The sequence below is a fragment of the Staurois parvus genome, unplaced genomic scaffold (genome assembly GCF_062004578.1).
Source record: "Staurois parvus isolate SC_StPar_1 unplaced genomic scaffold, SC_StPar_1.0 ptg000469l, whole genome shotgun sequence".
Lineage (NCBI taxonomy): Eukaryota > Metazoa > Chordata > Amphibia > Anura > Ranidae > Staurois > Staurois parvus.
Window position 1 is genome coordinate 69,408 of NW_028318265.1, and position 144,179 is coordinate 213,586.

The 144,179-nt window shown below is 44.0% G+C and overlaps 3 protein-coding genes across 3 annotated transcripts; 2 read left to right on the plus strand and 1 right to left on the minus strand.

Moving 5' to 3' along the window:
* The first annotated feature begins 14,648 nt into the window (after window positions 1–14,648).
* Window positions 14,649–34,072, plus strand: LOC149452674 (uncharacterized). Its single transcript, XM_089689084.1, has 2 exons — window positions 14,649–14,745; window positions 32,947–34,072. Exon 2 carries the CDS (start codon window positions 32,949–32,951, stop codon window positions 33,954–33,956), a length of 1,008 nt encoding a protein of 335 aa, XP_089545210.1. The 5' UTR covers window positions 14,649–14,745; window positions 32,947–32,948; the 3' UTR covers window positions 33,957–34,072.
* On the minus strand, window positions 27,204–67,490 carry SLC15A5 (solute carrier family 15 member 5). The gene is made up of 10 exons (XM_089689083.1): window positions 66,296–67,490; window positions 64,329–64,551; window positions 62,644–62,813; window positions 52,779–52,999; window positions 50,945–51,131; window positions 43,074–43,262; window positions 42,819–42,950; window positions 39,717–39,825; window positions 37,334–37,495; window positions 27,204–27,981 (listed from the first exon to the last, which is right to left on the minus strand). The coding sequence occupies exons 1-9, from the start codon at window positions 66,654–66,656 to the stop codon at window positions 37,348–37,350; spliced, it is 1,740 nt and encodes a 579-aa protein (XP_089545209.1). The 5' UTR covers window positions 66,657–67,490; the 3' UTR covers window positions 27,204–27,981; window positions 37,334–37,347.
* A 14,512-nt stretch (window positions 67,491–82,002) lies between these two features.
* On the plus strand, window positions 82,003–92,616 carry MGST1 (microsomal glutathione S-transferase 1). The gene is made up of 4 exons (XM_089689085.1): window positions 82,003–82,139; window positions 87,132–87,262; window positions 87,462–87,556; window positions 92,271–92,616. The coding sequence occupies exons 2-4, from the start codon at window positions 87,137–87,139 to the stop codon at window positions 92,515–92,517; spliced, it is 468 nt and encodes a 155-aa protein (XP_089545211.1). The 5' UTR covers window positions 82,003–82,139; window positions 87,132–87,136; the 3' UTR covers window positions 92,518–92,616.
* The last annotated feature ends 51,563 nt before the right edge of the window (window positions 92,617–144,179 follow it).

Consider the following 144,179-nt stretch of genomic DNA (forward strand, 5'->3'; position numbering starts at 1 on the left):
TTAGCCATTTTCCCACAGGTGGAGAGATGAATGATGGGAAGACGTAGGTGCAAGACTACAATCCTTCAAACAGAGGGGACAATAAGGTCATCTTGGGTGACCAATAACTGTCCACAGACACTGATCTTTGACTCCCTCCCCCAGCTATTTTTTCTTTATTCTCCATCCCAGCATCTTGAGTTACCCCTTCAGCATAAAAGGCTCACCTATTTGGTTGATCATCAGCTTTATATGCTTCTATGATGCTAATGTGTAGAATGAGTTTGGAAGAGTCCCTGTAAGAGCTACAAGACTATGAAATGACAGTGAGCTGGATAGGAGCACCTTGCTGTCCACTAATTGTCACTGTTCAAGTTTATAGCTTCTGTTCTCCGCAGGGCCTTTTTTTTTCCATTCATTTAAAATATAGTCCATTTACCAGAAATTAGATTCATTTTGCATTTTAGAATACAATATTTATAGACAGCTGATGTTATCCTTTTTAGCACCCCCAATGACTTCTTGAGGGTGTTTTGAATGAGTGCAAAAAACAACCTCTGTACACCACTGCAGGATTGAATGTGTGGTGAGTTTCCCAAGAAATAGGATCTTCTTTTATGAAGATTTTACAGCCGGACTGTGGCCAGTGGGAGTAGAAAATGCCCCATCGTTGGTTTTAGTGGAAGTAATAGTGCTCATTGTTTATCAGTGGAGGGAATAGTGCCCAATTGTTGGTATCAGTGGGAATAATAGTGTCCTATTATTGGTATCAGTGGGAATAATATTGCCTCATTGCTGATATTAATGGGAGGAATAGTGCCCCATCATTGGAGTCTGTGGGAGGAATAGTGCCCCAAAACTGGTGTCAGTGGGAAGAATGATGCACCATCACTGGTGTCAGTTGTGCATGGAATAGTGCCCCAAGGGCCAGACTGAGGCAATCAAAGGGCCACATCTGGCCCTGGGGCCGCAGTTTGGAGATCACTGGATTCGGGTATGGGCAGGTTAGGGATATATTTTATGCTAAGGTTAGGGTTTGACCATGCATAGGAGACATAAGTGAGACTCATTTGTGGTTGGGGGATAAGGATTATGAGTGTGTTGGGTTTGGCATGAGTGTAAGGGTCAGATTACATTTAGCCATTGCAATAGGAGTCAAGGATATGATTCAGTTGTGGTTGAGGGAATTAGAATTGTTTATGTTCATGGATATCTGATTACATCCTTAAACTCACTGTTACCTAGAAGTCTGCAAGGCCTCTGTACTAATCAAGGCTAATCCAAGCTGAGAAGCTCCACCCTCTATCATCTCCATCCAGAAAATGATGTATTCTGCAAAATGTTTTCCGGCACAGAAGATTTTCTGAACATTATTCTCAGCACCGGGCAATAGAAAGGTTCATTCACATTGATGTTCGGCAATCTTTCTTGCTCTTTAATGAATGTTGTTCTAAAGAAAACAAACGTGTTTCATGTTGTTCCTTTATGGATACAATGTTTTCTTGCAGTCACAGAACATTGGCGAAGCTGATGAGTTCCTACATAATTCAGTTTGCGGAGAGCCGTCCCCGGTGGGAGAAGCTCCGACTGGCTACTGTTACTAGGCACTCGGCATATACATCTGGCTCTTAATTGTAAACAAAGTATATTTATCTCTCCTCTTAGTGCCAGGTGGCAGCGGTGACACGCCGGCGATTCTGAGGCGCTCCATGAGCACAATAACAAGGTACGCTGGGCAGATTGCTCCGGCTTTGTTTTCCTTTCTGAGAAGACTCCTTTGTTTAATAATGTATTTCTAGAAGAGAAGCAAAAAATCTTCTTTCATGTCTGCTCTGTCCCAGCGCTGACACAGGAGCTCACGTTGGCTAATTGCCAGCCGGAGAGCGCAGCGTTCAACTTTGTAACATCAGGTGTAGAAAAACGAGCCTTTCGCCTGATAAATATTTCAGCTTCCAAACAAGAGAAAGAAGCAGTGAATGGATCTGCCGGGAAAGGCTGATAGATATTTTCTACTAATAGCTAATAGGCTGATGCGGATCACAGGCCTGTCTCCTCTAACTGGGGCTTTTGGGCTTTCTTCTCCAAGGTCTACCCCCAGAAGAATATTATCATACCCCCTCCTCCAGTGTCTACCCTTGTATGAATCTTCTCATACCCCCTTTTCCGGTGTCTACCCCCTTGAAAACTTTCTCATACCCTCTTTTCTGGTGTTTACCCACATAAGAATCTTCTCATATCCCCTCTTCTGGTGTCTACTCTCATGAGAATTTTTTTCATACTTTCTCTTCTTGGTCTACCCTCATATGACTCTTCTTCCAGTATCTACTCCAGTAAGTGTCTCCTTATACCCACTTCCTAAAGTGCCAACCCCCTATAAGTATCTTCTCATATCCCCTCTTCCACTGTTTTTTTCCAAAAGAATCTAAATACTCCTTCCTTCGAGGTTAACCCCATATGAATCATATGCTACTTTCTGTTGTGTTGTCTGACCCTTTATAAATTTCATATTTTTCCCTGTACCCCCCCTATGTATTATAATCTCCCCCCCCCATATGACTCCTCTGATACCCCTTTCTCTAGTATCTACCCCAGTGTTTTCTCATACCCCTTCCTATGGTGTCTTCCCCATCTTCAGGTGTCTTTCCCCATAAGAATCTTCTCATATCCCCTCATCTGGTACCTTCCACCATAAGAATATTCAGATAATCCCTTCTTTGGGGTTTACCCCATATGAATCGTATGCTAACTTCTGCTGTGTTGTCTGCCCCAGTAAAAAATCTCATACACTGTTCAAAAAAATTAAAGGAACACTTTGAAAACACATCAGATTTTAATGGGGAAAAATACCTTGCTGGATATCTATACTGATATGGACTGGGTGATGTGTAAGGAACGTAAGGATGCCCCATCGTTTGATTTTTGGCATATCTTTGAATTCAGTCCTCTGTAGGTTGATAATTTTCATTTCCGTAAAAAATTACTCTCAGTACTCAGTAGTTTGAATGGCACCTACAAGCTTGTATGCATGCCTGTGTAGTGGAATAGAAATAAGCGAGCGCCAATACTAATTAGCAGCTGATACACCAAAGGCAACCAAAAAACCTCATAATATATGATCCAATAAAAGGTGCAGCGCTAAAATAAACACATATATAACTGATCAAATTGTCCAGATAGGTGACAGAATGGCAATATGTATAAAAGTGCTATGCACGTGACACACAAATATATCCCATACAACCACTAATCAAAGTGAAAAATATTGAAATAGTCCAAACGATGGATTAAACGTGCCTAATGTAATCCAAGATATCCTCAAGTGGGTGATCCATGCTTCACAAGCGATCGGTCAGGTGATGTGTCAGAGATGTTAAAAATGCACACTCACCAGAAGAAAGATCATGAAGCGCATGGTATATGAAATACAGCCGGAGGTCCCCTTTAACCTCCCTGGTGGTATGATCATGTCAGGAATTTTGTGCTGAAAGCGGTACCATTTTTTTGCATGGAAATATGTAGTTTTTAATTGTAGGCTGTAATTTTTAGGAATAACTAACTGAAATCTATCCAAAAAAGAGTCTATTAAACATTCTGGATATGATAAAACTTGAAACACGAAATCATAAATTATAATTTAATAAATAATCATAAAAAATAATAATATAATAAATTTAATTCAATAATATAATCAAACCAAAAACACTGAAATTTGAAATACAGAGGCAAATTCGCACATCGCTGAGCAAAGTCGCAAAATCGTTTTCAGTGTCTGATGACGAATTTCCCCACAAATCATTATCACTCAATTCTGCAAGTGGTTCTGATTTACTATCGCTGTTCTAAAACCGCTTTTGACGTAAAGGGACGCTTTTTGGCCGCCATGGACTTTTCTAAGTTTCCAGGCAGAAAGAACAGTCAAAATGCAGGCAGGGCGCAGAACAAAGCAGTGGGGACAAAATGTATGTGAAATGCACTGAAACAGCAATGACAGCAAAAATGTCATTTTTTACAAATTTCAAATTTCCCGCCGGTTCCGCCGCACGAACGTTCCGACGTCACGGGGACCGGAACACGGAAGCCAGATGCCGGCATCCGCCGGAGGAGATGGACGGGGACACTGCAGGGGACCCATCGTGGGAGCGAAGGACAAGGTAAGTGCTGCAGGGACCCCCAGAGAACGCTGCATGGTAAGCCCGAGTGTAGCTCGGGGTTACCGTTCTTGGTATAGAAATTCTACCCCGAGCTACACTCGGGAACACCGCCAAGGAGGTTAAGAGGTGGTCAGCCTGGTCAGGTCCAAAGGATCTCCTTCCTCCCTGGTACTCTGCCACACAGCTAGCGTCTTCCAAGTATGAGCTCTTGGAATGTATTGGCTCATATAGAGCCAAAAAGAAGGATGCCCATAGTGTAGTATTTAAGCAACCAAAGACGTTTATTTGGGGTAAGGTATCTCAGTATGTACAGCATAGAAATAAACACTGACCATGTACAGCAATAAAGATGGCCGTCGGACCTCCTCGTGGTCTTGGCGGCAGTGTGACGTCACCGCGTATGGCTCCTCCTCTACGTGTTTTGATGTGCATATGCACGATGTGCATACCCCTCATGAATACGTGCTCGTGCACGAAATGCGTAGAGGAGGAGCCATACGCGGTGACGTCACACTGCCGCCGAGACCACGAGGAGGTCTGGCGGCCATCTTTATTTCTGTACATGGTCAGTGTTTATTTCTATGCTGTACATACTGAGATACCTTACCCCAAATAAACGTCTTTGGTTGCTTAAATACTACACTATGGGCATCCTTCTTTTTTGCTCTATATGAGCCAATACCTTCCTAGAGCTCATACTTGGAGGGCGCTAGCTGTGTGGCAGAGTACCAGGGAAGAAGGAGATCATTTGGACCTGACCAGGCTGACCACCTCTTAAAGGGGACCTCCGGCTGTATTTCATATACCATGCGCTTCATGATCTTTCTTCTGGTGAGTGTGCATTTTTAACATCTCTGACACATCACCTGACCGATCGCTTGTGAAGCACGGATCACCCACTTGAGGATATCTTGGATTACTTTAACCACTTGCCTACCAGGCACTTATACCCCCTTATTTACCAGGCCAATTTTCAGCGCTGCCGCACTTTGATTGACAATTGCACGGTCATGCAACATTGTACCCATATGAAATTTTGATAATTTTTTTCTCACAAATAGAGCTTTCTTTTGGTGATATTTAATCGCCACTGGGCGCTTTACTTTTTGCGCTAAAAATAAAAAAGTGCAAAAAATTAAAAAAAAAAAAAAAAGTTTCTTTGTTTCTTATATAAAATTTATCATACAGGCATTTTTTCTCCTTCACTGATGTGCGTTGATGAGGCGGCACTGATGGGCACTGATAGGCGGCACTGATGGGCACTGATAGGCAGCACTAAAGGGCACTGATAGGCAGTACTAATGAGGTGGCACGGATAGGCGGTACTGATAGACAGCACTAATGAGGTGTCACGGATAGGCGGCACTAATATGCAGCACTGATAGGCGGCACTGATAGGTGACACTGATGATGGGTACTGATAGACGGCACTGACTGGCATCACTGCTGGGCACTGACTGGCGGCACTGACTGGCACAACCCCTGGGCACTGACTGGCAGCACTGCTGGGCTGCACTGGTGGGTGGCACTGGTGGGCAGCACTGGTGGGTGGGCACAGGTGGGTGGCACTGGTGGGTACAGGTGGGTGGCACTGCTGGGCACATGTAGGTGGCACTTCTGGGCACAGGTAGGTGGCACTGCAGAGTGGCACAGGTGGGTGCACTGCTGGGCACAGGTGGGTGATCTGCTGGGCACAGGTGGGCGGAGCTAGTGGGCGCACTGCTGGGCACAGGTGGGCGGAACTTGCGGGTTGCACTGCTGGGCACCGATCATCAGGGCACTGATCATCAGTGCCCTGATGATCGGTGCCGATCCCCGCTCTGACAACTGCCGGTTCTCGGCAGTACTTTCCTCACGATCTGACAGCGTGAGGAAAGTGCAGCCGAGAACCGGCACTTGCATTTCCCTCTGATCAGCGTGTCATTGGACACCGCTGATCAGGTGGTAAAAGGCCGCTGTGATTGGCCTTTTACCACATCATGTGATCAGCTGTGTCCGTAGGACACAGCGATCACAGAGATCGCCGGGTGCGCGCCCCCTGGGGCGCGCAGGAGAGCGCGTTCTGGGGGGACGTCATATGACATCCACTCAGAACTGGCCGGCCGCAGTGAAGCCGTCATTCGGCTATGCGGTCGGCAGGTAGTTAAGCACGTTTAATCCATCGTTTGGAGTATTTAGATATTTTTCACTTTGATTAGTGGTTGTATGGGATATATTTGTGTGTCACGTGCATAGCACTTTTATACATATTGCCATTCTGTCACCTATCTGGACAATTTTATCAGTTATATATCTGTTTATTTTAGCGCTGCACCTTTTATTGGATCACATATTGTATGCATGCCTAACAACGTCAGGGCATGCTCCTAATGAGACGACGAACGGTGTCCTGGGGTATTTCTTCACAGATCTGGACCAGGGCATCACTGAGCTCCTGGACAGTCTGAGGTGTAACTTTGGTGGCGTCGGATGGACCAAAACATGATATCCCTATTCTATTGGATTTAGGTCAGGCTAGCGTGGAGGCCATTCAATGGTAATAATTCCTTCATCCTCCATGAACTGCCTGTGAGGTCTGGCATTGCAGTGCACCAGGAGGAACTCAGGACCCACTGCCTCAGCAAAGGGTCTGACAGTAGGTCCAAGGATTTAAATCCTGATATCAAATGGCAGTCGGTGCCATTGTATAGCCAGTAGAGGTCTGTGCATCCCTCCATAGATATGCCTCCCCAGACCATCACTGACCCACCACCACAATGGTCATGCTGAACGATGTTACAGGCAGTATAATGTTGTCTATGGCTTCTCCAGACCCTTTCACGTCTACCCCTATGAATCTTACACCCTTTCCTCCACTGTCTGCCCCAATAAAAATGCCATATTTCCTCCTCATCTGGTGTTTGCTCCCCCTCCAGTGAAACTTGTAACATCCCCTCCTCCAAAGTCTACACCCTATGAATCTTATGATAATAAGATTATAATATGAACTATCCTTCCCTATATATGAAACTTCTATTACCCCTTGCTCCACTGCCTGTCCAATATGATTCTTATATTTCGCCTTCTCTGGTGTCTGCCCCTTTTAATCTAAAACTACCTCCTGCTGCACTATCTGCTTTAATATAAATCTCCTACTACTCCCTGCTGTGTTGTCTGCTCCCTAATAATCTCATATTCTGGGGTTCTAATGCATGCTCCTTGTGATATATTGCTGACTGCTCTGGTAAGGGCTCCATGTGATACAACCCCAATTCCAAAAAAGTTGGGATGCTGTGTAAAATCTACATAAAACCAGAATGAAATGATTTGCATATCTCATAAAGCTACATTTTTTTCATGACAGAAAAAATATCAAGTGTTTAAACTGAGAAAAAGTACTATTTTAAGATATAAATAAGGTAATTCTGAAATTGATGGTAGCAACAGGTCTCGAAAAAGTTGGGACAGAATCATGTTTACCATGGTGTAGCAGCTCCTCTTCTTTTAACAACATTCTGTAAATGACTGGGAACTGAAGAGACCAGTTGCTGGAGTTTTGGGAGAGGAATGTTGTCCAATTCTTGCCTGACTTAGGATTCTAAGGGCTCGTTCTCAACATGGTTCAGAGATGTCAGTTTTTCTGCAGGCGTTCTGCAAGGGCACAACAAAATCGATTGTTCACTATGTGCCCTGTTCAAACCTCAACACTAGTATCACGTGAAGATTTTTTATGCGCAGGAATCTGCAACGCGTATAAAACCCATTAATGCGCGCATAAAAACTGAAGTCTCTGCAAGTGAAATCTGCATGTCAGTTTACCTGCACGTATGGTGTGAACAAGACCTTACTGCTCAACAGTCCTGGGTCTTTGTTGTATTTTTGGTTTCGAGATGCACCGAATATTTTCACATGGTGAAAGTTCTGGACTGCAGGCAGGCCAGTTAACTGGTTCCCAACTGCGCTATAGCCGAAGGATGGCTACAGCGCGGTTGTGTAATCCTGGGACGTCATTCCAGTACTCACCCCCAGTGGTTTCCAGTTCTTAGATGTGGTGATTGTATTCTTTTTTTATTTTTTTTTCTAGACTAAGAACATTTTCTGCAAGAAAATGCCTGTTGATCCTGCCAGAAATTCTGTGCTCTTTTTACTTTGCATGAGCTTAAGCCCTTGACACCGAGCGTCCTATGCAGCCTCTTAGTCTCTGGGCCTTGACGCCGAGCAGCTGCATGTTTGCGTGCAATTAAAAAATACATATGTGCTGAGAGCGCGTGCCCTGCATGCTCCCAGCATATATGTCCATGATTCACGGAAAGGTCCCGATCTCCCTTTTTGATCGGGACCTTTTCCGATCATGTGACGGCGAATCACGGTGGTCACATGACCCTAAAATCCTGCCCGCCTCCTGGCTTCTGAAACTCTTAAAGCGCAGGGAGGCGCTGGCGCGAAGAGGTTAAAGGATAAGTTTACTCTTGGGAACATGTTTCTTGTTCCACCCATTTTTAGGTTGTAACATGTAACATGTTCCCATAGCTGCAGCTGCCCCCTTCCCTCTGACCCTCCTTGTACTATCGGTCAAATTTGAAAACAGTGCGGGGCTCCGCTCACACGGCCACATCATTCATTCACAGGCTTCCGTGAATGAATGAACTGCAAGTCCCGACAGCCTTAGGAGCTGTGGAGCTCCGTGGTAGTTCATTGAAGCTTCCTGTCAGAATATCTGCTTTTGCTCATACATCCCGTGCAGCAAGCAGATATTCTGACAGGTCTGCAGGAGACCTGCGTGGCATCAGCGATCTACTGCTAGCTGGTGCAATGCTTTCCAGACCCCTGTAGACAAAAATAATAAATGCACATTTTTTTACCTGCAAAAAAATGTGCATTTATTATTTTTGTCTAAAAGGTGAACTTATCCTTTAACTGAAAGCAGAAACAACTTTATCTTCTGTAAACTACCAATCCCACCAACCCTAATGTAATGGAGACGGACAAAGACAAATTTGATGTCCACTTTGTGGGACGTTCTATTTTTCTTCTCTTTAGTTCTCCCTTCCCCCTTCTAGCTATTATTTTTAGAGGGGTTCCTTCTGCTTCCTCTTAAGGCCTCACGCACACTGGGCGTTTTTACAGCTGCAGTTTTGGGTGTCAGACGTTTTTTTCTACATCCAGTAAATTCCCCAGCATGTTATCCTATGTGTACATGCACACATGGGATTTTATCAGCGGTTTTTGGCAGGGATGTTTTCTGGAGGGAAAAAAACCCCAGAACTACTGCATTTGAAGAAGAGTTTTTCAGTTGTAAAAACACTTTACTGCTGAATAATGCTTCAAAACATTGAAAAGCATGGATATCCGGCAATTCTGAGTGTTTTTGAGCCTCAAGCTTGTCTGGGAGTATAAGTAATAACATGGATAGATACCCAATACAGAGTGACAAACTGTAAGGGCATATAATAGGCTCCTATGTGCCACGTCCCATAATACTAAGTAGAATGAACCAAGATTTCAAATCTAAAGTCCGCAATTGGTCTTTTTAATTCTTAATTCTACTTTGTGGGAGTATAGTTTTACTAAAAACGCAAATGCTGAAAAAGTTAGGCCAAAATGTATGTCTTTACTAAAAAAAAAATCCCAATATGTGTAAATTAATTGGTTTACAGGAAAGTTATAGCATCTACAAATGGCGGTGTGTGTACATATATATATATATATATATATATATATATATATATATATTGGAATTTTTTTTTTTTTTAAATACACTAGTAATGGCGGTTGCTCAGCGACTTATAGCAGGACTGCAGCGGGCATTCTGACACTTGGGGGGGGGGGGGGGGAGACACTGACTGCCACTGACATCCCCAGTGACACTAATACAGTGATCAGTGCAAATAAGAAGCACTGTGACTCTACTAATGACACTGGGCAGGAAGGTGTTAACATCTGGGGCGATCAAAGGGTTAACTGTGTATTATGTGCTGTTTTACTAACTGTGCTGTGTGTGTTTTTTCTTTTATTGCTATGCAGAGCAATACAAAGCAGAATGCTGGTGCTGACAGGAGAGAGATCTCTAGTGTTTACATACAGACCTCTCCCCTGTCAGTGTTCCTCAGCAATTGCCAGGTGCCGGCAGGGAATCTGCGGCCGGGACCCGGTGATCGACAGCTGTAGCCGCCAATGACAGCGCGGGTAGGGCGGCCCTACCCAGAAATGCAAAATCACGTGTGTGTGATATATACACACCGTGTTCCAAATTATTATGCAAATTCTATTTAAGTGTCACAAAGATTAAATATTTTGTTTTTCAGTTTAACTCATGGATGTCATTGTGTGTCAGGGCTCTTTTGATCACTGAAAACAATCTCGGACACCTGTGATAATTAGATTGGCCGGTTTTCACAATTTAAGGAAAAACTACTAAAGGACGGTGTTCCACATTATTAAGCAGAGCACCATTTTCAAACAATATGGGGAAGAAAAAGGATCTCTCTGCTGCCAAAAAGAGTGAAATAGTTCAATGCCTTGGACGAGGTATGAAAACATTCGATATTTCACAAAAAATTAAGTGTGATCATCGCACTATTAAGAGATTTGCGGCTGATTCAGAGCACAGACGGGTTTGTGCAGATAAAGGCACATTGAGGAAGATTTCTGCCAGATCCATGCATCGGATCAAGAGAGCAGCTGCTAAAACACCATTACATAGCAGCAAACAGATATTTGAAGCTGCTGGTGCCTCTGGAGTCCCACGGACATCAAGGTGTAGAGTCCTCCAGAGTCTTGTAACTGTGCATAAACCTTCTATTCGGCCACCACTAACCAATGCTCACAAGCAGAAACAGCTGCATTGGGCAGAAAAATACATGAAGACTAATTTTCAAACAGTCCTGTTCACTGATGAGTGCCGTGCAACCCTGGATGGTCCAGATGGATAGAGTAGTGGATGGTTGGTGGACGGCCGGCCACCCTGTTCCAACAAGGCTGCGAGGTCAGCAAGGCGGTGGTGGAGTCATGTTTTGGGCTGGAATCATGGGAACAGAGCTGGTCGGCCCCTTTAGGGGCCCTGAAGGTGTAAAGATGACCTCTGCAAAGTATGTGGAGTTTATGACTGACCACTTTCTTCCCTGGTACTGAAGGAAGAACTATGCTTTCCATAATAAAATCATCTTCATGCATGACAATGCACCATCTCATGCTGCAAATAATACCTCTGCATCAATGGCTGTTATGGGGATAAAAGGAGAGAAAGTCATGGTGTGGCCTCCATCCTCCCCTGACCTCAATCCTATTGAAAACCTTTGGAGCATCCTCAAGCAAACGATCTATGAGGGTGGGAGGCAGTTTACATCCAAACAGCAGCTCTGGGAGGCTATTCTGACATCTTGTATACAAATTCAAGCAGAAACTGTCCAAAAACTCACAAGTTCAATGGATGCAAGACTTGTAAAGCTGCTATCAAATAAGGGGTCCTATGTTACAATGTAACGTGACCTGGTAAAATGTTTAAAAAGTTAAAATGTTGTTAAAAGTTTGATTGAAATAGCTTTTGATTTCAGTAAATATGCTGCAAACACAACAAATGACAATTTTCAGTCCTTTACAACCAATAAAGTGTTTTGAAACTTACAGTGCGTAATAATTTGGAACAATGCATTGTAAGTGTTTTACATTTTAAAAAAATCCTGTTATCATTAGGAGGTTTGTTCAATAAAATTTGAATTGTACTCTTAATAGCTGATAACATGAGAATTATGCTGACTGTTCTTTACATCAATTATTTAGGTAAATGAGAAAAATATCATTTGCATAATAATTTGGAACACGGTGTGTATATATGTATGTATGTATGTGTATATATATATATATGTGTGTGTGTATGTATATATATATATATACGTGATTGTGCGCAGCCCTGCCGTCCTGTAGCAGTAGTTCTGCTATAGTGTGGTAGGGAAGCGGTTAAAGTGGAACATTAGTCAGAAAATGAAGTCCTGATCTATTACTTCAAGTTGGCCCCTTATGCGGGAATAGCTGTAAAACATTAAAATCAAGTGCCTATGCTGTTTAAAATCCAGGAATGAACAATCTCCCCCTGCTCTGCATGTGTTCAGTTGCTTTCCATTCTCGGCATTTTGCCTAAAATCAGAGCCACGAGAGGCTGATCAGCTGACAGCTTTAAAGTAGAACCATAGGCAAAACATTTTTTCATTTTGGATAGAGCAAGGGAGAGTTATAAGCCCTGTCATATTTTTTTCACCATCTGTGTCACATTGCAGAGATTTACCTCCACTTCCTGTCCCATAGCCAAACAGGAAGTGAGAGGAAATCCCTGCAAATTAAGGGAATTCCTTGGGGACCCCAGGTCACCAGAACTAGTGTCTCTATCAGAAGATCTCTTCTCTATTAACTTTCTGGGGACAACCCAAAATTTGGGATTTTCTTCAATGATAATGGTAAACAGGACAAATAGAGAGGGTGAATCTCCTTAACCGGGAGGACAGACAGCAATAAATCTGACAGGGGTTCTAATCCCTCTCCACTCTATCCAAAACTAAAGTTTTGTCTTTAGTAATTCTGTTGCTGAAGGGAGAAGAAAGCAACAGGAATGACACAAACTGGAGGGAACAGAAATTAGGGAGGGAGAAAAGAAAGGCAGGAGAGGTGACAGGACAAGCTTTGCTGCCAGGGAAACACAAAAAATGTTAAAAGTATAAGGTCACCTTTTAGAAAAAAAATAATAAATTTTTTTGCAGGTAAAAAATTGTGCATTTATTATTTTTGTTTGCAGGAGCCTGTAAACTATTGCACCAACGATCAGCAGATTGCTGGTGCCCTGCAGGTCTCCTGCAGATTTGTCAGTATGTCTACTTGCCCGTACGGGATGTACAAGCAAGCAGATATATTGACAGAAAGAATGAAAGAACTATTATGGCACTTCACAGCGCTGTGGTAGTTCATTGAGGACTACAAGCTGACAGGCGTTAAGGCTGCCGGGACTTGTAGTCTCTCATTCACAGATGACTGTGACTGAGTGACACAGACATGTGGGAGGAGCCCCGCACAGCCATATTTTTAAAGAATTCGACAGCTAGCGAGGGGGGAGAAGATCCCCCCGTAGCTGTCAAAGCGGGAATTGGGGGCCGGTCTGATTGTAACATGTTACACCCTGAATGGTAACATGTTATGAAAGGTGAACTTATCCTTTAAACTTACAAGGATAGTGTCTTATCTCCCTGATATTCTCTCCTTTCTACCTCATCCAGCCTGTGAACTTCAGCATTGTAAAAGCTTCTGTCAGCCTTTCTCTCTAGCTAAGCCAAGACATACAATCAAGGCAGGAAATGTACATATTTTAAAGTGGTATTAAACCGTACCTAAAAAAAAAAAAATCTCCTGCATGGTAATAATATGCAAGTATGTATAGTGTACTAGCACATTATGAAGAGCTTACCTTAAAACAAAGCCTTCCAGTGGCGCGCTGTCACCGCTGCAGATGCTTCCATCTTCACCAGGTCTTCCTTCCAGGTTTGCCATCTGACTGGTTAAGCCGTGATTACATCACTCCTGCGCATGCGCAGCAGTCTTGGGCCACGGCACAGTACTCTGAAGGAACAGCATGGGTATGCCACTCCTTCAGAACGTGTGTGCCGGCTGTCAAAAGGAGCGAATATCTCATAAACAGTGCACGTTTAGGAGATATTCATTTTACCTATAGGTAAGCTTTATTATGCAAAAAGAGTTTACTACCACTTTAACAGAAGGGAATGACCTTTAGGGGGGTTTTAATAAAAACAGGAGCACTCAGAATCTGGTGCAGCTGTGCATGGTAGCTAATCGACTTCTAACTGCTGATTGGCTTTGGTGACAGACCCAACCGGCACAGGGGCGTTTGCAGGGGACTGCAGGCTAGCCTACTGACCGTGGGCCCTGGCATCTGAGGGGTCTCTATTCTTTGGGAGGTGTGTGCCTAGGGGGGAACCTTTAGAGAAATTTTACTTCAGATTCAAGTCCATGTCTCCCCAAAACACACAGCCTCTGAGAACTGGAGGACCAGAACACAGATTTGGGGTCTCTATGCCCAAACCAGCATTGACTGCTTCAACCCCCCTCCTAGGCTCAGAGACTCAGAGCAGATGTTAATATAGTCAGCTTAAAACAACCTGATGCTGAGGTCTCTTGCTGTAATCTGTTTATTAAGGTGTTATGTGTTTACTGTTGTGTCTTTGTCCCATTGTCAATTGAGTTAATTGGGTCACGTATTGTTTGTGTCTGTTGGCTAGTCTTCCTGAAGGTTCCCACATGATGGGATTAGTCTTGTCAACTTTACCTCATTACCTAATCAGTGATGGATGTTTAGCCCAATGTGTAATATTTGTTTTTTATTCATGTGGCGACTGCCCCTATTTTTGAAGTATATAAAAACATTTTTTTTGTTCAATATAGTTCCTGTTTGCACTTAAGCTAGTGTCATCCAGTTCTTGGGTAAAATGCCCAGCTATAATACCTTGTTCCTGTGTTCCAGCGGCGAGGAAGCAGCTTTCGGTGGAAGCACCCAGGCAGGGTGCCAGGCAGTCTGTCAGTTTTAAAAATGGCGGCCTCCAACAAGAAGAAACAGGAGCAATGCTGGAGGCAATTTAAAGTAAATACTAAATTTTATAGCATAATTAATCATGTGAAATGTATGTTCTGTTGTTAAAGCGGAGTTCCACCCGAAAGTGGAAGCTCCACTTTTCTGCCTCTTCCTCCTCCGATGCCACATTGGGCACCTTTTGGGGGGGGGGGAGGGGGGAGCAGGTACCTGGCTTTGACAGGTACCTGCTTCCACTTCAGGCTCAGTTCGCCCCTTCTAATGCCCCGTACACACTATAAGAAAATCGGACGAAAATTTTCAGAAGAGGACCGATCGTCCCATAATCGGATCGTTAGTACACAGCTTTCGAGAGCCGATCATGACAATTCGTATGAAAATATCCGAAGGGAAAAGCGCAAAACATTTTTTGTTGTACGATTTTCATTTAATCGTACAGGAGTCGTCTGCAAATACAATACAAATACAATGCAATACATGACATCACTTTCAAAATTCTTTTCTTTCTTTCTTTCTTTAATTATGCCTTCTTTCTTTCTTTAATTATGCCTTCTTTCTTTCTTTAATTATGCCTTCTCTACTTCCACAGGTAACTGCATTTATCTGCTACCTCCACTCTTAACCAGACAAACGCATTGACTCCTGCTGTTCTTCTCTGGGTAACTGCATTTATCTGCTACCTCCACTCTTAACCAGACAAACGCATTGACTCCTGTTAAATTCTCACCAAATATTGTAATTATATCTGTGTATCTGTTGACTTGTCCTCACCTCTAGGCGCACTCAGGTTTATGACTGTGGCCTGGTTCCTAAGAATCATCCCCCCCTATTCATGTGAGCCTTATCAGCTTCTAATTGGGGCGGAGTTGAATGCTCATTTGAGCATCTCCCTATAAATTTAGTTCAGCTCATGGGGGAGATCTCTGATGGGGGGCACAGTCTCTGATGGGGGTGCTGCTTATTGTGGAGTGCGGCTTTGAATGAGTGCAGAGCAGTTAAACACAGCAGTTGAACTAAAGCAGGAGAACTTAAGCAGCAGGAAGACACAACAACAGCAAGAAACTCTACTGCATGCTGGACAGACTGCAAGGAAACACCCTGGGAACCATCTCTTACATACAGTACCTGAGTCCCACTCCGTGTACCTTTTTATATAATACACCCCTCTTCTGCTCTTCATTTTACTATCCTCTGTTCACAAATCTCATTTCTTTACCCCTCTGCTCCACCCCAAAACTTGTACATCTCCCCCTCATTGCTATCATCTCCCTACTATTGCTTTCATCACCTCCCCAAAATGCCTCTTCCACTCCTCCTTCTCATTTTCCTCTCCTCTGTTCCCAAAATCCATTCACTATATCCCTCTGCTCCTCCCAAACATTTGTATATTGTGCCCTCACTGCTTCCCTCACCCCTCTATGGCACCCACCACCTCCTCCTATTACTCCGCTCTCCCACTGACCCCAACACCTCCACTAGTAGTTTCTCACGCTCCTGCACATCCCGCTCCCATGCCACCTTTCTCACCCTTCTCCTCCTCATAACCGCGGGGGACATCTCCCCGAATCCTGGCCCTCCACCACCTCCCGCACAAAACCCTCCCGCCTCCACGTCCTGCCGCAACCCCCGCAACTTAGTATCTGTCCCCCTGCTCCCTAAAATCTCCCCCCCGTTTTCATGTGCACTCCTGAACGCCCGATCGGTGTGCAACAAGCTTACCGCCATCCACGACCTCTTTGTTTCCCGCTCCCTCAACCTCCTGGCGATTACGGAAACCTGGATCCAGCCCACTGACTCTACCTCCCCTGCTGCACTCTCCTACGGCGGTCTCACCTGGACCCACTCACCCAGGCCCAACGGTCGTAAAGGTGGTGGGGTTGGCCAGCTCCTGTCACCGCTGAGCACCTTCCGAGTCCTCCCAAACCCCCCCTCCCTATCCTTCTCCTCCTTCGAGGCCCACTGCATCCGACTATTCTCCCCAACCCCCCTGAAGATTGCTGTGATATACCGGCCTCCTGGATCCATACCCCGCTTCCTGGAAGACTTCTCCTCCTGGCTACCCTTCTTCCTCTCCTCTGAGCTACCCACTATCATCCTTGGGGATTTCAACATCCCTGTCAACCTCGACAACCCGGACACAGCCCGTCTCCTCCACTTAACCTCCTCCTTTGCACTTGCACAGTGCATACAATCCACCACCCACTCCGACGGTAATATCCTTGATCTTGTCTTCTCCAACCGCTGCGCTCCCCACAACCTCACTAACACCCCCTTCCCTCTCTCTGACCACAACCTGATTACTTTCTCTATCTCCTCATCCTCCAATGCCTACCCTTCCAAATGTCACACTACTACCAGCCGTAACCTCCGCAACCTTAACCCTGCCTCCCTCCACTCTGCAGTTGATCAACTCCATGACCACATCCTCCCCCTGTCCTGCCCCGACTTGGCTATGACCGCCTACAACAATGCGCTGTCAACAGCCCTTGACTCACTAGCGCCTTTAACCACACGCAACATCAGACCCCGACCGCTCCAGCCCTGGCAGACTGATCACACCAAAACCCTCAAACGACACAGTCGTGCCCTGGAGCGACTATGGCGCAAAACCAAATCCCAACAAGCCTTCACCCGATACAAATCTGCCTTCCACACCTACACCTCCTCCCTCCATACTGCCAAACAAGCCTACTTCCTGACCCTCATCAAGGCCCTCTCCTCCAATCCTCGCCGACTCTTCTCCACCTTCAACTCTCTACTCTCGCCCCCCCCCACCTCCACCCAGCACCTCACTCACTGCCCTTGAGATTGCCAATCACTTCAAAAACAAGATTGACACAATTCGCAAGGACATTGCCGCAACTCACACGCCGTCTCAACCCGTCCCCTCTCACACAGCTACCCCCTCATCCCCCCTCCCCCTCGACATAACCCACAGGGACTTCGTCGCTGCTCAAACTCCCTCCAACCCCCTTCCCCCTCACTCAGCTACCCCCTCTACACCCCTCTCCCACGGCCCCACCACTGCTCTAACCTCCTCTCCCACCCCACCCTACATTCCTCATACTGAAGCTCCCCCAACACTCCGCACCTTTGACCTTACTACCATCGAAGAAGTCTCCAGGATCCTCTCTGATGCCCGCCTCACCACCTGCCCCCTTGACCCTATCCCCACACAACTCCTACGACCTCCCTCCCCCTCCATCCTACGCTCCCTCACCCACATCTTCAATCTCTCCCTCTCCTCCGGCACTTTCCCTTCCCCTCTGAAACATGCACACATCACCCCCATACTTAAAAAGCCCTCCCTGGACCCCAATGACCCGAACAACCTCAGACCCATCTCCCTGCTCCCATTTACATCTAAACTCCTCGAGCGCCTAGTCTACACCCGCCTATGCTCTCACCTCAACGACAACAACCTCCTCGATCCCCTACAGTCCGGCTTCCGTCCCCTACACTCCACCGAAACTGCCTTACTCAAACTCTCCAACGACCTGCTAACCGCCAAAGCTAATGGCCACTATTCAGTGCTCCTACTCCTTGACCTCTCTGCGGCCTTTGACACAGTCGACCACCCCCTCCTCCTCAAAAAACTACACTCCCTCGGCCTCAGAGATTCTGCTCTCTCCTGGCTCTCATCCTACCTGTCACAACGCTCTTTCAGCGTTACCTATAATGCCACCACCTCCCTCTCACTCCCCCTCTCTGTTGGGGTCCCTCAAGGCTCTGTCCTCGGGCCCCTTCTCTTCTCCATCTACACCTCCTCCCTTGGCCGACTCATACACTCTCACGGCTTCAACTACCACCTCTATGCCGACGACACACAAATCTATCTCTCAACCCCCCACCTCACCCCCTCGGTCTCCGCCCGAATCACACACCTGTTGAGCGACATATCAGACTGGATGTCGCTCCACTTCCTTAAACTGAACCTCTCCAAAACCGAGTTTCTTGTCTTCCCTCCAGCCCGGACACCACCCCCCATTGACTTCTCCATCATGTCCAACAACGCCACCATCAAACCCGCCCCGCAGGCCAGAGTACTTGGTGTTATTTTGGACTCCAACCTATCCTTCCAGCCCCAAGTCCACTCTTTAACAAACTCGTGCAGACTCCACCTCCGCAACATCGCCAAAATCCGCACGTTCCTAACTCCAGAAACCACTAAACAGCTCATCCACTCCCTCATCATATCGCGACTCGACTACTGCAACTCCCTCCTCACTGGCCTGCCTCGCCGCTGGCTATCCCCGCTTCAGTCCATCCTGAATACGGCTGCCAGACTCATTCACCTTTCCAACCGCTCCGTTTCCGCCACCCCCCTCTGCCAATCCCTCCACTGGCTTCCGATTGCGCAACGGATCAAATTCAAAATCCTAACGCTGACGTACAAAGCTGTCCACCATACTGCCCCGAACTACATCACTGACCTAATATCCAAGTACCGCCCAGCACGCACACTCCGCTCCTCACAAGACCTCCTTCTCTCTAGTTCCCTGGTCTCCTCCTCCCATGCCCGCCTCCAGGACTTCTCCAGGGTGTCACCCATCCTCTGGAACTCCCTGCCCCAACCCATCAGATTATCACCTACTCTCCTCTCCTTTAGGCGCACCCTGAAAACCCATCTCTTCAGGGAAGCCTACCCCGCCCCCTGCTAACTTGCCGACCTCCTCCACTCTTCCTACCACTCCATCCCCCACAGCTATCTCCTCCTGTGCCACCATCCCCTCCCTCCTAGATTGTAAGCTTGAAAGAGCAGGGCCCTCGATCCCCTCATGTTTTGCATTGTATTGGTATTGTTCTGTCACATGTTCTGTCCCCCTTTGTAATGTACAGCGCTGAGCGAACTATTGGCGCTTTATAAATACTGTATAATAATAATAATAATAATAGGAGAATTTTCGTATCTTTAGTAACTTTTTCACTTTCAATGTGAGACTAGCAGGCGAAAAAAAACGGCCGATCATTCGTCCGATATTCTCTTCGTGTGTACGGGGCATAACTCCTATCCTAACTACCCTGTAGAAGGAATATGCACCAGGTGCAACAGATGGATTGCTTTGGTGGTGACATCACCCATAGACTTACTATGGGTCATTCGTTGTTGGCTGTCCCTTCTCTCCCCTGAAGCTGGCCATTGGGAGCCGATCACGTGGCTTGACCAGAGCCCTCTGAGAATAGGTAAACATAAGCATCTTCCTTTTATAAGGTAGTTAGAATAGGAGTAAGAAGGGGAATGAGAGCCATTCTAAGTTTAGTTCATTAGAGCCTGGACTTCCACATTAAGCATTGGAGTAAATGCATGGTGATCACATGGTGGAAATTTTATTTCTTTTATACAAGTGCACTGACAGTGCTCTTGTATGTAATGTGCTGATGTGTACAATTGGGAGATTTATTTCTACTGTATTTTATCATGGTGGAGTATGGTGTGTAGCCAGTTATGTTGGCTTGGATGACGCACAAGTATAATGTGCTTAGCAGCACCCAGGAGATGAGGACAATCCTCTAACAAACCTTCAGCATTAAGTAGATGTAAATCCTACCTGGATGACCTTTAGTTTGTCATGTGCACTATATATCATAAACAATTGGCTTTTTATTCTATAAATAATTTGATTTCCATTCTTTTTTTCATTTTATTGCATCTCAGTGCTGCTGATCTCCTCCACTGTCTTTACAGCCACTTTCTGTCTAGTCTACACAAACACCAGTGACGTCTGTATGGTATTTCTCAGAGTGGGTTTCCTGATAGTGACAACAGTGGACCATTCATGTTAAAATGGAAACATGTAGTCTTGATCAGAAGTCCTTGTGACAGGGTGACAATGCAGGAGTACAGATGGGAGACATGGACAGTTTGTTGTCACCCTATAACAGGATGTACCTGATCAAGGATCTTCATTTAATGAAAGTTGCTAAGACTGAAAATGACATTAACATGTTAAAGTTTATAAATAGCCACGTACACCAATCAGCCATAACATTATGACCAGCCACCATAATCTGTCAAGGCATAGACTCCATTAGGCCTCTGAAGGTATGCTGTGGTATCTGACACCAAGTGATCTGTAGCAGATCCTTTAAGTCCTGTAAATTGCGGGGCGGGGTCTCCACCTGGATTGGACTTGTTTTTCCAGCATATCCGACAGATAGTCAATTGGATTGAGATCTGGAAAATATGGAGGCCAAGCCAATATATCAAACTCATTGTAGCTCCAAGGAGCAGGGCCCTCGTGTATTGTTACTGTACTGTCTTGTGTATTGTCTCCCATTATAATGTACAGCGCTGAGCAAACTGTTGGCTCTATATAAATACTGTATAATATTATTATTATACAGTATTTATATAGCGCCAAAAGGTTTGCTAAGCGCTGTACATTATAGTGGGGGACAGTACATGTACAGTACATAATAATAATTGTAGTGTTCCTCAAATCATTCTTGAATTCATCAGACTTGGCCTCCTTCTATTGCTCCATGGTTCAGTTCTAATGCTCACATGCCCATTGTAGGCACTTTTGGTTGTGGATATTGGTCAGCATGTGCACTGTGACTACTCTGAAGCTACACAGCCCCTTATGCAACAAACTGCAATGTACTATTTATTCTGACACCTTTCTATTGGAACCAGCATTCATTTTTTCAGCAATTTGAGCTGCAGTAACTGTTCTATTGGATTGCACTATACGGCCAGCCTTCACTCCCCATGTACATCGGTGAGCCTTAGCCATCCATAACCCTGCTGCCGGCTTTCCTTCCTGGAACAACTTTTGGTCAGTCCCAACCACTGCAGACTGGACACATCCCACAAGAGCTGCAGTTTTAGAGATCCTCTGACCCAATCTTCTAGCCGTCACAATTTGGCCCTTGTCAAAGTCACTCAAATCCTTATGCTTGCCCATTTTTAATGCTTTTAACCCATCAATTTTAGGAACAACAAGCAACTTGCACCCTAATATATCCCAATTGCTTTTACATGCCATTGTAATGAAATAATGTTATCACTTTACCTGTCAATGGTCATAATGTTATGGGCAGTCATTGTAAATGGGCCATAATAAAAATGTCTTTTGCAACAAGGCAATATTTGGAGCTTGTGAAATCTTACTGAAAACAGTCCACTCTGAAGTATTATTTTATAATATTCAAGTCCCATCACTAATGACACTAAACTAAAACACTGTTCAAGAAAGGGACACTTTACAGGTTATTCCAATAAAATGAGAGAAATAGCAGCCCGTTTGTGGCTGTTTTGGAGAATATTTCATCATTATTTTCCAGAGGTAGAAGCGGTTCCATTAGTAACCGTAAAAATAGAGATCTCTCCGGAGAGATTACGGCTCAATTCCCTCGGGATGGTCTCAGTGTCACCAGTCGCAGGATAATGAGTGTTAAGACGCCCTCGGCACTCTGAATGTGCAGTTATGTATTATCAGTACTATAAAGACTGTGGCGGAGACACTGATGCATCATTGCTGGCTCTGTATGAAAGACGAGTAGGGGGCACCAGAGGCTTTAGGACTGCGGAGGTGACACATGGGAAGGTGAGATGTCTAAGGCTTGCTACCTGCTCCTTAATAATAAACATAATACTGTGCAAGAAGGGGAAGTCACAACTTGTAATTGGTTTTTCCAACCATTGGTTTATTCTGGAATTGTGTTGTTTAAGACCCTCTCTAGTCCTTTGTGCCTGTTATCATGGCAGGGCTAGGAGGTTAGGTTGTCACAGAGGAAGATGTGATAGGAACTGTCAGATTGCTGCACCTGACACCAAACTCCTTCACAGTCTAATCTCATTAACCTGGCTTGGTGGGTTTACATCCATAAATCCATAATACCCTAAAACCAAAGAAAATGCAGCATCTACAGAATCACCAGTTTGATTATATGGTCAATGAACAGATGAGGGAGAGATTATTGGTGTACAGTTAGAGTTAGGGGAAGAATTACAAATCAAAGGACCTTGTAGAAGAGAAAGACCCTGCCACCTTAAACTAGGGATCTATGGAAAACCTCATTTTATATAGGTGGTCACTAGAAAGATTCCTCTTCTATTTCTGAAAGCTTCCCCTCACACTGATAGTCACTGAAAAGCCCCCCCCCTTACATAGGTGGTTAGTGAATAGACCCACCTACTTTTCTGGAAAGCCCCCCCTTTCCATTGATAGTCAAGAAAGGCCCCCTTAAAATAGAGGTCAGTAAAAAGCATCCTTCTTAAAGTGGTGGTCAGTGAATCTCTCAGCCACTTACCTTTTACTGGTATTCAGGGAGTGTGGCCCTTACTAAGATCAGCCAGGGTGGTCAGGGGTAGGTCCACCCATTTTACATTTGTTAGCAGGACCCCCTCTGTTATGATTGTGTTCAAGAAAATCTCCATCTCATAATAATTATAATCAAGGAAAGCCACTTTACAGTCCTGGTCCACAAAATGGTAGTATGCAGTCCCAACAGTGGCAAAATAGCTTGCAGGTCTCCTATGAAGAAGGCATATCTCGATGTTGACTGGTACTATGTTGGACCTAGCAAGTTGATATATCCCCATAAAAAACAGACCACTCTTTAACAAGTCAGGTCCACTTGATAGTAAATACATTTTTTGCAGCAGAATAGAACCTCTGTTACCCCCTTGAGGCCCCACAGCAGCTACATGGACTGGTGTGGTGTAAGTTATGCCACTGGATGGGGCACAGCACATGAATGTGGGTAGGGAGGACCTGAGCACATTATGTACTATGTGTGTTTTCCATACTGAGGTCTCTTGTTTGACTTTCGTCATCTGTATGGAGGTTTTATGTTTAAGCTGTGTTTGTGTGCTCCATCTTTCTAACACACAAAATATCCTGATTTGGAATGTGTTTCAATAAAAGATCCATTAAACTGTAAGCTCTTCTGATTATGTACTACAGTCACAATAGGAATGATGCCAAACGACAGTTGTGAAGAGGTTTTTACGGTTTCCATCTCAAACTCTATAAACTGCATTATATGTGATATTTTCTGCTGTAGTTGTGGAAGGTAAACTGAGGAACATTAGCAAGAGATTTCATTGGTAACAAACACATCCCAGTCATCAGGTGGACAAGGATTGATTAGTGGTGATCAGGGGCAGACTGACAACTCATGGGGTCCCCTGTATCCCTGCCCACACTCAAGCCACACCCACACAATGCCCCACTTCTGTATTGCAGCTCAGCTGCATAGGGGGGCATTTAAATATCTACCACAGCATAGCCTGCAAGGAAGTTCCTGGCTTCTTTCTTTTCCTTGCAGGCTATGCTGCGGTAGATATTTAAATGCCCCCCTATGCAGCTGAGCTGCAATACAGAAGTGGGGCATTGTGTGGCACTTCCAGGTTTAAAGATGGCTGCGGCATGGCAGTCATCTTTATGACGCAACCAGGGGCAATTTATGAAAGCAGTGGGCCTGTGGGCAAGATCATAATTTAGGCCCTGATAGCACAAAAAGAAGTGCAGTGTGCACAAAAATGTATGTGGTTTTCAGGGGCTGTAGGTAATGCCTGCTGGCTACATTGTACAGTAAAGATTCCCGATGACTGGGAGGTTAATTGCCTTGTGCAGCTGTTCAGATCCCACTCAACCTCTTTCCTGACAGGCATGCCAACCCCCACAACTTTTTTTTTTTTTTTAATGACAGACCATGGAAAATCTACTGACAGTGCATTTTTTACTGAAATATGACAGAAACTCCTATTAGAAACTAAGAGGGGAAGAGGGGTTAGTGGGATAGAAACAGAAGAGGAGAGGGGGGATATAGGAATAGGAGGGAGAGAGAGATTGAAAAGTAGGAGAAAGATGTAAGAAGGGGGGGAAAGGTGAGAAGGCTGAGAGAGGGAGGTGAGAAGTGAGAAAGAGGAGAGAGAAAGAGGGCGGGGAAGTGAGAGAGAGGGGGCTGAGGGAGAGAAGGGGGGGAGGGAGAGGGAGGGGAGGTGAAAGAGATGGGGGTGAGAGAGAGAGGGCTGAGGGAGAAAAGGGGGTGAGAAAGAGACGGAGGTGAGAGAGAGGGAAGAGAGGTGAGAGAGAGACGGGGGTGCGAGAGGGGGAGAGAGGGGGCTGAGGGAGAGAAGGGGGTGAGAGAGAGGGGAGACAGAGAGAGGGGGGTGAGAGGTAGGGGAGGTGGGAGAGAAGGGGGTGAGAGAGGGGATGAGACAGAGAGACGGGGGTGAGGGAGAGAAGGGGGTGAGAGAGAGGGAGGTGAGGCGAGAGAGAGATGGGGGTGAGAGAGAGATGGGGGTGAGAGAGAGGTAGGGGAGGTGAGAGAGAGAGGTGGCTGAGGGAGAGAAGGGGATGAGAGAGGGGATGAGACAGAGAGACAGGGGTGAGGGAGAGAGGGGGTGAGAGAAAGGGAAGGGAGGGGAGACAGAGAGAGGGGGGTGAGAGAGAGGGAGGGGGGGGGTGAGAGAGAGGTAGGGAAGGTGAGAGAGAGGTAGGGGAGGTGACAGAGAGAGGGGGCTGAGGGAGAGAAGGGGGTGAGAGAGATGGAGGAGAGGTGAGGGAGAGACGGGATGAGAGAGAGGTGAGTGAGAGGGAGAGAGAGAGGGGGGGATGGGAGAGACGGGGGATCCCCTATCTCCCTATTCTACATCAGGAGACCCTCCCACATAAAATGTCTATACTGTAATCTGTATAATCCTACCAGTAGGGTTCCCTGAGCACTACATCAGCCGTGGTAAGGGAGTCAGTGTCCAGTCTAGTGCCTATTTACCTAATATTAGGGACTCCTTTTACCTTCTCATTGCTCTTTGGCTCCATAACTAGCTGTGTGTATAGAGGCATTACGGCCTGGGACCGGGACCGGGACCCGCTCCGCCACTACCTGACATGATGTGAGCTGTTTCCTGGATTGGAGGCTTCTGCCACTTCCGCCTCCTCCCCTGCTCTCCTCACTGTCACTGGCAGTTCCCTGCTTTCTGAGTACACGTTTCTCCCGGCTCCCCATCTGTTCCCATCTCGGGCTCCCTTCACCCTCCCATCTGGCCACAGTCCTGCCTAAATACTGTGTCCTGGTTTCAGGCGGACACATTATTCAGACAGACATAAAGATACTGCCACTGTGTGAAATGTGTGGAGCCTTTCATGGGGCCCCTATTGACCCTGGGCCCTCGGGCAGTACCTGAGTGACCGAAGCGTCAGTCCACCCCTGGTGGTGATGAGTGTAGGGTGGATCTTTCTGCTCCAGTACAGGGGTCTCCAAACTAGGGCCCATGGAATAGATCCAGCTGCAAGATTTTATCCAGCCTGCAACTTGGGGCTTTGTCCTTATGTAAGAAGGACTCTGATGAGGACCCTCATATAAGGGGGGACCCTGATGAAATGGGGACTCTGATAGGGACCTTGATATAATGGAGACTCTAATAGGGATCTTGATGTAAGGGGGGACTCTGATGGGTACCCTGCTATAAGGGGTACTTTGATGGGGACCCTGATGTAAGGGGGGACTCTGATTGGGCCCCTGATATAAGGGGGATGCTGATCCTGATGTAAAGAGTGACTCTGATGGGGTCCCTAATATATGGGGGGACTGATTTTTTTCCGCCTGCAGATATTTGAAAAATTACTAAGTGGCCCTGATACTGAAAAAATTGGAGACCGATGCTCTAATACAAAGTGAAGTCTGTTATCTTGTGTTTTATGGTGTAGACGTTTGGCTCTGTCACCAGGTTCTCTGGTATGTTTTATGTTGCAGTTTGTCATTTTTTAACCGTTTACAGTGTTTAGCCCTGGTTCACACCAATGTTTTTTAGTGCTTTTTGCAGAAAGGCCATTTAACATGGTTTCCTATGGAACACGTTCACATCTATATTTTTTGAGCTGCTGCATTTTTGGAAAAGGTCAGGGAACTTTTTATACTCAAAAGGCAGGTTTGTTGCTACAATTGAGATCAATGGAGAAGCTGCTGAAACACATGTAGTGCATTTTTGCCACGTTTTGCGTTATTCTGCCCAGCAACAAAAAATTTCCACATTAACCAAAAAAAAAAAAGAAAAAACATGGTAAAAATGCACATGCAAAAACACACAGCACAAAATACTGCAAAACAGACAAAAAGCACAATGCACTGGTGTGAACCAGACCTAACTGTCCATTAGGGTGCACAATCCTGGACATCTTTTCTTTTCATCTTTTATAAGAATAGACAGAACACTGCAGCACCTTCTGCAGTTTGGTATTTGTGTCCCTATAACCGTGCCCAGGGGCAGAATGACCATTTGGAAACTCGGGCACTGACCATTTGGAAACTCGGGTTCAGTAGGGGGCCCATTAGATGCCCCTGGTACCTTTTTCATAGGCTTTTTTGAGTTTAGGCAAGGACACAGGGGCCCCATGATCCCTTATTGCCCGGGGGCCCCATGAGTTGTCAGTCCGCCCCTGACCGTGCCGCATGATTTATTTTCTGGTTTACAAGTACAACATGTTGCAGCTTTGATCTTTGCTGGTTTCCATCAATCAGAAATGAATTAAATAAAAACTCTATTTCAAGTAAGGTAAGTTGAGTTGTATTTTATACAACTATATTTTTTTATTATAACCTGAAAAATATCATGAAATAGCGGGACTGAAAACAGAATGAGGACTAAGCACAAAAGCTAGAATCTCATTAAAGGTGAACCAATATAGGATGAAAACTGACTGGAGACAGAGCAGAGGAAATGGAGACAACCTGTTTTGTTGCAGTTGGCACTCCATTATCCATGACCGTCTACGGGCCTTTTTTTTGCCTCATTTTCAGTGTTTATTGTTATACTTTCATGAGACAGCACAGGCCATAAAATATAAAATAATTGTGAAGTTGATGCTCTTTCATGGAAATTGATGTAATAATAATTAGCATGAGAAGAATCGATTGGGCTTTGAAGGAGACATCTCCTGGGAATCAGCCTTGTCAGGATTAGACTCAGATTCCCTTTAATATCGAGTTAATTAAAGGTGGAGCATCGGAGCAGCACAGCGTCCTTCTCATATTTTATAATGACCAGCCTGGCTGACTGACATCAGAGTATCGATCCTTGGAGAAGGTAATTCATCGCTGATCCAGTTTTTGGTTAGATCTGTAAAGGAGGAATGGGACCCTCTTAGAGGAAAATATCCATCATTTGTCTCGTGGTTGATCTGAGCCGGCAGCAGAGTGAATCGCCATCCTCTCCACCCTGATACAGATTGCAAATCCTGATAATGTTGCTGCACTCGCCAGCTTGTAATTAACCAGAGAAGCCTCTTGATACCGTTCAGGCTCTTTAAGCTCAGATCATATTTTTAATTGGCACTGAAAAGATGAAAAGAGAATGTTTTCTTTGAGCAGTTTTGTGGCCGCACAAGTGCAAAGTTTCTCTCCAACTCAAGGTCAGAAAATCATTTTTATTGTCACGTATGTGAGGTGTGGCTCTACCCCCTGCGGCAGTTGGTGCGCTTTCTGCATGTTGTAGAAAATCTTTTTGAAGTCTGATAGACTGGGGAAGGGGTGAGGTGTAGCAGGAAGGGGTGGGGCATCATATCAACACAAATATGGCCTAATAGTTTTTTGGTGCTGATGTGTCCAACTCCACCCATATGTGCAGAGACCGCCTCTGAGGAGCTGAGGAATGGCACTGACATGTGCAGGAGTCCTATACATTGAAAGTCTGAGTCACTAGATACTGGCCATATAGCTGACTATAGAGGGGATGATTGTTTTCCAAATATGACGAAGATTTGATAACTTTCACAATAATTGGAATAAAGATTGCACGATGGCCAGCAGACTCAGATATTGGACAAACTGGACAGAAAACTGTTCTGGTCACTTGTTAATGATGGAGGTTACCAAATGATCCCACAAGGGAGGATGGGATATGGAGGCACCCAGCCATCTGTACAGAGTCAGCTGGATCGTCACCTTAAACTGAACGCCAAATAATCGCCAGGACAATCTTTCAAATTTGAATAGCAATAGTTTGTATTTTTCACTGTTTTCACAATACTGATCCTCTAAATTCAGAACTTTATTTGTCACTGAGAAGGGACAAGTATGAAGAAAGTTAACTCATTCAAAGTTAAACTACGGAATAAAGTGGATCAGTATGACAGTGCTGGTGACTCTACGGGGGGGATTTACTAAACCCTTTGCACTCAGGATCTGGTGCAGCTGTGCATGGTAGCCAATCAGCTTCTAACAAAGCTTTTTCAATTAAGCTTTGGCAATAAAACCTGGAAGCTGATTGGTTAATATGCACAGATGCACCAAATTCTGCCCTCTCCAATTTTAGTAAATAAACCCCTATGTTTCATGGGATGTTTCCTTTAATAAACTGATTATATCTCAGTACAATTATAATGTAACTCAGATTTTACATCAGCCAAACACCCCAGTAATGACTTCACTGACCACATTTATTCACAATTAGCATGCTGAGTGGTCGAAATAGGCTCAATTCTCAAGATTTAACACAAAGATAATTATTTATTTTCAGCCAGATGTCTGATATTTTTAAATCTCATTTTACATGCACTTTTTTTTGGAAATAATAATCGTCATACTGGTGGGAATTGGATTTAATGCACAGCAATGTACAGTAATTGGTGTATGAACACTGCACTCCTCTGTTGGACAAGATAAAGACATGACGCCTCTTCCCATCAGGTGGCGCTGTTGTAGCAGGCCTAGCATTGCAGAAATGAATGTTACACACTATAGGGATGCTTGAAGGGCCTGGAAATGGCATTTTCTCCAGTTTGTTTCTGGGAATTTGCACTTTTGTTTAAGTTGTTTATGAAGTCTGTCCGGCTTTTTTCTTTATCTCCTTGCTTTTACATTTTTCCTATCCTTTGTCTATTTTACCACATTAAAAGGGAGCTTCGTTTGTTTTGGGTCACTTGTATTTAATTTATTTTTTTGTGTTTTATATCTAGGTGTTTTTAGAGCATACTTTGTTTTACTAATCACACTTAATATGACAACTAGACGCACTCATCACTGTGTTCTAGCTGTGACAACCACACTGTAAACTAACAATCAGGAACCAGATCATGTGATCACCCTAGCACTTATGGCACAATGATCACATGGCTTTGTTTGTAAACAGCTGTTAATGACAGGTGCCAGTTTATTTAATTGCTATGCACAGAGAAAAAAAAACAAATGTTTTTAAAAGGAGATAGTTTAATGTTTAATAAAGTTTAAATTAAAAAAAAAAAAGAGAAGGGAGTATATTAAAACAAATGAAAAGCCTTATATGATCATAACAAACAACATACAACATAAAACGTTATTTATATATACACATGTGCAGTAACGCAAATAAGGTTGATGATGTGATCACAGGACATGGCTTAGGACACACCATAGGGCCAAGATATGAGTCTGTCCTGGCAAATCTAGGACACTTGGTATGTATATTTGACATTGGGGGGATTTACTAATACTGGAATCTGGTGCATGGCAGCCAATCAGCTTGTTTAATTAGGCTTTGACAATAAAACTTGGAAGCTGATTGGTTTCTGTGCACAGCTGCACCAGATTTTGCATGCTCCAGTTTTTGTAAATCTCCCCCATTATGTTCATCCATTCTCCTTTTTGTATTATCTGTTTGGTGCAATACTCGTTTATATAATATCTCTTCTAAACAGAGGATAATATCCTGCATTTTGGCACTGTCTAGAGAAAGCATGTTCAATTGTCACATGGCTTTTTTCCCTGAAAAAAAAAGGGAGACAAGCTTTTATATTTTTTCCTGATTAAATCATAAATGGCTGATTCCCTGTCTTTATCCAACAGTGATGCTCCACCACTATGGACATTATAAATACCATCACAGGTTCTTTTGTTGTAATTCAGCGAATTTTAGTGCCAAAATGATGATAGTAGATACTAAATAGAGAGTAAGTGTATGATGAATAAGAATTAATTCATTAACCACTTTCCCTCCAGAGGATTTACCTCCCTTCCTGACTAGGCCATTTTTTTGCGATACAGCGCTGTGTTGCTTTAACTGACAATTGCACGGTCATGCAATGCTGTACATAAATTAAATGTGTGTCCTTTTTTTCCCATAAATAGAGGTTTCTTTCAGTGGTATTTGATCACCTCTTGGTTTTTTATTTTTTGCGCTATAAACAAAAAATATTTTTGAAAAAACAATATTTTTGACTTTTTGCTATAAAACATATCCAATAAAACATTTTTAAAAATCTAATTTCATCATAAATTTAGGCCAAAATGTATTCTGCTGCATGCCTTTGCTAAAAAAAAAAAAATCCCAATACGTGTAAATTAATTGGTTTACGTGAATGTTATAGTGTCTACAAATGGCGGTATATATACTGGAATTTCTTTTTATATAATAGGCGGCGATCAGCGACTTATTGCAGGACTGTGGCGGGAATTCTGACAATGGGGGGAACTGACTAACTGCCACTGACATACCCAGTGAAACTAATACAGTGACCAGTGCTAATAAAAAGCACTGACACTGTACTAATGACAGTGGACAGGAAGGAGTTAATATCTGGGGCGATCAAAGGGTTAACTGTGTGCTGTGTTTTACTACGGAGACATGCTGTTTTGCATCTCTCTGCTTTGCAGAGAAATACAAAGCAGCATGTCCATGCTGACAGGAGAGAGACCTGTGTTTTTATCAATAACAACTTCCATACAAATGATTTAGCATCACAAAACAATACTTGGTTCTGTACAGAGGCGTCCCTAGGGTTGGTGACACCCGGTGCGGTAACACTTGGTGACACCCCCTCCGACGAGCCCCGCAGAATGGATCGGATCTGCGGATTGAGCATAATGGATCGGACTCTGATCCATTATGCTCAATCCGCAGATCCGATCCATCCTGCGGGGATCGTCGGCTTTCTTTACAACTTACCTTTTCTTGGAGCGGGTCCGGTGTCATCCCATATAGGTTGCATGCCGACGATCCTCGCAGGATATATCGTCAGCTTGCTTTACAACTTACCTTCTTGTGGAACGGGTCCGGTGTCACCTTATGCCGTCGGTGTCACCCGGTGTGGACTGCAACCCCCGAACTTGCCTCGGGACGCCACTGGTTCTGTATTCTCTAAAAGGGGCAGTACTGGGGCAGTACTGGGAGGTGGGTAGGGGGTGGAACAAAGGTACGGTGCTCAGAGCAGGGTAGGGGGTGGAGACAAGGGGGTGGAGACTAAGAGACCATTCCTGCACCTATTTTCTGAGAAAAAAGCCTTGTATGTTCTACATGTACCTTCTACATATACATAGATCATGTCCTCTGTATATACATACTGTACATGTACAGTAACTCCTACATACAGTATGCATACATGTGCATTCTACTTGCGCATGCAGGTTCCTTCTGCATATACATACTGTACATGTATCTCCTACATATACATACATCCTGGCCTCGGCATGTACTGTAAATACATACACATTTTCCATATACATACATGAATCTTCTACATATACATAACTATACCTTTTCCATAAACACAAACACACCTCTTTAAACACACATGTACACTCTCTATATACATACTGTACATATATTTTCTTCATTAACTTAACTCTACTATCTTCATATGCATACATATACCTTTTTTATACACGTAAATGTATAAACTACCTACTTCATACACACAAACGTACTGTCTCCATGTACACACATGTACTTTCTCTATATACATAACTCTAGTTTCTCTCTATCCACACATGTGTCTTCTCCAAAAACATGCATGTACCTCCAGCATACACATAGTGCTACCTACTTCATATACACACATGTGATGTCTCCATACAGTATACATATACAGTGCCTTGAAAAAGCTGGTAAAGACATACCCAAAAAGACTTGCAGCTGTATTTGCAGTGAAAGTTTGTTCTACAAAGTATTGACTCAGGGAGGCTGAATACAAATGCACGCCACACTTTTCAAATATTTATGTGTAAAAATTTTGAAAACCATTTATCATTTTCCTTCCACTTCACAATTATGTGCCACTTTGTTTTGGTCTATCACATTAAATCCCAATAGAATACATTTACATTTTTGGTTGCAACATGACAAAATGTGGAAATTTCAAGAGGTATGAATACTTTTTCAAGGCACTATATGTACTTTCTACCTTTTCCATTCGCATAGATCCCAGCACCTCAGTGTAAACACATGGACCTTATGCCTATATATAGATCCAAGCTCTTCCATGTACACATATGTACCTTATCTACATGGCATTCCTTGTATAATAAGTTCTTGTGTCTTCTTTGCAGGAATGGAGTTGCGAAGGACTCCCCCTCCACAGCGAACTAGAAGACACATTTCCCATAAGAATTCTTCATGCAAGCAGACTGTACATCGTCCTATAACTGTCCGGAAACCAGCACAGATTCCAGGCCTGCCATGTGGAGACAAGAACCTTTATGTAACTGGAATCTCCATCACTAAACTGAGCAACACTGCCTTGGCAGATGGTGGTAGTAATGGACATCTTACAGTACAATATACCCGCAGCAATCATGGGACTTCAGCACAAACTTCTGGCTGGAAACTAAAATACTTTCCAGTACAAAACGTCCCTGTTATTCACACTTACAGCAGGCCATTAAAAGTAAACCTTAATGGTCATACACTCAACAGCTCCAACTCACAGGCCAAAGAGTTTGTACAATGCTGTGGAAAAATGATGCCACCATCCATGTCCCAGTCTTGGTGCAAATATCGATTTGCATCTTACACTGTTTTATCCAGGAACCCTCCACAGATAGAAGATTCAAGCAATAGGATTGATGAACCCAGTACTACTGGTGCTTGCCACCATCATTGTATGCAAAGAAAAGAGAATTCCTCTGGGTATAAACAACCTTCGAATCGTTCAAAACCCAATATAAAGCCTCTTTTTGCGGATGCAGCCACACAGACCAACAAAGAACAAATACTCCTCACACAGGAAAATAAGGATTCAAATCTGGTCTTGGAAAAGCCTGATGGCCTGGATCTAAGAGAGGTTTCTACAAATCTTCAGCATGAGAACAAACAACAACTGGGAAGGAAGCATCCAAATAGCCTAAATCATCTTCTTGTGCCTGATCCACAATCAGATCCAGAATTATCAAATTTCCTCAGATGCTCCGAGAGAGAAAAAAACTCTTCCAGGACTCTTAGTCCCCCCCCAATTCTTGTAATGTCTCCAGAGCCCTGGGCAAGCCAAACACCCCCAGACCAGACCCAACTATGGATTACTGTCCCTACCCTATCAAGGCCAAACGTATCACATCAATAATCAAGGCTATCACCTGTACCCAATCTATAGGACTGAACAGCTGCATTAGTTATATCATTTTACATTATTATCAGCAAAGATGTAGACATTTACAATACATTATTATACGAGTTCAATGTTTGTCAATTTACTATATCACTTTTGAAAAATGTTTTCTGATTGTCACTGAAATACGGTATATTTCTTTGAGAACAGAATTATAACATAGAGCTGCCATTGATTTGGTACTCTTGATTCCACTGGTCTGGAACAACTATATATGATGGGAGCAGGGGCGGACTGACAACTCATGGGGCCCCCGGGCAATAGGGGATCATGGGGCCCCTGTGTCCTTGCCCAAACTCAAAAAAGCCTATGAAAAAGGTTCCAGGGGCATCTCATGGGGCCCCCTACTGACCCCGGGCCCTTGGGCAGTGCCCGAGTTTCCAAATGGTCAGTCCGCCCCTGGATGGGAGACTTCACTGGTTGCATGCTCATTTCAAGTAGTTTCTCACTAGGTACTACTAAACATGGGGGTGCAGCGCTAAGTAAATATAATAAAACGACAGAAAAATATATAATGGCTATGCATAAATAAATAAAGTGCCCATATAAAGTGCAAAATAGCATATATGAAAGTGCTGTGCATGTGATAAGGAAGATGTATATCACACACAGCTCTCTTCTTAGGAGTGGGCGCGTGAGTGTGCTGAGCTCCGATAAAATGGTGGACACCATGTGCGCATGCGCCGCCGTGGTAATTCAGCAGCTGTGTCTATGCGCATGCGCCATCTCTTCTATAAAAGGAATCCATTGACGTCTCCTGCTTTATGTGCATACCCCTCATGAATACGTGCTCGTGCACGAAACACGTAGAGACGTCACGCCGCCGAGACCACGAGGAGGTCCAGTGGCCATCTTGCATATGGTCAGTGTTAACTTCTGTGCTGATTCTTGCTGTTATATTTCACCCACAATAAACATGTTTGATTGGAAAATACTACACTATGGGCATTCTTCTTTTTGGCTCTATATGAGCTAAATACCACCCTAGAGCCCATTCCTGGAGGACGGTAGCTGTGTGGCAGAGTACCAGGGAGGAAGGAGATCTCTTGGACCAGACCATGCTGCTTACCACCTTTAAGGGGGACCTCCGGCTAATCATTATATACATTGCGTATTATGATTTGCCATCTGGTGAGTGTGCAATTCTAACAATCCTTTTGACACATCACCTGAGTGAATGTCCAGGAACACACGTATCACCTTCTAGAGACTATTTTGATCACATCAGTCATGTGTATCTCTTGAACTGTTACGTGCTCTCCTAAGAGGAGAGCTGTGTGTGATATACATCTTCCTTATCACATGCACAGCACTTTCATATATGCTGTTTTGCACTTTATATGGGCACTTTATTTATTTATGCATAGCCATTATATATTTTTCTATATATTTTTCTGTTGTTTTATTATATTTACTTAGCGCTGCACCCCCATGTTTATTTGTGTCTTACGAGGTATTTGAAGGTTGCCTTTGGTATATCAGCTGCTAGTTGTCTTTGGCGCTTCTTATCCATTTTATCTCACTAGGTACTGATGATGACAGGCTTGGAGCTTGTAACTTTGAAAGATAAAGTAAAATGGCAATTTATATCTTTCTGCCCTCACAAGTTTCTTTAAAAGTGTTACTAAACCCACAACAGTAAAATCAGTCTGTATATGCAGTAAAACATGCTTGTTATACTCACTGTGGAACCTAAGGAGTTAATCCTCTGCATTGTGTAAAAAGGCTGTTTGATCCTGTCTTCTCTGATCCTGCCCTTCTTCCACAGTCCCCAATCTATCTGCCATAGTACAGAGCAGCAGTAGCAAGTCTGCACATGCTCAGTTTAGTGTGCATTGCTAGAGAGTTTTTTCTTTTGTGATTGGCACAGGGTGAATCAGCACTGTCCAGACAGAGGGTCAAGGGTCATACAGCCTCATAGGACAGTCAGAGGAGAAAAAAAACTCCTACAAGATTAACCAGTGCTCGGCCAGACACTGATAGAAGTCATAAGACTGCTCTACGCTGCTGATGAGAAAAGGTATTTAGCACTTTATATTTACTAAAATAATTTCCGTGTACTGTGGAAGACTGGATATAGTGAATGCAGGGTAATGGGTTTAGTAACACTTTAAGTTAAATGATCTAGCTTGCACAAGAAAAATCTAGAATTATATGCAATAATTCTGCACTGAAAACATCTGTGTTCACTGTGATTGACTCCACAAAAGTGTTTCAAGAGCCTGTAGGGGGTAAACATATAGCTGTGGTGGTAGAAGTGATGGTGATGAGCTGGTGGTGCTGTTGGTGGAGATTGTGCTGAGGCTGCTGAAAATGGTGGCTAAAGTGGTGTAAATGTGGGGAAGATAGTGGTTGTGGAAGTGGTGAAGACAGTGCCAAGGAAATAGTGGAGATCAGCAGATGGTGGTAGTGGTGGCATAAATGGTGCACTTGAGATGGTGATGATGGTAGCAGAGATTATTTGGAGATGGTGGAGGTGAAGATGATGATGCTGGTGGAAATAGTGGAGATTCTTGTGGTGCAGATGGTGGTGGAATTAACAGAGATGGTGGTAATCATGATGATGGAGGTATAAGTGACGGGGATGGTGGTGGAAATAGCAGAGATGGTGGTAATTCTGATGGTGGAAGTGGTGGGGATGGTGGTGGTGAAGACAGTGATCATGCTGGTAGAAATAGCAGAGATAGTGGTGGTGGTGGTATCATGGAGAAGGTGTCGGAGATGGTGATAATCATGATGATGGAGGTGAAAGTGTGTGTGTGTGTGTGTGTGTAGGGGGTCTGGCAGTGCTCAGTTCCTGTACTCCTGTATTTTCAGACACTAATTGGAGACCACTGATAGCTTGCACTTCCACTATTTCTAGCTAGGCTGTAAAGTGAGCTTGGTAACAGGGTTAAAGAATGATCTGACATAAAAAAATTATTTCACAGATAAATCTATAAATTCAGTCAGTAGATGTTGTGAATTGTATTTGTTTCTCCCATTTACTTTTCAGTCAAACCTGTCTGATCTGGTTGGTGTTGAAAATTGAAGATGGCCATATACACAAATATATGGTCATGTGAACAAAATCCTGTAGGGCGTACACATATTTCCATTATTCAGTGCAATTTTCCGATGACCTCAAACATCAGAAACCAGCTGGCCACACAGAAATATGAATGTTCCACTCCCCAACATGTATCACTTATGTTATTCTTTCTCTGTGGAGGAGATGATGGGGGTGGCAGTACATTAACCTAGAGGTAGTTTCTTTGTTTCTAAGCCACTAAAAGTCCCCATACCATGAGTCTGGAATTTCACTGCCCAAGGATTAATATGGCCATCTTTACCTGGGATGTGTCATTTACAATGTCATCTCCACAGGAGCGAATGTAGATGGGCAATCCAGGAACGTTTCATAATAACGAAGTGACTTTTCATGAAGTAGCAACTTATCCTCCAAGAGGCTCAGACATAATCCGGGATCATTTGTTTCCTCCAGATGATCATACCTGAGAGACAAGAGAAACTGTTATGGAGGAGATGTTATGTGGGATCTGCAGATTGTATGATATATGATGTCTCTGATGATTTGAAATAAATGATAATTGCATGAAGGCCAATACTTGGAGATGAACATTTTTTGGATGTTCCTGGCCATGTGGGAGTTTGAAGTCACCGGAGTTATCAGATGATGACAATTTTATTGTTTTTATCTGCAGCTCTTATAGAATAACCTGATCTTTGTACTTATGACACTTCTTACAGAGTACAAGCAGAAGTTTTACAGCTACTTCTATTCCCTCCTACTATGCTGTTTTCAGTTCTTTCCATTTACAACATCCATAAACATAAAACAAATGTTTTATTGAGATGTCATTGACATTTTACATTCCTCACCACCACTTGTATATGAACATGGCTGGCCAGCTTTCTTCTGACCAGGAACCTCAAACTGTCGGCTTACATTGTCCGTATAAAGGCAGATCTCTGTCAGAGAATGGTAATATGTGTGTCCAGCCTCCTCCACACTCTATAATAAAACACAATGACTGCACAGGTCGACAATTTGTAAACTGTTATAATAGTTTAGCCTTACCCTAAGGAATGCTTTGTTTTTGTGTGATTTTCTTGTATTCTCTCTCTGTCAGCACTGAAGTGTCAGACAGTAAGGTCATCATTTTATCTGAGCTCAGTGCTGCAAATAGATTGTCATATAACAAAGGTGCCATCGGGATTACATGAATGAAAAGTAAAAGCTTTGTTAATGGACAGTTTTAATTTTTCCAGCAGCTCACACAGAATGTCTATCATTAGGCAGGAGAGAGGACAGCCTCCATGAGGTCCTTACAGATTGATACTGGGCTGTAGAAATGTGTGCTTCCTTTCATTCCAAATCCAAATTTAGACGAAAATTTTGTTATTCAGAGAGATCTGAGTTTCCGAATTTCTGATTTTAAATAGTAACACATTTAAACAAATCCACAACAACACAAAGAAATTTAGTTCAAAATTCAAATCAAATTCAAATCGAATTAAAAAACAAATTCAAAATATAAACATATTGCTGATTTCCTTGAAAGTTACATAGTTAGTCTGGCCGAAAAAAGACAAAAGTCCATCCAGTTCAACCATAAAAAAAGTTATAATCCTATACCCACAGTTGATCCAGAGGAAGGCAGAAAAAACAGCAAAGCATGATCCAATTTGCTCCTTTAGAGTAAAAAAATTAATTCCTGATCCCCCGAGAGGCAATCGAATATTCCCTGGATCAACTTTACCTATAAATGTTAGTAACCAGTTATATTCTGTGTATCTAGGAAAGAATCCAGGCCTTTTTTAAAGTAATCCACTGAGCTGGCCAGAACCAACTCTTGAGGGATTCTATTCCACATGTGTAAGAGGAGGTTAGTGGCTTACAGTGTAAGAGGAGGTAAGTGGGTTACAGTGTAAAAGGAGGAAAGTGGCTTACCGTGTAAGAGAAGGTAGATGGCTTACACCGTAAGGGGAGATAGGTAGCTTATAGTCTAAGGCAGCAATGGGCAAACTACGGCCCGCGGGCCATATACGGCCCGGCGGACCTTTTAATCCGGCCCGCAGAGCGTGATGTGAGGCTGTCAGGATGTGTGTAGGCGGGGCAGCGTGACGAACGTGAGGGGAGCTAGGCTCCTCTCACAGTCCGCCCTGAAGACCGGAACGGCGCGGGCACACGGCGAGAGGAACGCGCGGAGCAAAGGTAAGTAAATTGACACAGGGGGGACTTACTATAGGGGGGATGAATTACTATATGGGGGATGAATTACTATGGGGGATGAATTACTATGGGGGTTGAATTACTATATGGGGGATGAATTACTATGGGGGATGAATTACTATGTGGGGGATGAATTACTATGTGGGGGATGAATTACTATATGGGGGATGAATTACTATATGGGGGATGAATTACTATGGGGGATGAATTACTATGGGGGATGAATTACTATATGGGGGATGAATTACTATATGGGGGATTAATTACTATGCTTACTATGGGGGAATATTACTATACTTACTATGGATAACACATACACATCATTCATCTACTCTTGGTCCGGCCCCCGGTCCAATATATGAACCCATTGCGGCCCTCAAGTCAAAAAGTTTGCCCACCCCTGGTCTAAGGGAAGGTTACTCTCTCGCAGTGCACAGGAAGGTAGGTGGTCACCCTTGCACAATTCTGGTTGGTGTTACCTGTGAGAGATACGCCAGAACAGCAAAGAATTCAGGAGTGTTGCAGAGCCCAGCATAAAGAAGAATCTTTCCAGGTGACCATCTGACAAAACTCCTGGGTACCAATCACCTGAGGACAGACACACCAATGTTAGGGCACAGCAATTCACTGATGTCAGTGTCTGCATAGAGGGAACAGTGAGTAAGATCGCATGTTATGGATGGCTCCTCCTAGATTGTAAGCTCTAACGAGCAGGGCCCTCTGTTTCCTCTTGTACCAAATTATATTGTAACTGTAATGTCTACCTTCATTTTGTAAAGCGCTGCGCAAACTGTTGGCGCTATATAAATCCTGTTTTATAATAATAATAATGGCATCTTTGGAATTCAGGAAACTAAATCTACAATCTAACGCATTTCACCCATCCTACTGGAGCATAATTATAGAGTCATTGGAAGAGCAGAAAATGATTAAATACATTACCTATACCTTTCTATTATTTCTCTTAAAGTAATATGTTAAATAAAAAGTCATAAAAATATGAGCAGAAAACAAAAATGGAACTTGCACATTTACCATAGATATAAATTGGTAAGACCATACTACATGACATCCAATGTAGAGTCAATAAATGAATCATACTGACTCGTAGACAAACTGCGGTCTTGCAATGATCCCTATTATCATTCATTCAAGGTCCTGGTATCTTATTTAAACAGTCCAGCTTCATTTAAACCAAATGCCAAGACTTTGATTGAATATAATGGGGCCCATTACAGGACCACAGTTTGCCTATAATTACATATGGAACGAGTTGTACAAAGTGTCAGCTGCTCTTCCGTTGACTCCATGAACAAGCCTCTAGCAGGAGGGGCAGAATGCATCAGAAAACCAGTAGGCAGATTGTCGTTGATACTGCATTATAACTGGGTAAACAATTTTTTTCCATACAATCCTTATAAAATACTCACAATGTTTTTATGTGATTTTTCTTTACTAAAATTTCAAACTGTTATGAATTTAATGAAAGGAAGAAATACCCCAGGAAATTGCCATATCTGCCCTAGAAAACCCTCTAAAACAGTGGTTCTCAACCTTTCTAACGCCGCGACCCCTTAATACAGTTCCTCATGTTGTGGTGACCCCCAACCATAAAATTATTTTCGTTGCTACTTCAGAACTGTAATTTTGCAGTGGGAGGAATAGTGCCCCATCATTGGTATCAGTGGGAGGACTAGCGCCCCATCATTGGTATCAGTGGGAGGAATAGTGCCCCATCAGTGATGTCAGTGGGAGGAATAGTGTCCCATCGTTGGTATCAGTGGGAGGAATAGTGTCCCGCCATTGGTGTCAGTGGGAGGAATAGTGCCCCATCGTTGGTGTCAGTGGGGGGAGGAATAGTGCCCCATCGTTGGTGTCAGTGGGAGGAATAGTGCCCCATCATTGGTGTCAGTGGGGGGAATAGTGCTCCATCATTGGTGTCAGTGGGAGGAATAGTGTCCCATCGTTGGTGTCAGTGGGGGGAGGAATAGTGCCCCATCGTTGGTGTCAGTGGGGGGAGGAATAGTGCCCCATCGTTGGTGTCAGTGGGGGGAGGAATAGTGCCCCATCGTTGGTGTCAGTGGGGGGAGGAATAGTGCCCCATCGTTGGTGTCAGTGGGGGGAGGAATAGTGCCCCATCGTTGGTGTCAGTGGGGGGAGGAATAGTGCCCCATCATTGGTGTCAGTGGGGGGAGGAATAGTGCCCCATCGTTGGTGTCAGTGGGGGGAGGAATAGTGCCTATCGTTGGTGTCAGTGGGGGGAGGAATAGGGCCTATCATTGGTGTCAGTAGGGGGAGGAATAGTGCCTATCATTGGTGCCAGTGGGAGGAATAGTGCCCCATCGTTGGTGTCAGTGGGAGGAATAGTGCCGCATCGTTGGTGTCAGTGGGGGGAGGAATAGTGCCTATCATTGGTGTCAGTGGGGGGAGGAATAGTGCCCCATCGTTGGTGTCAGTGGGGGGAGGAATAGTGCCCCATCGTTGGTGTCAGTGGGGGGAGGAATAGTGCCCCATCGTTGGTGTCAGTGGGGGGAGGAATAGTGCCCCATCGTTGGTGTCAGTGGGGGGAATAGTGCCCCATCGTTGGTGTCAGTGGGAGGAATAGTGCCCCATCGTTGGTGTCAGTGGGGGGAGGAATAGTGCCTATCATTGGTGTCAGTGGGGGGAGGAATAGTGCCCCATCGTTGGTGTCAGTGGGGGGAGGAATAGTGCCCCATCGTTGGTATTAGTGACACAAATGATGGGGCACTATTCCTCCCACTGACACCAATGATACTTACCTTGCTGACCCCTGCTCCAGCCTGGGCTCGCTCTCTCCCTCTCCCATCTACAGCCTGCAGAAGCAAAATTTGCACTTACCTGTCAGCTGTCTTCCTTCTCTGGCCTCTCTCCTCTTCACTCGGTCCTGCAGCTCCCTCGATCTTCTTCGATCTGCGCGCTCTGCCGCTCGGCTCCTCCTCTCCAAGCTCCACCTCCTCGCCGGTGATTGGCCGCCTGTGTGCCTCTCCTGAGCTACAGTTCCGGTGGCCAATCAGCGGCGAGGAGGCGGAGCTGTTGAGTGATCCCGGAGGTGTGGCCAGGTTACAGGGGCAGCATATCATCCCGCCCACAGATCGCGAGACAGAGCAGCGGTGTCTCGGTTCCTAAGACCATCGGAAATATGTTTTCCGATGGTCTTAGGCGACCCCTGGGAAATGGTCGTTCGACCCCCAAAGGGGTCGCGACCCCCAGGTTGAGAACCGCTGCTCTAAAATGTCCCAGAAATGTCAGCTCGGTGCAAATCCTGTCTGAGACCTAGAGGATGGCATGGAGTCAGTGGCCTCTAGAGGGTAGCAAGAAGTCAGTACCCTTTAAAGGTTGGTGGGGAGTCAGTGAACTTTAGAGGGCAGTGGGGAGTTACTGGCCTTTAGAGGGTGTCAGGAAGTCAGTGGCCTCTTTAGAGCCTCTAGGGCAGCAGGGAAACCGTGGTCTATAGAAGTTGGTAGGAACTCAGTGTCCTCTAGTAGATGGCAGGGAGTCAGTAACCTCTAGAAGGTATCAGTGGAGTTTGTTTTTGCACTTCCTAACACCTGCCTACTTACCTCCAGAAGATAGAAATGTGACTGCAATCAGCATCGCCCCTGCGAAGCACCCAAGCGCCTGGAACAGAGTCATGACCGCCATGCAGATGCCGCGGATACGTCTGGGCGCCAAGCCAAAGGTTATCATGGAACCTGAAGAGAATCAAATCATTTTAGGACTTTGCTGATCACAGGACACATCACATGACACAAATATCTCATCTTCTATTCTGACATAGAATGTTTGTCTGATCACAGATAACCACCACTACTTACAGGTTGGGGCCACCAGGGCTTCTGCCAGTCCCAGCAAGACATACTGAGGGGCCAGATGAAGGCAGGACATGGACGACACCAGTAAAACTTTCCCCGACAATGTCTGCTCCACCATGGGGAACCACTTTCGATGGATCTCATAAACCCCGGCGACCAGCAGTGACATGGCGGCTCCAATCTGGCCACAAACTAGATGGAAGATAAAATTGTTATTACAGCATAGAGATGGACAGATATGCACAAATCTCTTCAGAGATCGCAGATTGTACAGCGATAACCAGACTGTATATAGATGGAGATGACACCATACTGGTGCCATGGCTGTCACTGAACTAAGCAGAGATATCACGACTGTATATACATGGAGGTGACATCACAGTGCGTCTCGACCATCGCTGAGTAGAGATATCAGAACTGTAGACAGATAGAGGTGACCACAACCATCACTACTAAGAGATAATCAGACTGCATATAGATGGAGGTGACGCCATAGTATCATAGTGTTGGGATGCTCTGCTTCGCTGCCACGGCAGGCATTGTACCCCTGTTGTGAGGGTTGAGGGATTGAAGTCAATGCAAATAGTAGTGCAAAAAAACTATAAGGAACCAATGACCATTATCTTATACAAAATCAAAACAAAGAATGTCCATAATGTAAATAGTCATAGAAACATAGAAAAGTGATGGCAGAAAAAGACTGAGTGGTCCATCGAGTCTGCCTGTTTTTTGTTTTTTTCTTTTTTGGAGGGTAGGAGTTTGTTTTTGTTTTGTTTTTTGTTTTGTGTTTTTGTTTGCTCTCTTTTTTGTCTGAGTATAGATCTATGCTTGTCCCACACATGTTTAAAGCTATTTACTGTTGACTGGATCACTACATCTTCTGGAAAATTACTCCAAGCATCAACTATTCTTTCAGTAAAATAGAACTTTCTGATATTAGTTTTGAACTTTCCTCCAGTTGGTTTAAGGTCATGTCTCCTTGTTCATGATTTTGGATTCATGTTAAAAATACTGCCCTCCTGAACCTAATTCACCCCTTTGATGTATTTAAAGGTTTTATTCATGTTTCCCCTTTCCCTTCTTTCCTCCAGACTGTACATATTAAGTTCCTGAAGTCGCTCTTGATATGTTTTATTCCCCAGACCTTTTGTCATTTTTGTTACCCGTCTCTGGACTTGTTCTATCTTATCAATGTCTTTTACTAAGTGAGGTCTCCAGAACTGGATACAGTATTCTAAATGAGGTCTCACTAAAGATCTATATAGGGGAATCAGGACCTCCTTCCTCCTGCTGGTGACCCCTCTAGTGATGCATCCTAGAATTCTATTTGCTTTCCCCACTGCCTGGCCACATAGTTTGCTCATTTTGCAACCATCTGAAATAGGTAGCCCCAAGTCCTTTTCCTCTGTAGTGCTGGCCAACAATGTACCCCCCATGTTGTCACTTGCCTGGTGAAGGGACCCTGTGTGGCTCCGAAACATTGCCTCTGTTGATATTATGTGACCACTAAATAAAGCTTCAGACCCGTTTGAGGATTCCTTGGTGCGCTGGTGACACTTTTCTTTCTTTTCTTCCCCAATATTGTACTCTCTCAAGGGATCCAGGTGCATTATTTTACATTTAGAAACAATGACCTGCAGTTTCCACTGTTTTGATCGATCTTCCAGCAATTGCCAAATCATGTTCCATGTTACAAACACCTCCAGGGATATCAACCCTATTGCACACCTTTGTGTTATCAGCAAATAAGACATACCTTACCCAACAAACCTTGAGTTCTATCACTTAAATATAGATTAAATAGAACATGACCTAGTACAGAACCTTGTAGTACACCACTAGTGACCGTTCTAATTTCCGAGTGAACTCCATTTACAACCACACTCTGGTCAGCTGCATATCCACTGAACTCCCCAAGGGCTAAGTCCTAGCTTGTACAACTTTTTTATTAGATAATTATGTGGAACTGTATCAAATGCCCTGCTGAAATCAAGATATGTGATGTCCACAGCACCATCCTGGTCCAAATCATTGTTAATATAGTATAAAAAAACAATTAGATTAGTCTGACATGATCTGCCATCAGTAAAGCCATGCTGATATGAATTCAGCACGTTGTGTGTTTGTAAGTGATCCATAAAGTGACTCCACAAAAACTCTGTGCACCGTGTTCCTGAAACCAGTGACAAATATTCTTTCCAATAGTCAAATCCTGTGATCCACCACGTGAGGTAAGGTTAGCAGCTTACCAGATTTTAATGATCAATGAGCATATCACACTCCTCAGTTGAGACCATCACCAAAAAATGGGGAGCAGATAACACCACAGTCTTCTCATGAATGGGCAGTGGTGTTATCTGCTCCCCCTTTTTTTGGTGAGGGTTGCAACTAAGGAGTGTGATATGCTCATTGATGATTAAAATCTGGTAAGCTGCTAACCTTACCTCACATGGTGGATCACAGGATTTGATCATTAGAAAGAATATATGGACTATTTACAGTGCCTTGAAAAAGTATTCATACCCCTTGAAATTTTCCACATTTTGTCTTGTTACAACCAAAAACATAGATGTATTTTTATTGGGATTTCATGTAATAGACCAACACAAAGTGGCACATAATTGTGAAGTGGAAGGAAAACGAAAAATGTTTTTCAAAATGTTTTACAAATAAATATCTGAAAAGTGTGTCATGCGTTTGTATAAAGCCCCTTTTACTCTGATATTCCTAACTAAAATCTAGTGGAAACAATTCAGAAGTCACCTAATTAGGAAGTAGAATCCACCTGTGTGTACTTTAATCTCAGCATAAATACACCTGTTATGTGAAACCCTCAGAGGTTTGTTAGGGAACATTAGTGAACAAACAGCATCATGAAGGCCAAGGAATACACCAGACAGGTCAGGAATAAAATTGTGGAGAAGTTTAAAGCAGGTTTAGGCTATAAAAAATATCCCAAGCTTTGAACATCTCACAGAGCACTGTTCAATCCATCATCCGAAAATGGAAAGAGTATGGCACAAATCTACAAAGACATGTGACCGTCCACCTAAACTGACAGGACGGGCAAGGACAGCATTAATCAGAGAAGCAGCCAAGAGGCCCATGGTAACTTTGGAGGAGCTGCAGAGATCCACAGCTCAGGTGGGAGAACAGGACAACTATTAGTTGTGCACTCCACAAATCTGGACTTTATGGAAGAGGGGCAAGAAGAAAGCCATTGTTGAAACAAAGCCATAAGAAGTCCCGTTTGCAGTTTGCGAGAAGCCATGTAGGGGACACAGCAAACATGTGGAAGAAGGTGCTCTACTCTGAACTTATAGGGCCTGAAAGCAAAACTGTGTGTGGTGGAAAACTAATACTGAACATCACCCTGAACAAACCATCCCCACCGTGAAACATGGTGGTGGCAGCATTATGTTGTGGGGATGCTTTTCTTCAGCAGGGACAGAGAACTGGTCAGAGTTGATGGGAAGATGGATTGAGCCAAACACAGGGCAATCTTGGAAGAAAACCTGTTAGAGTCTGCAAAAGACTTGAGACTGGGGTGGAGGTTCACCTTCCAGCAGAACAACGACCCTAAACATACAGCCAGAGCTACAATGGAATGGTTTAGATCAAAGCATATTCATGTGTTAGAATGGCCCAGTCAAAGTCCAGACCTAAATCCAATTGAGAATCTGTGGCAAGATTTCCATCCAATCTGACAGAACTTCTGTTATTTTGCAAGGAAGAATGGGCAAAAATTTTGCTCTCTAGATGTGCAAAGCTGGTAAAGACATATCAAAAAAGACTTGCAGCTGTAATTGCAGTGAAAGGTGGTTCTACAAAGTATTGACTCCGGGGGGCTGAATACAAATGCACGTCACACCTTTCACATATTTATTTGTAAAAAAATTTGAAAACCATTAATCATTTTCCTTCCACTTCACAATTATGTGCCACTTTTTGTTGGCCTATCACATAAAATCCAAATAAAACACATTTAAGTTTTTGGTTGTAACATGACAAAATGTGGAAAATTTCAAGGGGTATGAATACTTTTTCAAGGCACTGTACATTATGGACATTTTTTGTTTTGATTTTCTATGAGATAATGGTCATTGATTCCTCATAGTTTTTTTGCACTATTATTTGCACTGGCTTAATAGGAAACTTGTGTTGTATTTATTGGTTTGAGTATCACCTTTTTTATTTTTTTTTGTTTTATATATATTGTGGGGTCACACTTAAGAGGCGACTTCTCCTGAATTCAGTTTGGGATTCTAGGTTGGCCCCCTCTTTTTTCTTCATTCTTCACCTCAATGTACCTATTCCAACTCGTGCCATAGTACAATGCATCCAATCATCTTCTATCTTTCATTTTTTCAATACAGCTTAAAATATGACCCTTTAAAAGTTTATTGTCTGTGCTCCAGTTGAGACAAAGCTAAGACCAAGTTTGTGTAAGAAAATTTTATTTATGCATGGGGGGGATAATAAAATGTGTCTGGAACAAACATTGTGTGAACTGAAGCACAGTCAATCAGCTATTACATTTTCATTCTCACCTTAGGAGACTTAGGTAGGCCCTCAATTTTAGCCCCCCACTGATATTTATTTGTCATTGTACCTTTTGTCCCAGGTGCCCAATGTACCATATTTGTAATCTGAAGGTGTTCTCCTGGGACACCCTGGGGATTATGTTAATGCTGGGGCTATTGGTTTGCTAACACCTATCGTATCTTGTACTGGATGTCCTATGTTAACATTGGGCCTCTGCTGTTATGCTTTAGTATTTCTTAAAGTGGTTGTAAACCTCAGGCATAAAATATGAACAAAGCATATCCCTCTATAGTGTGTACTTGTCTCAATTAAGAGCACGACCTGTCATTTCTGTCCTCTGGTATCAGCATGAATCATTTCAGACATGTTTTCCTGACACCAAGAGAAAAATGATGACAGGGAGGCACCTCCAACAGATTGACAGCCTCAGCTCTGTTCCTGTGTGCTGTGTGGGGGTGTGTCCCTTCCCTCCAATCAGCTCTCAGAGCTCTCCTCATTGAGCCCTGCAGAGTGTGACTTCAGCTCTCCACCCCCTTTTTCCAGACTCTCAGACAAGCTTTAAATATTCTGCACTTTGAACAGCTGTAAAGAGAAGATTGCAAATAGACAAGTACAACTTATGTAGGAGGATTTGTTTAATCTCTATGTATCACCTGAGGCCAGTCATACACTGGGTATATGAAAGGGTTTACAATCACTTTAAAATGGAATTTCACCCAAAAGGTGAGGTTCAACTTGTTTGCACCCCCCCCTCCACTGCCATATTTGGCATGTTTTGGGGAGGGATTGGGGAGTGGGTACCTGGTTTTGACAGGTACCTGCTCCCACTTCCAGGTCACATTGCCATGGCGAACTGTCAAGAAGTTTGGCCCCCTCCTCCTTCTCCCCCGCAGTCTTCTGGGACACGTCACAGGTCCTAGAAGACTGTGTGACCATTAACAAAGAGCAGCTTGGCTCGCACATGCGCAGTACAAACTGGCTGTGAAGCCAGAAGGCTTCACTGCCAGCGTCCCTTACCTAAGATGCCGGCGCCCCCCACCCAAAGCCGATGGAAGAATTGGCTCCGGTGAGGACATCGTTGGATTCCTGGACAGGTGTCCAGTATCCTTATAGTAAAAGTCAGCAGCTACAGTGTTTGTACCTGCTGACTTTAAATTTTGTGGGGAGAGACTGGATCTCCACTTTAAGTGTATAAAGATTAAAAAAAATAGATTTTCATTCTCCAAGTGTAGAAAAAAAAAGAAAGAAACTGACTGGCTGCTAGGGGGCAACTGTACCAGCTCAGATAGAACTTGTCTCACACACTTTTTTTTTATTCCACCAGAGAGACAGAGACTGCAGTGTAGAGATAGAGACATACCACCAATAATTCTGGGTCTTCCCTCCACAATCAAACACTGTTACATTAATGCAGAGATGACTCCTGGAGAAGCCAGTGAAAATTAGGTTGGTCTCCCTTACCTGTTCAGAGGCTGCCCACCCTGTTTCCAGTCCCAGTAGCACACTGACTAACCCAGGCACCATTCTAGAGATCATTTTAAGATTTATTGCAGGTTTCAGCCAAAAATGGAGGAAGGAGGGTTGAGGGTGCAGGATACCCAAGTCACTGACAAGTCTTAAAGGACAGCTTCCTGAAAATCTTGTAGCTGTAATAGGGTACATTCACACCTACAAATGCACGTGATGCCAGTTACATGTGAGAACTCCAATAGGGGTTCCTATCAAATAGCTGTGGGAGATAGGGTTGCCACCTCACCCCTTTAAAACCAAACACATATAAATTACACAGGTTCTGTGGCTGATTGAGGTGGTACCTAAACTCACCTAGTGTCTTATCTGCATTAAATTAGCCCCAGAACCTGTGTAATTAATATGTGTTCAGCTTTAAAGGGATGAGGTGGCAACCCTAGTGGGAGACATCCCCACTGAGAGCAATGATCACATACAAGTGATTGGCCATGTTATCGCTGGCGAGTAGCCATTATTAGCTGCAGAAACCAGCAGCCTCCAATTGCTTTCAATGAGGTTGCCTCCTGCAGCAAGTCACCAGTAACCCCCTCTGTGACTCTCACATTGACATTGGGTTCATTTGTGGGTGTGAAAGCTCCTTTAGGCTCTGTAGAAGCACCCTGAAAAATAATACTGATATCAGAGGGGACAGCCAGTAAATCTGTAACCCTAAGCAAGCAGTCACAGTCTTTAGGCGCCATCTTTATGGCATCTCGCACAGTGTGGTAAAGTGTTCTAGCCTTTTAACTCCATCCCAAACAACATTTTCACAGTTGGATGGACTTCTTTATAAGCAGAGATATTCTTCTGTTTCATTACTAGGGGGCCTATTTAAAAAACAGTGAATGTAATTTTCACCAGGCATTCACTGGCAGTGAATTAATCACTCATTTAAACCATTTGCACCTGGAAGATTCATTTGCAGTATATGGTTAGTGAATCTCGGATTCACTGTTTATTGACCACTTCTTGACCGCGCTATATGACGGCTACAGCATGGCGGTCCAGTTCTGGGAGGGGGGGGGGACCCAGTGCTCTCTATGATCTCTGTGTCCTTTGGCTGATCACATGACATGGAAAAAGGCCAATAACAACGTGAGGAAAGTACTGCCTGTAACCAGCAACTGTCAAAGGAGATATCTGCACTAATAATCAGGGCACTGATTATCAGTGCAGCCCCAAAGGTGCCCAACAGTGCTGCCCATCAGTGTCCAACAGTGCTGCCCATCAGTTCCCAACAGTGCTGCCAACCTGTGCCCGTCAGTGCCGCCAGTCAATGCTGTCTGTCCGTGCTTCCATTCATTGCCCTTCAGTGCTGCCTATTAGTGCCCATCAGTGCCGCCTATCAGTGCCGATCATTGCACCCTACCAGTGCCCATCAGTGCCGCATATCAGTGCAGCCTCATCAGTGCCTCCCCACCAATGCCCACTATTGCAAACTAATCAGTGCCGGCTCATCAGTGCTGCCTATCAATGCTGCCTATCAGAGCAGCCTCATCAACACACATCTGTGAAGGAGACAAGTTACCAGTTTGCAAAATTTTATAATAGAAACAAAGAAAAACTTTTTTTTTTTTTTTTTTCATTTATAGTGCAAAAAATAAGGAACCCAGGGGTGACTGTGGCTTTTTGTGTGAAAACATGATAAATATTTAAAAAATGGGTACAGTGTTACATGACTGCACAATTGTCATTCAAAGTGCAACAGCGCTGAATGCTGAAAATTGCCCTGGGCAGCAAAGGGGTAAAAGTGCCCAGTAGGCAAGTGGTTAAATATTTGCCTGTGTTACCACAGAGAAGCCTGAGTGTGTTTTCCTTACCAATGGATGTCGAGGGTCGAAGTCCACAGCCACGTCTGGAAGACAGGTATGCATTGGCACTCTCTAGACAGGGGGCCATTATTATCAGCGGGATAATGCTAACAATTTTCATTGCTGCGATTGGCAAAAGAACTCCGCTCACACTCAAATTTGAATTCATTGACTGAATGAAAAATCCAGCAGGGACCTGAATAAAGGCAGACACCATTGTTACCTAGCAGAACACAAACAGATCGCACAGCGAGTAATATTAACAGCCATGTATTGGGGAAAGAAAGAGATCAATCATTTTCAGTAATCAATCATCTATCTGTGTCATCATCTAACAGTGTCACCTGTTCCTAAAACCAGTTATTGTTCCATTGCTCACTTCTCTAAATTGGGACAAAGATGAGCGCAGTCTGGCGAAATTTGTTTCCTGGAAAGATTTCGGATGTTTTCTCTGACAAAGTTGCAGATATTTTAGCAGATATGAAGCTGGGCATAACATGTTATTTTCACCGGAGGGAAGCGGAAATCACATACCTTGCAGTGCTTATTTTGTTTTTGCACCAATCTGTCAATCTATTTCTACCCATCATTAAAACTTCAACAGGCTAATGTTTGGTGGAGGGATAAACATTTTACTGACAGACCTGAAGGAATAAAATTGACAAAGGGCTATGTGACTGGAAGAGGAATAGTCCCAAGAAAGAGTTAAAATGTAAGAGGATAGTGTAGGAGCGAAAAGCCTTACTGAATGGATGTTGACGGTCAAGTGGTTAGAAGGATTCATGGGGGTAGGAGCTGTGTGATTCCATAATTCTGGAAATATGGATGAGAGAAAAAGTCATCCTACCATTTTCCCCATTTCTTGTATCTTAACTAGGTCAGATTATAGAAAGATTTGTCACAGCAGCTTGGTTGGTAGGGGGTCTTTGGGGGAGTGTGAAATAGTGGGATGGTTACAAAATGTGGTGCCTATAGTATATAGCGGAATGGTGCTTCCTCTTTCTGTATTGATTGTCTTTACCAGGGTTCAATACTTTGGGAAGGCAGAATATGGTCAATTTGAAGCTGTCTTTGGGTTAGTAGAGGGGACAGGGTTGGACCATAGACAAGTCTTTAGGCTAATGGACACCAATGACCCCATCTTAGAATCCAACAGTTATCGTGTTTTTTGCCAGTATGATAATTCTGTTTTGGTTATCTATAAAATTGTTAATTGTTTCATTGTGGTTATATAAAGGACTGCTGTGGTAATTTCAAACCAATGTTGTGCAGCCTGTCTATTAGGGTTCAATGGGGTCAAAATTGATGAATCCAACAGTCATGGCTTTTATAACCAGCCCCATAAATGAGGAACCCACCACCTGCACTAGAATATGGCACAGGCAGGATCCATGCAGTCACTGACTTATCTGGAATATCCTGTCAAACCTCCACATACATTACTTTGCACGTTTATTTTCACAGGTATATTCCAATTTTAATGCTGCAAAATACAGAAATACACCAAAGACTTGCCATGAAAATCTAAATTTTTTTTAAAACACAAATGTGTGCTGCGGGACACTAGCAATGAGGAAATGTTGGTGTGAAAACACCTCAGCGAAATTTTCGAAGTTCACTGCAGTCATAACCTCCTCCTGCTGCTCACCTCACTCACTTCCCCCTTTATTACCATCGCTCATTTACCTCCTTTGAGATCACCATGGCTTGTTCACTTTCTTTGATATCATCACAGCTTGCTCACCAACTCCAATATCACCGTGTCTTGCTCAACTCCCCCAATATCACTGCCTCACTCATCCCATCTTGCTCACCTCCCCGAATATCACTGCAGCTTGCTCACCTGTGTGACACAAATTCGGTAAACAATTTGAAGGGTGAAGAGGGGCAGAAGTTTCATCAGTGCCTTTGTGTTCTCCACATGGTATTCACTATAGCGACCACCATTATGTTCCTTAGCACGATCCAGCCAGGAGGAGACACAGCCACCAACATGACGATAGTGAACACAGCACATTCTTACCGCGTTCAGGAAGACGCCAGCCGTAGTGAGCAGAGAGCCACCTGTGCGGAACAGAACAATCTATGGTCACTTTATTGTCACTGACCAAAAAGCAGGCAAATTAGAAATAATAGATTACATAGTTACATAGTTAGTCTTGCTGAAAAAAGACAAAAGTCCATCCAGTTCAACCAAAAAAAAAAAAAAAGTTATAATCCTATACCCATAGTTGATCCAGAGAAGGGCAAAAAAAACAGCAAAGCATGATCCAATTTGCTCCTGCAGGAGAAAAAATTCCTTCCTGATCCACCGAGAGGCAATTGGATATTCCCTGGATAAACCTTACCTATCAATGTTAGTATTCAGTTATATTATGTGTATCTAGGAAAGAATCCAGGCCTTTTTTAAAGCAATCCACTGAGCTGGCCAGAACCAGCTCTTGAGGGAGTCTATTCCACATTTTCACAGCTCTTACTGTGACGAACCCTTTCCATATTTGGAGATTAAATCTCTTTTCCTCCAGACATAGAGTGCCCCCTTGTCCTTCGTGATGACCTCAGGGTGATTACCTCTACTATATGAACCACTGATGTATTTATACATGTTGATCATATTCCCCCTTAATCTCCTCCCCTCAATAGAGAATAAATTCAGTTATTTTAATCTTTCCTCTTAGCTGAGTTCCTCCATGCCTCTTATCAGTTTGGTTGCCTTTCTCCAGTTCCCCAATGTTCTTTTTGTGAACTGGTGCCCAAAACTGAACTGCATATTCCAGATGAGGTATTACTAATGATTTGTACCGGGGTAATATGATATCTCTCTCTCTGGAGTCTATACCTCTTTTAATACAAGAGAGGATTTTGCTCACTTTAGAAACCGCAGCTTGGCATTGCATACCATTATTAAGCTTGTGATCTACCAGAACCCCCAGATCCTTCTCCACCATTGATTCCCCTAGTTGTACTCCCCCTAGTATGTATGATACATGCATATTCTTAGCCCCCAAGTGCAGAACCTTACATTTATCAACATTAAACCTCATTTGCCACATAGTTGCCCAATTAAACAGTGAATTGAGGTCGGCTTGTAAGTTGGAGACATCCTGTAAGGACGTTATTCCACTGCACAGCTTGGTGTCATCTGCAAAGACTGAAACAATATTTTAATCCCCAACCCTATATCACTTATAAATACAGTGCATCCAGAAAGTATTCACAGCGCTTAACGTTTGCCACATTTTGTTATGTTACAGCCTTATTCCAAAATGGATTAAATACATTTTTTTCCCTCAACATTCTACAAACAATACCCCATAATGAAAACATGAAAGAAGTTCGTTTCGAAATCTTTGCAATTTATTAAAAATAAAAAACGAAAAAAAAACACATGTACATAAGTATTCACAGCCTTTGCTCAATACTTTATTGAAGCACCTTTACCACCAATTACAGCCTCAAGTCATTTTGAGTATGATGCTACAAGCTTGGCACTCCTATTTTTGGGCAATTTTTCCCATTCTTCTTTGCAGTACCTCTCAAGTTCCATCAGGTTGGATGGGGAACGTTGGTGCGCAGCCATTTTCAGATCTCTCCAGAGATGTTCAATCAGGTTCAAGTCTGGGCTCTGGCTGGGCCACTCCAGGACATTCACACAGTTGGCCTGTAGCCACTCCATTGTTATGTGGGCTGTGTGCTTAGGGTCATTGTCCTGTTGAAAGATAAACCATCGACCCAGTCTAAGGTCCAGAGCACTCTGGAACAGGTTTTCACCAAGCATGTCTCTGTACATTGCTGCATTCATCTTTCCTTTGATCCTGACTAGTCTCCCAGTTCCTGCCGCTGAAAAACATCCCCACAGCCTGATGGTGCCACCACCATGCTTCACTGTAGGGATGGTATTGGCCAGGTTGTGAGCGGTGCCTGGTTTCCTCCAGACATGACGCTTGGCATTCAGGCCAAAGAGTTCAATCTTTGTTTCATCAGACCAAAGAGTTTTGTTTCTCATGGTCTGAGAGTCCCTCAAGTGCCTTTTGGCAAACACCAGGTGGGCTGTCATTTGCCTTTTACTGAGGAGTGGCTTCCGTCTGGCCACTCTACCATACAGGCCTGATTGGTGAAGTGCTACAGAGATGGTTGTTCTTCTGAAAGGTTCTCCTCTCTCCAATGAGAAATGCTGGAGCTCTTTCAGAGTGACCATCGGGTGCTTGGTTACCTCCCTGGCTAAGGCCCTTCTCCCTCGATCGCTCATTTTGGCCAGGTGGCCCGCTCTAGGAAGATTCCTGGTGGTTCCAAACTTCTTCCATTTACAGGATGATGGGGGCCACTGTGCTCCTTGGGATCTTCAATGCTGCAGAAATGTTTCTGTACCCTTTCCCAGATCTGTGCCTTGATACAATCCTCTTTCGGAGGTGTACGGACAATTCCTTGGACTTCATGGCTTGGTTTGTGCTCTGACATGCACTGTTAACTGTGGGACCTTATATAGACAGGTTTATGACTTTCCTAATCATGTCCAATCAACTGAATTTCCCACAGGTGGACTCCAATCAAGTTGTGGAAACATCTCAAGGATGATCAATGGGAACAGGATGCACCAGAGCTCAATTTTGAGTGTCATGGCATAGGCTGTGAATACTTATGTACATGTGGTTTTTTTCATTGTTTATTTTTAATAAATTGCAAAGATTTCAAAATGAACTTCTTTCACGTTGTCATTATTGTATTGTTTGTAGAATGTTGAGGAAAAAAATTAATTTAATCCATTTTGGAATAAGGCTGTAACATAACAAAATGCAGAAAAAGTTAAGCAATGTGAATATTTTCTGGATGTACTGTATATTAAAAAGTAAGGGTCTCAATACTCAACCTTGGGGAACACCACTAACAACCCTAGACCATTCAGAGTATGAATCATTCACCACTACTCTCTGAATACGATCTTTTAGCCAGTTTTCTATTCATTTACATATGGATTTTTCCAAGCCTGTAGACTTTGTTTTACACATTAGCCGTGTGTAGGGGACTGTGTCAAACACTTCTGCAAAATACAAGTATACCACGTCCACCGCCACCCCTCTGTCCAAGGTTTTGCTCACCTCCTCATAAATAGACATCAGATATGTTTGACAACTTCTGTTTTTCATGAATCCTGTTGCTTAAAATATTTTTTTCCAGCAAGAACTCATCTATGTGGTCTTTTATTAAACTCTTCAGTATCTTCCCAACTATAGATGTTAAACTAACAGGACTACAATTACTTGGTAAAGATTTTGATCCCTTTTCTAAAGATAGGTACCACATTGGCCAATCCAGTGGTGCTATGCCAGTCATTAAATAGTCCCTATAAATTAGAAACAATGGCTTTGAAATGACAGAGCTCAATTCTTTAAGGGCCCGTGGGTGTATACCATCCAGTCCATGTGCTTTATTCACCTTTATTCTGTCTAAATATTTCTGGATTATATCAGTTGTGAGCCAATGATGAACATGTGTGGTTGTGTCAATACCATGCCCATTATGGACAAGAGCTCCCCCATGCTCCTTTGTATACATAGAGCTGAACTGACACTGAACCCTAAGCCCAGTGACCATGACAATTACTAAAATTAACTGTGCCATAGAACAGATATGGAACAAACTCTGACTCCTAGAGCTAGACATTAGGTACACTTCATTCCCAAAGTGAGCTCTACTATTTCCCAAATATGACAAAAACTATTACACTAACCTGCATGTGACCACCCACAGCCATCAGGGGTTTGTGTACATTGGGTAATTCAGGTACTTAGAAACTATTCTCTAAGTACCTGAAAGACAATACGTTTAGTAGTATAAATACTACTATGGCTTACTACCACAACTACTAAACTCTTCATCTAATGGCTATTCAACCTCTCTCAGAGTATGGAGTTCTTCGTACTTGTAAACCATAAAGCTCAAAAAGAAGACCCTGCCCTATGGACATAAGTTGGAACCTATTCCCTATAAAAGGTCTGTTTATTTTTTTTTAACTCAGAAGTAAAGTTTATTTCACAAATTCCAGGACATTCATGTCAGTCTTAAAATACAGCAAAACATTTGCCACTGGGACATATATAGAGCTACCCTCTTAAGGGCTGCTGAGTTTGGGCCCCCCTTTACCTTTGCATGGCCAGGCAACACACATTTTTTCCTGTCCTGTCCTGTCAGTACGGTGGGTTGGTAGCTGCTTTCAGGCCTTATGCTGGGCTGGCAGTGGAGATCCTTCTTTCCAGCATCTTGCCTGTAGGCAGGAACCCTGGGGCCCTCTCCCAGGCTCCACACTCCAACCTTCTCTCAGTCCATCTTCCACCTGACTCCCCTGCTGCACAGGCTCTGCCACATTTAAGGGTTGTCCTTGGTCACCATGCCCAGTCTCCTGTCTGGGGATTGGCCAAGTTACCTTAAACATGCAAATCTAGACTTCCTTCCCTCCTCCGCCCCTCTTCCAGAAAGCTCTGAGTTTCTGTAAGGGTGGGAGGGCAACATAAGCCCTGACCTGTAGTGCCTCCCAGCCTGTCCTGAGGTGAACTTACTACCTCACTCCCAGGCTGACTCATTCCTAGCTATCTAGAGGACACTACACATATAATGGTACAAATTATACAGTGGTAAAGTACATCCCACCGCACCTAGTGTAAACAAACCATTGTGCAGTCCAGTGCAAAAAATCCACACCATCAAAAATATAGAAAAAAAAGTGGTGTTATCCAGGAAATGCTATAGGGACCAAGCAGCAAACTTAGAAAATGCAGCCTTAACCCAATAGGCAATGCAGACCCAACTTCACCAGGGATAGGTCTGATATAGACAAGGAGGTTTGAGCCTGTCTTCTCTGATCCTCCCCTATTTCTTCTGTCCCCAATCCATCTGCTGACAGAACAGAGCCTTAGGGACACTCTGCACATGCTCAGTTTGATGTATATTGCTAGAGAGTTTTTATTTTTTCTTGGGAGAGTGCATGCAGGGCCTGTGCTTCCACTAGGCAAACTAGGCAGCCAACTAGGGCACACTGCCATGTAGGGGCACCTGGACTCAGCAGAGGCCAGCACTCTCTCTGCGTGGATTGCCACCATGTCATGAATGATCCTCCAGCTGAGGGGAGGGGAGGCAGAGGGGAGGAAAAAAAGAAAGAGGAAGATGCCCAGTGTCTGAGGCCAGTGTAGCAGCTGAGCTGCCGTTCCTTCCAGTGTTCCTCTCAGACTCAGTCCCTTACTGCAAGCCGGCTGGTGGCTGCTGATGATCACTGTGGAGTTCCAGCCATTCTCTTCCCATTCATCAGCGGAAGTGGAGCTGTGCCTGCGGAGGAAGGTAATGTCAGACTCGTGTGATATCTTGTGTCTGTGTGAGTGTGATCCGTCCGGCCATTCATCACATGTGCAATGTGTCAGTGAGTAATGACATCATCACGATCCCAAAGCCTGCTCTTCTAGTGCCTGCTGATCTGTGTCAGTGTTGGTGATGTGTTGTGTCGGATCTGTCACTGTGTGGTATCGTTCAGTTCAGGTGTTTTCTGTATGTGTGTGGGCTAGGCTGCCTACAGTCACAGTGTTTTATCTCCCTCCTCCATTGCCTGAGGAATTCCAGCCTGGGATCTGTCAGAGTGTGGATCCTTCATCCTCCACTCACTACAACTGTAACCCTGCCACTGCCAGCCACAGATTCAGTCCTTCCGTGACACTGATTTGTCTTTAATATTGGTGCTGGTGGTATCTTATGGCACTTATTTTTGCAAATTAAAAGACATTTAGCAGTTTCATGTTTTGTTGATTTAATATTTTCTACTGTTTTTAAAATGTTTATTTATTTATTTATTTGGTGGGGGCGTACGTAGCTGGTCTTGCCAAGGGCACAAAATAGTCTAACACCAGCCCTGAATGCATGTGATCAGCACAGGGCCAATCAGTGCTGTCCAAACAGAGGGTAAGGGGTTATGCAGCCTCAAAGGACAGTCAGAGGAGAATGAAAACTCCTCCTGCAAGAATAACCAGTGCTCAGCCAGACACTGATAGAAGTCACAAGATTGCTATATACTGCTGATGAGAAAAGGTATTTAGCAGTTTATATTTACTAAAATACTTGCATTTCCATGTTGTGTGTACTGTGGGAGACCAGATATAGTTAATGCAGGGTCTTGAGTTTAGTAACACTTTAATACTTCTGACTACAACAACTTGCTACCACTACTAATACTTACTGCTCCCAATACTATGACTTACAACCCTCACTATTTATAACTACTACTACTCTTACTACTACTAATACTACTATGTGTACAGAAGACAGAGAAGACCCTGCAGATCTGTGAGGGAAGTACATTACTGTAATGCAAGGTTAGTGTGACACCATGGGCAGACTGACCATTTGGAAACTTGGGCACTGCCCGAGGTCCCGGGGTCAGTAGGGGGCCCCATGAGATGCCCCTGGTACCTTTTTCATAGGCTTTTTTGAGTTTGGGCAAGGACACAGGGGCCCCATGATCCCCTATTGCCCGGGGGCCCCATGAGTTGTCAGTCCGCCCCTGGTGACACATATTATGCCCTGCCATACATTGTAGACTGATGTATTACCACAGATAATCTCACACACCCTCCATGCATATGGTGTTGTCTCTGAGGGGTGTTGGAGGAAAGACCTCCCCATTACATGCAGTGCTTTGTTTTACACATGTATAATGGGTTCTGTGTCTAACACATGCGTGACTTCTATTAAAGCAAATTCTTTCTCTTACATTCTTAAATTGAATTACAATTTTTTGGTCTTCTTTCACCTCATCTGGATGTTTTATCTGTTATTAGCTGAAGCTGACAGGACACACTCCAGCGTATCTGCAACAGCAGCAAATGTTCCCCAGATTTCACATCGCTCTTCATCTGTCAGATTACAGACTTTAATATTTACTACAAGCAGCAAAACACCGATACGAGAGCTGTTTGCCAGCAGTGTGTGGACACTCATGTCACAAAATCAGAAAACATAATTGTCATTTAGCTGTTGGTATTATTGGAGGTTTTGGAAATGATTCCTCTGATGGTGCGCGCTCTGAAAGGAAAACAAACAACAATTTAATGTAAACCCCATCTATGAAAAAAAGAGAAAAGTGAGGCCACCAGTCTTCCAGCAAAGACCACTGACAGAGTGTTCCATCGTAGTAATACAATGCCTTCTGAATAACAAAATGGTGTAGATTCCGATGTAACAATACAGCAGATCCTTCCTTGAAGTAATACATCAGAGCCTTCCATGTGATATAACAGTGGACTGGAGCCTCCTGTATACTAATACAGAAAAGCCTCCCTTGTAGTAATAGTATAGATTTTTCAGGTAATATAATAGTGGAGCCTCCTGTGTCACAACGCGGTGGAGCCTCCTTTATAGTAGTTCAGCAGATTTCTGAATTATAATATAGTGGAGTCTCCCATGTAAGAATACAGAACAGCGTCCTGTATAATAATTGTGAAAATGTTTTATGCTGTCATTTACTGTGAGAGAGCTCCTTGCTGTCCAAGCAGCTCATGCAGAGTTTAGCAGTAGAGGCATCCCCACTGATCATCGTCTTATATCTCAACATCGGATATACATTGATACAGCAGTCTCATGAGCGACATTTAAAATCTAATGACTTTCTGATTAAATTCCACTTTTATTCTGGTTTATATTGTCCCGCTGCGATTTATGTCACAGAGTGAGAGATATTCAACATATAGCACTATCCTTTTACAAATAAAATCCCCACCAAGTTACTAACACAATCCTTCCCTTGGAAGTACAAATAACATCGAAAAAATATATATAGTAAACTTGATTACCCTCTAATCAATATTAGTGTATAAACATAAAGTCCAAAGCCCAAAAGAAATAGTAAAACAAAAAAAAACAATAACCATCCAAAAGAAAAAACAAAAAGTCCAAAATAAAGTCCCAAATTATTATTTCAAAAAAATCTTTATCTGTGATATCTTAATTCTTCATATCTTCCGAAATCTTTGTGATATACTTCAAACCAAATCTTCATATACCTCAAAGAAAAGAACTCAACATGTGTGATATCTTCAAAGAAAGGGGTATATAAAACGTGCCACACGTGTTTCATGCACATAAAAAATTAACGTGCCACCACAACCGTGAAAGAGGAAATCCCTCAGCCTTAGGAGTCAATTATTATTATTTTTTTTTTTATATTTTTTATTTTTTATTTTATTCAGATTATTTTATGATTATGTTTGATTATTTTTTTATTATTTAGGATTATTTAGTATTAATATTTTTATTAATCTAGATGAATTTTAGGGGGTGGAATACATTTTAAAAGAGGATATATTTGTTTACATTGCTATTGGGAGGGAACATAGTTTAATTGATATAATTTTTAATCTATATATTTTTATAATATTTGTCTGTATATGGGTTTATCATTGGACCCTTATTGTTGACATTAGTTCTATGAAGTGTTATGATGTTTTGGTGGAAAATGCGGTTTATAGATTGGGGGGTGTGTTGGTGACAGTTTTGCCGTTTTTGATAATGGCTTCTCTGTGTTCCGTCTCACTGGCCCTGATATGCCTCATATAGGTGAGTGAGGATATCCAGTGTTCCAGGATGTAAGATGGCCGCGGCAATTATTTCCCCGCCCTGGTTGGTACTTAAGGGGAATGAGGAGACACGTCCGTATCCCTGTTGACAAAGTCCGGATGTGACGAAACGCGTCCGGGGCACGTGACGTGGTGACGTAGTGACGCTCTTCCGGAAGTGCGGCGATGGCCATTTTTGATCCTGGTACATGCGGCTGTGGCTTCCTGGAATCCTCATGGGGCTTTGAGGTACTGGGGACTTACCACAGGCAATCGGTTCCCCCTTGGGAGTGAGATAGTGTGGAATCTATACACTTATGAGGAGAGGCAGGATTGTGAACATATCGTTTGTGATGTGGAAGCTGATGTCATCTTATTTGAATGTAAGTTGCTACAATAAAGTGCTATAAGTTTTATGATACATACTGATCCCTGGTCTGTTTATGAGGTCTGTGGGAAGTGGCTGGAAAGGCTGAAGGAATATTTAAAGGTTGGAAAGAAGTACTCAGACCCTTGATACCATTCTGAGGGTAACTATGCACTTCCTCTAGTGGTATGCAGTGGATTGACTCCTAAGGCTGAGGGATTTCCTCTTTCTCGGTTGTGGTGGCACGTTAATTTTTTATGTGCATGAAACACGTGTGGCACGTTTTATATACCCCTTTCTTTGAAGATATCACACATGTTGAGTTCTTTTCTTTGAGGTATATGAAGATTTGGTTTGAAGTATATCACAAAGATTTCGGAAAATATGAAGAATTAAGATATCACAGATAAAGATTTTTTTGAAATAATAATTTGGGACTTTATTTTGGACTTTTTGTTTTTTCTTTTGGATGGTTATTGTTTTTTTTTGTTTTACTATTTCTTTTGGGCTTTGGACTTTATGTTTATATACAGAGTGAGAGATGTTTGTAGCACTACCCCTGTAGGAGCTGCTGGTTAGGATGGGTCCTCTGTTCTTTACTTTGAACTTCAGGCCCTCTAACACACTAGGATGAGTGTACAAATCATGGAATATTACATAATATCACTGAAAGTAATACTTAGAACCCTGTAGTAGTACTATGTCAAAGAAACAGGCATTGAACCAGTTAGTAAAGGCAAAGATGAACTGACCTTTCACCGGCTTGTAGATGAGCTCGTTACGCACCATGTGGATGGTGATCAGTGCAATAACTACTGAAATGAAGGGGATAAGGAATCCGAGATTCTTTGCCACTGACTGCTGGATGTAAGAAATCCCAAGAAACACAACCAGGCAATTCACATTCACCAACCAGTAAAACCTGCAGGAAACAAGGGTGCTATTATCAATTGTATACCTATTGACATCACCATTATAGTCACTATTATCACCATAAATATGATTATCACTATTTTTTTTATATCTATAGCTGTTTTCCAACATTTCTACATTTTCTAACAAAATTCTTCTAGTGTATGGCTAGCTTAAAGCACACCTCCAGTAAAAAAATAAAAGTCAGCAACTACAAAAATTGTAGCTGGTGACTTTTAAAAAAACAGCCACTCACCTGTTCCTCAATCCAACGGTGTGCTCACCGTGGCCGGTTTCAAAGTACTTGCCTCTCTCTGGCTCATCTTAAGGATGGGCTCTTGGCTGTGACAGCTTGCGGCTTCACAGCCGGATACCCACTGTACATGCTGGAGTAGCACTGAGCATTGTGAATGGTTCCGTAGTCTTCTGGGACCTGTCACATGTCCCAGAAGACTATAGGGAGGGAGGGGGGAGAACAAAATCCGCTTCTGATTGCCTAGGCAGTTGCAGCAGAAGTGGGAGCGGGCACCTGTCAAAGTCAGGTACCAGCTCCCCAAAGGTGCCAATCCTTAATGCGGAGTGGGGGATGAGGCCTTAAAGCAGAACTTCCCCTTTTAGGTGGAGCTTTGCTTTAAAGTGTTTGTAAACCTCAAACATTAAAAATGGACAAAGCATGTCCCACTATAGTTTGTATAAGCCTGAATCTAAAGCACCAAGTGTGGCTCCTCTTTGATATCTTCTCCCTCTGCTCTTCGGTGTGTGTGACATCAGATCCCCGTCCCCTGCTGCTAGAGCTGAGAAAAAAATCTTTTGATCTGTGTTTTTTTCCTATAATCGAACAATGAAATGGCTGCAGATAAACAGGTACACCTTATGTAAGAGGATTTTTTTTTTATTTCTGTGTATTATCTCAGGCTAGTCACTTCACTGGCTATATGTCAGGGTTTACAACCACTTTAACTATGATGCCTATTAGATGGCTTCTGAACAGGTAAAGTAGACCCAGTTAGTTCCATTGAGCCCTGTGGGCGTCAGCGCTACACATGTGCCTGTAATTTGTAAGTCTCATTGGCTAAAAATAACTGCCACCTTTTTGAAAATAAGTGTCTCTGTGTGTTATTTTTGTGAATTGAGCCCGATGTATGGTATAGTACACTGTATATCACACCAAACAGAAGACAGATTGACATGTTGTATATCACATCATTCAGAGAAGAGACCAGCACAAAACACACCATAAAGAGGGGGGACTGGAACATTATATATCACACCATATAGAGGAGAGACAGGCATACTCTATATCACACCATACAGAGACAGACCAGGGGCGGACTGATCATTTGGAAACTCAGGCACTGCCCGAGGCCCGGGGTCAGTAGGGGGCCCCATGAGATGCCCCTGGTACCTTTTTCATAGGCTTTTTTGAGTTTTGGCAAGGATACAGGGGCCCCATGATCCCCTATTGCCCAGGGGCCCCATGAGTTGTCAGTCCGCCCCTGAGACAGACTGACTTATTGTCACTAACCAGTTAAAGAATGACATAATTTCCTTCTGTCTGTAGCCTTGCAGGTTATACGCGCTGAATGGGCAGACAATGGAGCGAATTCCTCCAGTACCAATGGATGCCATTATTAATCCGGCATAGAATAGCAGTATCTGGTGTTTCTTGGCCAGGGTGTGAGCAATATGATGCTTGTCTATGTAAAAATCTTCAAAAGGAAATGCAACTACAGGCAGCATGACAGTTCCTGGGGAGAGAAGACATGAAATTACCAAGAAGCCACAATGGCTGCGCAGATCAGAAAGGCCACACTAAAAAGGAAGAAATAAATTTGCTTTTAGATCAATTCAAACCAAAATCATTTCATTTTCTTACAGTTTTCGACATATGGAATCTCACACTGGTTTCTATTATTTCTTGTGGTCTTTTGTGGTGAGATTTCCAGATTGGAATTTTCAGCTCGGTCCAACTGTTGGAGCCATCACAAAAATAATTGATTATGTATAGAGGAATCCTGTTGTGAGAGAGTGACACCATCTTACAGGGCTGTGGGAGAGGGGAAGACAAAACCGTGTGCAGGGGGATCTCATTGTTGTGGGAGGGGCAGAGATGCTAACAACTGTGGGAAAATGTCACCAATGTGGGAAGAGGGAAGATGTAACCGTCTACAGGGAAGTCTTATCATTGAGGGAAGGACAGGACGCAAACTATCAAGGGGCAATCTCACCATTGTGTGAGAGGCTGAGATAAAAACTATTGTGGGAAATCTCACCATTGTGGGAGGGGCAGAGATAAAAACTATTGTGGGAAATCTCACCATTGTGGGAGGGGCAGAGATAAAATATTGCTAGAAAATTTCAGCATTGTGGGAGGAGTGGAGATACAAATTACTGTGAAAAAATATCACTATTCTGGGAGGGGCAGTGACACAAACTACTGCAAGAAATCTTACCATCGTGGGGGGGCAAGGACGAATACTACTAAAGAGAAATTTCACCATTGCTAGAATGGTGGAGATACAAATTACTGGGGGGAAAACTCACACTTGTTGGAGAGACAGATACGCAACCTGCTGTGGGATATCTGACTATTGTGATAGGGTCATTTTACCACTGGAAACTCTGAAAGATATACAAAGCCTCTCACTGCCTATCTTAGAAAGAATTATTCTCTTCAAACACCTTTTATGAGGCATTGATGCTGAGGAAGTGTGTCCTTTAATGAAGTGTGTCCTTTGTGGAGGTGTGTTCTGTGAGGAGGCCTGCCCAGGAGGAGCTGTGAGGTCTTTCCCCTAAGGGAATTTTCATTGAGAGCTGACAGCTCTAACTAGCATGTTTGCTATTGCAAAAAATAACCTGCAATGCATCTGTGTTACTGTGAACTTCTATTGTGGAAATCTAAGATGTTGTACCATTTTAGCCACAGATAGCAGTAAGAAAGTAAAAACGCAAGCATCGCTTTTCATTGCCTAACTGAATTCTGTTAGCCTACAAAAAGGAATACTTACATTTTCACCTTCTTATCTTTACATTAGTGAATGTCAAAAACATAGTAAAATATGCAATGTGAATATGGCAGAGTGGTTGATTATGAAGACAGAGCCATAGATTAAGATGTTGTAGGAAAGTCATCCATAATGGTGGAGGCATTGCAACTCATTTACTCCACCTGAGATTTGGTGAATTTTTCACTCTAAAATTTCACTTTGATCGTTTTCTCTACTCCATGACAGACATAAGGATCAGGAGTCTAGATTAATTTTTTCAGAAAGCGGAGTGGATCATGATGTAAGGTCAGATACTTTCACCACGGAGTGAAGATATACATTTAGCTGAGAACAAGATCAGATTTTGCATCAGGATACCTTAAACATATATTTCATACCAAGTGCTATGGCTAGTGCACATTGAAATTCCACTGGTCACTTTGCAAGTGCATATAGAAAATGGCTCAGTCACTTACGCAGTATTTAGAAAATGTCAGTCACCTACCTGTGAAGTGCAGGAATATGCAGATGTAGATGATTTTTGTTCTTGCATTAATCAGCTCTGCAGCCCAACCAACAAGGACAGGCATTAACGTGGAGGCACCTACAAAGCAGAGGTTGGCAATAGCTGCCTGGTGGTACTGGTACCCGAGCTTCAGTGTACAGAACAGAATCATGTTGCACACAGTGGCAAAAAAGGTGAATCTCTCACACAGTTCAACCAACAACATACAGATGATTGGCTGCAGGCTCTTCTTGGCCAGAGATCTTGATGACTCCAAACTGGCATCTCTCAGAGAAAATCTGGTGCTGTCTCCTTGAAAGGACCGGCTCAGCCGGAAATAGGAAAAATCTGTAAGATGCATTTTATTCCAACTGGATCATGAATACGAAATCCACAGAAGAGGATCCATTTCATTACACATTTAGAAGTATATTTCCAGTATGTAAGAAAAAATGTGTCCTTTCTGATCTGTAGGGTAATGTCATCAGTAATTATTTATATTGATAATACAGCATGGTGGTGACCAAGTTTATGCCAAATGTATATTTCCATGCCTTGTTTGCTGGTGCCTCAGGTGTTAGATTTATACTTATATTTATACCCCTCAGTCTCGTATAATGATAATTCAATCTGTAGGGGATGTTTTATTCCTGCTGATCTGGTATGATGATACTCTGATCTGTAGAAGATGTGTTATGCTTCCTGGCTTGGTATGGTGATACTCTGACCTGTAGGAGATGATTTTTTCCTACTGGCTCTGTTTGGTGATGCTGTAATCTGTAGATGATTTATTCCTTCTGGTCCAGTATGTTGATACTCTGACCTCTATGGGATGTTTTATTCCTCCTGTTCTAGTATGGTAATACTCTGACCTGCAGGAGATGCTTTATCCCTTCTGGCTCATATGGTGATGTTATAATCTGTAGGAGATGTTTTTTTCCTCCTGGCCCCATATGGCAATGCTCTAATCTATAGGGGATGATTTATTCCTTCTGGTTCAGTATGTTGATACTCCAACCTGTACGGGATGTTTTATTCCTCCTGGTCTGGTGTGGTGATTCTCTGATCTGTAGGTGATGTTTAATTCATCCTGGTCCGTTATGGTGATACTCTAATTTGTAGGAGATATTTCAGTGCAGCTCCTTTCAGCAGAGCCCTTTCTAAGTACTGTAAGCTCTTCCTTAGTGCTCTGAAATGTTTCTGGCTTTGGAATTCCACACATTGATAATAATATTTCCCCCATATGTCACACGTTGATGTTGGATACTTTCATTGCTCAATCTAATGACCTTGGTAAACATGTCTAATTCACTTAGATAACAACCCAGAACTTTGCTGGTAAAGCTATACATTTTTTTCCAGCTATACCCTGCTATATGAATGATAACAGGAACATGTGTTTCTCTTTATTTTGTGTTTTATATTGAACTCTGTATAGCAGGTGTATTTACTTTTATCCAAGATGACACATTATTACACACATATCAAATAAATGTAATGTAAAGGTTGATCCCTCATGGGAATGGTTACAGAAGCCCATATTCTATGAGTGGTTACTTGCCACAATCTCACTGTGTCATCACATTTTGTTCCTGTTGGGTGGCCTTTCACTTGTGCATGTGCAGGAACCATATGATTGTCTTCAGAACACTCCATGAACTAGCATGCTCAACTCTGCTGAGAAAACCAGTTTACTTCATTGGAGAGGAGAGAAGAGGGCTCAGCTGGTATATAAGCAGGAAACAGTAGCAAGTGAAGGGCCTTCAAGGTGAAAGGTCTGATGTTTGAGAGGACAGACATTCACATTTGCTGCAGACAAATTTGTTGAGGTAGATCTACTGCTCACAGGTCCCCAAATCTAAGACGTATTTGTCTTTTCTATGGCTAACATGCACACTTAGTGGGTATGGAGCTGCGCAATAAGTTTCAGCTTAGTGACCAGGAGGTCAGGTGTCATTCATTGGTGCAGTAATGTTATGGGAAATTACATGGGACATTGCTTTCTATATTTCAGGGTTCATCCTACATTTACAAGAACAGTTTAGTTGGCTCCCCTCTCATGTACTAATATGGTTATCTTGCACCCCAAGGGAACTGACATGAGTTACTGTAAAGTTTGTACTGCAAGGAAGGATTGTTCCAAAATCCCTGAGCCTTGCCTTTATTAAGGTTAAGGTCAGAGTTACCTGCCGGGGGGTCAGGATGCAACTTCATGCCCCCCACCTCCCCCCTCCCCATCACACAGACAGAACCTATTATAATAAACATGAAAGGAATGCTGAACAAACCCATAACCTTTTATGGTTTTATTACATCCAGCAAAACAAAGCACTGACAATACTGCTATAAAATATCCAAATTGCAGCACATGGAAGGAACGGGCAACCTTCACCAAGAAGAAGCTTTACCAACGTTCCTAAATTGGCCCCTCTGAGATCATTTAAAGTTGTATTATTTCAGAATATGTCTGTCCTTTTGTCAGCTTGGCCTAACAAGCAATAATCCTTTCAACAATAGAAGTGTGATAGAAGCTGCAATGTGTACATAAAAGGTCAGGCGATGGTCAGGAGACAGGCAGAGGATGAGATGGAGCAATTAACACTATTGTGCTATTTACTCCATCTCCAGGCTTCGCATTCAGCACAGAGAAGGTTTTCAGGCCTCTCCCCTCCTCGTACAGCTCCACAGATTGCAGCCCTAATTAGTCCCGCTTGTTTTATCAAGTTCTACAAACTCTGGCAGATCCACCTGAACAATCACCTGTGGCCCATGTAATAAACATCATACCGCAGCCTGCAATGAGACCTTCCCGCTCAGCTTGGAAGATGAGGATTTGATGTGAAAGCCCTCAGGACACGGCGGATAGCGAAGAGGCCTTTGTGCTGCTGCCAGCGGCCAGTGCATTTAATTGCTCGCACGTCACAGTTTCATCACTAAGATGTTAAAAGAAGGCTGCTTGGCACTTGGGGAGTCTACAGCCATTCCACTCTATTAGAGTCCTGTTTGTTGACCCAGCGCTCATAGATGGCAGTTCAGCACTACTGTGTGAACAACGTGCTGCACTGCATAATGAGACAAAGAGACATGGAGGCCGCTGTAAAACATGGAACAGCCAATGCCTGTCATGTCTGTCCTGTAAAGACATCAATGTGTTAGGGATTTGCAAATTTCAATTGGTTTACAAGACCGTGACAAAGTCACCAATGTTTTGCAATATACACAGTGAGTTATAATCCACCAAAGTGCCATTAAATATACAGTGAGATATAATATACAAACAGCAATTTATAACACATGTGTAGCTAATAGCAGCAATAAACTATTTTCCTACAATTATTTAAAATACATAAACTCCAACATATAAATATAGAAAGTGATAATAAAACATAGTACATGTACACTCACTGGCCACTTTATTAGGTACACCTGTTCAATTGCTTATTAACACAAATTGCTAATCAGCCAATCACATGGCAGCAACTCAGTGCATTTAGGCATATAGATGTGAAGATGACTTAGTGAAGTTCAAGCATCAGAATGGGGAAGAATAGGGGATTTAAGTGACTTTGAATGTGGCATAGTAATTGGTGCAAGATGGGCTGGTCTGAGTTTTTAAAAAACTGCTGATCTACTGGGATTTTCACGCAAAACATCTCTAGGGCTTACAGCGAATGGTCCGAAATAGAGAAAATATCCAGTGTGTGGCAGTTTTGTGGATGAAAATGCTTTGTTGTCAGAGGTCAGAGAAGAATGGGCAGACTGGTTCAAGATGATAGAAAGGCAACAGTAACTCATGTCAATATGGACCAAATTTCTGAGGAATGTTTCTAACACCTTGTAGAATCTATGCTACAAAGAATTAAGGCAGTTCTGAAGGCAAAAGGAGGTCCGACCTGATACTAGCAAGGTATACCTAATAAAGTGGCTGGTGAGTATATAATACATATGTACAGTGATTTAAAAAAAAATAAAACAAAAACTTACACAGCAGTTCCTAATTTACATTCACATTGGGTACCATATACACAAGTAGTATACAGTATGAATTCACAAAGAATAATAAACTGTATACTTTATGTATATAAAATCAGCTAGTGAGATCAGATTATGCTTCTCCTATTCAAACTATTCCTATCTTTTTGGGCTCGGCACGGAAAGGTTCTTTTCTGCACTTATCACCTCCATGGCCCCAGGTGTATAAAATCAAGCACCTAGGCATACAGACTGCTTCTACAAACATTTGTGAAAGAATGGGTCGCTCTCAGGAGCTCAGTAAATTCAAGCGTGGTACAGTGATAGCTTGCCACCTATCACTGTGTTCTCTGGAGTGACGAGTCACGTTTCTCTGTCTGGCAATCCGATGGACGTGTCTGGGTTTGGCATTTGCCAGGAGAATGGTACTTGCCTGACTACACTGTGCCAAGTGTAGGGTTTGGTGGAGGGGGGATTATGGTATGGGGTTGTTTTTCAGGGGTTAGGCTTGGCCCCTTAGTTCCAGTGAAGGGAACACTTAAGGAGTCAGCATACCAAGACATTTTGGACAATTTCATTCTCCCAACTTTGTGGGAACAGCTTGGGGATGGCCCCTTCCTGTTCCAACATAACTGCACACCAGTGCACAAAGCAAGGTCCATATAGACATGGATGAGCGAGTTTGGGGTGGAGGAACTTGACTGGCCTGCACAGAGTCCTGACCTCAACGTGACAGAAAACATTTCGGATGAGTTAGAGAGTAGACTGCGAGCCAGGCTTTCTTGTCCGGCATCAGTGGCTGACCTCAAAAATGCGCTTCTGGAAGAATGGTCAAACATTCCCATAGACACCCTCCTAAACCTTGTGGACAGCTTTCTCAGATCCGCTCCAATGCTATGGGAGACAGAACATGTAGAGAGTGCCAACAACATCTCCCTTTCAACTAGAAGCAGTTCCACCTTTAATAGGTACATGCTATTGACAGACTGCTTGCTGACTATACCTCTGTTGCTCCTGGCAACCACATGTAGAACTTTTACTTGGATAACTTTAAATGTACCGACTCTTCAGACCCCATGTGCTAGCGACCCAAACTGTAGACTGAGTTTGGAATTGTGTTGGTTACTTGCAATAAACCTTTTAAAGGACTTCAGATCAAGCAATTTGCAAAAGTTCAGCTTTTTACTATATAAAATGCAGAACAGTACATAAATGTCCAAAGATCAGATGAAACGGTTGCCCCCCAAATAGGTGTGGAACATCTGGTTAGAATCATCTACTACCACTGCCTCTACGGAGTTAACCCAATGATACTATATTGGTAGATTCACTTTCCCTTTAGAAAGGATATACTATAATCATGTTGAAAGCTTTCTTTTCATTTGTTCTTTTGCTGGTGTCATCATGCAAGGTCCATTGGGTGCTAGAGTGCCCTGATTGCCATCTCAGTCTTTTTTCTTCTTTTTTTATGGTTTATGTGTGCTTTTTTTTTCTTTTTCTTATGCTGTGAAATTCAAGCCTGGCTGTGCCCAATAGGCTTTCTTTTATATGACCTTAAAAACAAATTAATAAATAGAATTTGCAAAAAAAGATACTAAGTCCCTATTTCCCTATTCCTAGCTATTTACCACTAGTCCTCCTGTGGGGGGCCCAGATGGCTGGGGGATTGTTGCTGCTGGCAAATTACGAAAACGATGCCCTGTGTGTCTCTCCTTCCAGTAGCTGTGGTGAGGGGGAGAAACCAGCTTTCAGCTGCTGGAGGGAGAGTCACACAGGGCATTGTTCTGTAATTTCCCCCTCTGCCCTGCCTCACCGGTTCCCCTCCCTGTCCTGTCTACTTATGATTCCAGTGTGTGCTTTCCTGTGTACCCAGCCCCCCTTCTGTACCTGCCAGCTTCCCTCTGCAGCCAGCAGGTGTGGGTACCCAGGGGGATGTGTCAGGATGGAGAGCGGTGGAAGAGGGCGGTAAATGTGTCCTTTACCAGCCCCTTCCTTTTCTGAATGGAGACAGTGAGTGATTGGAGCTGATTGCACCAGTGTCCATTCATAACTGAAGCATAGTAAACTGTGTTTGCTATGCTTCAGTTTATGAATGAACAGGAACTTCTGTCTCCTGTTCATTCATCTTCAGTGCAGCTGAGACTGCAGAGAAAGGAATGGAAGAATCTGTGTGCTCAATTCCTTTCTTTGTCTCAAAGGTGAGATGTCAGGGGTTTGTTTAGAACCCTGATATCTAACCAATGCCACCCCAACAGCACTGTAAAAAAATAATGAAAAAATTAAGGGTTAATTCATGCGGGTTCTTTGGCCCACACAGTGTGAATGAGCTAGCTGTTTGTGTGGTTGGAGGTGCCTTTTACTCTATGAGGATGCAGTGGCTGTATGAACACAGCTGTAGCTCCTAATTTGATAAGGGTGCGGGTGTGCGTGAGTGGCCCCAAATGCACAATGTCAGTGTTTAAAGGCCGTACACCTGCACTCACACGCCCATCAAATTAGGACTTGTGGCTGTGTTCATACAGCTGCTGAATCACTATAATAGCGTAATATAGGCTGCTTAGACACAACAATAAACAAACAAACAAGCTTGGCTGTGCCCAATAGGCTTTGGTTTATATGGCCTTAAAAACAAATGAATAAATAGAATTTGCAAAAAAAGATTCTAAGTTCCTATTTCCCTATTCCTAGCTGTTTAGGCTGCCCTGGCATACCTGCAAAAGTTAGAGTCCATGTGCAAACAGACCCGTCAGTGGCATTTCCCAACAGCTAGTGTCTTTTGGGGTGAAACCAAGGTACAGAGGAACTTATCCGTTACAGCAGCAACAGGCGACATTCTTGTACTATTCCTGGGTACAGCTTCCAAAACTTCTCTCTTTCTATCCTTTCTCTCCTCTGGGGATTGCAGGCAAGGGGCTTTGGGGCACTCCTTCCCTCGCTCTCTCTCTCTTGGTCCAGACCACTGTCCCTCTTTAATATCACAGGATCAGTGGGTCGAACTTAGAGATATCCTGCCAAAAACTAAAGAACCAGGACAAAGAGTTTACCCTTAAGGAATTCACTGTGATGAAGGTGTTTTCTACTTGCATGTTCTTGCAGCACCTACCTGGAAGTGACATATTGTATATCACACATTGTATGGGACTACTACATTCACAGTTATATGGACTTTTGCTGTTTTATTGTTTATGTTTGGTTGATTTTTTTCAGATTATTTGATGATTCCTGAGAACACATAGAACACCAGATTACAGACATTGATTATTACCCACAGATAAATTATTGATGATAGTGCAGCATTTACTCTTTTATACACATTCAAGTGATTTTTTCACTTCAGGCTTTCAGTTTTAAAGTGACACTAAAGCTTTGTTTTTTTCTTTTGAAATAACAAATATGTTATACTTACTTTCTCTATGTAGTGATGTTGCACAGAGAAGCCCCAATCCTCTTCTTTTTGTGTCCCCGCTGGCGCTCCTGGCTCCTCCCCCTAAAGCAGTGCCCCCAGGGAAAACCGCTTGCCCTGGGGGTACCACTGCACTGTGTTCTCATCCCAGAGCCATTGCTCAATGCCCCACCCCCTGCTCAGCCAATGCGGAGGAAGAGTCCCCAGACAGCAGAGGCTGACGAGAATGTCACTGGATTGGAGGGGGCTGAGGTAAGAATTGGGAGGGGGTGCTGGGACTGCTGCCCACAGAAGGTTTTTTACCCTCATGCATAAAATACATGAAGGTAAAAAAACCTTGAGCCTTTAGAACTACTTTAATTATTCACACACTTGTGCGCAGATAATCACGTACACAATCTATTGTTTTTTTTTCTGGTCAGGGTTTCCTAGGTGGGTGCTTGATTTTTCTCACCTACTTCTGGAATAAACTTCTAGCCAATCCCTGGAAAGAGGCATACAAAAGGTGGATGGGGAGGTGATAAATGGATGGGAGGCTTTTCCAGAGTGTTTTTTCCTCTCCAGGGAGGATTCCAATTTTTCTGGGGCTGCTGCCCCTGGGGGATAGCTAGTGAGACAGGAAATTTCAGTCTGGGTCTCAGCAGGTGGTAGGCTGAGGGTCTGGAGACGATTGCTAAAGGATTTTTGGTTAAGAGCAGCATACTGGAGTCCTGGCCTTGAGAAGGATCTTTTGTCTCCCTCACTGAGGAACTACCTATGGATGCTGGGTGGCAGGCAGCTCCTGGGACATTGTAAGAAAAGACTGTGCTGGGAACTCTTGGGTGCTGGAATGGAACTAAATGCTAAAGGAGACTACATGGACTGGGACTGTTCTTAGAGAGTCCTAGATATAATGGCCATCCCCTCTTACTAGCAAGAAAGACCTGAGCATATTCTCAGTGGGTAAGAGTTACACTTCACTTAGACTCGGAGATTTTGGTGCATTTTCTGAAAGCACACAAAAATTCCTGCAATAGAAGTCTATGACAAAGTGCACTGCTCTGCACCTCCATTGGGGGAATACCGCACCGCTTCAGTGGGAAAACACCCCTAGAAAATCTGTGTCTCGCCTAGGCCTTGCAGCCTAGGAGTAGGAAAGCTGTATGAAACACCCTCTTCTGAGAGGAAACCCTGAAGATGCTGCTTCCTGGACCCCTGAGTTTCTGACCTAGACGAAACAGGCTCCAACTATCCCCCACAAAAAAGGTGGTGAGCACCTGGGTGAGTGGGAAGTATACACAGGAACCTTTCCATGTTGTTCTGCCCTGGAATATAAAGACTGAGATACCATTTGAACCTCAATTACCAAGGAGCCAAAGCTTTGTAAGAGTCCAACCAGCATAGTTTGTATTAAAAACATACAAAGAGAAACTTTAAAAAAGATTCAAAAGATATAAAAAAAGAAGTATAGGTATGGGTTTTGAAAAAAACAAACCTACATACTCACCTGTCCCCCACTACCTCTAAGAACGAGAACCGAGCAATCAAAGACCACTGATCGCTTGGTTCTGGGTCTTCAGTGAGATGGTGACAGTCTCTGCTCTGCCCCTCCAGCTCTCACTGGAGCACCATGCTGTGGAGGAGGATCAAGTTCTCAGCTGCATACTGAGAGGATGAGCCAGCTGTGGTCAGGCATCTGGGTGGATCCCAAAATAGTCAGGTTTCTTTCCAGAGTGTGGACTGGTTGCTGAATGATGTCAGCCAACAGCAGACTTTAACCCACTGTCAGCTGAACTGGGTAACAGGAGTGCAGAACATGGCCTACAGGTGCAGTAGGGCCAAAAGAGCTATGGCCCTACTTTTCCTTTAAGACCTTGTCTGAAATAGGAGATCAGTCAAGGCCTGGACTGAGCGAAGCTAAAAGGGAGGGCCAGCATGACTGGGGCATGCAGACGAGGCGGAGCGTGTATTTTGGGTGGGAGTCTATGCAAGAGGAAAAGGGGGGGGGGGGTGGTTACGTACTTGATTGGAGTATGCAGCATTGAAGGGTGGTCTTGCCAGGATTTGAAAAGGGGGGTTGAGTCTTGTCGGAGTTCAGTCGTAGCTTGTGCCATCACGGGGTGGTTTTGGGGACATCCTGATCTGCACCTCATGTTCCTTCCCATATTGCGATTTGAAATAAATCAGTTAATATTTTAAACTTAGTTAAATGACTGGCACCCATCATAGAATTGTACATTGTAAGCAAAATACCATACCTAAGACTGAATGTGCCTGAGATCCTATTGCCATATAGGAGCACCTAGTACATTCATTATATAGCCGTCGGTCAGCTGCAGATCAGCAAAGATCAGTCAGAATATATACACATACACACCCACATATCTGCATTACATATGTACTCTTAATCTGTTACTGATATTTATTTCCCTATATTTTAATAATAAGAAATAAGAATTACAGCTGAGTTATGATTATGACTTTTGTGAATGATTAACAATCCTTTTTGTCCTTATTCTGGAAAAGAAATGGTTTTGTCACAGTTTTGAGATATCTGCTGACCTCGACCAGCAGAAGCCTTGAATGTTGCAAACTGCACCATGATATACAGAGTTGTAAAACCAGATAAAAACAAAAACATTTTCAACAGGAATAAAGTGTGTGAAAGCTTTCTGCAGAAGATCTTAAATGAAGCAAATTACCTTGAAAAACTTTGTGGGAAGTCAGGATCAGTGTTGTGGGTGTAGATCAGGGCAGCTCATTGGGGGAAACCACTAGTCCTCCTGTGGGGGGCCCAGAAGGCTGGGGATTGCTGCTGCTGACAAATTACGAAAATGATGCCTTGTGTGTCTCTCCTTTCAGTAGCTGTGTTGAGGGGGAGAGACCACCTTTGAGCTGCTGGAGGGAGAGACACACAGGGCATCATTCAGTAATTGCCCCTCTGCTCTGCCTCACCGATTCCCCCCCGTCCTGCCTACTTATGATTCCACGTGTGTGCTTCCCTGTGTACCCAGCCCCCCTTCTACAGCCATGCAGAGCAAGATAGTTCAAGCCGTGATTTGTCATAATTGTGATGATTATGGTTTACAGCTCATGAAAACCCCAAATCCACAATCTCAGAAAATTAGAATATTACATGCAATCAATAAAACAAGGATTGTACACAGAACAATATCGGACCTCTGAAAAGTAGAAGCATGCATATGTACTCAGTACTTGGTTTGGGCCCCTTTTGAAGCAATTACTGCCTCAATGCGGCATGGCATGGAAGCTAATAGCCTGTGGCACTGCTGAGGTGTTATGGAAGACCAGGATGCTTCAATAGCGGCCTTCAGCTCTTCTGCATTGTTCGGTCTCATGTCTCTCATCATTCTCTTGGTAATGCCCCATAGATTTTCTATGGGGTTCAGGTCAGGCGAGTTTGCTGGCCAATCAAGCACAGTAATCCCGCGGTCATTGAACCAGGGTTTGGTGCTTTTGGCAGTGTGGGCAGGTGCCAAGTCCTGCTGGAAAATGAAGTCAGCATCCCCATAAAGCTCGTCTGTGGAAGGAAGCATGAAGTGCTCCAAAATCTCCTGGTAGACGGCTGCGTTGACCCTGGACTTAATGAAGCACAGTGGACCAACACCAGCAGATGACATGGCTCCCCAAATCAACACAGACTGTGGAAACTTCACACTGGACTTCAAGCATCTTTCAGTGTGTGCCTCTCCATTCTTCCTCCATACTCTGGGTCCTTGGTGCAAAAGTTGCTCTCATCAGAAAAGAGAACTTTGGACCACTGAGCAACAGACCAGGTCTGTTTTTTTTTTTTTTTAGCCCAGGTAAGACGCTTCTGACGTTGTTTGTTGTTCAGGAGCAGCTTGACAAGAGGAATACGACATTTGAAGCCCATGTCCAGGATCCTTCTGTGTGTGGTGGCTCTTGATGCACTAACTCCAGCCTCAGTCCACTCCTTGTGAAAGTCCCCAACACTTTTGAATGGCCTTTTCCTGACAATCCTCTCCAGGCTGCGGTCATCCCTGCTGCTTGTGCACCTTTTTCTTCCACACTTTTCCCTTCCACATAACTTTCTATTAATGTGCTTTGATACAGCACTTTGGGAACATCTAACTTCTTTTGCAATTACCTTTTGAGGCTTTCCCTCCTTATGGAGGGTGTCAATGATGGTTTTCTGCACAACTGTCAGGTGAGCAGTCTTTCCCATGATTGTGATTCCTACTGAACCAGACTGAGAAACCATTTAAAGGCTCAGGAACCCTTTGCAGGTGTTATGGCTTAATTAGCTGATTAGAGTGGGACACTTTGAGCCTAGAATATTGCACCTTTTCACAATATTCTAATTTTCTAAGATTGTAGATTTGGGGTTTTCATGAGCTGTAAGCCATAATCATCACAATTATGACAAATCACGGCTTGAACTATCTTGCTTTGCATGTAATGAGTCTATCTCATATATTAGTTTCACCTTTTAAGTTGCATTACTGAAATAAATGAACTTTTGCACGATATTCTAATTTTTGAGTTTCACCTGTATAAATACATCAGTAGTTCATATAGTGAACTCAGTGTAGACTTATTCACCCTGAGGTCATCACAGAGGACAAGGGGACAATGTTTACGTCTGGAGGAAAATAAATGTAATCTCCAAACACAGAAAGGTTTCTTCACAGTGAGAGCTGTGAAAATGTGGAATAGACTGCCTCAAGAGTTGGTTCTGGCCAGCTCAGTGGATTTCTTTAAAAAAGGCCTGGACTCTTTCTTCTTTCTTAGATACACACAGAATATAGAGGGAAGCAGAACAAAGGAAAGGTTTGCTGTATGGGATAGGCAAAGAACCCCCTACAGTGGATGAGAGAAAGGCTGGTTGTAGAAAAGAAGGTGGAGTGGAGGAAGTCAGGGTCAGTGTAGGGGGTGTTGATAGGAGTCTGCATATAAAGACAGGCTCGATATAAAGGAGATAATAGGATAATAGGTAGAGGGTAGGTTGTCATGTTTCACATGACTGTCATATTGACTGTCATATGCCTTTAAGTGTTTTCTATATGTTGTCTCTGCTCCTCCTTTTCCTTTGGCTTAGTTAATGCTGTATAGATAGCCCACCCTTTTTCCCAGAAATGCATTGCAGCTCTAGCCTCATGTCATGAAGCAGGACACATTATGATCTTTTGACCTATAAGATGTTCAATGTTGTAAGATTCTCTCAGTTTATGGAATAAACTTCACAAGATCTACAAGATATCATCTTGATTGAGTCACTGACTGTGGTATCCAACTGAGATTGGAGTTATCGTTATCTCATCACAACTGTAAGTTACAGAGATCACACTATCAATGCTTAGATTGGAGAGACAGAACATGGGTTGAAGATAGGTTTGGTGCAGAGGGTAGGCTGAGGATAGGCTAGATATAGAGGGGAGGCAGAAGATAAGTTTGGTGTAGTTGAAAGCAGAATAGGTTTGGTGTAGAGGGGAGGCAGAGGATAGGCTGAATATAGGAAGTAGGGAAGGATAGGTTTGGTGTAGAGGTGAGGTCGAGTATAGGCTAGATGTAGAAGGGAAGCAGAGAAGAGGCTTTGTATACAGTAGAGGGCAAGGCAGAGGTTAGGATGGCTGTAGAGAGAAGGTTGAGAATAGGTTTGTTGTAGACCTGTGTCAAATGTTAGGATGATATAGAGAGGAGGCAGAGGATAGGCTGGATGTAGAGGGGAAGCAAATAACAGAACTGGATTTAGAGAGGAGGCGGATGATACTGGATGTGGAAGGAAGGCAGAGGATAGTTTGGATGCAGAGGTAAAGCCGAAGATAGGCTGGATGTAGAGATGAGGCAGAGACTAGGCTGGATATAGAGAGAAGGCATCAGATAGGTAGGATGTAGAGATGGAACAGAGAATAGGCTAGAAGAAACACTAAATGACGGTAGGAAAAAGACCAGGTGGTCTTTTTTAAACCTTTTTGCTGAAGATCAATATGGGGGAATCAGGACCTCCTTCTTCCTCTTGGTGAACCCTCTAATGATAGCTAAAGATCTATACAGAGGCATCAGGACCTCCTTACTCCTGTTGGTGATCCCCATAGTGATAACTAAACATCTATATAGGGGAATCAGGACTACCTTCCTTCTGCTGGGAATCCTTCTAGTGATAGCAAAAGATCTATATAGAGGAATCAGGACCTCCTTCCTCCTGTTGGTGATCCCTCTAGCATTAACTAAAAATCTATATAGTGGAATTGGGCCTTTCTCCTGCTAGGGATCCTTCTAGTGATAACAATAGATCTATAAGGGAGAATAAGTTCCTCCTTTGTTCTGCTGGCGATCACTCTAGTGAAAACTAAAAATCTATAGTGGGGAATCAGGACCTTCTTGTGGGCGAGGCTCAGTGTTCCCCTTGTTGGGACTGTTCTGTCCTCGCTACATGTTTCCCTTTGTGTAATTCGACATGCAACTAAACCCTCTCATTCTGCAAAAAGCCAGACTGAATGTAATATTGAAGCTTTATTAACAAAACAGAGTGGGTAAACTAATGAAAAAACAGATGAGAAAAACACACAATCAATGTATGAATACACACAATGAAATAATTAGGCTGCAGATGGCAATAAGTCCATGCTCACCAGTGATGCTGCCTCTAGATGATGTAAGTACAGTTGACAACATGTGCTCCAGAGAATTATGGCTGGTTCCTTTCCCTCCCTCCTTTTCTTCAGCTCTTAAAATGGAGTCTGAGCTCCAAGATGTACCTGTTTCCTTTTCTTAAAAGAGGGATAATGGGAGCTTTTATTAACTAAACAGTTTCTGGTTTCTGCAAAACAGTACATTTATTCTGGGCTCCATCTAGTCGCCAAATTTAATATCACAGACAGGACAATTTGATAAATATCCTTGTTGGAGGCAGCACAGGGAGCCTCGGTCATGTAACATCAAGTCGATACTCCAGACTTAGAGGTGATATAGTTAACTCTTTGTAATCCGAGGCCATACTTCTTACACTATTGACACTAAAGCACTTCTGACAGAACTTCTGTTAGAGAGCACCTCTCCCTCCAGGTTTGCAGCATTTCTGAGCTGGTACCATGGACCAGTCTCCACCAACTCAGTTTCGTCACCTCACTCCCAGTGACAATGCCCATATGTTGCTATTGGACAAAGGAAAGGCACTTCTCCATAATTCCATGTTTGTTCTCCACCCTTCACTACATTACCTGTGACTCCCAGGCTAGATCCCTAAGTGCTCTGTGCCATGAGTTCAGTCCCAGTATGGGGGGAGCTGGTCACTAGTGAAAAGAGCAAGCATAACACCCCTTTTCTACCAGAGCATCTGTCACCTCTGCTATGTCACCCATTTCTTGGCAAGTTGGCTGTTATAGCAAGCGACACAACTACAGTAATCATTAGCAATGGCAATATAGCCTCCTCATGACAGCTCTCTTCTTGTTAGACTCCTGTATTGTATCTTCTCTAACCTGTTCAGTCCCCTGCTGTAAACCCTGTTCTTTTGATACACCATGCATGCACCCCTTTAGAGACTTCAGACCAGGCAATTTAGATGCATAATAAAGACCCTTTACTGAGGTAGTTGCAGGTAACAAGTAACAGTTCTCAAAGACATCTTTCACACCCTTTCCTGTACAAAGCTCCCTAGTACCCCAAAGTAGTGCCCCATGAGGTAGTCATACCTTATGGCTAAGTCCATAAAGAACTCTTCTCAAGGAAAGAGTCCATATTAGGCAGTAAATCCACAAGAGGTAGCAATAATCTATAACAGGGTCCAGTTAAGGTACAGTATCACAAATACAAGTACATCCATAGGTTCCAAACCTCACTGGGAACCCTGACTGGACTTCCTCAAGAGATGGTTCAGACCAACAGCAAAACGGCAACATTTTGGCACTATTTCCCCCTCTCTCCCTCTAGGGCACTAATGAGCCCCTTTTTATATGGTATGACCAGTAGCAGCGGTAACCTTCCACAAAAGAAAGAGAAAACTTGACCAGCATCGTTACCCTTATTTCTCAGGACCCACCAGCTCAACAGGTCAACTAAGTGCAAAATGCAATTAACCTACATTGTAATACTTGACTTCTACATACAAACAAAGAACTTCCTAATCTCAGAGCGTGTACATAGCAGAAAGAAAACTTTTAACACACCAAACCTTTGGAAGCACCTGCTCACATGCTGGTGTTCCTTCTACTGATACACGCTATAATTCTATTCACTTTTCCCACTGTTTGGCCACACTCTTTGCTGATTAGTCAATCATCTGAAATAGGTGTCCCCAAATCTTTTCCTCTGTAGTCCTGGCAGACATTGTACCCCAAATATTTTACTCCACCAAAGGATTCTTTTTCCTGGATATAGAGAGGAGGGAGAGGATAGGCTAGATATAGAGGGGAGGTGTCTGGTTTAGAAGGAGTGTCTTTCTGGAAAGTAGGAGAAACTTTTTCTGTATCCTCAGTGCTGTGACAGGCAGAGACTGCTGGAGATCAGGTGAGATTTCACAAGTTGGTGTTGTGTGTTTTGGGGGTGGGGGGTCCCCTATCATGGGATTGCAGGGAGTTTTTCATTGCCATACCTAAGAGTTATCAGAGATCCCTATGCTGCAGAAACACATGGGGGGTTGATTTACTAAAGGCAAATAGACTGTGCACTTTACAGGTGCAATTGCACTCATTTTCTGCACAGCTTAGTAAATGCGATAAAGATCTATGGATTTCCAGCATCCAATCACGTGCAAGCAAAAATACTGTTTTGTTTTGTTTTTGTTTTCTTTCCTTGTATGTGTTTGAGTATTCTTTACAAAGTGAGGCTTACCACATTTACTAAGGAAAATGAGTGAACTGCACTTGCAGAATGCACAGTCTGTTTACCACCCATACGGTCTGTCATTTTGTTGCATGTGTAGTCATGTCTGTCCTCGCACTCAGGGTTAGATTCATGTGAGATTAATAACCCCTTGTTGACAAATGCCCGATGCCCTGACCAATTACAGTGTGCTACAGATGAGGCTGTTGTCAGCAAGGGGTTAATTAGAAAGCGATTAAAAATCTCCTCTGTGTGTGAATACAATGTGGATTGTGCTGGTATAATGTGACTCGGATTTCTTCAGTTCTTGTCAGACTTTGGAATTTGTTCAGCTCACATTTCACCCAGTCATAGCCGTGTTAGAGATAGGAATTACACAAAAGCGTATCTGTGCCAAGGGGGCCTGTGCATTATAGATCTATATGGCGTGTCGGCCTGAACATTATGTATCTATATGGGAGGGGCTGCCTGTAAATTATAGATGGATATGGGTGGCCTGTAAATTATAGGACTATATGGGAGGGCTGTCTGTATATTATACAGGGGTTACATCAAGGGTCTCCAAACTTTCTAAACAAAGAGCCAGAATGAGTCAGAGAGGGCCAGAGAGTCAGACTTTAGGGGGGCCAGACTGTGGCCAGTGGGAAAAAACAATGTTCAATCGTTGGTGTCATTGGGAGGACTAGTCACTAATCTCATTGGTCCCCATTGTTGGTGTCATTGGTAGAAATTGTGCCCCATTGTTGGTGTCATTAGGAGGAATTGTGTCCTATCTTTGGTGTCACTGGGCACCATTTTTCGTGTCATTGGGAGCAATTGTGCCCCTTCATTGATGTCAGTGGGGGGAATTATGCCCCACTGTTGGTATCAGTGGATGAAACAGTCCCCCAAGGGCCAGAAAAAAAGCAAGCAAAGGGCCACATCTGGTCCCAGTTTCGAGACCACTGGGTTAGATGAACAAAAATGGAAACACTACATGATTTGTAGGTGTGAAAGTGACAACATGCTTGAAACCCAACATGATGTAACATTCTTTTGCTTCCACTGTGTGATGAGACACCTAGCTAACAGGTGGGAAGCCTCACTTTCATCACTCACTGCATGCACTGCTAGTAATACAGAGTCATGTCAGAGCTTACTGAGCTTCAAAGAGGGCAAACTGTTGATGCCGCTTAACTGGTGTCTCTGTGACTGAAGTTGCCAATTTTTGTCGTTTTGCGAGGTACAGTGTCAAATATTATGACGGCATATACAGTTTCTGGGAAAAGGTGTCTAACAGGGGGGTATGCTTTCTTCATATTTTATCTCTGAGGTTTTATAACCACTTTAAAGATCCTCTCTGTAGATCTATACGGGATGAGCTATGTGTACATTATAGTTCTACTGTATATGGGAAGAGCTGCTTGTACAATATAGATCTATACAGGAAAGGTTGCCTATACATTGTAGATCTATATGAGAGGGTCTGTCTGCCCATGAAAGATCTATATGGGGAAAGGAGGAGATGACTATTATAGATCTATATGGGAGGGACAGTCTGTACATCATAGATCCTCTCTATAGATCTACTGTATATGGGAAGAGCTGCTTGTACAATATAGATCTATACAGGAAAGGTTGCCTATACATTGTAGATCTATATGAGAGGGTCTGTCTGCCCATGAAAGATCTATATGGGGAAAGGAGGAGATGTCTATTATAGATCTATATGGGAGGGACAGTCTGTACATCATAGATCCTCTCTATAGATCTACAGTATATGGGAGGGGCTGCCTGTACATTATAGATCTATATGGGAGAGCATTCTGTAAACCAGTGGTCTCCAAACTGTGGCCCAAGGGCCAGATGTGGCCCTTTGCTTGCCCTTATCCGGCCCTTGGGGACTATTCCTCCATCAACAGTGGAGCATAATTTATGCCACAGACACAAATGATGGAGCACTATTCCTCCCACTAATATTAATGATGCAACAGTATTCCTCTCACTGAAACCAACAATGGGGCACTATTCCTCCCACTGGCTCCAACAATGGGGCACTAGGTCTTCAATTGATACCAATGATGGAGCGTTACTCCTCCTTCTATTGACCACCAACCCTAAGGTAATGTTTATTCTCATTGATGCTGGGTCACGGACATTTTCTAACCCCATTGGCCACATTCCGGCCCCCTGACAGTCTGAAGGACAGTAAACTGGCCCTTTGTTTGAAAAGTTTGGAGACCTCTGCTGTAAACTGTAGATCTGCTCTATAAAAATATAAGTGCATATAAAGTCTAGAGGCCAGTTCTGCTCTGTACAGTGTAGGTTCTCTCTATATGGAGGCTATAAAAGCCAAATCTGCACATGTACATTACGGGTTCTCTGAAAAAGTCTTTACAGAGGGATATATCCGCAATATTCTCCTAGAAAATGGATGCTCTGTATATCAGTATAAGATACAGTTACTTTTGGGCAATACATGAGCAGTATGTACTATATCCTTCTGAGCCCATTATAAACAACAGGAGAGAGTAAACTACAAATGAACAGCCTAGGCTCCTAACGCATAGGTCCTAACGGCTCCTCTGTCCCTACAATAAATTGGGACAGAGCCATCAAAGGCTACAGAAGATTTTAAAGTATAACTAAAGGCATTTTTTGTTATGGATAGAGTGGAGAGGGATTAAATTATATGTCAGGTTTGGGTCGCCATCACAGAGATTTCTCCTCTCAATTTGTTCTATTTACCATTTTTGGAAAGTGTGAAAGTAAAATATCAACATTTTGAGCTTTCACAGAAATAGAGGGGAAATCGTTCAATGGGGACACTAGTTCTGGTGACCCCGGTGACACCCATGGATTCCCTCACTTCCTTTTTTGGCTATGGGACAGGAATTGCAAGGCAATATCCCCAGTAGGACACAGGAGTTATAACCCTCCCTTACTGTATCCAAAATGGAAAAAAAAAGTTTTTCCTTTAGTTTTACTTTAAGGAGGCTTCTTTTTAATGTGGAGTTGGCCTACATTTTTGAACTGAAAGGGATCCCTGGTTGGTGGGTAGGTCTAACATATGACACAGCGTAGTGTGCTTTTGGTAAAAGTGAACTAACCCTTTAGCTGATCAAGCTCAAGATAAAAGCTGACTGGTTACAATACACAATTGTTCCAGATTCTGTCTGCTCCAGCTTAGTAAATTACCCCAAAAGTGTTGAATTACTCAAAAAAAAAAAGCCTAATTTAACCAAAATTATGAACAGAAACACAAATTGGGTCAACCTGTCTGTTTTTCCGATGGACCCAATCAGACCATTCATTGCTTTCTATGGAGCACTGGATGTAAACGGACATGCATCCATTTACACCTGCCTGCATTCGGTCATCTAAAAGCAGATAGATGAATGAGGGATCTAATGGATCGGATCAGATGACAGTTGGATGTAAACGGACAAGTGGTCTGGATGTAAACAAACAGGAGGAAAGCGGGCTGTGTCCATGGACCTGTCATCCGCCTGCTCATCAGGGGTCAGTGGACAGATGCCTTGCTGAGCAGGCGCATCCACTGGCAGAATCCGCCCAAATGAAAGGGGCATTAGTGTGACTTATCTTGGCCCTTCAAAGACAAAAGGTCCATCTCTTGACCTTCTCTTCATATGTTGTTTGTCTGTCTCCCTACCAACCTGAAATTAGCCTCCCTTTTCCAATGTTCAGCTGAGGAAGTAACTATGAGTACACAAACAGCTTGGAAGGTCACTCTCTACAAAGAGCAGGGAAAGATTTATCCTACAGTAATTCAGAAAGTTTCTTGAGCCATCAATGAAAAACTAAGGTCTCCCCTCCGCACTGGATACTGGATACTTTTAAACATGCTCCAGCTTTGTCTGATCCATCTCATTTATCTTGGACTTCCACAACTATAAAATCTATCTTGAATCTCCTGGACTATATTTGGGGTCTCTGGGTGTGCTGACTATATAGTAGCAATAAGGAAGATCTTAGCAAACGCAAACACGTTTGTCTTATGTAATTTAAGAAGAGTACCCCAAGATAATAGGCACGCCTTCCTCTTCATAATATTTCTAATACAAAATATTATTTATATCTAAGTTAAGAAATTTTATTTCAGGAAAAACCCACAAGTCAACTAGCAGGAACATTGAGTGTTTTTTTAACATACTGTTTGGTATCATACACAAAAACTATGGGATTTTTTGGAAAAACTAAACATTTTTCTGTCCGTTCTCACTTTCCCCTCCACTTTCTCCTTTACACACTTCATTTTAGCTAAGTTGTTTACTCTTAATTCCTGCCAGGGGGGAGTGCAGGGTTAACTACTTACATAAAAAAATACTATTAATTATGAACTATTTAATGTTAAATGTATTTAGGAAGCACTCAGTACTTTTTCCTGCGTTATCATTCACTGATAACCCCCTTCCCACAGCTCCAAATAAATGGCAGGATATTCTAAACACAGCAACTAGGAATGATGGGTCCCATATGGGAACTCTTGGGAGAAGACCTCCAGGATTCACCATTTTTAATACCATCTGATGTCACTCAGTAGTGCAAAATGTAACAATGACCTGAATGAGCCTTTAGAACTATTGTTTCCAACAAGAACATGGACACCAGGAAATGTAATAGGCTTTATATAGAATATGAAAGTCTGATAGTTTATTCCTCTCTTATTATCTGCAGACAAGATGTCCATCTTAAAGGAATTTGGTGACAGTGAGGTGTTCAGGGCTTTCGCTACATATGTTGCAGTTGTCCTCCTGAAAATGATGCTAATGAGTGTTTTCACCTCCTACTACAGGATTACACGCAAAGTAAGTGGCTCTAATATTGCATACTTGTGACATAAATATACAGGGTATTTAATACTGTGGGGAACATCAGATTGTGTCACTGAGTCTCACTATGATTTGAATCAAACCAATTTTTAACAATTTATGAACTAGTAGAAAGTGACATCATATAAAGAGAGAAGTGACTCTCACCCTGCTCTCATCCCTTGTGTGTGTGTAGGTCTTTGCAAATCCAGAGGATGCTGCTGCTCATGCCAAGGGAGGAGATCTGAAGAAATTTATCAGAACAGATGAAAGTGTGGAGCGAGTACGCAGGTAATGCAACCATCTCCAGTGTCAGTAGATCAGGTGCTGTCAATTCGTTACATCAATATCTATCCTGCTGGCAGGATGAGCAACTCAGTCCTTGCTGCACTTTGAATCCTTCTCTGCTCCTCAGCTACGACATTTATGTCACCACCTCCAATTGGTCAGTGCTTATTATCGATTGAATAATGAAGGTCTGTATTTCACAGGTGAAAGAAGGAGAACCCAGCCCTCTACACTGAACTGAACCACCACAAATGGCTCAAATAAGAGAATGGCAATTTCACCACTGGCCATTGCACAGAATGGTGCCATCTTCACTGAGTGGTCACAGAATATAGCCACCCCCACTAACCATTCCACAAGCCCTCAGTCCTCAAAATGATGTCACCTCATCTTACCAGTCCATGGAATAGAGCTACCCCCACTGTCCGGTCCTCAGACAGGTGCCAATATCTCTGACCAGGTCACAGATTGGTACAACCCCCACTAATTAATATATAGAATTGTATATGTACTCACCACCACAAAATAGAACTACCTCCACTGAATGGTCTGTAGAATAGAGCCACCCACACTGACCAGTCCTCATAGTGGTGCCAGCTCCATTGACCAGTCCACAGAATAGTGCCACTCCCTTTGACCAGGATCAGAATGGAAACATACCAATTGACTAATATACATAATGTAATTTTCCCCACTGGCCATTACAGAGAATAGTGTAATTCCTGCTGACCAGTACACAGAATGGAGCTACCTCCTCTGAATGGTTATTAGAATGGAGCCACACCTAGTGACTAATGAACAGAATGGAACTTTCCCCACTGGCCATTACACAGCATGGAGATTCCTCCCCTGAGTGATCTACAGATTAGAGCTACCTGACAAGTCCACAGAATGTTGTCACCCCCACTAACCAGGCCAGAGAATGGATCCACTCCAACTAATATACAGAAATAAACTTTCCACATTGGTCATTACACAGAATGGTGCTATCCCCACTGACCAATATACAGAACAGAGACACCTCCACGATATGGTCAACAGAAAAGAGCCCCCCCACTGACCAGTCATAGATTGGAGCCATCCCCACTGAATGATCTATAGATTAGAGCTACCTCCAGTGAGAAGTCCACAGAAAAATGCCACCCCCAGTAACCAGTCCAAAGAATGAAACCATCTCCACCGAAAGATAAACAGAAATAAACTTTCCCCATTGGTCTTTATACAGAATGGTGCTATTCCCACTGACTGACAATGGTGCTATCCCCACTGACAATCTACAGAACGGAGAAACCTCCACTATATGGTCTAAAGAAAAGAGTCACCCCCACTGACCAGTCCCAGAATGGAGCCACCTCCACTGAATGATTTACAGATTAGTGCTACCTCCAAGTGACAAGTCCACAGAATGGTGCTATTCTCACTGACCATTCTACAGTATGGAGCCACCTCCACTATATAGTCAACAGAAAAGAGTCACACCCCCACTGACCAGACATAGCATGGAGCAAGGGCGGACTGGCAGCTCATGGGGACCCTGGGCAATAAGAGATAATGGAGCCCCCTGTGTCTCCACCTATACTAAAGCCAAAGCCACACCCACACAACACCCCACCTACATATTGCAGCTCAGATGCATAAAAAGGGCATTAAAAATAATGTAAAAAATAATAAAACAAGTTGTGTGGTCCCCCTCCATTCATTCCAAGCCCTTCAGGTCTGGTATGGGTTTTGAGGGGAACCAACACGCTACAATTAAGAAAAAATGGCGTGGGATCCCCCCAAGATCTATACCAGACTCTTATCCGAGCATGGTCTGGATAAAAGCGCACAGATGTGTCCCAAAGGAAATAAGTGAATGGTATATGTCAACTATGATTGGTGGGGAAAAAACTCACTGCTGCCATGGTAAAAACACATCGGTTTGTGGGAGGTATGAACAGGAGCCAGGCGCTGTGTAGTTTTGTGATAGAAATAATACACCTTGTATGGAGGTGTGTCTTTAATAAGTCATATGGTAAAACAATAATAAATAACCAGCCTGTGGCTTTAGGAAGCCAGGTTCCAAGATGGACGGCCCGTCCACTCAGAGGGAAGCAGTGGAGTAGAATGCCTGTCAGTGCAGGGACCACGTTTACCCGACGTCCCAGCGTCCTGGATGACGTCAACACGATGTGGAGAGACAGAGGGGGGGAACTCTTGCTGGAGCCGCAGCTTTAGAAGGAAGAGGCCGGTTGCTGGGACAACATGTTTCGCGCGCATGCGCTTTGTCAAGTCCTTGACAAAGCGCATGCGCGCGAAACATGTTGTCCCAGCAACCGGCCTCTTCCTTCTAAAGCTGCGGCTCCAGCAAGAGTTCCCTCCCTCTGTCTCTCCACATCGTGGTGACGTCATCCAGGACGCTGGGACATCGGGTAAACGTGGTCCCTGCACTGACAGGCATTCTACTCCACTGCTTCCCTCTGAGCGGACGGGCCGTCCATCTTGGAACCTGGCTTCCTAAAGCCACAGGCTGGTTATTTATTATTGTTTTACCATATGACTTATTAAAGACACACCTCCATACAAGGTGTATTATTTCTATCACAAAACTACACAGCCCCTGGCTCCTGTTCATACTTCTTATCCGAGCATGCAGCCCGGAAGGTCAGCAAAGGGGGGGCCGAGCGAGCCCCCCCCTCCTGAACCATACCAGGCCACATGCCCTCAACATGGGGGGTGCTTTGAGGGGTCCCCCCCCCCAAAGGCACCTTGTCCCCATGTTGATGGGGACAAGGGCCTCTTCCCCACAACCCTGGCCTGTGGTTGTCGGGGTCTTCGAGCAGGGGGCTTGTCGGAATATGGAATCCCCCTTTAGCAAGGGGACCCCCAGATCCCACCCTCCCCTATGTGAATGAGTATGGGATACATGGTACCACTACCCATTCACAAAAAAAGTAGGACACTCAACGTTACGGGTGCTTTATTCTTCCAAATCAAATACACTTTTGCACACTGGTACTGACTAGTATGCCAGTGTTTCTCTTCTCCCTAAGTTTTTCTCCATCACTCAGCAAATGTGACCCCAGTGCTGACAGAGGGGCAAACAAGGATGCTGTGCAGTCGATCAATATCCTCCTTATTGACTGATAATGTCATTGGTTGTCAGGATGCCGGTGGCTAGAAGGTTCTAATGGTACACAATGAAAACCCGTGGCTTGGTGTAACTAAAAGGCAGACTTGATCCACCTCTGGCTTTTATATAATTTGTAGGCAATATTTAGGCAATTTGCCAAGGCACCCCTGAAAAAAACTTCTAGGCACCCCAGGGTGCCTAGACACCCTGGTTGAAAAAGGCTGGTTTACAGAATAGATCCACCCACCACTGACCAGTCCACAATAAGGTGCTATGCCCAAGAATCAGTCCACACAATGGAGCCATCCCCACTGACCATTTCTGAGAATTGTGCCACTCCCACTGTACTCGCCTCAGAATGGTGCCACCCTCACTTACTAGTCCACAGAATGGTACCATTCCCATTAGGGAAAATGGAGGATTTGTACTCTCATATGAAATGCAACCTTTTATGAATCCATATTTGATTGTTATAGAATATATAGATGATATCTTCTTGTATTATTATGAACCCATGTAAAAGAGATGCAGTTCCTTAAAGTGTCACTAAACCCACAACAGTAAAAACAGTCTATATTTGCAATAAAGCATGCTTGATATACTCACTGTGAAACCTAAGGGGTTAATCCTCTGCATTGTGTAAAAAGGCTGTTTGATCCTGACTTCTCTGATCCTCCCCTTCTTCCAGTGCACCCCTCTTATCTCCTGATAAGACATATCATGTGGAGTCACTCTGCACATGCTCAGTTTGGTGTGTATTGCTAGAGAGGCTTTTTTTGTTTTTTTTTCATGGGAGAGTGCATGTGATAAGAACAGGGCCAATCAGCACTGTCCAGACAGAGGGTCAAGGGCCCTGCAGCCTCATAAAGCAGAAAGAAAACCCCTCCTTTAACCAGTACTCTGCTGAACACTGATAGAAGTCACAAGACTGTTATACACAGCTAATGAGAAAATGTATTTATTAGTTTATATTTATTAAAATAATTGCATTTCCACGTTCTGTGTACTGTGGGAGACCAGATATAGTGAATGCGGGGTCCTGGGTTTAGTAACACTTTAAAGCATTGTGTGCAGTCATTGTCCAGTGATTTATACACAAAATGTTACATTGTTTCAATGGTACGCAGTCAGAGTGGATGAGTCAGATAAAAGTAGATATTTTGTCCAATTTATTTAGCTTCTTCCAGATCTTCGTACAGTAGTTGTTGGTGGTCCCTCCACAATAAAAGCAGTGCATTTTCAACATTTATAGGAAGTAGCTTTTTGAGCTTTGCTCCCAGTTTACTTGCAAAAGGTGTAAAAATATTACAGCCGCTAAGCAGGTTATATGGGCGACGTCAACATTTATTTGAAAAGACATTACAGTGTGTTGGCGGCTATTCTTTCATTGTGACAGCGGAGAATGGAAAAGCTGCGTCCAGTTTATCACGCAGTGTGCGTCCCAAAATATCACAAATCCTACAGAGCTCCTCGCCATAACATCATATCGATTTATCCATCACATTGTATAGATTACCAAATATCTGGGGAAAATGACGCTTTATTGGTGTGAACTTAAATCTAGCTTTTCCAGGGCTGTGACAGCTTTTCCTTTTGTGTTCACAGGTGTCATCTGAACGACATTGAGAACATTATACCGTTTGTGGGACTTGGTCTGGTCTATGTGCTCAGTAATCCCGAATTATCGACTGCACTTTTACATTTCCGCATCTTTGCCGGTTCTCGCATTCTGCACACAATCTCCTATCTAACGCCACTGCCACAGCCAAGCCGAGCACTGACCTTCTTCATCGGATTTCTTGTCAATGCTTCCATGGCATATGCAATTCTGAGTACCATCTCTTATTTTTAAAGCTGACCCCATATTGGTACACATACAGAATTCATGGTTGTTTCTTTTCTATTAGGTTCTTTTGTCTGTATGGGAAAAAAATAAATCTTTGAGATTCTTTCCATGGCTCTCTATATATTTTGTCATTATTACAATTATAGGAAAACATATACAGCTCAGGCAATATACACCTAAATCTTTGTGAGACACCGTAACATCAAAACAATCCTGAGACAGAATCACATGACATCTTATAAGTGACAGCCCTCTTTTCCACTGGTTAACAAGAAGATCTCTAGTTGCAATTGAACACGTCGCATAATTGCTCCTGTATTTGAAGGGCCACCATCCAATCCCTGTCTTTTGTAGAACCACAATTCCCAACATGCCCTGTTGGTGACCGCATGTATAGGTTTGCTGATAGGGCATGCTGGGAATTGTAGTTCTACAAAAGACAGAGATTGGACGGCAGCCCTTAAAATATAGATTCAGAATATGTCTTTAGGTTAAGTAATGTTTCCAAGTAAGGGACTAGTCAGGCTTCTGTCTGGAATGTTTAGTGAAATAATGTTCTCTGGGAGTTTATTTCATTTCTCCTCTCACTGACATATTTCTCTTAAAGATTGCGTATTGCTTCCTTTATTAGAGATTTTGTCAGATGGGAAGGTGTGGCAGGGGGTTTGCTGAGTCCTGGACCTTGGTGGTGAGGGTTGTGGCAAGGTGTCTGAGCCTCCATGGTAAGAGTTATAGCACGATGCACAGTGTATCCTTAGTCTCTGTAGTGAGTTTTGGCAAGGTGCATGGTGTGTCCTGGGTCTCAGTGATGAGTTGGGACAGGGTGCATGGTGTATCCTAGGTCTCAGTAATGAGTTGGGACAGGGTGCATGGTGTGTCCTGGGTCTCAGTGATGAGTTGGGGCAGGGTGCATGGCGTATCCTAGGTCTCAGTGATGAGTTGGGACAGGGTGCATGGTGTATCCTAGGTCTCAGTAATGAGTTGGGACAGGGTGCATGGTGTGTCCTGGGTCTCAGTGATGAGTTGGGGCAGGGTGCATGGCGTGTCCTAGGTCTCAGCGATGAGTTGGGGCAGGGTGCATGGTGTGTCCTGGGTCTCAGTGGTGAGTTGGGACAGGGTGCATGGCGTATCCTAGGTCTCAGTGATGAGTTGGGGCAGGGTGCATGGTGTATCCTAGGTCTCAGTGATGAGTTGGGGCAGGGTGCATGGCGTGTCCTGGGTCTCAGTGATGAGTTGGGGCAGGGTGCATGGTGTGTCCTGGGTCTCAGTGATGAGTTGGGGCAGGGTGCATGGCGTGTCCTAGGTCTCAGTGATGAGTTGGGGCAGGGTGCATGGTGTGTCCTGGGTCTCAGTGATGAGTTGGGACAGGGTGCATGGCGTATCCTAGGTCTCAGTGATGAGTTGGGGCAGGGTGCATGGTGTGTCCTAGGTCTCAGTGATGAGTTGGGGCAGGGTGCATGGCGTGTCCTGGGTCTCAGTGATGAGTTGGGGCAGGGTGCATGGTGTGTCCTGGGTCTCAGTGATGAGTTGGGGCAGGGTGCATGGTGTATCCTAGGTCTCAGTGATGAGTTGGGGCAGGGTGCATGGTGTGTCCTGGGTCTCAGTGATGAGTTGGGGCAGGGTGCATGGTGTGTCCTAGGTCTCAGTGATGAGTTGGGGCAGGGTGCATGGTGTGTCCTGGGTCTCAGTGATGAGTTGGGGCAGGGTGCATGGTGTGCTCGGGCTCAGTAAGGCCTTATGGTGGGATTAGCTAGGGGTTCTGTAGTGTGAGCATGCCCTTCCCCACTCTCTCTCTCTCTTTCTCCCCTACCACACTCTGACTGCCATTCCCTTCCATCATCTCTCTCATCTCATCTTTCTCTCACCCACTCTTTATCTCTCCTCCTCTCCTTCCCTGCTCCCCTCGGTCTTTCTCTCTCTTTATTCCTTCCTGTTCCCCTCTTTCTGTCTCTGTACCTCCCCAAATAATCTTTATTGGCAGGACAAAATACATTTTACAGTTGGCAAAGCAATTGGATAATGTGAGGTGGTAAGCGGGTGGAAGAAATAAGCCCAGGGACATTATCATGGTAAGGGATACTATAAAGAGGGTATTTATGAGGTTAGTCCAGAGAAATTATCATAGATATGGGATAATATAAAGAGGATAGGAGATGAGTCCAGGATATTATCAGGGGTAAGAGATAATAATAAAGAGGGAATGAGGTGAGTCCAGGGATATTACTAGGGGTAAGGGATAATATAATAGGATAGGTGGTGAGTCAAAAATAATCATCAGGATAAGGGATAATTTAACAATAATAATAATAATAACAACAATAATAGGGGACTAGGGGGTGAGTTCATGTAGGGGATTTATAAGTTCAGGATGTCCCTCTCAGTCTGAGACCTTCTTTAATATATTGTGCAGCTACTTAGGGCCCTGTAGCAGGAAGTGGGCCTCATCTTCCAGGAATCTCTGGGCACACCGCTGGCAAAGTTTGCCTTTCTTGGGCTTGTAGGTCTACCTGTGCTGCCTTGATTCAATTTCCAGGCTGTGTATGATCAGTCTATACAGGCTCACGGTCTGTGTTTGGGCTCTTGTAGCATTTCCAGTTATGAGGCTAGTTTGTAGTCTCTCTGTAGTGACTTTTAAGTAGTTGGTTTCTGCAAAGTTGAAATTTCTTCATTTTCTGACATATTTCTGTTTGGAATTGTTCATTATGTCCTTTATTTCTAATTTTGTCAGGCCACATTGTCGGGGGTTTTAGATGAGCAAGCTGCTGATGAGTTGTTACAGGCCACACGGTTTGGCCTGGTCTTTGTTAGTCAGTAAGGTTTTATGGAGGTATGAGTCAGGGCTGCTGTTTTGTCAGATGGGGAGTTGTGGCAGGGTCTTGTGACTGGTCCCAATATCATGTTTCACATGACTGTCATATGCCTTTAAGTGTTCTCTGTATTTTGTCTCTGCCCCTCCCTTTCCTTTTGTTTAGTTAATGCTGTATAGATAGCTCACCCCTTTTCCCAGTAATGCATTCCAGCAAGCCTCATGTCTCATAAAACAGATCACATTATGATCTTTTGACCTATCAGATGTTCATTGTTGTAAGATTCTCTCAGTTTATGGAATAAAGTTCACAAGATCTACAAGGTGTCATCCGATTGAGTCACTGGCTGTGATATTCACCATCAACTCTCATCACAACTGTAAGTTACAGAGATCACACTTTCAACGCTTAGATTGGAGAGACAGAACACCCAATATGATAATGCTCTCTTTTCTACTACAAACAGTAAAGGGAATCTGCCCAGCTTTGCACAGCAGGCAGTGTTGGTGAAGTGGGCAAATTTGGAGGGCTGCAGGAATGGTTGGCAACTCTACGTGGGGGGGGGGAGGGGGTTCTGCCCCCCCCCCTTATCTGGGCCAGAGTTGTGGCCCTTAAACGGGCCAGGGTTGTGGGGAAGTGGTCCTTGTCATCAAAATGTGGAAAAGGTGCTTTGCTGGGGATGGGCCCTGGCAAGGTGTTGAGGACTGGTTCAGGAAGAAGAGAAGGGGTACATGTCCCCTCCTCTCCTATGGCAAACCAGGCTACATGCATAGTCTCTGGAGGTCTATGGAGGGGAGCCCAACAGAATCATAAGATCTCTCTCTGTCCCTCTTTTTCTTTTGTCCTCTCTGCCCCCCCCCCTGACTCTCCTTCACTGTCCCTCTGTTTATCTTTCTTTTCCTGTCTCCTCTCTCTCTATCTGACTCTCCCTCCCTCTCTCTCCGTGTCCCCTCTCTCTCTTTACTCTCCTCTCTGTCCCTCTCTTCCTCTTTTCCTCCCTGTGTCCCCTCCCCTGTCTCTCTGACTCTCCCTCCTTGGCCCTCTCTTTCTTTTTTCTTCCTTGTCCCCCTTCTCTCTCTCTCTGACTCTCCCTCCCTGGCCCTCTCTTTTTCCTTCCCCCCCCTCTGACTCTCCACCCGTCTCTCACCCTCCCTGTACCCCCTCTCTCCACTATCTCTCCACTATCTACCTATTCCCAATCGCTCTCTCTCCGACTCTCCCTCCCTGTCCTTCTTTCTTTTTCCCTCCCTGCTTTCCCCCTCTCTCTGACTCTCCCTCTATGTCCTTCTTTTTCTCTTCCTGTCCCCTTTCTCTCTATTTGACTCTCCTTCCCTGTCCCTCTCTTTCCCTCTCCCTCCCTGCCCCCCCTTTCTCTCTCTGATATTCCCTCCCTGTCACTCTCTTTTTCTTTCCCTCCCTGTCAAACCTTTCCTCTCTCTCTCTCTGACTCTCCCCACCCTCTCTCTCCCTGCCCCCCGTATGTGACTTTCCCTCCCTCTATTTCTCTCTCCCTCTCTGTCCCCCTTTCTTTCTCTGACTCTCTCTCTCTCTCTTTTCTTCCCTGCCTCCCCCCTTTGACCCCCTTTCCTGTAGCTCTCTCTCTCTCCCTCTGTGTCCCCCCTCTCTGACTCTCCCTTCCCCTCTTTCTTTTTCCCTCTCTGTCCTCCCTCTTTCTCTGTCTCCCCCTCCCTGCCCTTTTTTTTCTCTCTCTCTTCCTGTCCCTTCTCTCTTTCTGTGACTCTCCTTTCCTGCCCCTCCCCTTTGACCCTCTCTCCCTGTCCCTCTCTCTTTCCCTCCCTGTCTCCCCTCTCTATTTGACTCTCCCTCCCTGCCAACCCCTCTCTCTCTCTGACTCTCCCTCCCTGTCTCCCTTCTCTCTCTGACTCTCCCTCCCTGTCCATCTCTTTCTCTCTCCCTCCCTGCCCTCCCCTCTCTCTCTCTGACTCTCCCTCCATGTCCATCTCTTTCTCTCTCCCTCCCTGTTCCCATCCCCTCTCTCTCTCTGACTCTCTCTCCCTGTCCCTCTCTTTCCCTCCCTGCCCCCCCTCTCCTCTCTCTTTCTGACTTACCCCCCCTGTCCCTCTCTCTCTCTACCTCCCTCTTCTCTTTCTCTCTCTGACTCTTCCTCCCTGTCCCTCTCTCTCTCTCCCTCCCTCACGGCCCCCACTCTTCTCTCTCTCTCTGACTCTCCCCCCTGTCCCTGTCTTTCTTTCTCCCTCCATGCCCCCCGACTCACCCTATCTGTCTCTCTTTCTTTCTCCCTGCCCCCCCCCTCTTCCCCCTCTCTCTGACTTACCCTCCCTGTCCCTCTCTCTCTCTACCTCCCTGCCCCCCTCTTCTCTCTCTCTGACTCTCCCTCACTGTCCCTCTCTCTCTCCCTCCCTCACTGTCCCCACTCTTCTCTCTCTCTCTCTCTGACTCTCCCTCCCTGTCCCTGTCTTTCTTTCTCCCTCCATGCCCCCCACCCGACTTACCCTCCCTGTCCCTCTCTCTCTCTACCTCCCTGCCCCCCTCTTCTCTTTCTCTCTCTGACTCTCCCTCCATGTCCCTCTCTCCCTCCCTCACTGTCCCCACTCTTCTCTCTCTCTCTGACTCTCCCTCCCTGTCCCTGTCTTTCTTTCTCCCTCCATGCCCCCCACTCGACTCACCCTCCCTGTCTCTCTCTCTTTCTCTCTCTGACTCTCCCTCCATGTCCCTCTCTCTCTCCCTCCCTCACTGTCCCCACTCTTCTCCCTCTCTGAATCTCCCTCCCTGTCCCTGTCTTTCTTTCTCCCTCCATGCCCCCCTGACTCACCCTCCCTGTCTCTCTCTCTCTTTCTTCCCCCCCGCCCCCCCCTCTTCTCTCTCTCTGACTTACCCTCCCTGTCTCTCTCTCTCTCTACCTCCCTGCCCCCTTCTTCTCTTTCTCTCTCTGACTCTCCCTCCCTGTCTCTCTCGCTCTCCCTCACTGTCCCCACTCTTCTCTCGCTGACTCTCCCTCCCTGTCTTTGTTTCTCCCTCCATGCCACCCCCCCCCCCGACTCACCCTCCCGGTCTCTCTCTCTTTTTCCCTCCCTGTCCCCCCTCTTCTCTCTCTGACTCTCCCCTCCTGTTCCTCTCCTTCTCTCTCCCTCCCTACCCCCTATTTTTCTCATGCTCTTCCTCTCTGTCTCTCTCTTTATCTTTCCTTCCCTGCCCCCCCTTTGACCCTCCTCCCTTATCTCTCTCTCCCTCCCTGACCCCCCTCTCTCTCTCTCTGACTTTACCTCCCTGCCCCCCCCCCTCTGACTCCCCCATCTTATCCTCCCTCTCCCTCTCTGACTCTACCTCCCTGCCCCCTGACTCTCTCTCCCTGTCCCTCCCCATCTCTCTCTCTCCCTCCCTGTCCCCCTTCTCTCTCTCTGACTCCCCCTCCCTGTCCCTCTCTCTAACTCCCCCCCTCCCTCCCTGCCCCTCCTCGCTCTCTGACTCCCCCTCCCTGTCCCTCTCTCTAACTCCCCCCCTCCCTGTCCCCCTTCTCTCTCTGACTCCCCCTCCCTGTCCCTCTCTCTAATTCCCTCACCCTCCCTGTCCCCCCTCGCTCTCTGACTCCCCCTCCCTGTCCCTCCCCGTCTCTCTCTCTCCCTCCCTGTCCCCCTTCTCTCTCTCTGACTCCCCCTCCCTGTCCCTCTCTCTAACTCCCCCCCCTCTCCCTCCCTGCCCCCCCTCGCTCTCTGACTCCCCCTCCCTGTCCCTCACTTTCTCTCTCCCTCACTTGCTGACCTGTAGCTCTGGCAAAACTTAAAATTTCTGGTAAAGGTTGAAAATCTTCAATTCCTCAAGAGCCGTGTTTACCTTCTAAATGTTCAAACTGAATTTTGCCCGTATATAATTAGTGAAGTAGAAAGTTGAGGTGAAGATTTGTCTGAAGCACTTAATAAACATCTGATACAAATTATAATTACAGTATTTCTCTGCCATTTCCTTAAAGTGTCTTTAATTCCAGGCTGATAAGTGCTGCTGATTTTCCTCTCTGCCGTCACACAGAAGCGCCATCTTTTCTTTCTCAAGAGTTCTAATGATCGGCGGGCTCAGCACACATATTTCGCTCTTCTTCTGTTGAGGGTTCGTCGCTGTCAGTTTTCCTTCTTCGTAGTTATTGTTTCAAAAGGAAAAAAAACTCAGAAAGCACGCTAATGGAAACCGGGCTAATTAGAGAATATTGATGGCTTCCCATAACATTCAGAATTTTTGGAGCTTTGATGAAATGATGTTTTCTTTCAATGCTCCAGGCGGCAGAGTGTGGACATTGGTAGGGTAGACGGGTAGCAGATCAGGTATAGTTTCCCTTGCCAATACCATAATGAAGGATGAGAATCTTTACTTGACTAATTTTTGAATCTCACTGGAATCAGTAAAAAATAAATGTTACTTTTTTGAAAATAAGTATCTCTCCCTTCAGTCCTTCACAGTAGTACAGGCTCAAACGCTGTGTAGAAATTGCTTACTCTGATTTCACTGCACACTGTGCGCTGCAGCAAGTCAGATAGGGCTTGTTCTGCTTGCTTGCTGGAGGATGTCCAGCATCATCTAGCTCTTTCCTCACCAGTCTTACTGTCCCTGGCCTGCCCCATTCAGTTAATGGATTTCAGTTCTTGGACTCATGGAGGCTCAGCATCTCATGTGGGCATTACAGGACAGTCTGCATGCAAATACAGCCTGCTTAGGAACATCCACTTCTCCAGACTGACATCCACCCATCAAAGTGTTTTGATATTTGCATGACTCTTCCTAAGAGCCAGCCCACTATTAGCATCAGGGTTGAGGGTCCTTGAGAGGAGTGCTGTGATGTTTACAGGAGACTATGTACAGCACTCTACTGCAGGGCTGTCTTAAGGTATGGGCACTGCCCAAGGGCTCCATGTGCATGGGGGCTCCATGATAGTTTTGCCTTACATCATACTTGCCAACTGTCCTGGATTTGCCAGGACAGTCACGCTTTTAACTAAACTGTCCTGAGATGGCCGTGTCCCAGGCAGCATCCCGGAACCTGTACTGTGCCCTCCTGGCCCCAGAATTGTGACCTCCTGATCCCCCACATACTGTGCCCTTCTGCCTCCCCCCTGTTCTGTGCACTTTGTGTTGATTAGTCTTTTGATTTATGGCACGTTTTATTATTGTTTAAAATTGATTTTATTAAAAATACTAATAAATATATGTTTAATTCTATCAGCTATTAACACTTTAAATCGTGTGTAAATTGGGGCAGGCTGGTAGGGGCCCCAGTGCATTACTTTGCACAGGGGCACATGATGCTTCTAAGACGGCCCTGCCCTGCTGCACCCTTCCACTAGCCATGATCTGCTTGCATTGCATTGAGAAGCACAAAATAAGGTATGTATGGAAAAGGTAATATTTAAAAATGTATTTGGCATGTTGATTAAATTTCAGCTTTTTGACTAAAGCAAAGTATGGTAATAACACTTTATGGCTCGATACTAACATTTTTTGTTATTGCATACACTCATCAGCCATAACATTATGATGACCCACCTAATATTAGGTAAATCACCTTTTGGTCCCAAAACAGCCCTGACCCATCACGGCTTGGATGACACTAGACACTGAAGGTATAATGTGGTATCTGGCACTTAGTCATCAGCAGCAGATCCTATAAGTTGCGAGGTGGGGCCTCCATGGATCGGACTTGTTTTTCCAGCACATCACACAGATACTTGATGTGTTGAAATCTGGAGAATTTGGAGGCCAAGTCAACACCTCAAACTCATTGTTATGTTCCTCAAACCAGTCTTGAACAATTTTTTTAACTGTGACAGGGTGCATTATCCTGCAGTAAGAAGCTGCAGTAATCAGGGAATACCGTTTCTATGAAGGGGTTTAATTACATGTCAAAGTAACATTTAAATGAATGACAGGACCAAAATTTCCTAGCAGAACATTGCCCAAAGCATCACCCTGCCTCTACCAGCTTGCCTTCTTTCCATACTGCATCCTGGTACCATCTCTTCCCCAGGTAAGTGACGGACACACACCTACCCATCCACATGATGAAGGCGTGATTCTTCACACCAGGCCACCTTCTTCCATTGCTCCATGGTCCAGTTCTGATGCTCACATACCCATTGTAGCCACTTTTGGCTGTGGACATAGGTGAGCATGGGCACCCTGACTGGTCTGCGGCTACGCAGCCCCATATACAACAAACTGTGATGCCCATTTTATCTTCTTTCAACACAGCAGCTTCAGGGACCACATGTGCACTTGACGCTTACTATATTCCACCAACATTCAGATGCCATTGTAATGAGACAATCATTGTTATTCACTTTACCTGTCAGTGATCTTAATATTATGGGGGATTGGTGTATGTCTGTGAGTTCTACAATATGAGCTCAATGGACAGCAATGTACAAAGGACAGTGACATATAGCAACCAACGAGAAATAGTGGGTAACTAATCTGGCTGGTTGTTATGGCTTCCTGTCTCTGTTGGTGCCCCCCCCCCCCCCCAAAGGCAGAGAGAGAGCATGTCACCAGCACACCGAGGATCACCAATATGGGTCCAAAAGTTTTAATGAACGATCACATAGTTACAGCAAGACCATATGCCTGATGAAGGGGTCCTGAGAGACTCTGAAACGTTGCCTTGCTGTAACTGTGATCGTTCATTAAATCTTTTGGACACATATTGGTGATCCTCAGTGTGCTGGTGACATTCTCCCTTGCTGATTCTGTTCGGTTCCAACCGACGGTCGCTGCAGCACCCACTTATACACACAACCATTTTTATCGCAGGAACGTGTGCATTTGGATTGTACACGTGCCCCCAAAGGCAGAGATCACATTGAACTAAACAAAACAGGTTGGCCTTTTCCCATAGCGATTAATCAGTATTCCTTTTACATACCACCACATGCAAAAGAAATGACAGTTGGAATTTGTTGCTATAGGAAACACAGCCATGTGTCCCCATTTTGATACAAAGTATCTGTGTTGCTGTCAGAGAATCTTCTGCTGTCATCAGGGCTCATGTGGCTGAGATTGAACAGCTTGTGAAGGTCACTTGACATCCACCACACGGTTGCGCTCTGCGTTCAGGAAACATGGGGAATGTGAATGGCTAGATTTAATTATCTGGGGCCGGAGGTAGGAATAATTGATCGATAATCTCACTGGCTTTGTACATTGATGAATGAACTCCTAGAGGTGATGCGATTCAATTAGAGCTCCTCTGTTCCTTCTGTCCTGCTACAAATAGCAGAAATACACAACACAATGATGACATTGGCAGTGCTGACTCTTCATTGTCACTTCCTTTGCCCCATATTACTGCAGTACTCATTGTTTGGGTTGTTGCAACTTTGTGAGAAGGATCAGATGGACGCAACTCTTGCCTGACTGAAGTGACCCATACAGATTCCAGGACCATGACACTGAGAATAAGTTCAGCTGCACTTCTCCAAAACTAGCATGTGACAGATAAATCAGGAAACGGCAGCTTCCATTAGGGCCCTATCACCCAGTGCCTCTCATAGTATGTCTTATGCTTATTTGACGGGGTCATCACCACCTGGAAATTCCACCAATGTGCTGTTTCAAGGTGGCTCAGCATGTGGAGGACTGGATATATGGATGACCCTGTGGGGAAAATTGGGTGTTGGGTGGGAGCCAGAGTGGATGGAATGATCTTGGGGGATGTGGGTTGATGGTGATGACCACACTCCCTGTGTTTGGGTTTGCCTAAGTGTGTAGGTGTGTCATGGGAGGTGTTACCCTATTTCCAGATCTCTGGCTGGGGTTATTAAAAGGGGAATTGTGGTGGTGGTGAGGGGTTGCAAGAGGAGTTAACCCCACTCTGTAACCTCCTGCTGGGGTATCTCGTTGGAAGGGGAGGTAGAAGATGACCCCCACATGCGAACCTCTGGTTAGGAATTTCTTAGTGAAAGGAGGATGGTAACTCTTTACATTTACTGGAGTAATTTGGGGGGAGGCATTGTGATGGGTACTGTCCCCACAGTCTGACCTTTAACTGGGGTAATTTTGGAGGACATTATTGTGGGGGGGGGGGGATTGACACCACTCCCTTACATCTGGATGGGTGTATCTAAGTGCGGGGATTGGGGGTGGTGATGTCAATCCCTGAGCTCTGATTTGTGATTTCAAAGTGGGAGGGGGCAGTGACCTGCTTCCATTAGGGTCCTATCAACCAGTGCTTTACCTTTTCCTTAAGTAAATAAGCCTCTCATAGTATGTCTTATGCTTATTACACAGGGTCATCACCACCTAGAAATTCCAACAATGTGCTGTTTGAAGGGGACTCAGCATGCGGATGACTGGATATGTGGATGTCCCTTGGGGGAAAATTGGGTGTTGGGATGGGGGTCAGGTATCTGAGTGGCTGGAGTGATCTTGGGGGATGTGGGTTGGTGGTGGTGACCACACTGCCTGTCTCTGGGTTTGCCTAAGGGTGTAGGTGTGTGATGGGGGTTGTCACCCTATTTCCAGATCTCTGGCTAGAGTTATTAAAAGGGGTATTGTGGTGGTGGTGGTGAAGGGATTATAGGAGACGTTAACCCCACTTTGTAACCTCCCACTGGAGTATCTCGTTGGAAGGGGAGGGAGAAGATGAGCCCACCTCTGGTTAGGGGTATAACATAACTGCAAGGATAGAATAATTTTATCAATAGCTGACATGTGATTGTAGATATAGTTTAATCCTGTGTTATTAAAGATACCGTATTCCTTAATCAGTTATAGACATATGTTCTTCAATTAGCATTTGAAAGAACACAGCAAGCTTCTAGACTAAAGCTGACACCTAGATGCCAATACCATTTTCCCTTCAAGTAGACATGGATTTCTCACCTCTTGAAGCTCAAAGACGAGTCCTAGCCATTTCAGCTACAAGAAACAGCAGGAGACAGGGAGAAGGCTCCAAAATGTCTGCCAGCTTTGATTTACACCAACAGATAAGAGGAATCTATTTAATCTCTTATAAAAGCTAAAATATTAGTTATAGGGAGATGAAAATAGTTCCTTCTGAATGGACCCATTTTAAGCTACATTTACATGTAAAACTGTATTTGTAACTTATGAAGAATGCCAGAAAAACGCACAAAACAGTTATAGGGTGCCTGATCGCAGCAGCCAGGCAGTGATTAGTATTGTCATGATTGGATTGACACGCTGGTGTCAGAAATCCTATGCCTGACCCAGCCATCGGAACTGTCCATGGTTTATTCAGCTCTGGTCACTTTAGAACACAGAACGTCCTGTGGGCTGGCACAGGAACATCCCCCGGGGGTTGACTGGCCAAGGACTAAAGTCCAGCCCACATCCATATTTCAATAAATTGAAGACCCTGAGATACGGATAGGGTGATTCGTACTGAGCATAAATCCTGGTAAAGTTTATTTCTGTTTTATTCTCTTTTTTATTTCATAGTGAATAGCAACTTGTCTTTTTTTGTACCGTATTTTCCAGCGTATAAGACGACTTTTTGACCCTTGAAAATCTTCTCAAAAGTCGGGGGTCGTCTTATACGCCGGTAGACGGCATGCTGACACTTTTTAGGGGGGCGGTGCGGTGCCGCCGCCGCCCCCCCTTCCAACGGAAGTGAAACTAAGTACAGGGGTGGGCAGGGGCTTCTGTTTCTTACCTGGCTCCAGTCCCACGACGATCCGGTCCAGGAAGCGCAGCTGCTCCTTCCTTCAGTTCGGCCACTGGATGTTCGTGCGGCTGCTCGGCTCCGCCTCCTCACCGGTGATTGGCCGCCAGAACTGTAGCTCAGGAAAGGCACACAGGCGGCCAATCACCGGGGAGGAGGCGGAGCCGAGCGGCCCCACGAAAATCAAGTGAAGGTAAGTGTGCCGTGCACAGGTGCTGCTGCAACCATATATGCTTGCTGCAGCAGCACCATACTGAACAGGGGTCAGCAAGTGTCAGTGTGAGGAATAGTGCCCCATCATTGGTGTCACTGATACCAATGATGGGGCATTATTCCTCCCACTGACACCGACGATGGGGCACTTTCCCCCCCCCACTGACACCAACGATGGGACACTATTCCCCCCCCCCACTGACACCAATGATGGGGCACTATTCCACCCCCCACTGACACCAATGATGGGACACTATTCCTCCCACTGAGACCAATGATGGGGCACAATTCCTCACACTGACACCAATAATGGGGCACTATTCCTCCCACTGACGCCAATGATGGGGTGCTATTCCTCCCACTGACACCAATGATGGGGTGCTATTCCTCCCACTGACACCAATGATGGGACACTATTCCTCCCACTGACACCAATGATGGGGTGCTATTCCTCCCACTGACACCAATGATGGGGTGCTATTCCTCCCACTGACACCAATGATGGGACACTATTCCTCCCACTGACACCAATGATGGGGTGCTATTCCTCCCACTGACACCAATGATGGGGTGCTATTCCTCCCACTGACACCAATGATGGGACACTATTCCTCCCACTGACACCAATGATGGGGTGCTATTCCTCCCACTGACACCAATGACTGGGCACTATTCCTCCCACTGATACTAATGATGGGGCACGATTCTTCCCACTGGTGTGCATTGGAAGAGGGGTAGTCTTATACGGCGAGTATAGCCCAAACACTACATTTTAACAGGAAAAGTAGGGGGGTCGTCTTATACGCCCAGTCGTCTTATACGCCCAGTCGTCTTATACGCCGGAAAATATGGTAACTCTTTTTTCTTTGTAAATTGTTTATGCACTGCCCACGTTCAGGATATTAAATCATAAAATTAATAAGTGAATTATGTGTACTAAACTAGGACTCATATCTCTGTTTTGATTGGTGCATTTTAGTGTCTATGTGCTCAGTCTAAATTTATTTGCCAATCTGTATGCAATTGCACTGTATTGGCAGATTGCATGCAGATTGTAAACCAGCAGATGTGTGTGTGTGGTGGCCCAGCAGACCAGTCTGGCAAACGTTTGGGTGGTGGCAAGATACCGTTTGTGTGTGTCCAGTGTGGGGGTGTGTGCGGTCAGAGGAAGAGTGATTAACACTGCAGTTCTAGCTTGTAGGATAGCTGGAGGAATCCTAGAAGGGTGTGCTAATTGCTAGACTGCTCCCCAACCCTTGGAGTGCACCAGATTGCATATAAGAGTCCTATCTGCCTATATGTGGTCAACCAGCTGGATTGGAGTGGAGTCTCCCTCTAGTGGTGGTCAGAGGTAGTGTGGGCTGTGAAAGTGTATTACGGCTGGTCTTTATTGCTCAAAGTAAGTCCCCCTCATTCCCTCTTTACCTCAAGTAAAGGACCACTCCTCGCTTAGCCAGCCACTGTGGTCGTGACAAGGGGTTTCTTAGTGAAAGGAAGGTGGTGACTCTATACTTTGACTGGAGTAATTTGGGGGGAGGCATTGTGATGGATACTATCCCCACACTCTGACCTTTGACTGGGGTAATTTTGGAGGACATTATGGTGGGGGGTTGACACTACTCCGTTACCTCTGGCTGGGTGTATCTTAGTAAGAGGGTTGGGGTGGTGATAGGGTTGCCACCTCATCCCTTTAAAACCGAACACATATTAATTACACAGGTTCTGCGGCTGATTAAGGTGGTGCTACTGCATGCTAGACAAACTTCAATCAAACGCCCCTAGGAAACATCTCTCCATATCTGATTCCCACTCCATGCACCTTTAAATGTCTCCTCTACTCCCCCTTTTTGCATATTCCTTTCCTGCATTCCCAAAACCTCACTTCTTTGTCCCTCTGCTCCACCCAAAAACTTGTACATCTTACCCTCACTGCTTCCATCTTCCTACTACTGCTCTCATCACCTCCTGCTGATACTTCACTTTCCTGCCGACCCTAACGCCAGGTCTGGAAGGCGTGCGCGCTCGTATACATCCCGCTCACATGCCACCTTCCTCACTCTTCTTCTCCTCCTAACCTCTGGGGATATCTCCCCGAACCCTGGTCCTCCACTACTTCGCCCTCACACAAGACATTCTCTTTCTTCCGGGAATTACCGCAATCCCCTCAGTCTTATATCTGTCCCCTTGCTCCCCAAAACCACCCTCCCGTTTTCATGTGCACTCTGGAACGCCAGCTCGGTCTGCAATAAGCTCACCTCTATCCACGACCTCTTCGTCTCCCGCTCCCTTAACCTTGTAGAACTCACCAAAACCTGGCTCCAAGCAGCAGATCCTGTCTCCCCACAAGCATTCTCCTATGGAGGCCTCATCCTGACCCACTCACCCAGACCCAGTGGTCGGAAAGGAGGCGGGGTTGGTTTACTTCTGTCACCACTGAGCACCTTTCAAGTCCTCCCTAGCCCTCCCTCTCTATCCTTCTCTTCTTTTGAGACCCACTGCATCCGGCTGTTCTCTCCGATCTTTCTGAGGATTGCAGTGATCTATCAGCCTCCTGGACCCATGTTCCGCTTTCTTGATGACTTCGCCGCCTGGCTACCCTACTTTCTTTCCTCTGATCTACCCACTATCATCCTCGGAGAATTCAACATCCCTACTAATGTCAATAACCCGTCTACAGCCCAACTCTTCCACATAACCTCTTCTTTTGAACTAGCAGTGTATACAGTCCTCCACTCACTCCGACGGGAATACCTTAGACCTTATCTTCTCTCACCATTGTACTCCCTATAACCTCACAAACACCCGCTTTCCCCTCTCTGATCACAATCTCATCACCTTCACAGTCTCCTCGTCCTCTAACACCAATCCCACCAAACAGCAAACAATTACCAGCAGAAATCTCCGAAACTTGAACCCGGCTCCCTTCCACTCTGCAACTGACCAACTCTATGACAGAATCAATCCCCTGTCCTGCCCTGACATGGCCACTGCTGTCTACCACAACTCGCTTTCATCCGCTTTAGACTTGCTTGCTCCCCTAACAACACGAAGCATCAGGCCCCGACTGCTACAACCTTGGCAGACTGACCACACCCGAAATCTCAAACGACGTGCGCTGGAGCGATTATGGCATAAAACCAAATCCCACCAAGCGTTCACCCTGATTGACGCAATTCGTAGGAACACTACACAGACACCCACCCCACTTAGCATTCCTCATACCACACCTCCCTCAACACTTTCCTCCTTCGACCTCGCTACCACCGAAGAGGTCACTAAGGTCTTCTCAGAAGCCCGCCTCACCACCTGCTCCCTGGACCCTGTCCCCTCACAACTCCTTCGGTCACCCTCCTCTTCCATCCTATGCTCCCTCACTCACATCTTAAATCTTTCCCTCTCTACAGGTGCCTTCACCTCCCCTCTAAAGCACGCGCACATCACTCCCATACTTAAAAAACCCTCCCTTGACCCCACCAACCCGAACAACCTAAGACCCATCTTTCTGCTGCCATTTACCTCTAAACTCCTAGAATGCTTAGTCTACAATCGTCTGAGCTCCCACCTCAATGACAACAACCTTCTCGACCCTTTACAGTCTGGCTTTTGCCCTCTAAACTCCACTGAAACTGCCCTACTACAACTCTCTAATGATCTACTAACTGCTAAAACCAATGGCCACTACTCCATACTCTTACTACTTGACCTCTCTGTGGCTTTTGATACGGTTGACCATCCCCTCCTCAAAAAACTCCATTCTCTCCAAAACTGAGCTCTTAGTATTCCCCCCTGCCCGTGCCACCTCCGCTGACTTCACCATAAATACCGGTAACACAATCATCAGTCCATCCCCTCATGCCAGGGTACTAGGTGTAATCCTAGACTCCCATCTGTCCTTCCAGCCCCAGATCCAATCACTGACAAAATCATGTAGACTGCACCTCCGCAACATCTCCAAGATACGACCATTCCTAACCCTGGAAACCACTACGCTACTTATTCACTCCCTTGTTATATCACGCCTCGACTATTGTAACTCCCTCTTCATTGGCCTACCTCATTGCAGGCTATCCCCACTCCAGTCTATCATGAACGCTGCTGCCAGACTCATCCACCTTACTAACCATTCTGTATCTGCCACCCTTCTCTGCTAATCACTCCACTGGCTCCCATTTGCCCAACGGATAAAATTCAAAACACTAACAATGACATATAAAGCCGTCCACAACATTGCCCCTATTTACATAACCGATCTTATCTCTAAATATCACCCAAACCGTACTCTCCGCTCCTCACAAGACCTCCTACTCTCTAGCTCCCTTATCTCCTCCTCCCATGCTCGTCTCCAAGACTTTTCCAGGGCGTCACCCATCCTCTGGAACTCCCTACCCCAATCTATCAGACTATCGCCTACTCTACGTACTTTTAGGCGATCTCTGAAAACCTATCTCTTCAGGGAAGCCTAACCCGCCCTCTGCTAATACTGGAATCCTCTACTCTTCCAACCACTCCATCCCCCACAGTTATTACCTATTGTACCATTCACCCCTCCCTCCTAGATTGTAAGCTCCAAGGAGCAGGGCCCTCAAATCCCTTTTGTATTGAACTGTATTGTTACTGTATTGTCTCCCACTATAATGTAAAGCGCTGAGCAAACCGTTGGCGCTATATAAATCCTGTATAATAATAATAATTAAACTCAACTAGTGCCCTATCTGTATTAAATTAATCTCAGAACCTGTGTAATTAATATGTGTTCGGTTTTTGAGGGATGGGGTGGCAACCTTAGGTGATGATATCATTCCCTGAGCTCTGATTTTTGGTTTCAGAGTGGGAGGGGGCAGAGACCCTGTGTTCTGATCTCTGGATGGATTTATTTTGGGGAGATCGTGGTGGTTGGTGACCCAAACTTTGACCTTTGACTGGGGTTATTTAGAAGTGCATTGTGGTGGGTAGTGACCCCACTCCCTGGCCACTGGCTGAGTGCAGCTCTCTGGTCAAGAATACACCTGAGGATGGTGCCAGCAAAGCCTTGGTCCAGTCTCTTTGCAGTTTTTCATGATGGCAATTATGCTGAAACTGTAGAAATCTAATTTGGTCTCCCCAGGTGTTGTCGGCAGGTGCTGAAGAGCTATGATTACACACTCTTCATCGTACTGGAGCGCCATCACCGTGTGCTGCTGCAATCTCTCTTGCCAAGTTCCCCCCATTTGCTCATTTCCAATTCAGTCCCTAATGATCAGAGACTGGAGTGCCATCCTCATGGCAGTAATTCAGGGAAAACATTAACAAGTCCTCTTCCGCTCCAGGCAGAGAATCATCAATCAACGACTCACAGTCGGAAGCTCTTCTGGAAACACAAAATGTTTTCCCAAGTAACTCTTCTAGTGAGCCTGAAATTCCCATCGACTGTAGATGGCCGTCTGCCTTCCGGCTAGTCCTGGATCCTCTCTTTGTCCTGGATACAATTCATAATCCACAACACTCTGACCATGCAGCATGCCTTCAGGGGCAGATTGGGGGAGTCAGTGTACAGTGCTGGAAAAACATAAATTGTTCACAGAATTAACAAACGTGATAATTCTTTTACCAGGTGTATGGTATCTTCCCATTTGAAAAGAATGTGTATCATAATGGCTCCTGTACTTTTCACCAAGGAGATGTAAAAAAATAGTGCAATGTTTGCAGATTGCACAGGACCTCATCATGATCCAGGCAAGCATACACACCAAGGGAAACCAAGAGTTGAACAAACTATGTCATCAGTGTTATAATTTCCCATGTAATACACATGCAAAACATATAAACCATAAGAGTGTAGGTAGGTGCAGTCTGCTTACTCTGCTGTGGGTGCAGCCCGACCGGAGCGGTACTGCAGCCTGGAGAACAAGTCAGGAGAAACTTGGTTTCTCTATGGTTTCCTGGTTCCTGGAGGCAACGTTCCTGTTGGCTATGCTGCATTCAGATGATTTTTTTTTTATAGTTTTGTTAGTGGCATTTTGAAGTGATTAGGATAGGGAGAGAACACCCGCCTGTCAGGGAAAGTGATAGCGGCAGGGAAGGTTTCTGACAAGCAGGGACGGTCTAGGGACTCACAATCCTGTACTGTAGCCTCTCTTTTGGGACCAGACTGGTCAGGCAGCATTCCACCAAGGAGGAGCCAGTACGCCGTGACGTCACGCCACCGGAAGCCTCGTGAAGGTCCAGCGGGCCATCTTGCTTGGTGGATGGTCAGTCCCTCTCCACACTATTTACTTGCTGCTATTGTCATTTTACCACGTGGAATTTTATAATAAAACATTTGCTAATATAATACTGCACTATGGGCTACTCTTTGTCTGGCTCTATATCGAGCTAAAATTAATTCGCAGAGCCCATTCCGGAAGCTTAAGTGGCAGTATTCCATTGAATCCAGAGGAGGGAGTTTTTTCCACGACATTTGGCTGTAAAACACCCATCCATCCTTTAAGGAGGCCTCTGGCTGGATCCAACCTGTGCTCACCCAGTAGACATCTGCAAGGCTGTATATTACCCAGAGGGAAGAGAATCCGTACTCGGCTTATCACATCCATTCCATCCTTAAACTGGACCTCTGGCTATATTGTTTACATGCGCATTTAAAATACGCATCTGGTGAGTGCATATTTTTACTACACCTTTGGCACATCACTGAAGTTTGGATTTATGATCAGTCCTTGCTCAGCACTTTATCATGAAATGGTCACTTTATGAATATCATATCCTAATCTTTTATGAACTATTATTTGGAGTATTACTTGGTTTAATATTTTTAGTGCTGCACCTTTTATTATTTGTCTGTGGAGGTTTTATTTGGTTACCTTTGTGTGTATCAGCGGCTAATTTTAACCGCTCACTGATCTCTTTCTATTTTATTCCACCGTCTGAAAACAGATGCTGTTGGTGCATCTTTACCCGCTGACTCTCTGCCAAGAACTGGAATGTGAGCGTTACCCTTAGCGGCACTTTCCTGATGGGGCTGTTTGCAGTTGACATTTTCTGCAAAACAAGTTCTAGTTTATCTACAACTGGACTCCGTGTCTTTACTGCTGCCGCATCCTGCTGCACCCACCCACAAGTAGCGGAGACATGGTCTAACCAAGGCATTGGGGGAGATTTACTAAATAGGAGCACTCAGAATCTGGTGTAGCTGTGCATGGTAGCCAATCAGCTTCTAACTTCAGCTCTGTTCATTTAAGCTTTGACAGTAAAACCTGGAAGCTTATTGGTTTCTATGTAGAGCTGCACCAGATTTTGCATTCTCCAGTTTTAGTAAATCTTCCCCCTTGTATTGTATTGACTTAGTATCCAGCCTTAAAGTGTAGCTCCACTTGTAATGTTACTAATCACAATTCTCAGATTAATCATAGACATTACCAGCTTTCCAGCAATGAGGAAAACTTCATCATAAAGTTATAGCTCTTCCTTTTACTGAAGAAATTAGAGTTCACATTTGCATGGTTAGAGATCAAAGCAAGGTCAGGGCAGTTAAAACAAATGGAAGAAAATTGTGTGATCGTTTTTTCCTATGGAACTCTTCACATGGATCTGTCCAGTGCATTTTTTTAAAATCCCGATTGCTGCATTTTAGGTACAGGTTTGGTGCGGTAAAAAAATGCACTCAAAAAGTACCTCCCCATTGAAAAAAATGGAAACTGCTGCAAGAACACATTGATTTTGGTGCAGTTTTTGAGTCACTTGACCTTTTAAAAACACACCGCAAACAAGATAAAAAAGTGGCAAAACTGCATATGCATTTTTCCTGCAGATCAGTGTGAAAGTAGCCTAAAGCTGGCCATACGCTGTTAGTTTTTTTATTGATGCAGCCAGGGGATTGAAAAATACCCAAAAAACAGATTTCTCTATCCACACAAACAAGGTGGATAAAGAAATCTTCCATGATGAGTATTGTATTCTGACAGCGGCACCTGCTGCTGATATAATACAGTGATTAGCATTTCAGCCAATTGGCTGCAACTGCTGATTGAGAAAAATTTTCCAGCATGTTCCTTCAACAGAAGTCAGTCAAATGGCAGGCGGGGACTGCCAAACACTGGTTAAAATTCGTCTAGGCCTTGTTTACTTTGTTTACTCTGCTCAAAAAAAAAAAAATGTATTTACCCTAATGCGCTCTATACATGAAGGTACAAAACTCCCAACTACTTTCTCCGCCACTCCCCATTCCTAAACACTTAACTGCCTCCTCTCTAGATCCAGTACTGTCCTGCTGGCAGCTCTGCTTCTCTCTCTTCCTGGTCTCAGGGTAGACTCTGAAAACAGCAGGAGCCATAGTCTCCTTCTTGCTGTCAGTAAAATCTTGTGAGGAGGGAGCAGGGGGCATGACTAAGCCTTGTTGTGTGTGTCCATGGAAACACACAGCCTGGCTTGGGAGCACAACTGCATGGGTGCCCCCCTCAGCACATGGCATGCTGAGGGGGCACCAATGGGAAAAGAAAAATGGACAGTGCTGGCACAGCACTCCAGAAAAGGACGTAAGGGATCACACTTCAATTTAAAGTAAATGTTGCCTTTGCAATCACTTTAAATAAGGCTCCATGCACACTAGCATTTTTGTTTTTGTTTAAATTGAATTTTTATTGATCTTTATCAGATTTCCAACATACAGTTAGCAGTAAGTGTAATAAGGAAATAGGACTATACATGCCGTATAGGTTGTACATATAACATAGAAATAGAAACAGTTGCAGAAACAAATACAAGTGCAAGCCAAAAAAAAAAATCAATCAATGTGGACTCCAAGTTAAGTGCACCACTTTGGGTCTGAAATGTAGAATTCACCATTAAATACAAAAAAACAGGGGTAGAGAGAAATATTGTATTACTTTCATAGTGTTATTGTTTATACCATTCAGTCCAGCATTTCCAATTTTTATCAAAGGATGACCAAGAGGCTGATCTAATGGCTAGTAGTCTTTCGTAGTGATAATTAAGGCTGACTTGTACTAGAACTTCTGAGGGGTTAGGAGTACGTTCATCTCTCCAGTGTCTAGCGATTACTAATTTAGATGCTATTAGTATGTGAGTGACTACAATTCGGTGAACTGTTGGGTATTGATCTATACCCAGATGTAGAACTGCTAGTGCTGGAGCTTGGGGTGAGAATACTCTAGTGATGTCAGCGATGATACTAAATATTTTCTTCCAATAACTGGTCAACTTTTTACAGTTCCAAAATATATGATAGAAGGAACCATCATGCCCGCATTGTCTCCAGCATAAGGAGGATAAGGTGGGATAAAATTTTGCTAATTGAGACAAGATTCTGTACCACCTGGTTGTTATTTTCTGAGTGAATTCCCAATGATTAATACAGTGGGATACTATATAATTGTACTTCAGTGCCGCGTCCCATAGGTTAAAAGTGAACACATTGTTCAGATCTGTCTCCCATAGTAGCATAGTGGGGATTAGAGAGTTGTTGTTTATAATTAGAGATGAGCGAATCGAACTTGGCGAAGTGGAATTCGTTTCGAATATTAGGAAAAATTCGATTTGCGCCGAATCCGAAAATTAGCAAACTTCGGATGCACGAATCGAATTTTCCCCGATCGGCCGATTTTCATCCCTTCTACAGCCGGCAAAAAGTGTCCCTGCAGAGAGCTCCGCTATTTCTGACAGTTCTCTGACAGTTCCTTCACATTTACAGCGGTTGAAACATTGTATCTATTTGTTTCCATTTAGGATACAGATGTTTTTATTCGGAAAGAAATAGATACAATGTAGATACACTTTTTGCTGTACTGGAATTCTTCTTATTTTCATCCTACTTCTTCTTCTTCTTCATCCTCATCCTCTTCTTCTTCTTCTTCATCCTCATCCACTTCTTCTTCTTCATCATCATCCTCATCCTCTTCTTCTTCTTCTTCTTCATCCTCATCCTCTTCTTCATCCTCATTCTCTTCTTCTTCATCCTCATCCTCTTCTTCATCCTCATCCTCTTCTTCTTCATCATCCTCATCCTCTTCTTCTTCATCCTCATCCTCCTCTTCATCATCATCATCATCCTCATCCTCTTCTTCTTCTTCTTCTTCCTCACCATCATCCTCTTCTTCTTCATCATCCTCATCCTCTTCTTCATCCTCTTCTTCTTCTTCTTCTTCTTCTTCTTCATCATCCTCATCCTCCTCTTCTTCTTCTTCTTCTTCTTCTTCTTCTTCTTCTTCTTCTTCCTCATCCTCATCTTCTTCTTCTTCATCATCCTCATCCTCATCCTCTTTTTCTTCTTCTTCTTCATCCTCATCTTCTTCTTCTTCATCCTCATCCTCTTCTTCTTCTTCTTCTTCATCCTCATCCTCTTCTTCCTCATCCTCTTCTTCTTCATCCTCATCTTCTTCTTCTTCTTCTTCATCCTCATCCTCATCTTCTTCTTCATCATCCTCATCTTCTTCTTCATCCTCATCCTCCTCTTCTTCTTCTTCATCCTCATCCTCTTCTTCTTCTTCTTCTTCTTCTTCTTCCTCATCCTAATCCTCTTCTTCTTCATCCTCCTCATCCTCCTCTTCTTCTTCTTCTTCTTCTTCTCCTTCTTCATCCTCATCTTCTTCTTCTTCTTCATCCTCATCTTCTTTTTCTTCTTCCTCCTCATCCTCTTCTTCTTCTTCTTCTTCTTCTTCTTCTTCTTCTTCTTCTTCTTCATCCTCATCCTCTTCTTCTTCTTCTTCTTCTTCTTCATCCTCATCTTCTTCTTCTTCATCCTCTTCTTCTTCTTCTTCTTCATCCTCATCCTCTTCTTCTTCTTCTTCCTCATCCTCTTCTTCTTCTTCTTCTTCATCCTCATCCTCTTATTATTCTTCTTCATCCTCATCCTCTTCTTCTTCTTCATCCTCATCTTCTTCTTCTTCATCCTCATCCTCTTCTTCTTCCTCATCCTCATCCTCTTCTTCTTCTTCTTCTTCATCCTCATCCTCTTCTTCTTCTTCTTCTTCTTCATCCTCATCCTCTTCTTCTTCATCATCCTCATCCTCTTCTTCTTCTTCTTCATCCTCATCCTCTTCTTCTTCTTCTTCCTCATCCTCTTCTTCTTCTTCATCCTCATCCTCTTCTTCTTCTTCCTCATCCTCATCCTCTTCTTCTTCTTCATCCTCATCTTCTTCTTCTTCTTCATCTTCTTCTTCATCCTCATCCTCTTCTTCTTCTTCATCCTCTTCTTCTTCCTCATCCTCTTCTTCTTCTTCATCCTCATCCTCTTCTTCTTCTTCTTCATCCTCATCTTCTTCTTCATCCTCATCCTCTTCTTCTTCTTCTTCATCCTCATCCTCTTCTTCTTCAATTGAAGCTGCTTCTGCTCCGCCACTCTGCCATTGGACTCTTGATAGTCGTCTCCCCACACTGCTGCTGGGGGGACTTTTTAACATAGGCCTCTGTATGGCCTTCAATTTAAGCTGCTTACGCTTCGCCACTCTGCCATGGGCCCCTGTACCGCCTCCTCATGCTGCTGCCAGGCCCGTAATCTGCCATGGGCCCCTGTACCGCCTCCTCTTGCTGCTGCCAGGCCCGTAATCTGTCATGGGCCCCTGTACCGCCTCCTCTTGCTGCTGCCAGGTCCAGAGTGTGTCATGGGTCCCTGTACGGCCTCCCATTGCTGCTGTCTCCATCGCCACACTCTGCCATGTGCCACTTTCAGGTCTCCTCACACTGCTGGTGGGTTCCATTTTGTCATAGGGTGCTGTATGGCCTCCCATTGCTGCTGCCTCCACCGCCACACTGTGGCTCCACACTCTGGTTTTGGCCCCGTGACTGCCCAAATGAGTGAAGTGTGCGGTGATTCTAAGATCGACGGCACTCATCTGCATGTCATACTGACTGACAGTATTATTTCTCTTCCCCAGCAGACTCCAAGGGCATTTAAATTAAAGGTACAGTGTTCTGCACTAATATAAAGGCTCTCTGAAGCCTAGAAACCCTTTTAATAAGTTAAATTTGCAGCGAATAAATTCGCATCGAATCAAATTTATTCCGCAAATTAGGCGAATCAGCCGAATCAAATTTTTGAATAATTCGCTCATCTCTATTATAATGGAGTGTATTATACAATAGGAAGATGGCTTTATTATTTTTAGATTTGCCTTTTAAGAATGTCCAAATCTGGGGGTTTAAATATCACTAGCATTTTTTAAGCTCCTAGAAGCTGTTATTAGCATTTTTTTCTGCTCATAGAAGCTTTTAACTTTGTATATTTTTTATTCATCTGGGGTTTTTTTTGTTTTTGTTATTTGCTGTAATATCTGTAATCTTGCAGTCTCATGCAATGTGCCTTCAGTCTATAACTGTCTCCTGAAGCATTCCCCAGTCTCCCAACAACTTCTAAAGCATGTTTGCAGCCTCTAACCTTCTCCTACAGCATGTCTTCTGTCTCTGACCATCTCTTGTAGTACTTCTGTAGTCGCTGATTATCTCTTTTATTATACCTGTAGTCCCTGACTATCTTCTGTTGCATGTCTGCAGTCTCTAACAACTTCTATATTATATGTGCAGTCTCTTACCATCTCCCATAGCATACCTGCAGCCTCTGACCATCTCTTGTAGCATGCTCATAGTCTGTGACCATCTGCTGTAGTATGCCTGAAGTCTCTGACCATCTTCTGCAGTATATCTGCTGTCTCTAACCATCTCTGGTAGTTTGTCTCTAGTCCATGACCATCTCTTGTTGCATGTCTGCAGTTTCTGAGAGTTTTCTGTACATTTACTGAATATAATGTGTTTTTTTGGTTTTGTTGTAGTTTTAGCTGGTATCACAGTTGTTCCAGTGTCTGCTTTAGTAGTGTAAATATTTGTTTGACCTAGCGCGGATAATTTTCCTCTATACACAATATAATGTGCGGCCATACTTAAGTAAGTTGACCACCAGTGATATAGAGCAATCAGAATTCTCCTTTCATGAGGCAGGTGCTTTTACTGCTGTCACAGCAATTAGCACATCACTCACTGTTTTATCAAATAATTCCATGTGGTCTACCACAGACAGAATAATCCCATGTAGACACTAATTTAATAATGTAATTAATACATAATTGGTTTCAATAAAAATGCAGAGAATGTTCTTTCTCCTTAGTTGGGGGGTCTCTATGCATTTCTCCATCAAAGAACGAACAACAAACTCTATGTTTCTAAAAGCACAATGAGTGGTAAAAATATAGATCAGGGGTACTGAATTAAAATTCAGGGAGGTCCGTTTGGTAACAATTTCTTTCTGCAGAGGTCCAAATCTAATTTTTCTCCTTTGACTCAGGTCTTTCACATCACAGCCCCCCTTACTTCACAACCCCCTTTCATATCAGAGCCCCCAAGCATTACAGCCCCCCTTGCAATCACATACTTCACACTCACCTCACAGTCCCTCCTTAGATCACAGTCCCCCAATCACAAGCCTCCTCCTCACATCACAAACCCTTCATATTACAGTTCCCTCCTCTCACATCACAACCCCTCTCTCACATCACAGCTCCCCCCTCACATCACAGCCCCTATATCACAGCTCCCCCACTCCTGACATCACAGTCCCCTTTCAGTCACAGCCCCCCTCTTACATCACTACCTCCATATCACAGCTCCCCCCTCACATCACAGCCCCACTCCCTCACATCACAACCCACCCATTGCACAGCTCCCTCTCTCACATCACAGCCCCCCCATATCACAGCTCCCCTCTCTCACATCACAGCCTCCCCATCTCACACATCCCCCTCTCACATCACAGCCCCCCATATCACAACTTCCTCTCTCAAATCACTGCTCCCCCTCTCAAATAACAACCCCCCATATCACAGCTTCTCTCTCCCACATCACAGGCCCCCAATAATACAGCTCCCCCCATATCACAGCTCCCCCCTCACAGCCCCCCTCTTTCAGCCCCCCCCATATCACAGCTTCTCTCTCCCACATCACAGGCCCCCAATAATACAACTCCCCCCATATCACAGCTCCCCCCTCTCACAGCCCCCTTCTTGCAGCCCCCCCCATATCACAGTTTCCCATATCACAGCTCTCTGCTCTCACAGCCCCATATCACAGCTCCCCCCTCTCACAGTTTCCCATATCACAGCTCCCCCTTCTCACAGCCCTCCATTTTACAGCTCCCCTTCACAGTAATACCTTAACTCAGCATTGTGGAGGGCAGGAGGAATGGCAGGGTGAAGGGCGGATGACACAGAAGGACTGCACCAAGGGCAGGAGCTGCCCAACTCTTCTTGGTAAAAAGCGAGTGACCTGCTTGTTAATATGAAAGGTTGGGCAGCTCCTGCTCCCCCTGTAGACCTGCAGTATCTCCTGCCCTTCTCCCTGCTGTGAGTTCAGTGGCAGCAGCAGGCAAGTACATTCAGAAGAGGAGTCCACCCTGCCAAACCTCTACAATGATGTGATTTTTAACAGCTGCAGTGGCGGGAGGAGAGGAGTCCACTCAGGCTAATGAGGCCGCGGTCCGAACAGGACTGTCACTCAGTCTGGGTCTGGACCACGGTCCGCCATCTAGTGACACCAAGTATAATGCTACAAATCTATGTGACAAAGGCGGCATCTTCAGCTCCTGTGCACAGAACTGTACCAGTCTAAAGAGCAGGAAAATGGCCTTAATTTGTTGCTGAAGACCAACAGACATTTGTTTAAAGCTACAGCCAGCACCACCATTAAAGGAAACCTGTCATGAAAGAAAGATGTAAGCTGCCATTGCTGACTTCTCCTCAAAATGCTAAATTCTGGGCCATCACTGAGAAAATCCTGCACGCTGCCTTTTATAACCTTCACCTGTCTGGCTACTACTCAGGCTTTATTATTTTCCAAGTTACTGACTGCAAGGGTACTTTTCTTGTAATTCCAGGAGTTGGGCTTTAAACCACCCCAAAAGTCTAAATTTGCTTGGTGCCTGTAATTCTGGTTTTTAGCATTAATAAATGGATCTAATAGGTCAGGTTCAAAAAAGAGATAGTGACCCAGAAATAGAGGGACCATACTCTGACAACAATATCCGCCATCTTCAAAGAATCAGGAGACACCGGACAGTCACAGCCAAACAAGGCAAATCGATGTGTAATATCTCCCTGGACTCTGTCCGTATGGAGCATGTCACTGATAAGAGGAATAATTTCATCCCTGGCAGCATTCTGCCGGCCTAGTGCTCAGGATTTATCATTTTCAGAGCAGAGAGAAGGTGGCGAGGCCTGGTTATATATGGCGGAACAAATCTTCCTAATGTTATTGATCTTGTAGCTTGTCTGAACATTAGCTTCTTCCACTAAAACAAAGGTTAAAGAGTCTGAGAACTGCAGGTCCGCTCAGGTCCTCTTCATGTCTCCCTAATTCCTCTGTTACACGTAGAAAGAAATAAAAACGCTTTATTGTCCCCAGGAGATTTGGCCATTTCATGCTCCAGTAAAAATGACAACCAGCTTGAATTGATGGCAGCTCTTTAATGAAAGAGGGAAAAAAAATTAGACAGCAAAGAAATGTGATACGAGCTACAGCTGTACACCATACACATATGTGATTTGTTTGTACCCTCCATAAACACAGCTGTACATCATACACATATGTGATTTGTTTGTACCCTCCATAAACACAGCTGTACTCCATACACATATGTGATTTGTTTGTACCCTCTATAAACACAACTGTACTCCATACACATGTGATCAGTTTGTTCCCTCCACAAACACAGCTGTACTCCATAAACATATGTGATTTGTTTGTACCCTCCATAAACACAGCTGTACACCATACACATATGTGATTTGTTTGTACCCTCCATAAACACAGCCGTACACCATACACATATGTGATTTGTTTGTACCCTCCATAAACACAGCTGTACACCATACACATATGTGATTTGTTTGTACCCTCCATAAACACAGCTGTACTCCATACACATATGTGATTTGTTTGTACCCTCCATAAACACAGCTGTACACCATAAACATGTGATCAGTTTGTTCCCTCGACAAACACAGCTGTACTCCATAAACATGTGATCAGTTTGTTCCCTCCACAAACACAGCTGTACTCCATAAACATGTGATCAGTTTGTACCCTCCATAAACACAGCTGTACTCCATTCACATATGTGATTTGTTTGTACCCTCCATAAACACAGCTGTACTCCATACACATATGTGATTTGTTTGTACTCTCCATAAACACAGCTGTACTCCATACACATATGTGATTTGTTTGTACCCTCCATAAACACAGCTGTACTCCATACACATGTGTGATTTGTTTGTACCCTCTATAAACACAGCTGTACTCCATACACATGTGATCAGTTTGTTCCCTCCATAAACACGGCTGTACTCCATAAACATGTGATCAGTTTGTACCCTCCATAAACACAGCTGTACACCATACACATATGTGATTTGTTTGTACCCTCCATAAACACAGCTGTACTCCATACACATATGTGATTTGTTTGTACCCTCTATAAACACAGCTGTACTCCATACACATGTGATCAGTTTGTTCCCTCCACAAACACAGCTGTACTCCATAAACATATGTGATTTGTTTGTACCCTCCATAAACACAGCTGTACACCATAAAAATGTGATCAGTTTGTTCCCTCCACAAACACAGCTGTACTCCATAAACATGTGATCAGTTTGTTCCCTCCACAAACACAGCTGTACTCCATAAACATGTGATCAGTTTGTACCCTCCATAAACACAGCTGTACTCCATTCACATATGTGATTTGTTTGTACCCTCCATAAACACAGCTGTACTCCATACACATATGTGATTTGTTTGTACTCTCCATAAACACAGCTGTACTCCATACACATATGTGATTTGTTTGTACCCTCCATAAACACAGCTGTACTCCATACACATGTGTGATTTGTTTGTACCCTCTATAAACACAGCTGTACTCCATACACATGTGATCAGTTTGTTCCCTCCATAAACACGGCTGTACTCCATAAACATGTGATCAGTTTGTACCCTCCATAAACACAGCTGTACTCCATACACATGTGATTTTTTTGTACTCTCCATAAACACAGCTGTACTCCATACACATGTGATCAGTTTGTACCCTCCATAAACACAGCTGTACTCCATACACATGTGATTTTTTTGTACTCTCCATAAACACAGCTGTACTCCATACACATGTGATCAGTTTGTACCCTCCATAAACCCGGCTGTACTCCATACACATATGTGATTTTTTTGTACTCTCCATAAACACAGCTGTACTCCATACACATGTGATTTTTTTGTACTCTCCATAAACACAGCTGTACTCCATACACATGTGATCAGTTTGTACCCTCCATAAACACAGCTGTACTCCATACACGTGATTTTTTTGTACTCTCTATAAACACAGCTGTACTCCATAAACATGTGATCAGTTTGTACCCTCCATAAACACAGCTGTACTCCATACACATGTGATTTTTTTGTACTCTCCATAAACACAGCTGTACTCCATACACATGTGATCAGTTTGTACCCTCCATAAACACGGCTGTACTCCATACACATGTGTGATTTTTTTGTACTCTCCATAAACACAGCTGTACTCCATACACATGTGATCAGTTTGTACCCTCCATAAACACGGCTGTACTGCATACACGTTGGATTTATTTGTACCCTCCATAAACAAGGTTGTACTCCATGCACATGTGATCAGTTCGCACCCTCCATTTACACAGCTTTACTGCATACACATGTGATCAGTTTGTACCCTCCATAAACACAGCTGTACTCCATACACGTTATCAGTTTGTACCCTCCATAAACAGGGCTGTACTCCATACACATGTGATTTGTTTGTACCCTCTATAAACACAGCTGTACTCCATACACATGTGTGATCAGTTTGTACCTTCCATAAACACAGCCGTACTCCATACATATATGTACTCTGCACACATAAACCCAGCTGTACTTTACACATATCTGTGAATTGTTTGTAGCCTCCAAAAACAGCTTTCTTCCATACAAATGGTCAGTCCGCCCCTGGATCAGTTTGTACCCTCCATAAACACAGCTTTACTGCATACACATGTGTGATCATTTTGTACCTTCCATAAACACAGCCGTACTCCATACATATATGTACTCTACACACATAAACCCAGCTGTACTTTACACATATCTGTGAATTGTTTGTAGCCTCCAAAAACAGCTTTCTTTCATACACATGTGTAGTGTTACCCCCAAAGGAGCCACTGCTAAATATGTGCCCTCCTCTCGTTCCCTGGCCCTAGATGCAGCCTCACTTCTGTTGACACCACCAGAATACCTTTACCGGGCCTCCCAGCAGTCACACAAGAAGGGATAAAATAAACAGGTTGTATTGGTAGAACTAGAATGAGAAAGCAATACAGCAGTCCAAGGATTCACAGTTGAACACAATGAGGCAACACAATGACAATATAGTGCACTTAGCTCAGGTACCCTTTAAAGTGAGGCCTATTAAGAGCATAAACAATAGCCCTCTGACTGGGAGATCATGCCCCAAGTGAATTTAAATGACTAACAAAAGAACAAAGGGCTAGCTCACTTGAGGGCTCTCAGTCAGGACAGTCTAGGCTTAGGCCTGAAAGTCTGTTAAATTTCATGCACACCAGTGCTACTACCAGACAGAGCCATAGGGTTGATTTACTAAAACTGAAGAGCGAAAAATCTGGTGCAGCTCTGCATAGAAACCAATCAACTTTAATTTTTTTTTTTTGTCAAAGCTGAACAAGCTGAAGTTAGAAGCTGATTATCAACCATGCACAGCTGCACCAGATTTTGCACTTCCCTGTTTTAGTAAACCAGCCCCTTTAGTGTCTAAATAGTTCTCTGATATAGATTTCTGCTGGCATAGTTGGGGTCCTTCAGGTTGGCGTGCAAAGCAGGGTGACATCACTTTAAGATGTGGAATCACTTGAGACAGTTCACTGTAAGAGATGAAGCTATTGGGGTAGCTCTCTTCAGGAGGTAAAGTCATTGGGGAAGTTTCAGAAAGAAAAGTTGAAGTTGAATTTACTTAGTGGGAGTGCCCTATTAAGTTGCCTAGGCCAAGTTAAATGCAGTAGAAGAGAAGACTCTGCTATGCAGAGAGCAAAGTGGTGATACAGTTCAGCAATCTGGAGGCAGTAGCCGCAGTAGTGAAGAAGGTGGCATCTTGTAGTAATAGATACAGTGGAATGTTTATTTCTAAAAAAAGGTCAATGTCAAGGAGAGTTCACAGCCCAGGCAAGCCTAAGTGGCAACAAGAACCAAGTGTAACTTGTAGCAATGAAGCGAGGGTCAGCAACCCTCTCACTCAGTTCCTTTGTGATTATCCGAATAAGTAAAAGTTGCCATACAATGAGGGGGCCCCCTTAACTGGAGTTGCGGGTATGGCGGTTGGGAGACATACACTCCTGTAGCTGAAGGGTCTCCTCAAGTGGTACTCTTTCTCAGCATTCAACTCAACAGTCCCTTCAACTGTTCCCCAGCAATTCTGTAGAACTCATCTTAACCTGGCCTGGCCTGGTCCGGCACAGTCACACATACGCCTCCTTCCAGTGGGCATGTCTCCCTCCAACTCCTCCTTCCCTTTCCCAGGCTTTTTCTTTTATAATGTTTCTCCCCTTGGCTGGTGGGCTTTGTAGTGTGACTTCAACTTTACTGTATAGAAAGTCCTACTTCCAGCCTACAACTCCCAGAATACTTGTGTTAGACCATGGCAAAGCGAAAATGCTGAATGCTGTCATCTTGTGGGTAAATAAATTACATTCTCAGTAACAATGCAGAGTTTTACACATGTATGATCTGTCAGTACTCTCCACATACACAGCTCTAGTCCATACACACGCGTGACTAATCTGTACTCTTCATAAACACAGTTGTAATCTATACATGTGTGATTGATCTGTACCCTTTATAAATACCCTTTACCAATATAAGGACCCTTTTTAAATGATCGTTCTGTACTTTCTGTGAATATTGGTGTACTCCATGCACAAGGTGAAAGCACCAGACAATTCATAACACACAAGTGTGAATACAAAGCCATTTGGTATAGTTGTCTGTTCACCTGTCACTGATGGTCATGAGTCAATTTGGAATCTCTTTTTTTTTCAGCAATGATTATTATAAGACTTCCATATTTCCAGTGTTCCCTCCCTGCCGCTACCTGACCCAATATCATTCTGCAAGTCATCAATCCCATTTTCCTGCTCATTTACTTCTCATCAACGGAGCACTCGACTGTGTTTGGCTAAGTTGTCCATCACAGTCTCACAATAACCTTTCTGCCATACAGATTACATACCCAATTCCTTCCCGAATTTGCATGTAAAAAATGAAAAGAGAATGAAACAGCCATCGGCTACAGAGAAGTAATTATATAATTTGTATTGCAAAGTGCGGCTACTGCGCAAAATACTTCAACATTAATGCCAGAACCACTACTTCAATGTAGACGAATGACAGCCAAATTTTAGACAAACCTGCAGAGAAGTATACGTCTCCTCTACCTTTAATCCAAAAAAGACCATTATTGGCAGGATCAAATGCACTTCAGTATTGCCAATGCCAGTCAGGAACTATTATAGGTTGGATGGCGAGTAGAGGCATATGGAATTTGTAAGGAATGAGTCCACGGACATTTTCAGTGTAAAGGCTAATATAAAGGGTATGGATGGTGAGTCCAGGGACATTATCAGGGAAGAGGGATAATACAATAGGGATAGGAGGTGAGTGTAAGGACACTATCAGGGATAAAGGGTAATATAAAGGGGATAGGAGGTGAGTCTAAGGACACTATCAGGGATAAAGAATAACATAAAGGGGATAGGAGGTGAGTTCAGGGACATTATCAGGTGTAAGGGATAATAAAAAGGGGATAGGAGGGGAGTCCAGGGACATTATCATGGGTAAGGGATAATAAAAAGGGGCTAGGAGGGGAATCCAGGTACATTATCAGGGGTAAAGGATAATAAAAAGGGGATAGGAGGGGAGTCCAGGGACATTATCAGGGGTAAGGGATAATAAAAAGGGGATAGGAGGGGAGTCCAGGGACATTATCAGGGGTAAGGGATAATAAAAAGGGGATAGGAGGGGAGTCCAGGGACATTATCAGGGGTAAGGGATAATATAAAGGAGATAGGAGTTCAGTCCAGGAACATTATCAGGGTTAGGGATAATATACAAGGGGTCCATAGGTGAGTCCAAGGACATTATCAGGGTAAGGGATAACATAAAAGGGATGAAGAAAGCCCAGGTAAATTATCATAGATAAAGGATAACATAAAGGATATAGGAGGTGAGTCCAGTGACATTACAGGGGTATGGGGTAATATAATGGGGATAGAAGGTAAGTCCAGGGACATTATTAGGGGTAAGTTATAGTAAAAAGAGGATAGGAGATGTTTACAGACTCTGATAAGCTGGGAAGTACCTTATCTGGAGTAATGGGGAAAGTGTTTTAATGATGGATTTAAAGGCATGGTGTGTAATGGCTGTACACAGTAGCAAAGAATCATTTTGCAGAGAGCTCTAATTTCTGCTGCAGTTACAAAATGTTGGCAATCAGAATTTTTTTATTCTAAATGGTCTATCCAAATAAAAACACAGACACGAGGACCTCTCCCTCCACATCATATAACCACCAGTAAATTTTTGTTTTGTCTGTGGTCATTTTTAGCCTGAGGCTCTGTTCTCTGGACCTTCACACAGAGATAGAACTAGTGGCTTTTCTCATAACTGTACCTGTTTGACCCATTTACACTGTCTGCTGATTGCTGCAGAAAATTGGTGAGATAGTAGGCTGTATAATCATTTATCCAGCAGCTGATGAACATATTTTAGTGAATGCTTCTCCTTCTGAGTCTTCACTGAGCTCGTTCTAGTTTCAGTGATACCTTGGAGTTATTAAATAACCTTCTCTGAGACCCTATAGAATGTACAGAATGTATGTAACAGGTAGCAACATCTGCCAAATGATCAGACAGAAGGTAGATTTAATTTGAACTTTACTAAACAGATGCAGAGTAGGATTACTAATGCAAACAGGGTCAGAATATCAAAAGGCTGTGCATGTAGTGGAGAAAGGGGTTCCTTACTGTTGGAGTGATAAGGATGTGGAACTCCCTTCCACGGTTGGTGGTGTCAGATGGGAATGTAGGTACATTTTAAAAAACTTTTAGATGTGTTTCTTAGTTAATGCATTGTACAGGGATATGGAAAATGGTAGTGACATAATCACACACAAACTCACTTGTACTCAGATACAAACAAGAGCTTATAAGAACACTGTCTCTTTGGATCAGTAGGGACACTAAGTGGAGGCACAGCACAGTCTCTTTAGGCTCTGTAGCTATGCATAGAGAACGGCCACTACTTGATAATATAGTATAGAACATAAACAGCTACAGTGCTGTGAAAAAGTATTTGCCCCCTTCCAGTACCATTAGTACAGTGCCATTGCTTTTTATTAGCACTGATCACTGTATTGGTGTCACTGACAATAGGTCAGTTCCCCCCAGTATCAGAATGCCTGCCGCAGTCCCGCTATAAGTCGCTGATCGCCGCCATTACTACTAAAAAAAAAATCCAGTATATATACAGCCATTTGTAGACGATATAACTTTCACGTAAACCAATTAATTTACACGTATTGGGATTTTTTTGTAGCTAAGACATGTAGCAGAAAACATTTTGGCCTAAATTTATGACGAAATGTAAATTTTAAAACATTTTTTACTGGATATGTTTAATAACAAAAAGTAAAAAATATAGTTTTTTCTCAAAATTTTCAGTCTTTTTTTTTTCTTTAGTGCAAAAAATAAAAAAACGCACAGGCGATCAAATACCACCAAAAGAAAGCTCTATTCGTGGGAAAAAAAGGACATACATTTCATTTAGGTGCAGCAATGCATTACTGTGCAATTGTCAGTTAAAGTAATGCAGCGCTGTATCGCAAAAGATGGCCTGGTTGGTCAGGAAGGGGTGTACTAAAGGAGCCTTAGCAGTATTATACATGTGTTCCTACTATGGAGGCTTTGGAAACTTTAGTTAGGTCCACAGCATACAGAGGACCCTTGACGTGGGACTGTGGCTTACGCATGTATCTGTAAATGTGTGCAAACAAAACCCGCTGTTTTTAATGCACACTGTTAGACAGGGACAAATTGGTTGTTTCCCACGCTGGCTAGTAAGTGTTGCTGGGAAATCTTTTGTTTGTCTTGTGATGTGCATTGCCCTTCCATGTGCACCTTACTGCTAAGGCTGGTTATAGTCTGAGATGATTGCCTTTTTTTGTACTGTACTAATGGCACTGGGCAGGAAGGGGTTAACATCTGGGGCGATCAAAGGGTTAACTGTGTGCTGTGTGTTTTATTATGAGGCTGTGTCTGTGCTTTCCACTGTAAGCAAACTGCTTTGTATGGCTCTGCTATGCAGAGCCATACAAAGTAGTGTACTGGCGCTGACAGGGGAGAGAACTGTATTGTTTACATAGAGTTCTCTCCCCCGTCAGTAATACTCGGCGATCACCGGGTGCCGGCTAGCAATCACCGGCCAGGACCCAGTGATTGACAGCCGAGGCCACGAATGGTGGCGCGGCTAAGATGCGCGCATGTGCTCCATACCAGGAAATGCAACCTCACGCATATATACGTGATTTTGCACACCCCTGCCGCACTGTAGCAGTATTCCTGCTATAGGGTGGCGGAAAATCCGTTAACTCCTTATTGTCCTTCTCCATTCAATTATTTTTCTGTCTGATTTTTTTTGTTTGTTTATTTTATAAACTAAAAATATTTAAACTTTTTTATTGTTTCTCTTCATTTTGTTCATTACTATTTTTACACCTTTAACATATATTTACACATTTCACATTTAAAAAAGTGCAAAACTGAAAGAAAACCATACATTATTTGATTTTAAACAGGACAAAGTACAGAATAAAATGTGCTCTTTATATGTGCAGTAATATTTATTTTCAAACTAACACTGCGCAAAAAAGGAAAGTGAGTTTTGTTACATTTAATTGTTTAAGGATTGCAAAAAAAAAATCAATGTTGCAGGACAATATTCACAAAAAGAAAGCCTTGTTTGTTATTAAAAAAACAATATATGTATTACATTTATAGTAATGACAATGTATTGCCGAATAAACAGACCCATAGCAGAAATGTAAAAATTGCTCTGGTCCATAGGGGGTGAACAGGTGTGAGAGGTGAAGTGGTTATTGTTACACAACGATAACCCCAGTAAATACAAAATGTAGTTTTTAAATGATGATTTCATTTAAGGGAAAAAGAGCTGTCAAAACCTGCCTGGCCCTATGTGAATAAAAAGGTTGGGCAAAAATAGCATCCATGGGAGAGTTCCAAGGGGAAAGCCACTGCTAACCAAAAAGAACACAAAGGCTCGTCTCACATTTGCCAAAAAAATCTTGATTATCCCTAAAACTTTGTGTAGTGATGAGACAAAAGTTGAACTTTTTGAAAGATGTGTTTTCCAGGACATCTGGCTTAAAACCAACACAACATTTCATACAAAGAACATCATCAACGGTCAAACATGGTGGTAATCGTGTGGTGGTCTGGGGCTGCTTTGCAGCTTCAGGACCTGGATGACTTGCCATAATTGATGGAACCATGAATTCTGTGCTCTACCAGAAAATCCTGAAGGAAAATGTCTGCCCATCAGGCCGTGACCTCAGGCTTAAACGCATTTGGGTTATGCAGCAGGGGGTTTAGGGGGCAATTACTTTTCACATAGAGGCAGGCAGGTTTGGACAGTATTGCTCCTTTAATAAATGAAAGCCTCATTTAAAAACTACATTTCGTATTTTCTCGGGTTATCTTTGTGTAATAAATTTGTTTGATTATCTGAATCATTTAGGTGTGAAAAAAAAAATCAGAAAGGGGGCAAATACTTTTTCATAGCACTGTACTTGTACTTAGCCCTCGCTACAGCATCTTTCACAATGAAGACCAGGGTAGGTCTGGGTATACAGGCGAACAGCTGGAGGGATCTCTGGGCTGGTAACACAGGTGAGCCGCTGGAGACACAGGGCCACCCCACCTGAAGCATAGTACTGTGGTAGCAATTCAAGCAGTGCTCCACACAGTGGCTGCATCTTCTGTAAGAGCTGTGTGCTATTGGACTTCTGTCTGCACCTTGCTGCAGATCACACGCCCAGCCACCTCTGCTTCATCAGGTGCAGTCTCTCTGAGCTGGGTGGAAAACCTATATTCCCTGGGCATGTCCAGGAACCCAATGGCCTGTGGGAAAAGCCGCCTGCTGCTTCATCCAAGCATTGTTATTTTAAGTGGTACTCCGCTACATTTATCTCAGCATAATCTCCATATTGTGTCACTCCTATAGGCACTTGACGCGATAGGCCTTCAATTGGTTAAGTGTTGAACTGGCAGTGCCAAAGTGTTATTGTTACACATTCTGGAAAGATGAGTGTAATTCTGGACGAAAGTACACATGTCCACCTCAACTGGCCCTCCTGACATAAACTAACTTTGGGTCTGGCCATGGCTGTCCTATGCAGGTCAGTAAGTGTAAGGTAGTAAGGGTACAATTAGCATAGGTCAGGAGGGCTAGGCAAAGATGAAAACTGTACTTTAAGAATGAATGACTTACATAATTATCCATAGACTGTTAGAAAAAAGTAACTGAGTCTCTAAGGAGTAACTGTGTGAATGTGAAGAAACATACAAAAGGATCTCTGAAATTTTCATTTGCTTCTGGTCTGGGTACAAAGAGCGATAATATATTAGTATTGATTATTGTAATGATTCTGCTGGTATGAATAATATAGTTCTGATATGTTTCCTAATTAGGCTACTAATGTATGTGTATGTAGTACTTTGGTATGTATCACATTTCACATTATTAATATGCCTGACATTTTTTTATTTTATGTAACCATGAATGTATCCATTGCATATTTTGCCCTTAGAACATGCAGTCTGATCAGATCAAAATTGATTGGAACCACTATGTAAGTCTATAGACAGGCAGATGTAAATCGATGTTCATCAGTTTACATCTGAATGCCACAAAGTCTGTCCAGGTCTGGAAAAAAAAAAAGGAAAAGGTATTTTCCATTTTTTGGACCTAAACATTACAGATCTGAGCCAGTCTTATGTAATTGGATGCAAGTCTGTTTGCATCTGGCCACCTATGGATCTAATAGATAAATTATCTTCCAACTGTCCTTCATTTGGAGGGAATGCAAAAAGAAAAGTTATAATCCTACACCCACAGTTAATCCAGAGGAAGGAAAAAACCCAGCAAAGTATGTGATCCAATTTGCTCCTGCAGGGGAAAAAAATATTTCCAGATCCCCCGAGAGGTAATTGGATATTCCCTGGATCAACTTTACCTATAAATGTTATTATCTAGTTATATTCTGTGTATCCAAGAAAGAATCCAGGCCTTTTTAAAGCAATCCACTGAGCTGGACAGAACCAACTCTTGAGGGAGTCTCTTCCACATTTTCACAGCTCTCACTATGAAGAAACCTTTACGTCTTTAGAAATTAAATCTCCTTTCCTCCAGACGTAAAGAGTGCCCCCTTGTCCTCTGTGATGATCTCAGGGTGAATAACTCTACACCGAGTTCACTATATGAACCACTGATGTATTTATACATGTTGATCATATCCCCCCTTAATCTCCTCTTCTCAAGAGAGAATAAATTCAGTTCCTCTAATCTTTCCTCATAGCTGAGCTCCTCCATGCCTCGTATCAGTTTGGTCGCTCTTCTCTGTACTTTCTCCAGTTCCCCAATGTTCTTTTTGTGAATTGGTGCCCAAAACTGAACTGCATATTCCATTTTCGGAGCTGTATGGAAGAGGGCTATAAATAGAACTGTCCTGCTTGACGTCCTTATCCCTTATGATTAAGTCGATGACGAAACGCGTCAAGGAAAGTGACGTCAAGACGCACACGGGAACCAGAAGTTGACTGGCGGCCGCTTTGGAAAAGGGAAAGATCATCTATTTATCCCTGGACGTTTCCTGGATGGCAGCAAGGCTACAACATGGTATTTAAAGCATTTTAGAAGTTTACTAATGTGAGCATTTTGATTAAAGTTCATTTATACTGGTATATCTTGGCAGTATTACACTATTTTGTCCCTCATATGTTTACATCTATATGGAGCATGGTATATGGGGATATATGGAATATCAAGGCTAATGGACCCAGATAGTGCCGTGAAGACAGTGTAAACCTTGTGGAGCTCTACAGGAGGGCCGTCTCCCACCAGTTATTGTATGATATTGAAAGCGTCTTTGTTTTTGGAATATTGGTAAGGGTATGCATTCCTTACTGCAATTAGAAGTGTCACAGCGTTGGTTTGAGTAGGAGCACTGAAGAGTGATTCACATGCACAGTGTTGCTTCACTGTTTGGATTCACAGTTTTCCACTTTGTTCACTTTTTACACTGATAATCAGTTTGATTTGTTATTCACTTGAGTGATGTCACCATATTTTATGTTGTTTAAAAGATAATACACTATGTGATATTTCTTTTTTTGAGGGAATATTATCGTGGAAAGCATTGGAAGGATTATATATTTTTTGGACACTTATCTGTCACCGTTATCACATAAGAAGAATATGATTTATTTTGTGGACTTCACTTGTAGAGTTATTGCTGAGGGTTCAACTTTTATATAGCATTTTCTGTTTATTAATATTCCAGATGAGGTATTACTAATGATTTGTAAATGGATAAAATTATATCTCTCTCTGGAGTCTATACCTCTTTTAATACAAGAGAGGATTTTGCTGGCTTTAGAAACCGCAGCTTCGCATTGCATGCCATTATTAAGCTTGTGATCTACCAGAACACCCAGATCATTCTCCACCATTGAGTCCCCCAGGATGTCACAAAAGACATCTGTTTTGTTCAGCTCTGATTCAGCAGGGTATCTGTTAATGGATCCCTTAATGATCAGATTGGACAAGGACCCTGTGAAAGAGGCCTATATGTTTGATTCCACACATAAAGGTGAGCCACTCCAACCCTCATCCTCTGGACCAGCCTTTTTCAACCAGGGTGAACCAGGCAGCCTGGGGTGCCTTGTGGTTTCTTCAGGGGTGCCTTGGCAAAATGTCTAAAGATTGCCCAAAACTTGTATACAAGCCAGCGGGTGGAATAAGCCTGTCTTTTAGTTACACAAAGCCAGAGGTTTTCATGTGCACCATTATGATCTTCTAGCTGCTGGTGTCCTGACAGCCAATGACATCATCATTTGATAAGGAGGATGTCAGTTGCGTGCACAGCATCCTAGTTTGACCCTCCCCTGCCCCTCCCCATCAGTGCTGGGGTCACATTAGCTCAGTGATGGAGAAAATCTGAGGGAGAAGAGAAACATTGGAATACTAGTCAGTACCAGTGTGCAAAAGTATATTTGCTTTGGAAGAATAAATAATCTCTAATGTTGGGTTTACTGGATGTGTGGATATTGCTGCATTATATAAAATTATTAGAATAGTTTTTCACATTTTTGAATGGGGTGCCCTTTTAAAATTGTGGACCATCTTCAGGCACCCTGTTTTAGAATGGGGTGCCTGAACACTGTCCATAATTTTAAATAGTGCCTCGGGACTTTCCATAATTTTAAAGGGTGCCTTGACCAAAAAAAGGTTGAGAAACACTGCTCTGCACAGTAATGACAGGGAGATGAGAGCTGCACCAAACTCATCAGGTGACATTTCTTCTTGCTAAATAATCTTTGTCCTGGACTTTTCCAGGCTTCTGCACAGCTTTTGGCAAACACATAAAATCCATTACACTACAAACACTAACATACTTTTCTCTAGTATTTATATTTTTTTGTTATTTTATCCTTTTATATTTCTTGCTAATCATGATATACACATTTGTATTTAAGAACAGAAATAAATTTCACCATTGTGTGATCAGTTCCTTATAGGTAGAGCTTTTGAAATGTTAAGTACTCAACCTGTTTACAATGACTTGCTATGTCAATGAAATACATGATAGTGATGCTTTACAAGTATGTTAAAGTAGTTGAAAACCGCAGACATGAAAACTGAACAAAGCACACCACTCTATAATGTGAACATGTCTCAATCCAGAGCACTAAGTGTCATTTCTGTCTGTTTTCGTTCCTCTGCTATCAGCATGAGTCACTTCTGACAAGTTTTCCTGAAAGAAAAAAGGTGATGGGGAGGGACCTCCAGCTGATTGACAGCTTAAGCTTTGTTCTTTTGTGCTTTGTTAAGGAGGGGGGTGTCCCTTTCCTCCAATCAGCTCTCAGAGCTCTCTGCACTGAGCTCAGCTCTCTGCCCCCTTTTTTTTCTGAACTCTCAGAAAGGCTTAATAAATTCTGGATTTTGAGTGGATATAGCAGAGATAAGACTGCAGATAGACTGGTACAAATTAAGAGTAGAATGTCAGAGGTGGCCTAAATGACCCAAAGAAGGAGTCTGGTGAGTAATAATGCCTGTTTGCTTTCCATAGGCTAAACAACAACTTAACCCATGCAGTGTAGGGGTGGGGCCCACTGCAAGGGTTATTTTGGTCACATTCCCAGAGTTCATCTTTAACTCAGGGACAGTTTTCGGCTGATGAATATCCCTCTCCAGGGACCTAACAATGGAAGGATTGGCTCCAATCCCCTGTGACTGAACAGAATGGCTAGGGAGATTCTGCACCTCATGGAAGAGTTTAGGATGGAGTCCACCAGCTCTTCCTCCTTACACCTGTGTTGTTCACCTGGGTTGGAGCCAGGAGAATTGCTCTGCAGGCTGCCTCCTAGTGTTGGAGGCATTTAGACCATTGCTGCGGACTAGTGAATCAAATATCTGTTTAATAATTTAAAAATAACAATTTTCTTTAAAACTAAATTAATTGGTTCTATTAAAAATTGGACTGAATTAAACCAAACTGGCTTCAGTACTTTTTTATTGATCACTTTTATTGTTATCACAAGGAGTGTGATAACAATAGGCAGTGACAGGTACTCTTTACTGATAGATCTGAAGTCTGTTTGACCCCAGATCTCTCCTGTGGCTTCCAATGCAGCTAATCAAATACAGATTGGTCTTGCCTTTTCCTGATAGAAGTATTTAAAAGAAAGCATAATGCATTATGCGCACTAGATGGCACTTAGATGGAAAGATGGATCATAGGAGGTCATTATATTGCACAAAATATGGCAAGTTTCTTTTGGACTGTGCAAATGTTTGTCACATTTATATAGTGAATTTTTTATACATACTATTGACCTCTTAATGTCTCCCTACTCAAGGGGAGACGACAAGTTATTAGTTATATTCAACTTGTAGGCAGGTTGAAATGCTATTTAGTCAGACAGCTGCTGCCTCATCTGAGAAGGAAACAGTTAACCTGTTTCCCGCACTTTTTACTGAGCTCTGCATCTTTCCCTGTGATGATAATAAAAGGGGGAGGACTCTGTCCAGACAGACAGTCTACATGAGAAGGAGACACAGACAAGCCATGGCATGTAATATCCAGCTGTTTACAGAGAAGAGAGATGGGGGAGCAGCTGCATCTTGGAGAGCAAGCCTGCCTGCTGTCACACCCAACATGTGGGAGGATTGATGGGACCTGCAGTCTGCCCTGAAGACACCAGTTCTGGAGATCTGCCACCATGGATTCTGACATGTATGGACTCTCATCCTGTTCAAGTGTCAGGGCTCTGGCTCAGCATTCCTGCCAGTACCTTGCATGGCCGCAGAAATGCAGGCTGGCAAAAATCTATGCACATTGGCACACGGACACGAGACAGAACACGCATACGCACTGGCACATAGTTACTCACGCATTAGCCAAGTTTGGCGCCAGATGGCCTTTATAAGGAAGCTCATCGTTCCCTCAAATTGCTGGTTGATCTCTGTCTCCCCATTACCTTTCTCTGTGTTCCTTTGCTACTGTGATCTGCTGTTACCGACTTGGCTTGTTCCTAGACCTGTTTTCTCTGCCTGACTCCTGATCTGACCCTGGCCTGGCTAATAGATATTCGCACCTGCTCTCCTGATCTGACCCAGCTTGGCAAATAGATATTCTCACTTGCTCTCCTGTGTATGACCCCGGCTATCCTATTGACTACGTCTGCTCCAATCTCCACCCAGCATCTGACCTTGGATTTGAACCAACTACTCTGTGGTCCCCTGCTACCCTGAAGGCCTGCATACCTGTCACGGGCGCCACCTGTCTGCAGACACCATTCCAGTGCATCAGCTGTGCTTCTGGCTATACCTCTGAAAAGCACTCTTACAGGCGACCCATGCTACTTTGGGCCTGACTCCTACTGTCTCATATCCGGGGGAGTCTGGAACTTAGCTGCAAGGGAAGCCCTCTCTCCATTGGCCTCTAACAGCAGGTACGTGATATCAAGTATGCTAGGGCAGCCACAAGCCTGAGTTACGGATTAGGAATGTTAGGAAAAGACTGTGAACTTTCTTCTGTTATACTGAGAGTTTTCAGTGAAGCTTTTGAAACTTTGTCCTTGCCTGGTCTGAAGTTACTAAAGTGGTGTAATGCACAGCACATTCTACACATCTACACATGGCTACAGCGTGAGTCAGTAAAGCACACTGGGGTATGAAGACAGTTCCGCAAGGCTTACCATAGTGTGGAATAAAGCAAGTGGTTACCAAGGGTACCAAAGGCTTCACCTGCAGCCTGTCATAAGTGTGTGCCTGAGATAGGTTGGATAGCCATTTGCACTCCCACCGTGAGCAGTTTGTCTCCCATAGCAATGGGAGCAGATCAGGACCACAGAAACCACAGCCTGTGCACAGGTACGAAGGAGAAAGAGTTAATGCAGAGCATGTATGGAGCCTGAGCAAGGTTCTCAGTGGGGCCCCGTTCCATTGATGGTAGTAAGGTAGCAAAGTTATGCTGCACAGGTGCAGTGGGCATAGGCTCAGCGTGTCCCTCCTAAATGCAATGAGTTACAGTGATGGTGTACATTGACACGGGAATGAGAGAGTTAGCAGAAGGGCAGTTTATTGTTCAAGTGTACATGGTGTGCAGCCATCTTTAAAGTTGGAGGTCTACCTTAAGGCTGAGTTACCATCAAAAGCGACCCTGCCTTGTCCTGGGGTATTGATGAGCATAGCACGTACGGGCACCCCGGGTGTAAGGTGAGTGATCCTGTTCAAGGTGCCTAGCATAGCCCAGAAGAACCCACCCCACGGTAGGCCTCCAACGTCACTCACACTTGGCACCCAAAGAGGAAGGTAACATGGAGGGAGTTTCACCCGCGTGCCTTACAAACTTATTACAAAGTATACACGTTTGACATTTTTGTAAAATGCTTCTTGTTAAAGCAAAACTATACTCACCTTGGCTCCAGCAATGCAACGCCCTGGAGCTCCCTTCAGGCCACTGACACCAACAGCTTTCATTGGCTGGGCAGGGATAACTGCAATCCCATGCATGCTTGGCAGTTCTGTCGGCTTCAGCATTGCCAAATTTCTACAGTGAACTGCGTGTGTGTATCTCTTCTGCATTAAAATGGTAGTAAACCACAAAAAAAATAAAAAATAAATTTCCTCTGCAAAATAATAGCATAATATGCTAGTATGCATTACATTATGAAAGACTCACCTTAGAACAAAGCCCTCCAGAGGAGAGCTGTCATCACTGCAGAGACATCCATCTTCACCCAGTCTTCCTTCCGGGTATGCAGGCTTCGGCTGTTTAACTAGCCGAAATGGCATTGGAAAACACTTCTGATTATTATGAAAAGTGAAGTTCTGCCTGAAAAGGTGAACATATCCTTTAAGCCCCTTGCCATGTTTCACATGACTGTCATTTTGACTGTCATATGCCTTTAAGTGTTCTCTATATTTTGTTTCTGCTCCTCCATTTCCTTTGGTTTAGTTAATGCTGTATAGCTAGCCCTCCCCCTTTCCCAGAAATGCATTGCAGCTCTAGCCTCATGTCATGGAGCAGGAAACATTATGATCTTTTGACCTATCGAATGTTCATTGTTGTTAGATTCTCTAGTTTATGGAATAAACTTCACAAGATCTACAAGATGTCTTATCGATTGAGTCACTGACTGTGGCATCCAACTGAGGTTGAAGTTATTGCTATCTCATCACAACTGTAAGTTACAGAGATCACACTATCAATGCTTAGATTGGAGAGACAGAACACCCCTGCACTTGGATTTTGGCACAGTTTGTTGTGAGTGGTTAGTGTAGGGAGAGATACCCCGCTTGCTAGGGAGAGAAATCAGCGATAGGGAAAGGTTCCTGAAGAGGAAGGAAAGGTTAAGGGCTTGTTTCCTGAAAGAAGTCCCCCTCTTGGGATCAGACAGGCCACCTCTGACTGCATTGAACCATGAGTTATTTCCCTTTGCGGTGCTCTCCCTCCAGGGTATTTGTAACATTGGCATTCTATCCAATACAATTTCCAAGTTCACCGCAACCAAATTCAGTGTATTTACTGCCCACACCATCTTTGTTTGAGAGTGCTTGCAAAAGCAATGGACATTTTTAAGTACTTTCAAATACCATTCATTAAGTCAATGAATGTACTAAGAATTTTGGTATTAATATTTTAACGAAGGTTTGTATGAATGTTTATAAATCTACTAGTATATGACCAACTATGGAGGCCTTTGTAATATATATATATTTATCTTCATTGTATTGTCTGACCCTCCAGGAGTATAAATCAGAGGTTCAGCCGGAGATTGACCCAAATAAAATTTCTTGGAGACTACAGAGCAAATAAAAACAATCCAATTTGATACATTCAAACTGGCTAGATGCTGGACAGAGACATGGAACTGGGCAGGATCTTCTCCGCTGATTCTTGTGACGTCTTTAAATCAAATATCTCATTAAAGAGACAGAAGGAACATTCTGTGTAATAATCTCCCTAATCTGCTTCTATTCCACCAATAAAGTCCCATCCGGATTCAACACAAACTGTTATTACATCTCCACACACAATGAGCTGCTTAATTATCGTCCTTTAAAAAGGCAATTCCCTGTAATTGGTTTTATTTTTCAGTTCTATAAATTAATTTGAACTACCGATATCAGACTTCTGGCGGCTCAAAGCTTCTGCTCATCCCAGCAACATTACAGTAGCTAATTCAATTAGGTGAAAATTGTTTAATAGAAAATATAATTGCTGATTCGCACAGAATTCCCATTAAGTCCAAGAGACGGCCACGGCGATGTCTGCGACTATTTGGGGTGGAATTGTGAGCGACGATCGTTCACACATAACAACAAAGTATTATGATGCCGCAAACGAGCGCTCATTAGACGTTTCAATTTGGTGGCTGGACTCGGTCAGCAGATGCTGATGGCGGAAGATTGAGCCGCTGATTTCCATAAGCAATTTACATCTTATTGATCGCCTCTCCTGAAAGTGGTAATTGAGCGAAGGCTCCGCAGCAGGCCGCCCTCCGGCCTGAATTGTGTCCTGGCCGGATTACGAGGCTGATCGATACGCAAGCGGTCAAATTAACGATGGAAGAGAATATTAACATTCAGTGTGTGGGAGGAGTGTCAGTTCATCTCAGTGCTAAACCATCACGTACCTGTGTAAAGAGAATATCAGTGCTAAAACATCAGCTGTCCCTGTGTACAGAGAATATCAGTGCAACCTTTCAACCCTTTACCTGTGTATAATAGAAATTATCATTGCTAAACCATCAGCTGTACATGTGTACAGAGAATGTTAGGGATAAACCATCATTCATACTTGTGTATAGAGAATATCAGTGTTAAACCGTCAGCCGTACCTGTGTATAGAGAATATCAGTGTTAAACCATCAGCTGTACATGTGTACAGAGAATATCAGTGTTAAACCATCAGCCGTACCTGTGTATAGAGAATATAAGTGTTAAACCATCAGCCGTACCTGTGTATAGAGAATATCAGTGTTAAACCATCAACTGTACCTGTGTATGGAGAATATCAGTGTTAAACCATCAGCCGTACCTGTGTATGGAGAATATCAGTGTTAAACCATCAGCCGTACCTGTGTATAGAGAATATCAATGCTAAACCATCAGCCGTACCTGTGTATAGAGAATATCAATGCTAAACCATCAGCCGTACCTGTGTATAGAGAATATCAGTGCTAAACCATCAGCCGTACCTGTGTATAGAGAATATCAGTGCTAAACCATCAGCCGTACCTGTGTATAGAGAATATCAGTGCTAAACCATCAGTCGTACCTGTGTATAGAGAATATCAGTGCTAAACCATCAGCCGTACCGGTGTATAGGGAATATCAGTGCTAAACCATCATCCGTACCTGTGTATAGGGAATATCAGTGCTAAACCATCATCCGTACCTGTGTATAGGGAATATCAGTGTCAAACCATCATCCGTACCTGTGTATAGAGAATATCAGTGTTAAACCATCAGCCGTACCTGCGTATAGAGAATATCAATGCTAAACCATCAGCCGTACCTGTGTATAGAGAATATCAGTGTTAAACCATCAGCCGTACCTGTGTATAGAGAATATTAATGCTAAACCATCAGCCGTACCTGTGTATAGAGAATATCAATGCTAAACCATCAGCCGTACCTGTGTATGGAGAATATCAGTGCTAAACCATCATCCGTACCTGTGTATAGGGAATATCAGTGTCAAACCATCAGCCGTACCTGTGTATAGAGAATATCAATGCTAAACCATCAGCCGTACCTGTGTATAGAGAATATCAATGCTAAACCATCAGCCGTACCTGTGTATAGAGAATATCAATGCTAAACCATCAGCCGTACCTGTGTATAGAGAATATCAATGCTAAACCATCAGCCGTACCTGTGTATAGAGAATTTTAGTGCAAAACCATTGGCCACCCCTGCGTATGTGGAATATCAGTGGTAAACCATCAGCTGTACCTGTGTATAAATATTATTAGTGCCTTACCTGTGTACAGAAAATATCGGTGCTTTACCCCCGCCCCATCCTTGTACATTTGTACAGAGATGATCATTATCTACTTTATCTACGTTTACACACTGTCACCTTCAAAATAGTCCCCTTGCAAAGCAATACAGCGCTCCCAGCATTCCTGCCACTTGTGGAATGTGTCCGGGAAGTCAAGCACCTTCTGCTGTTCGCGCTGGATCTCCGCAATGTTGTCAAAACAGCAACCTTTGAGCTGGATCTTCATCTTCGGGAAGAGTGCGAAGTCCACAGGAGCCAAATCTGACGAGTAGGGTGGGTGCAAAGGTAAGATCATTGCAGCCTGGGGACGAACTTGGCAGCAACACGGTGCATGTTCAAATCACACGTGAGGATTGCCTGGACTGTTCCGTATGACACACTGAAAATGGCAGCAATGTTGTGGATTGTTCTCCGCTGATCATCACGCACAAGTTGCCGAAAGGTTTTGACATTTCTACATTTTTAGGGGTTGAGCCTATTGAAGGTCTTCCTGATCTCTCATCGTCTTCCGCTCTTGAAGCTCGCGTGCCACTCAAAACACCTCGAACGACTCATTGCAGCGTCACCATAAAGTTAACAAATCGTCAAATGTTTCTGTGGCAGATCTGCCTAGTTTCACGGAAAATTTCTAACTTGCTGTCCATGATGAAATAGCAGACGTGCTAATGCACATGGTCAGAATAGCACCAGTTGCACAGCTCCCGATGTACACAGGGCGATGTCTTTTGGCACACTGACTTATGAAGGTTGATGCTCCCTGTGACTGTGTGTGTAGCCTTGTACTGCCATTTGTTAGCGTGTTACAAAACTATTCTTGAAACTTTTTGATACCATCTCATACAGAGAATATCAGTGCTATACCACTACCTATCCCTGTGTATGGAGATTAACAGTACTGAACTATCAGCTGTATCTGTGTGCAGAGAATATCAGTACTAAACCATCAGCTGTACCTGTGTGCAGAGAATATCAGTACTAAACCATCAGCTGTACCTGTGTACAGAGAATATCAGTGTTACGCAAGCAGTCATACCTGTGTACAGAGAATATCAGTGTTACGCAAGCAGTCATACCTGTGTACAGAGAATATCAGTGTTACGCAAGCAGTCATACCTGTGTACAGAGAATATCAGTGTTACGCAAGCAGTCATACCTGTGTACAGAGAATAAATAATGTTTAGCATCACCCCTGAAGGAGCTGCTTGGTAATTTTGGCTTCTCTGCTCACTCCAAGAACAACCTCAGCCCCTCTGGTACACCTGGTTGAACAAAATCACTGCAGGCAACAGTGCAAAAGACCAGGGCTGTTTTTAATATTGATTGGACCCTGGGCAAACATTTTCTTGGGCCCCCCACCCCATATGTAATTTTGCTCTCCACCTGCCCTGAGACATACAATAAATAGCAGCTAGACTCAAAATCAGTTTACTGCAGCAGATCACGCAGTCATTGCGATTGGTTGCCAAAGGTTACAGCATATCATTATATGAGATCAGTGGCAGTGCATGGGGGGATGGGATCAGCGGCAGTTCTTGGGGGGATGGGATCAGTGGCAGTGCTGGATGCACATGGGATCAGTGGCAGTGCTGGATGGGGATCAGCGACACTCACTTTCTGTCACCTGTCAGTTGGTATGCCTGTATGGGAGTGGGGGGGGGAAGAGAGGGAGGGTGAGGTGAGATAAAGAGAGGGAGTGAGAGAGAGAAAGGGGGGAGAGGAAAAAAGAAGGCAGTATGATGGGGGGGGGGGGGGTTTAAAAAAAGGTGTCTGAGAGAGAGAAGGGTGTGAGAGAGAAGAGGGTGAGAGAGACAGCAGGATGAAATAGAGGGGGGAAGGGGAGGTGAGAGAGAGAGTTGGGGGGAGTGAGAGAGGGGGCTGAGAGAGAGAAGGGGGTGAGAGAAGGGTGGGGGACAGAGAGGGGGGTAAAAGAGCGATGAGAGAAAGGGGAGAGAGAGGGGGGAGAGAGAGAGGGTGAAAGATAGGGGGTGAGGCTGGGGGGTGAGAGGGGATGGGAGTGAGAGGGGGGAGAGGGGTGGGGGAGAGAAAGGGGGTGAAAAAAAGATGGGGGTGAGAGTAAAAAGGGGGTGAGATAGTGAGAAGGGGGTGAGAGAGAGGGGTGAGAGAGTGGGTGAAAGAGAGGGGGTGAGAGAGGGCAGTGAGGGGGGATGGGAGTGATAGGGGGGAGAGAGAGGGGTGAAAGAAAGAAGGAGTTGAGAGACAGAGGGGGTGAGAGTGAGAAAAGGGTGAGAGAGAGAGGGAGGTGAGAGAGAGAGTGGGCGAAAGTGAGGGGGTGAAAGAGAGGGGGGGGTGAAAGAAAGAAGGGGAGTGAGAGAGAAGGGGGGAGAGAGAGGGGGATGAGAGAGAGAAGGGGGTGATAGAGAGAGGGGGGATAAAGAGGGGTTGAGAGATAGAAGGGGGTGAGATAAGTGTGAGGGGGGAGAAGGAGGGGGTGAGAGAGAGGGGGAGAAGGAGGGGTTGAGAGAGAGAAGAGGGTGAGAGAAGTGTGAGAGAGAGCGAGGGAGGAGAAGGGGCATGAGAGAGAGAAGGGGGTAAGAGAGGGGGTGAAAGAGAGAAGGGGGTGAGAGAAGTGTGAGAGAGAGGGGGGAGGAGGGGTTGAGAGAGGGGGTTAGAGAGAGACAGGGGTGAGAGAAGTGTGATAGAGAGCAAGGGGGGAGAAGGGGGTGAGAGAGAGAAGGGGGTGAAAGAAGTGTGAGAGAGAGAAGGGGGTGAGAGAAGTGTGAGAAAGAGAGAGGGGGAGAAGGGGGGGGTTGAGAGAGGGAGGTGAGAGAGGGAGAGGGGGGGAGAGAGAAAAGGGTGAGGGGGGCTGAGAGAGAAGGGGGTGAGAGGGGTGGGTGAGAGAGAGGGGGTGAGAGAGATGGTGAAAGATAGAGAGGGGGTGAGAGAGGGGGGTGAGCGGGGATGGGAGAGAGAAGGGAGTGAGATAGGGGGGAGAAGGGGGGTGAGAGAAAGAGGTAGTGAAGGAGGGGTTGAGAGAGGGGGGGTGAGAGAGAGAAGGGGGTGAGATAAGTGTGAGAGAGAGCGAGGGGGGAGAAGGGGGGTGAGAGAGAGAAGG

Excerpts from the sequence above, each read along its gene's own strand:
- MGST1 (XM_089689085.1), top strand. The coding sequence starts at position 87,137 with ATGTCCATCTTAAAGGAATTTGGTGACAGTGAGGTGTTCAGGGCTTTC. Across the intron at positions 87,263-87,461 it reads ACTACAGGATTACACGCAAA|GTCTTTGCAAATCCAGAGGA; the intron begins GTAAGTGGCTCT and ends GTGTGTGTGTAG. Across the intron at positions 87,557-92,270 it reads AGTGTGGAGCGAGTACGCAG|GTGTCATCTGAACGACATTG; the intron begins GTAATGCAACCA and ends TTGTGTTCACAG.
- SLC15A5 (XM_089689083.1), bottom strand. The coding sequence starts at position 66,656 with ATGCATCTTACAGATTTTTCCTATTTCCGGCTGAGCCGGTCCTTTCAA. Across the intron at positions 64,552-66,295 it reads CATATTCCTGCACTTCACAG|GAACTGTCATGCTGCCTGTA; the intron begins GTAGGTGACTGA and ends TTCTCTCCCCAG. Across the intron at positions 51,132-52,778 it reads ACCGAATTTGTGTCACACAG|GTCCCTGCTGGATTTTTCAT; the intron begins GTGAGCAAGCTG and ends GCCTTTATTCAG.
- LOC149452674 (XM_089689084.1), top strand. The coding sequence starts at position 32,949 with ATGGAGTTGCGAAGGACTCCCCCTCCACAGCGAACTAGAAGACACATT.